General features: G+C 42.5%; 2 protein-coding genes across 9 annotated transcripts; one reads left to right on the top strand and one right to left on the bottom strand.

The window, feature by feature from the left end:
* Positions 1-22,057: 22,057 nt before the first annotated feature.
* On the top strand, positions 22,058-58,746 carry CEP68 (centrosomal protein 68). Of its 7 annotated transcripts, none has more exons than XM_082426612.1 (8): positions 31,350-32,526; positions 41,421-41,804; positions 43,468-44,997; positions 46,435-46,557; positions 50,194-50,290; positions 54,136-54,308; positions 55,274-55,342; positions 57,358-58,746. In XM_082426612.1, exons 2-7 carry the CDS (start codon positions 41,463-41,465, stop codon positions 55,295-55,297), a joined length of 2,289 nt encoding a protein of 762 aa, XP_082282738.1. In that variant the 5' UTR covers positions 31,350-32,526; positions 41,421-41,462; the 3' UTR covers positions 55,298-55,342; positions 57,358-58,746. The 7 variants fall into 7 exon arrangements, 6 of the variants coding, with proteins under 6 accessions (XP_082282739.1, XP_082282738.1, XP_082282737.1 ...); XM_082426611.1 differs by having other exon boundaries at positions 56,384-58,746; XR_014253959.1 differs by having other exon boundaries at positions 31,351-32,526; positions 55,274-56,466.
* On the bottom strand, positions 50,162-87,160 carry RAB1A (RAB1A, member RAS oncogene family). 2 transcript variants are annotated; one of them, XM_082426666.1, is made up of 6 exons: positions 86,905-87,160; positions 71,627-71,699; positions 66,898-66,993; positions 62,129-62,224; positions 60,633-60,764; positions 50,162-51,385 (listed from the first exon to the last, which is right to left on the bottom strand). In XM_082426666.1, exons 1-6 carry the CDS (start codon positions 86,925-86,927, stop codon positions 51,293-51,295), a joined length of 513 nt encoding a protein of 170 aa, XP_082282792.1. In that variant the 5' UTR covers positions 86,928-87,160; the 3' UTR covers positions 50,162-51,292. The 2 variants fall into 2 exon arrangements, with proteins under 2 accessions (XP_082282792.1, XP_082282791.1); XM_082426665.1 differs by lacking the exon at positions 50,162-51,385 and adding an exon at positions 58,583-60,381 and having other exon boundaries at positions 86,905-87,155.
* Positions 87,161-132,312: the final 45,152 nt, after the last annotated feature.

Below are 132,312 nucleotides of genomic sequence, written 5' to 3'. Positions count from 1 at the left end.
GTCTTGGGATTCTTAGGGTGGTTTGTACAGCTGAACTTCCCCAGGTGTCCCCTAGCTCCACCTTTAGAGGGAAAAGAAAACCATGCATCAATCTCAGGAGTGTTCCTTCTTTGAAAAAAATTTTTCAGCGAGTGTCCTGAGGTCAGTAGAGATTCAGTGTCTCTTCACTTTTGTAAAAAATAATACCTTTACTGAGATATAACACACCATAAAATTCACCCCTTTAAAGTATACAATTCAGTGGTTTTTAGTATATTCACAGAGTTGTATAACCATCACCACAATCTAATTCCAGATTTTCATCAGCCCAAAAAATAAACCCAGGACCTCTGACAACCACTTACCTACTTTCTGTCTCTATGGATTTGCCCATTCTGGACATCTTGTACATGTAGATACAAAATGTTTCTTTTATAGATACATCCCAGATAAAGAGAATTGGTGTTCAAAATGTAAACACTGCCCACCTTCCCGCTACTTCCATTCTCCCCCCACACACCCACAGGAGAGCCTGTAAGATCTTGTTAATCATCAAATACAGATTCAATCATTTTAGCCTATTGGGGCAAAAAAAGGGGGGGCGGTGGATTCCTGGATTAATAATGGATTAACGGACTTCCCTGGTGGCACAGTGGTTAAGAATCAGCCTGCCAATGCTCGACATGGGTTCGAGCCCTGGTCTGGGACGATCCCACATGCCACGGAGCAACTAAGCCCGTGCGCCACAACTACTGAGCCTGCGCTCTAGAGCCCGCGAGCCACAACTACTGAAGCCCGAGGTCCTAGAGCCCGTGCTCCGCAACAAGAGAAGCCACCGCGATGAGAAGCCCGTGCACCACAACAAAGAATAGCCCCCGCTCGCCACAACTAGAGAAAGCCCGCACACAGCAACGAAGACCCAACACAGCCAAAAACAAATTAATTAATTAATAATAATGGATTAACCAGAACACTTAACTAATTTGAAGAACTTTTCCCCAAACATGTATAACTGATGAAGGTCTAGGTACCCAGACCACATGTTAAGTTACCATGTGGTCTGGATTCAGGCAGCTGAGTCTCTAACATTCTACTCCCCGCACTGTGTGGTTCCATGCCCAGCACCGGGCACATCATATTCTTTGTAAACGATGCCCCCTGGCGTTATGCAGTGTGCAGACTTCATGGTTACACATGGCAGCCCTGAACTCGGGAGGTGAGTTGCAGTTAAAAAGATTTGACTCACGCTCAAACATAAAGCATGTGGAATATGTCTGCCCTGTAAAAAAATTTTTTTTCCTTTTAATAAGTAGTGGTTAATGAGTCTCAGAGGCAATGAGGCTGAAGTTAAGAGGAACATCCTTAATCAACTTCCCCGGTCAGGTTGGTTTTCCTGTTAACGTGCCTGTCACAAGGGTTTGTTGCCAGCCTCTTTATAGCATGAATGTACATTTTATCGCTAGGCCACAGAGCACCCTGGGCTGCTTGGCTGGGCTGCTCACAGGCCCTCCTGACCTCCAGCCAAGCCCATGTAAGAGAAGCAATCTCACGACAAAAGGATCTTGTGAGTGGTGGCCCACTCCATTCAGTCCTTCCAGAAACACAAGAGCAACAACGGCCGGGACTGAAAGAGGCCAGACACCAAAGAGTGCAATGCTTTGTGTGGTATTATTCCATTTACACCAACAAAACTGACCTACAGAGTTAGAAGTCAGTTGAGTAGCCTGTTGAGGTGGAGAGAGGGGGTGGTGATTAGAGGGGGACTAGAGGGGCCTCCAGAAGTGCTGGCTATGTTCTTGATCTGGATGGGTGTTTGCTTTGTGATAATGAATTAAGTTGACCACATATATTTTATATACTTTTCCAGAAGTGAGTAATACTTCATTAGGAAAAATAATAGGGGTGGGGAGCAGGACCCAGCAGGAGATCCAACTCTCTGTAGGGGGTTCCCAGTTACTTTGGGTGACCATGTCTTTTCTTAGGTGTCCTGTGGCCCACGGGAAATGCTCTCAGCTAATTGCATCTTGGTCATCTAGAGCAGGGGTTCAGCCAACCGGCCCCCACGTCAAATCCAGCCTGCTTCTTGCTTTCGCGTGGCCCTCAGGCACTGCTCCAACAGACAAGCATTGTGAACCATGAAGACCAAGCTTGGGTGGCCCCATCCGCTGGGTCGGGGCCAACTCACCCATTAGGCACAGTACACACAGGGCCTAGGGCCCACAATATGTGTAGCAGCCCACAAAGATAATTTATTTTAAAATCAGAAGGAAAGCATATAGCCCATCCTGGATTATATTTGTGTTTATAAAATATAATCACAGTTATAAAATATAATCTTTAATATGTGCTTATGGTGGAAGGGTCATGTGACGGAAGGCATGTGTGGCTCTGGTCCCCGTTCCTCCCTCCACTCCCAGCACCAGCCTCCCTGGTTGGTGGCCGCATCTTACCCCTGCCCAGGGTCCACACTGGTCACCACCTGCATGTTGGGGACTTCACTGTTGGCAAATGCTGGGGACCAGGCAGTAGAAGTCCAGTCCAGGTGTTGGCAACTTGGCAAATTGCCTCCCCTCTGGTCAGTGGCCCAAGTTGAGATGACTGGACTTATGCTCCAGGCTCAGGTGACACTGGCAGAATGAAACAGACTGTGGCAGCCCAGCCTCCCGCCCCGTCTATCAAGCCTCTCCCCATCAGGCCAGTGGCTCTCTGTCCTGAAAATGTCTCCAAGATGATGGCACCTCGGCATCAAGGTGTCCACTCCTGGGAATGGCCCACCCCAGGCAAATGGGGTAGGATGGGGCAGGGCAGGAATTTTCTCTTCTGTTATATAAGAACCTACACGATATCCTCTATTTGGCCCTTCTCCCAGAAAGCCTAAATAACTTACCATCTGGTCCTTTATGGAAAAAGTTTGTCAACTCCTGCTCTGAAGAAAATATGTTCCCTCTCTCCTGACCGATTTGCCACTGGTATGGTTTGGTGGAAACTGGAAAGTCATGTAAACTGTGCTGTAGTGTTCAGCCCAGGAAAGAGGGCCCAGCCACCTCAACCCTAGGACAATGGCCTGAGGTTTGTTGGTCGGCTGGTTGGAAGTTTTACTAACTGGAAGACAAACAAAGGCACGTGTCTCCGGGAGACTCCAAGAGGGCCCCCAGCAATCCCTGCCTGCAAGTATTCGTGCCCTGGTGGAGCTCCCATCCACACCAAGAAGGCCTCATTTGCGAACGAGTCTTGTAACCGGAAGTTGGCCTCCAGCCACAAATGCTACTTACTAGAAAAACTTAAATCCTCAGACGCCAATAGTGAGAGGAGAAAAAGCCACATTCATGAGAATAAATGAGGCAAAGTAGAAAGTCCTACCCAGTGGTTCTCATTAGAATCACCTGAGCTTAATAAATGCTTAAGCCCCACCCTCAAAGAGTCTGATTCGATTGGTCTGGGTTTGGACCTGAATAATTTTCATTTTTTAAGTCCCAGGTGATTCTAATGTGCAGCCAAGGCTGTGAACTGCTGAGCTAGTGATTTATAATAAATACAGATTTGGTCGTTCAGGTGACCAAAATCTACTTCTCATATGGAGTTGGTCTTCATCCGCAGTTCCTGGCTCACAGCTCCCCAAACGCTTGGAACTCCCTGAGTACTAGGAGCACGGCGGCATCTTTTGTCATAGTATTTGATCTCTTGTGCTCAGTTCCTGAAGTTGCTTCAGAGCCATAAGGGTGAAATGAATGTCCTGTTGTTCATAACCAGCCCCCTTCTACAACTTGGTTTATGTTAATGATGTGACTTTTGGAAAGCACCTAAGGATGGGAGCTGGTTGCCAGGGGAATCAACAGGTATTAGAGGTTGGAAATTTCAATCCCACCCCCTAACTTCAGGGAGGGGAGACGGGCTGGAGGTTGAATTGATCACCAGTGGCCAATGATTTAATCATTTTTCTTTAAATAAATGCCATTTATTGTACGTCAGTATCACAATAAAGGTGTTAATAAAATCTAAATCTCTTCCTCTACAAAAATCGTATCTGGCAAGGTAGTATGTAATGAAGCCTGTATAAAAACCCAAAAGGACAGGGTTCAGAGAGCCTCCGGATTGGTGAACACATGGAGATTTTGGGGGAGAATAGCACATTCAGAGAGCACAGAAGCTCCACGCCCCTTCCCACATATCTTGCTCTACGCATCTCTTTCATCTGGCTGTTCCTGAATTATATCCTTTTATAATAAACCTGTAATCTGGTAAGTATTTTTGTGAGCCCTAGCAAATTAATCAAACCCAAGGAGGGGACCAAGGGGACCCCTGATTTATAGCCAACCAGTCAGAAGCACAGGTGACAACCTGGACTTGCGATTGGCATCTGAAGTGGGGGCAGTCTTGTGGGACTGAGCCCTTAACCTGTGGAATCTGATGTTCTCTCCTGGTGGCTAGTGTCAGAATTGAGCTGAATTTTAGGACACCCAGATGGTGTTGGAGAATTGATTGGTGGTGTGAGAAAACCAACCCCCCTCCCACCTGCACGCTGGGATTTGGTGTTAGAGTTGGAGCTAGCCACTTTAGTCCTTTCTTAGCACAGGTGCCTTCTCTCAGTGTCTAGTCAGTGCTATTGACATGAAACATCTCTAGGCGGCCTTCAGTCCCTATATTCGATTTTCCTGCCATGTGTCTTTTTGTGCAATAAAAATATACTACATTTAGCATTGTTCTATGCAAAGCTGATAGTGCCATTCACATGAGGAATTACAGTATTGAAGAATAGGGTTAACAGATTTTTTTTTTAAACAATACCCGTTAGCAAGTAGATGGAGTATTATACGCCCTCGGCTGAGAGCTCTCATGGCATCCTGTACTGTAAGCCCTGATCAATGAGCACTTGTGCTTTGTTTCTTCATTTTGAGTCATGAAAGTCAATGCGTTCAGTACTCCGTGGTGTTTATGTTCTCATGGTAATAGCTGTCAAAAAATATCCAAGTGACAGTGCTGGAGGTACCACAAAAGTGCCAAGGAAGAGTGTCAGCTGGCTTTCAAAATGAACACCTTCAGGGAACTGGATGAGGAAACAGCAGAATCTGCAGTCAGGTAGGGAGTGCTAGAACCTCCCTGACTGATATGCATCAGAGCACATGGGAGGAAGAGATCCAAACTGTGAACAGGAACTAGAAGAAAGGGTAACAGGAGATTTGTTACAACTTCAGGGGATTTAAAGAGAATGATGTCACATTTCCTTGAGCCAGTCTGAATAGCTTTGATTCAGACAGAGTAACCTATTGGTAAGAGTTCCGAGTTACAGACAACAGAATCCACTCTAGTTACGAGAAGCATCGATTACCAGGTATTAGTAAGAAGCAGAATTTCTGAGAATAATAGGGAAACAGACAGGTTGCTAATAGCCAGTAGCCAGGAACAATGCAGCTAAGAGTTCTGAGTTCTAGAAGAACTGTTCTAACAGAAGTTCCATTGCTGGCACTGCCCACTGCCCCACACCTTGGCTACAAGGAACCAGGCAGTAGAACCCCGGCCCCAGCTACTGCATCTCGACGTCCCAATATAGCTCTACCCTGTATTCCTCACTTGCACCTTCCCAGGTGCACCTTTTAAGTTTCACACAGGTGCCTCTGCTCGGCAGAGCTTCGAAGGAGTCTGGAAAGGGGTTTCTAGGTTTTCAGGCTTTACTCCTGAGGGAGTTACAATGAGACTTGAGGGGTCAGTGGGCAGGGTCTGCTACAGCTCCCCTTTACAGGACATATCTCCCTACTCCAGACAAGGTCTGGATTCCCCTAAATGCCTGCATTATGACGCATGCAGATCTCCACAAGTGAACAAATACCTCAAACCCTCTCGTGATACTGCTGCCCACTAGCCAGTGGGTCTGTCTCTGTGGTGTCGCCATCTTCGTTCAGCAATATCTGTTTTACAGCTATTTGAAGCTTTACTTCCCCTTGTTCTTTTTTCTCTCAAATGAGTAGAAAACAGAGATATGAGAGTAATGATATTTGTGATAAGAAACAAAGTTCTCATAAACTTAATAAAACTGAAACAAAGACTAAAGATTACCAGTAGTCCCCAAAGAGGTCCACCTATAGCCTCAGTGAGACCCTTTTACGTGACAAAAAGATCAACACATAAAGAACTCATCCTTTCTGGGAATGGAAACCCCCCTGTAATGTGGAAGGCTGTTTTTTTGTTTTTTGTTTTTTTTTTTGGAGTTCTGAGTATTTATTTAGATAATACTGTATAATACTAAATTATATATTATACATAAAAATTAATTTATAAAAATATAATTTATTGGGCTTCCCTGGTGGCGCAGTGGTTGAGAATCTGCCTGCCAATGCAAGGGACACAGGTTCGAGCCCTGGTCTGGGAAGATCCCACATGCCGCGGAGCGATTAGGCCCGTGACCCACAATTGCTGAGCCTGCGCATCTGGAGCCTGTGCTTCTCAACAAGAGAGGCCGCGATAGTGAGAGGCCCGCGCACCGCGATGAAGAGTGGCCCCCGCCTGCCACAACTAGAGAAAGCCCTCGCACAGAAACGAAGACCAAACACAGCCATAAATAAATAAATAATTTTAAAAAAAATATATATATATATAATTTATTTAATTATACGTTTTTGTAATTTAATTTTTTTGAATTTTTGAATTTTGTTTTATTTATTTTTTTATACAGCAGGTTCTCATTAGTTATCCATTTTATACATATTAGTGTATATATGTCAGGAAGGCTGTTTTTAACTTTTGCACATTATCACTTGGCTGCATTTTCCGGGCTCCATGAATGTATGAAATGTAGGTATGTTTCAGCCTACAAAGAAAGAGAAGCAAGAGAACAGGTGTGCAGGGGAGAAGAGGGAGGAGCCATTCACTGAGTCCTTGCGTGCTGCCCCGCCCAGCACTCTCCACTTTGGCCCATCAGCTGCCAGCCCAGCCCCTCCGCAGGTACCAACGCCTCGCCCAGGAAAGCGGTAAGCCCTGTTCTCAATCCTCCGTCCTTTTCTCCGACTCCTGCTGGTCCAGGGCCCGCTTGGCTGGCTGGGAGTGAAGTGAAGACGCCGGGGAAGGGCGGGTGGCCGCTGAAGGAAAGGCGCCCTCCTCACCACAGTAAGGAGGGGGATGGAGGGGTGGGAGGGGTTGAGAGGCTGATCCGCCTCTGCGGTGTCTACTGTGTGCAGGGCGCCTTGGGCTACACAGAGCTGGACGTCTGTCCTGTGTGTGTTTCCTTCCTTGTAGGCTACAACGAAATCTCCTTTCATTTTCTGATACAGTGTCTTCTCACACTTACACACCTATTTTCCCCTGCGTCATTTCCATGTGAAGGACAGTGGTGATTTCTAATAGAGCGCAGAAGCTTACATTGCTGAGGAGGCCACCAGCATGCCCCATGAGACAGCCTTTTGTGAACAGCAAACTACTGGCCCTACAGCTAAATTCACCAAAAAATAGGAAGGGAGGGAGGGAGGGAGGAAGGAAGGAAAAGAAAGAAAAGAAATGGTTGGGAACTTCTCCAAATAACAAAAGGTGGTTTAATTGGGGGCCAGTGGAGTCATTACCGGAGCTAGGGGGCCACCTTGTGGCTAAGTATTAAAAAAATGAGATCCGGGTTTTTTTTTCCCCACGCCCGAACACAAGGACAAAATTTGCCAAAATTCTGCTCAGAATGTTCAATTGACCTTCCAGGCTGGAATATTTAAGCCAAAGTATGTGCCTGGGTCGGAATCATCAGTCTCACCTGGGAAGTTATTAGAGATGCAGATTTTTAGACCCACCCCAGATCTACTGAATCTGAAACTCCTCTAGGGGTGGAGCCAACCACCTGAGTTTTAACAAGCCCTTTAGGTGATTCTGATGCCAGGTAAAGTCTGAGAGCCACCAGTTTAGACCAGTTGGATAAAAAAAAGCATCTCCCTGGGCTGGGCTAGCATAACAGCTTGTACTAATTGTTATATTGATTACAATTATTGTAGAATTTAATTCACTAATTCATGCATTCAGCAACTATTGGATTTCATTCATTCAGCACAGATTTATTGCATGTTTCAAGAGCAGCAAGAAAGCTCATGTGATGGCAGCAGAGCCGCCAACAGGGAGAGTGGAAGAAATGAGTTTGGAGAGGCAGGCAGGCAGGGGCTGGATGTGTAGACAGTCGACCATGATGAGATGTGGTGTGTCATGGGAGCCACTGGAGAGTACAGAGCCGGGAAGAGACAGGATAAGACTGTCTTCTTATAAACAATCACTCCAGGTACAGATAGAGAACAGACAGTGGTGGAAGTTGGGGACAGATAAGGAGCTAAAACAAAACTCAGGAGAGGGAGAGAGGTGACCTGGACTGGGGTGCAGTGGCAGAGGTGTCGGCTCAATCCTGGATGGATTTTGAAGGTAGGGTCAGCAGGATTTACAGATGGATTGGATGTGAGATGAGACCAAGGGAAATCTAGGATGACTCCAAGGTTTTGTGCCTGAACAAAACTATATTTAATGAGAAATAAAGTGCCTACTAAAGATACACTTAAGATATATCTCATAGTTAAAGATCAAACGTTTTAGTAGGAAAGACAAACTGAAGATTATGGGTTTTTCCTTCCACACAATTTACCTAATTCTTTGTTTTAGTCAAAATATTGCATCATCTTTTATAAAAATGTGTTTTAATTTCAACAAGTAGCCTGGAATTTCAGACAAAACTTTCGTACACTGGTATCTACAATGAAGGTAGGGGCTGTACTTAAGGTAATCAAGGGCTGTTCTTCATATTAGAAGTGGAACTAGAACTCCTTTGTCAATTTGCTACTATTGTTCTTCCTGCGGTACAAATCAGCAGCAGTTATGTATGCCTGCAAACATAAATTTTGATGCATACTAGAGCCGCATCCCCCATTTAATTCTGTAGCCAGACTCCTGGCTACCTCAGCCATTTGGAACTCAGGTATGAATTCCCAAACTACACTCAGTGGCTTAAGGGATGTGTCTAAAATTAAAGTTAATGATTTAATAAGCTTAATCATTTGATTTCCTTTGGCAAACTTCCATTCTTCTCAGGTTTAATCCAATTCAGTAAATGGTTATTGGGTGCTTACTGTGAGCAGGGCACCCTATTAGGCTGCTATGAGGAGTGTAAGAGGGATAGAGAACAGACTACAGTTACAAGGTGGGACGTGGGGAGCAGATATGCTGACTGCAGCAAGGAGGAGGAAATGGGAAGATCACCATCTAGAAGAGAATCAAAGCCTCAGGGCTTTTGAATTAACACTAATAACAGCAGGTAATTAAATAGCCCCTTAGGCTAGATTACAGCCAGCTCAGTGCCTGAGGTTTCCTAACAATGATTCTGAGCCATAAAATTTTTAAAAAAAAGTTGTTAGTGACTCAATTTCCTATGACGGGGAGTGATATAAGACATTTAAAAAAGTTTAATCAAAATAATTAGCATTTGGGGCTTCCCTGGTGGCGCAGTGGTTGAGAGTCTGCCTGCCAATGCAGGGGACACGGGTTCGAGCCCTGGTCTGGGAAGATCCCACATGCCGCAGAGCAACTGGGCCCGTGAGCCACAATTACTGAGCCTGTGCGTCTAGAGCCTGTGCTCTGCAACAAGAGAGGCCGCGACAGTGAGAGGCCCGCGCACCGCGATGAAGAGTGGCCCCCGCTTGCCACAACTAGAGAAAGCCCTCGCACAGAAACGAAGACCCAACACAGACATAAATAAATAAATAAATAAATTTAAAAAAAATAATAATAATTAGCATTTAACATAAAGGGGTCATCTTTTAGTCGCCTGAATGATTAATTAAATCTATCTAGCTTTCATAAGAATCAATAGGGGGACTTCCCTGGCGGCGCAGTGGTTAAGAATCCGCCTGCCAATGCAGGGGACAAGGGTTCGAGCCCTGGTCCGGGAAGATCCCACATGCCGCAGAGCAACTAAGCCCGTGCACCGCAACTGCTGAGCCCACGTGCTGCAACTACTGAAGCCCACACACCTAGAGCCCGTGCTCCACAACGAGAGAAACTACCCCAATGAGAAGCCCGTGCAAAACAATGAAGAGTAGCCCCCTCTCACCACAACTAGAGAAAAGCCCGAGCGCAGCAGCAAAGACCCAACGCAACCATAAATAAATAAATAAATAAATTTATTTTTTTAAAAAAAGAATAAGATGTTATTACAAATGTGCCTGGGAAGTTCTATTAAGGAAAAATTTGAAAACTGAAATCTTGACTGGCCAAATATCAACAGATGGCTAGTCTTTGGATCTTTTCACATTAATGGGCTACAGGCTAGCCAGAGGTGTAGGTCTGGGAATAGAGAGGGTAATTGCTAACTCGTTGTCACCTTGTGTTCTTTCCTTTAAAGCCTTTTTATTATGGAAAATTTTAAATACACACAAAAGTAACAGAATAGCATAAAGAACCTTTATGTGCTCATTACCCACTGACCAATTCCATTTTATCTATACCCATCCACATCCCCCTCCTGCATTATTTTGAAGCAAATACCAGACATCATATAATTAGCCATAAATGTTTCAGTATGTATTTCTAACAAGTAAGGACTCTGAAGAAAATCCCCCAAATTCCATTATTGTATCTAAAAAACTAACAATCATTCTTTAATGTAATCAAACTTCTAGTCAGAGATCAAATTTCCAATCACTTTATAAAATTATAACTTTTAAAAGGTTTATTTGAATTAGGATCTGTATCAGGTCTGCACTGATACCGATTGATAGGTCCATACGTTCCTCACCCCCCTCACCTCTGCCCCATTTAATACTTTTTCATTGAAATGAATTTGTTGAATACAACAGGGCTTTTGGCCTGGAGAATTTCCCATAGTCTGGATTTTGCTGATTACAACTCTGTGGTGGCCTCATGTATTGTGTTTCACTTCGCCTTTGAATTTCTTATAAATTGGTTGTAGGCTCGTTCAGATTCAGGTTCAATGTTTTTGTAAAACAGCTTCCTAAGTAGTAGTATATTCTAGCAGGAGGCTGGCTGTCTCTTTTTGGTCTGACAAGAGGTATTGACACTCAATACTTAGATCCTTTAATATATTAGGGCTTATCAAATGGTGATAGTCTACTTCCACCGTTCCTTATATAGCACTGAAACAAAGAAAACACCCTTCATTTACTCTTTGGTTACCCAGTGGTACAGTTCCGAAAAACAGGATAAATGCTTGATTCTTTTTCTTTATTTACTGGTTTTCAAAACACTGAGTTGATTTCCTAGCATCCTCCAATCAGGAACAATACACTTCTTTTTAGTAGCATTGTTAACTTGTAACTTTAAAAATATTTGGCGTTTTTTAATCCATTGCAGTTTTTATCTTTATTGAGGCTGAAATCACCCCATCTTTGGCCAGTGGGAGGCATCTCAAGTTGGCTATTGAGTCCGTTTGGGATGACTCAAGTCATCTTTGAAAGCTTTCTTACTTTCTGGTATGACAAGACCTTCCAGGCTCATCTCATATATTTCCTGGAGCCAACAATTTCTCCAAGGATGACTGGTTCCTTTCAGGGGGAAATGAATGGTATTTTGAGATGTATTAATCATGTTTTAAATTTATGATGTTTTGACATCTTGGGGAGCCTTGCTGACTGGCAGGAGACTGCCTCTCCCAGAGCTAGCTAATTCCTAAAATAATAAACAACTCACCTGCACGGTACCTTTCATATGCAAACCAACAAACCCTTAGTCCATACTCCCAACCACCTCCTTTATCTAACTCTCACATACCAAGCCAATATTTCCCCTGCCCCAAATCAACCCAGGGCCAGGTACCAGACAGCTAGAGACCATCCCAGAGCCCACCAACATTATTCAGACTATTCAGTCCTAAACTGTTTATCCTGCTCTGCCTTGCCTTTCACACAGAAAACACAATGAAGGCTCTGGACCATGCTGTCTCCTCACTCCTTATGCCTTCTGTCAAAAGCTGTTGCTTCCCCACATGGCCCAGTGTGGTGTGACATGCTCCGCTCTTGGAAAATGTTAGTAATAAATTCTTTTAATGGCATTACCTCTCTGTGTCATCACTCAGTCACCTCCATAAATTAATATCCTGTGGGTACATTTTAACACATGATGCCACAATCTGGAGGCTAGGAGTGCTCATTATTGGTATGGATTGGTCATTATTTCTAGGTCTTTTCCATGGACAGAGCTAAGAAATACATTCTGAGTTCATCCCAATAGCTCCTATTCAAAATCAGGACCATAGCGATTTTACTTGACCTCTTCTGCCTTATACCCATATCACCTTTCTCCCACACTGAGAATTCTGGCTCTCATTTACTCTGGGAGTGACAGAATTGCAATGTTACATATTGTATTGCTTTATCATACCGCAACAAACACAACAATCTGAGAATAATACTTCTGCTAGCAAAAACATGATTACTTTATACATCTTAATACTTTCATTTTGGCCGTTCTTTTTTTGTCCTCAGGGTATATTGGACCAGGGATGTACACTTAAGGTTACTGTGTTTTACACTTAGTAGAGTTCCTTCTCTGGGCAGTTATCCCCAAAACTGATTTATTTTCTACTTTTAGGGATGACTTTAAAATTTTAGAATGTTATTTTATATTTATGTAAGTCATTTACATGGCTCCAAAGTCAAATCTACAAATGAAGTTATGTTCAGAGAAGTCTGGCTTCTCTGTCTTTCTCCTCCCACATGACCTTGTTCCCTCTGTCCCCATAGGTAACCATTTTTAAATTTTATTGATTATTCTCCCATTATTTGGTTTTTAAATATAAGTATATGCATAATATATAAGTATATATATTTAATATTTTATATATTTAATATGGTTGTACACTTTTCTCTACCTTGCTTTTCTCACTTCACAATACATGCTGAAGACCACACCATGGTAGCATTTAGAGATATTTTTTTTTTTTTTAATAAATTTATTTATTTATTTATTTATTTATTTTTGGCTGCCTTGGGTCTTCGTTGCTGCACGCGGGCTTTCTCTAGTTGTGGCAAGCGGGGGCTACTCTTTGTTGTGGAGCATGGGCTTCTCATTGCAGTGGCTTCTCTTGTTGCGGAGCACGGGCTCTAGGCACGCGGGCTGCAGTAGCTGTGGCACGCGGGCTCAGTAGTTGTGGCTCGCGGGCTCTAGAGCGCAGGCTCAGTAATTGTGGCACACGGGCTTAGTTGCTCCGCAGCATGTGGGATTTTCCCGGACCAGGGCTCGAACCCGTGTCCCCTGCATTGGCAGGCGGATTCTTAACCACTGCGCCACCAGGGAAGTCCTAGAGATATTCTTTATTCCTTTCATGTGGATAGCTGTCAACTGTGATTGAGTGCTTGGTTTACCATGTGCCAGGCACTGTGCTAAGTGGCTTACACAGATTATCCCATTTAATTCTCAGAACAGCCCAGTGAGTTTGGCACTATTGCCATTTTACAAACAAAAAAATTAAAGGTTAAGTGATTTGTCCAAGGTCACCCAGCTGAAAAGCAGTGAATAATCTTTTAATATAGAAACAGGAAATGGGTAAATTTTAGGCCTACATTATACATGTATTTCTTTCTCTCTAGTAAAACATAGAGTTAGAGAAACCATTTATACCAGTGAATTGGTAGACATCAGTGCCCCAGAATACTCAGAAGTCCTGAATCGTTTGTAAACAAGGATTCATGGAGAAGTTTCCATGGATGCAGAGGGCTTATCAAGCAGGCAGAAAATTTAAATAGACCCATAAAATAACTTGAAAACCATTTTTTAAAGTTATCCTGGCATGTGAAAAAGAGCAACCTACTGTGTAGATTAATTATATATATAAATCATGAGGTAACTTGGAATCAGTGAGAAATCAAAGTAGACAAAAGTCATCTTGGAATTGTCGATTCTTTGGACACAAAACCAGAGATATGTCTACAGACATGCTCCACCTCGTTCTTCATTTTACTGTTGTTCTTTGTTTGTTTTCTCATAGGAGAGTCTCCTTCTGCCATCAGCTGTAGTTGGCCTCTACCCAAGGGCAGGTGGGCCAGACTGTAGAGAAAGGGGAATGAATGGCGGGTGGGGTGCAAAGATACCCCAAATGGTATCTGTCTCAGGCCTTATAATGCTTTGTATCCTAGTTATTTGTGTGCTTATTTTCACCTTTTTGAAAAATTGTTAGCAAATTTAGGCAGTCCCTCATACACTCACTCCCGTATACCTTCCCCCATCTCAGCGTAGCTAGTGGACCAGGGCGGGGCACTTGACCCAAAGGGAGCCAATCAGACTCTTGCCGGACTTTGTGGTTAGGACCTGAGATGTGGAGCGGCCTTTGCTGGACACTCCTGATTCTCACCCCCATCACCACGACTCAGTATTCAGGCCAGCAACTGAGGAGTTCCTCTACTTCTTCTCTCACCTCCTACTCACCCACTTCCCACCCATCAGTAAGTCGATCATGCTGATTTTACCTCTAAAATAGGTCTCAGATTTGCTTGGTTTCTCCATCCCACGGTTGGCACCTGTCTGGGTCTCTGCCATCTTTCACCTGGACAATTGCAGCAAGTCCCAAATTAGTGCCCCTTTTTCTCGAGTGATCTTAAGATGTGAATTGGAGTAAGGCTCACCCCTGCTTCAAATCCTTCAGTGGCTCCTCTCTGCACCCAGAATGGAATCCACACCCTGATTCAGGAAGCCCTGCTACCTCTCCTGCCTCATCCAGGCAGCTGTGCCCTTTGCCCACCTCACTCCAGCCACCTGGCCTTGTGTAGTTTCCTCAAGCACCTGGCACTTACCCACTCACAAACCTGTGCACATCAGGATGCCTGGAATTCCTGCCTTACCCCTGCCCTTGTTGGCTCCTCATCTCTCCAGCCTTGGCTAATGTCACCTCCTCCAAGGAGCTTTCCCTGACCACACCATCTAAAGTAGGTCATCAGTATTTTTCTTCTCTCAGCACCTCATTTGTTTCCTTTCTGGCACTTAGCATAATGTAAATCGTCTCCCTAACTACACTGTAAGCTCCATGAGGGCAAGAACCACACCTATCACGCTGGCCATTACATGATATCCTCTTGGGGAAATAAGGACAGACTTTGTATTACTCAGAGTTCTCCAGAGAAACAGAACCAATAGGAGATATAGAATGTGTATTACTCAGTCTACCTATTAAAATGCTGGTCTCTTCCATAAACACCCTCCTAGACACACACCCGGAAATAATGCTTTACTAGCTCTCTGGGCATCCCTTAGCCCAGTCAAGTTGACGCGTAAATTTTACCATCACAGTCTTCAAAGAAGGAGATAACACTTGGGGCGAGTGTGCTGCATCCCCTCCTCTTTCCATTTAGGACAGCCGCACCTTTGTTTTGTTTTGAGGGAATCACCCCTCATCTATTTCAGGCACAGGGTTTGGGTTGAAATGACCCCAACCTCAGCACCGGGGAAGACTCTTATTCGTTTAGGTGCATCAGCACATTTCCGTTCTCATCACCGTCACCACCACCACCACCATAGTGATTGGTTCAGGAGTGGGTGAGTATACAGTGGAAGCCAAAGAATATCAAGATATGTGCTGGGCTTCCAGGCAAGAAGCTTCATCTTCCTTTTATTGAAGCAGCTAAATGAGAACTGCTCCCTCCCTTGAACCATGCAGGGTGAAGATGTATGATGTGGGACTGCTGCAAATCATTTTGCTACCATGGAAGGGGAAAGCCTGCTATATCAGTCAAGATCCCAGCAGGAAATAGAAGGCACACTCAGTGGGGCAGTTTGAGGAGCAATTAATTAATGGCCTATTTACAAAGGTAGGAGCAAGGTGCAGGGAAAACTCAAGGAATAGTAAAGTATTTTGGGGCCGTTACTACTCTAGACCCACAGAGGCTGGTTACTGGAATGCAGAGACAGCGAGCACTGTGTAGAGACTGTCACCTCATCGGGTAGGGATGTGCTCCATGAAAGACAGAGGTTTGATAAACACCCCAACCATCTTCTGAGCTCTTGCTGGTGCTCCACACTGGCCAAGCCCAAGTGGAAGGCAGAGAACACAGGAGCCCACTAATGTAATCCAGGTCAGCCTCCAAAGACATGGAGTACACCTACCACCACTAGGAGAGGGGAGAGGGAGCCAACAGGGAAGAGAGGGTGTGTGAAGACAAGCTGATCCTGCAAGAGGCAGAAAAGAAGGATAGAGCAAAACCAGGTCACTTGTGGTGCTGAGTTGCTGGATCAGGCATCACCTGAAGCTACATAACCTCTGTGTTTCCCAGTTATATGAGCCAATAGATTCCCTTTATTGTTTGAGTGTCACCTGAAACATAAAGAGGCCTCCCAGATGTAATGAGTCTTTGAATATGATTGAGATTTCAACAAGCAGACATGGGAAAAGAACTTTCCAGAAATAGGGAACAGGATAAGCAAGACAAAGGTAGGAAAATGAGGAACATGTTTAGGGATCTATGTTTGGATAGGCAGTTGGCTAGAACCTATAGGTCGAGTAGAAAAGTATTAGGAGAAGATACTGGAAAGGTCAGTTGGGATTATAGAGTGAAAGCCCTAGAACTTCCAGGTCAAGGGTCTGGGAGCTCCTGCAATTGGCAATGGTGAGGCATGAAGAGTTGAAATGTGCTTATACTAATTATTTTCTTTATGGTTTCTTTGGGGTGCTGTGGAGAGGAGGGCACTGAGGCTGGTACATGTCATTGTGATTAACGTGATAGCTTGAAAAATCAGTCACCACAAGGCAGGAGAAAGGCTAGATGGGACTCAACTGCAGAACTAGGCTGAGGGCTCTGTGGCTGCCGTGGAATCCTATCCTGCACCCTGCTAAGCCCCTCTCCTGCCCGGGTTAAGCCGTTCCCACTTCCGGTGTCCTCCCACGAAGCACCGAATGGTCGCCCACCTGGCTGTAATAATCACTGCAACAGTCAGCAGCACACCCGAGTGCTACTCCTTGTGCTGAGGAAGCTGGGTGCTCCTAACAGACTGTCAGAGACGTTTGGACATAACCTCACCTCACACTCCCTTTCTCCTGGCAGTGACTCAGCTATCTACTCCCAGGAGTGGAAGCAAACAGTCTGACCATCAAAATATGAGGGACATGAAATTAGCTGGGGGCTGCGAGTGATGCCTTATTTCGAATACATTTATTCCCTTGGAAACCAACAAACTCAAGTTACATAATAAAACTATCAGTCCGTGTTAGTCTACTCAGGCTGCTATAACAAAATACCACAGACTGGGTGGCTTAAATAACAGAGATTTACTTTCCTGATTATGGAGGCTGGGAAGTCCAAGATCAAGGTACTGGTCAATTTGGTTTCTGGTAAGTGTTCTCTTTCTGGTTTGTAGACAGCCGCCTTCTTGCTGTGTGCTCGTCTGGTCCTTCCTTAGTGCATCCAGAAAAAGAGAGAGAGAAAGAGAGAGAGCTCACCAGTGTCTCTTCTTATAAGGACACTAATCCTATCAGATCATCCTTATGATCCCATTCAACTGTTATCACTTTCTTTCACCAAATACAGCCACACTGGGGGGTAGGGCTTCAACATACGAATTGGGGGTGGGGGAACAGATACATTCAGTCTACAGAACAATTAACATAGTGATTAAGATTGCAGGTTGTGGAACCAGGTTGCTTGGGTTTGAACCTTGGCTCCATCACTTACTTATTGTATGGTCTTAGGCAAGCTACTTAATCTCTGTGTGCCTCAGTTTCTTCATCTATAACATGGGGATGAAAAAGTACATGAATATCAATAATAGTATTTAATGATAATAGTAAAACTGTTGGTGATTAAATGAGATTTATTAATATGTAAATTCCTTAGTGCTGCTTGGTACCTAGTAGATGCCTATGAAATGTTAGCTAGTATTATTGTAATGGACATTAGAAGTTTCAGTGGAAGCACCAAGATACAATAGATTTTGGATACTAATGTGAGTTGTGAGTTAGAATAATCTGTAGGATTTTCAAAGTAGAGGGCTGAGATCTATTAGACAAATTACCCAGATCAAGTGTATCAGAGAGTACTGGTGGTTGGAAATGAGAATAATTTCTGGAGCATTTCTTTAGAGTAACAAAGAAAGGATGTGGCAGTCATTAAGCTATGGTCTCTCAGCTTCAAACCCACCCTCTGCACTAGGCTTTGTGATTCCTGGTGGGGACTCTCCTTTGCCAGCTGCTCCTTTTAGGCTCTGCCAATAGGGGGCGATAGAGGAGCTCGCAAGGCTGGAGCGGGAGGAAGGGCTCTTCCCCTAAGTCAGCTTGTTGTTCCTAACGATGCTTCTTCACCTTGGCAGCAGCAGTTCGTTCCAGTAGCAGCAGTTGGTTCCAACGCACAGTTTTCCCCCCTCTCTCTGATCCAGCTAATCACACCCCCTTGGGCATGCAGCACCAGCTGGCTGGCACCCCGTCCTCAGAGGTCTGAGTTTCAGCTCTGCCGGCCCCTCCAACAAGCTTCTCCATGTAAATAATTCCAACGGCTTCTCTGTGCTCCCAGCCTTGGGCACGGTAGTGGCTTCCTGTCGTTGCCACCTCCGTGATATCTTCATGCTCTTTTGCTTTTTCAGTTCTTCAATACCTCGTTAACAATTCTTCATGTTAAATTCTCTTGCTTAAAATAATAGATGTGGTTTCTGACTCCTGACTGGACCCTGACTGATGGGGTAGGACAGTGCCTGCCTTTGCCCAGGCTAAGTGACAAGGGCTTCAACCAGAGCCCTTAGAAAGCCGGATGCGTGTCCCCTGCAGCTACAGAGGCAGAGTGGATGAGTGTCTCGCCCTCACTCAGGAAATCTAGAGGCAAGAGGTGGGCTGCTGAGCTGCTGTGGGAGGAGAATGAAGAATAGTTGCCTCTAACCTGGGATGGACCTGCATGCCCAGTTTCTCAGGCCATGGAGAGTGAGAGTGTGTCTCGTGGACCTGATGGTAGCAGAGAGAAAGACAGCCACTGGGGTTGTCTTAGACCACCACCAATGGGGCCGTCTAGAGGAACATTGGAACCGCAGCCAAAAGAAGACTGAAGTGGATTCTTAGGGACTGTGGAGGGAGCAAAGAAACTGCTGAATTTCCAGGTCAAGAGATCTCAGGTGAAACCAGCCGTGCTGGGATTCTTGAAAGAGAACCCCATGAGAAAATCAGCTTTAAACACCTCCAGACCTGAAGAGCAGGAAGCCATCCTACTACAGTACCAGTTGAGTAAAAATGTACCTGGTCCCCTCCCACCTCCTGTAATCCTGAGGGTCCAAAAGCAGAGTTACAAAGTTGGGGTGGAGGGGCTTTGCCTGGAGCTGGGGACAGGAGCAGACAGACGCCTCCATCCCTGATACACACTGCATAGCGCGCCCTTGTAGGGAGAGGGGAGAAGGCTTGAAACAATGTTTGGAGTTCTGATTATCTAGGACTGACATCTCAATGGCTAAACTGAGACTGATGAAGAGTGATGACCTCTTTTTACTTAAAGTAACTAGAATAATACCGGGTGTTGCAGGGTTTAATGCAGATGAAGGGGGAAAATTACTTACACCCCACTCCCAAAAGGGATAATGGGATTTAAAACTAAATTTGCTGTTTGGATTATAACTCATAAATCCATCTTCTTCAACATACAGTTAGACTAATAATGCTGATAACGCCGTACTTCCTATTAATAAGGCATTTTATTTTCTCTAGATAGGAGAGGTTTACTGTCCCCCAACACTCTCTACAGGAAAGATCTGTGCCTTCGGTCAGATTTGCGCTTTTCAAATGGGTCAGTGTCCTCGGGTTTTTTTGTTTTGTTTTTTTTAAAGGACTGGAAGGTAGGAAAGAGCTTTGGTAGAAAGCCCCAGGAAATCTCTTGAGTTCTGTTAAATGTTCTCTTTTTTCTAAGTGCATTGTCAGAAACAAAAAAGTACTTCAGGCTTAGGGAACTCAGTTTTGCAGTTCACTCTGCACCTGGTCAGATATATCAGTGACCAACCTGGAAGGAAAATTTCCCTGATTAGGTAAAGGTCTAAAACCCTACAGTGGTAAAAAAGAGAAACTCACTGCCCTCCCACCAAGCTGAAGCCCCCACTATACAAGTCAGGAAGCTTCTGGAAGGCAGAGTCCAGTACAGAGAACATCTCCATGGATGTTTGGCAGATGAATATGGCGCTCCCACCCCATCAGTCAACAGTCTAGGGAGCTTTTTGCACAAAAGGGCCTCCACCTTGTGGTCATACTTGAGAACTGCACCACTGCCCAAGGGCAGCAGGATCACCACCCCTCTTTTCTAGTCCTTCTCAAACATGTGGGTCTCTTAAAATAGTACAACAAGATAAACTCTACTGCATGGAACCTCCTGCAGACACCTTAAACACAGTTTCTCTCAAACTCATATATTCTTTATTCTCCAAGTCATTATATCCTCTTCTATCCATATAATAGGTTTTCTTTAATTTCTTCAAAGCCACAATAGGCCAGGTGCTTTAAAAACATTTTCATATTTAATCCTGACAGTAACCCAGGAGACTAACATATGTTACTATGGCCATTTCACAAGTGAGGAAATCTAGGCATGTGGGCTCAGAGAGTTTCAGTAACTTGCCCAAGGCCACACAGCTAATTAGTGGGGGGTGGAGGGCTGGGATTTGAACTAGGTCCGTTAGATCCATGACACAGGCTCTTTCCACCAAAGCTCACTGCTTCCTGATTGATAGGATTTTCATCTACCCAGTTTTGAAACTGGAAATTAGTAAGGTGCTCTTGGTTACTCTCTCTCCTTCACCGATAGGCAGAGATGGTTTACTGACATCACCTCCTAAATGACACTGGAATTTGTCCCTTCCTCTTTCCCCACTGCCATAATATTACTTTGGCCCTTCCTCATGTCTCATATGAAATACTGCAAGAGCCTCCCAACAGGTTTCCCATCCCTCCCCACCCAACCTCACTGGGGAGAGGTCCTAGTTTTAAAATCTAAATCTGAAAAGTCACAAAGCTTCCAGAGGACATTAGGTCATATGTATCAAGAGCCTTAAAAATGTCTATACCCTTTCAATCAGTAATTCTTCTACTTCTGTGAATCTACCTTTCAAAAAGCATCCCATAGATAGAAAAAGCTAAGTGCACAAAGATGGTCAGGGCAGTATTATTGATGTAGTGCATTAATCCCCTCCAAGTTTTTAAAAATTCCATTATGGAATAAATTATCTAAATCAAGTTAATTTCACCTCCAAACAACAGGAAAGTCTGTCTCAGGGCATCCTTGGGAGGCCCTTGGAACACCCTGCCATTATAGGTCGTCCCTCGTCACTGCCAAGGCCCCCAGTCTCAGTTTACCTGGTTCCCTCAGTTCGAGGAGCCACTAGCTTACATGTCACCCTTGGGGCATGTGGAGATTTGGTGAGGTTGGGAACCCCTCACTGTTCCCTCCGAGGGCACTCAGCCCCTGGGGTGTTGTCAGGGAGCAGGGCGCAGGTCCTGGCTGTCACAGGAGCCTGGACCCTTCCCCCAGCCAGAGGACATCTATTATTTTGCAGAAACCCCACCAGCGCCTCTGCTCAGGTTTCCCTCAGAGCCATTTCCTGTCTCCTCTCCCCACTGTGCACTAAATCACCTCAGGGGGGCTAGACTTTTGAAAACAAAGCCAGGAATGGAATGTTTCCTAGGCAACTTCTTTCATCTCGCCACAAACCTCCCCTGAGGAAAGTAAACACAGAGCCTGCTACCTGCTTGAGGAAGGGGAAGAGGTAAAAATGGTTGAAGGAATAGATATTATTACAGCAGTGGCCCTCTGCATTTCCAGCTTTCTAATCTCTTCCATGCCCGTGGAAATCTCTTTCCTGTCTGTAGCTTTTGCTATATCATGTCTGCTGATCTAAAACAAATAGACTGCCAGATTTTTCTCCAGCAAAGATGGGTTTATTCGGGATCAGCCAACATTTGCACGTCAGGGTCTGCAAACCTGCTGTGCAAGTTCCCCACGGCAAGGGAAGGAGAACACTTTTATAGAAGGGAAAAGGAAGTGGGGAGAGCTGTAGTAAACAGAGTCCATGGCTTTTCCTTCCCAGGAAAGAAGAGGAGTCTCTTCTTCCTGTTGGGCTCCGCTATGGTTGCAGGGTGGGAGAGCTCCCCATTCTGGTCTCCAAATTATTTAATTGAGGTTTCTGCTTATTAATTTTTACATGTGTATATGACCAGTTATCCCATCTTCACCTCCAGCCCTGACTTCTGAACTTCAGCTCCATGTCTCTCTAAGTGACCACAAATCAGCACCACCTAGACGTCTCACTTTCACTTTATGTCCAAAGTCAACCTTTACCCAAAGTCAGCTTTCTCTGTGAATATCTTATTTTTGTCAGTGAGATGGAGTGTATAGGCCAAGCAAAGTTCCTTCCTCGACACTATGCCCTTCCAGAAGCATTGATGCCTGCTGAAGCCCCCAGTTTAGGGGCTCTTTTGCAGAAGTTCTGTCTGGTACCACCTCAGAGGCAAATAAATGGACTGGAAGGTACCAAATAAAAATTGTCACTCGCCATCTGGTTCTATAAGAATGACGTCATTAGCCACTGCAGTCGCTGACCTTCAACACACCCTGAAAGGAGTTCAGGGTGGAGATCAGGAATGAGGCCCTCTGTGCTCTGGGAAAAACTGGCAGAACAGGTCTTCAGATAGTTAGATATTTTCAGGAGGAGATTTTATGAGCCCAATTTCTTATATCTCCTCATACCTAGAAAAGCACTAAAATCATTAATGGAGACATCTACGCCTCATGACTAACAGCAACCTTCTGCCAAAATATGTGCTTGAGTGCAGGTAACCCCTTCACCCAAATCACATACATACTGACCTCCTACTCTACGTCTTCAGAGCAGTTCCTCAGAGCTCTCTGAGAGGCTGTTTCCCAGGCTGGAGACCTCATTTTGCCCCCAGTAATACTTAACTCACAACTCTCACATTGTGCATTTTTTTTCAGTCCGAAAGGGAGGTCTGTCCCAAGGGCATTGTATGCTAGTGGCCAATCTAGCACTGCTGAAGTAGCTTAAAGTGAAGGCACTGACCAGGGAGAACACCCTCTATTAAGTAGTGGCCAGCCAAACAATCAGATCATCTCTCTGGGAGAGACACAGATAGATGGGGTTAATACTGGCAGGAGAGTAAAAGTAGAGATAAAGATAGATACTAGTTGAGCTACCATAATGATGTTGACTGAAAAAAAATGCACAATCTAAAAGTTGAGAATTATGTTTTATTCAGTGGACTTATTGAGGACTTAAGCCTGGGATACAGCCTCAGATAGCTGAGCAACTGCTCCAAAGAGGTAAGGGAGTAGCCAGGATATATAGGAGTTTCTGCAAAACAAAGAAACAAACAAAGAAACAAACAAAACCCCAGGTAGTCAGAACATCAAAAGATTACTGCTAATTAAAGAAAACCAGACATCTCAGGTTAATGGATTTAGCCCTTTTCTAACTATAGGAAGATGCAAGAGTCTGGGCTTATCGAAATTATTCCTTTGATATGCACCTTAACTACCTAGGGCCAGTATCCTGTTTTTCCTCATCCTGAATTCCCCTAAGGGTACACCTACCGGGGCAGCTGTGGTACCTGATGGCTTGAGAGCCTCAACATCCTTTGTTTCCTGAAATGGCAGGCAACATTCTTTGTCTACAATAAGTACCCAAGAATTTAAATTAAGTCATCCTAACTCTCTGTGGATCTCATTCTCCCCTACAGCAGGTAAGCTTTCCAGACAGTTGGGGAACAGAAGAAAGTACAGGAGATGTTTTCTCTTCTCTTCTCACTCTCCCCGCCCCCCCCACCCATCTTCTTTTTTCCCTCCTTTCTCCTCTTCTTACTTTTCCCCATTTTTTTCCTCTTCCCCATTGTTTCCTCCACCTCCCCATCATTATTATTTTTTGGTCTACCCAGCATCTGAATAACTTTCCCATCTGAGAGGAATCCCCCATTGCATGAGTCCTGGCAGAAGGCAGGAACACGGTTCCCACTGTGGAAGCTGAGAAAGCCAGGTAGTTTCTGGCCCTACACCTGGAAGCTTGAGCTTGGGCACAGGACGATCCTGCTAGTGAATCCGTTGAGAAATAATTTACTGCAGGAACATCAAATGTCAGCAGTGGCTGGATTCAGTATGCAGGGCCATGGTGCCAATAGCAGTGTGCAGGCCAAAGTGTCCCCGTGGTGAGAAAAACTGCAAATGCACAGAAATATTAAAAGAGTACAATAGATATATCCTTTACTTAGTGAATTAGTTCTCTATCACTGTGAAATAAATTACTCCAAAACAGCTACTTAAAGGAACAAATATTTATCATGTCACAGTTCCTGGGGGTCAGGGCCCCAGGCACTGCTTAGCTGGGTGTCTCTGGCTTAGGGTCTCTCATGAGGCTGCAGTCAAGGTCTTCAGACTCATGTGAAGGCTGGTCTGGGGAAAGATCTGTATTCAAGCTCACTCATGTGGTTGTTGGCCGGATTCTGTTCCTCATGGGCTGTTGGACTGAGGGTCGCAGGTCCTCACTGGCTGTTGGCTGGAGGCCTCCCTAAGTTCCTTGTCATGTGGACTTCTCCATGGAGTGGTTCACAGCATGGCAGCCAGCTTCAATCCGAGCCAGTGAGGGAGAGAGAATGTCCAAGACAGAAGCTGTAGTCTTTTTGTGACCCAAGCATAGAAGTGATATCCTATCATTTCCGCCACATGCAGAAGCCAATCACTAGCTCATACTCAAGGAAAGAGATTACACAAGGGTGTGAATTTCATGGGGGAAGGACAGGATTCATTGCATGCCATCTTAAAGGCTGCCAACCACAGATTCATTGATTGTTAACAGTTGCTATTTTTATATAGATATAGGTACACACATATACTTTTTTTTGTTAACCAAAAATGAGTTATAGACATCAAGACATTTACCTCTAATTACTTCAGCATGTGTCTCCTAACAAGGAGGACATTTTCCTATATAACTACAATCTTAATAATAGTGCTATAATATCACTCCCCCCAAATTTAATAATAGTGCTATAATATAATCTAATATCAGCCCAAATTCAACTCTCTCCAACTTTCCCTCCAAAATCTTTTATAGCTCTTTTTTCTTTTTGCTCCAGTATTCAGTTGAGGTTCCCATATTGTTTTTGGTTGTTTAATCTATTTAGTCTCTTTTAATCTAGAACAGTTCATCCCGATACCATCTGTTTCTATTTTTTCATACCTTTGACATTTCTGGAGAGTCTAGGCCAATTGTTTTGTAGAACATCCCATATTCTGGAGACAATTATTTCCTTATGGTGGTATTAAACTTGTCTGAGTATCCACTGTATTTCCTGTAAGTGGGAAGTTAGGTTAAATATTTTTGGAAAAAATACTTCTTAGGAGGCACACATTTGGTAGTCCCACTGTTAGTGATTTTGGTCACTTGGGTATGGTGATGACTGCTTGATTTATCCTTTATGAATGTGTAACTTTCCTCTTGTAATTAGTAAGTAATCTGTGGGGTGATACTTGGAGTCTGTGTGAATATCCTGTTCCCTAACAACTTTTCCCAATAGTTTTAGCATTCATTAATAATCCTTGACTTGGTTAATTATTATATTTGGGGTTGCAAATGGTGATTATCTATTTTCTTATTCCTTGTACACTTACCACTTTGTAAAGATGAACTTTTCTTTTTCTTCCCCTTTTTCTTATGTTTTGTTTGTTCGAGAATGACAATGGACGTACTTTTTAAATTATTATAATTGATTAACATTATTCTTTTTGATGTGCAAATTGTCCCAAATTTGGCCAATGACAAACTCTTTGAAGCTGACTCCTGTATCCATTTTTTTTTAAAGCTTTACTGAGATGTAATTCACCTACCATACAGCTCACGCATTTACAGTGTACAATTCCATGGTTTTTAGTTTATTCACAGAGTTGTGCAGTCATCACCACAATCACTTTTAGAATATTTCACCATTCCACAAAGAAACTTGTTACCCATTAGTGGTCACTTCTAATTCTCCCCAATTTCCTTAGCCCTAGGCAACTATTAATCTGTTCTCTGCCTCTATAGATTTGCCTATTCTGAGCATGTCATATGAACGGAATCATATAATATGTGTTTTTTTTGTGTGACTGGCTTCTTCCAACTATGTTTTCAGGGTTCATCCATGTTGTGCAGCATACATCAGTACTTCATTCTTTTTATTGCCAGATAACATTCCATTTTATGGATATACCACATTTTATTTACCCACTCGTCAGTTGATGGACATTTGAGTTGTTTCCACTTTTTGACTATTATGGATAACGCTGCTATGAACATTCATGTACAAGTGTTTATGTGAACATATTGTAAGCTCTCTTGGGAACATACCTGAGAGTGGAACAGCTGGGTCATATGGTAAATCTATGTTTAACCTTTTGAGGAGCTGCCAGACTGTTTTCCGAAGTGGCTGCACCATTTTACATTTCTACTAGCAATGTATGAGAGTTCCATTTTTTCATATCCTCACCAACACTTGTTATTACCTGCCTTTTTTATTATAGCCAACCTAGTGGATGTGAAGTGATATTTCATTGTGATTTTGGTTTGCATTTCCCTGAGGCTAATGATACTGAGTCCATTTTTCTCCCAGGTCCCTTGGTCCCTTTGAGGAATTCATGTCTTATTTTATTTCCAGAAAATTGTCTTGTATTATAGTTTCATGGGTGTTTTTGTTTGTTTGTTTTTCTTCTTTGGGGACCCTGATGATACATATGTTGGCTCTTCTTTGTCTATTTTCTGTGTTTCTCACTTTTTCTCTGACTGTTTACTTCTTTTCCAAATTTATTTTTGGTTCTCCTGTGTTAATTTTTTTTCTCAATGTTCCTTACTGAAGTCTTAGTCTAACCCATTTTCCCTTAGACACCATATAATTTAGTTTTCATATCTCAAGATTATTATTTTTTTCTTCTTTTTCTTTTCTGAATCAGTCAATCCTCATTTCTCACCTTTCTGTTTTGTGTCCATTTCTATCTTGAGCTTTTCAGTGTATGATTTTTTATGTTCTTTTTAGCTGCAGTTGCTTACCAAATGATATTTAATTCATGTTGAGTGCTGTGTTGCAGTTTCCCCCTATTTTTTGGTTGTATTTTCATTAGCTGAAAAGGGTTGTTATTTTCTTCTTATAGTTGATTTATATGGATGGTGTTTGCTGTTTTCTGTTTATTTCAGAAAGTCCTGGATCTTCATGAACCAGAAATAAGTTTTTCTAGTGAGGGGAGATTACAGTATAGGAGGCCTAAGGTAAAATAATAGGTCAAGGTTGGAGCAAGAGGTTGGAAGTAAACAAGCAAGCAAGGAAGAGAGGAAGATTTCTTAGGAAGAAAATCTCTAGGGGAAAATGGCCATGGAAGAATATGTGATGAGTGTGAGCATTTTAAAACAATGGTAGAAATATGACACACTTGATGGAAAAAATAAGTATAGATACAATGAAATCTATGCAGTGAAAAAATCATTAGCTCCAGGGAAAATAAAAGTTTTAAGATAAAGAAAATATAACCATGGTATAGAACTTGGCTCAGCAGTAAACAATATTTACAAAGTCATAATGATATAAATGGTGTCTATTCAAATGGTGTCTATTTTAAATTATAAAGATTGTGATATAGCAAATAAAAGGTGGATGAGAGAAAATGGGAAAGGGCTAAATTCTCATATAATAAAAAGTCAACAGATTGGTATCAAATTCATAAATCAATAATAACATAATGAGTATGTTATTTATAAATATGAAGATAATAGAAGAGAAAGCTAAAATTTTGAAAATGAAAGCCTCTAATAAAGGAGACCAAGGGGGTGGAATGGGCAGTGGACTCCTCTGTCTTATTAATCTTCTAGTACTACATGATTTTTAAAAAGAATACATGCATATATTACTTTAATAACATAAGAATGTAATTTCAAAAAAAGATCAGTTCAAGTGCCAGCCAGGAGACAGTACTCTAAGAGTTTGTAGTATTGTCCTGCTAGGTGAAGTGTGTGTTCCGAACCAAGGACGAATAGAGTTTCTTCCTCAGCAGAATGCAAATGTCAGTGAACCAACTGGTTCACTGGTGAAAGTGGGTGTGGCACCTCTCAAATTATACCTAATGATTCTCCTCCAAAATTCATGCTTCCCTTTTACTCAGATCAGCTGATTTAGATATTCAAGTGCAATACTTTCACCAGAGCCTACAGCAATGGCTCCTGTTAACTGGAAACTGAGATTGATGTGGTCTCCTCATGCCACTGGAGGTTACAGTGTTGGCTGGTGCCTGGTCCTGACTATCAAGGGGATAGAGGCAGGAGGGGTATGACTGGAACCCAGTAGGTCTCCTGGGACACCTCATCACTCGCACACCAGGGATACAAGTTAATGGGAAGGTACTGTACTACATATAGGCAGGCTCACCAAGGCAGATTCCTCAAGAATGAAAGTTTAGTTAACCCCACCAGGAAAGAATCCTGGGCAGCTTGAAGGTAACTGGAAACCTGGAATAGGTATTGAAGATGGGAAATCATAAGTGCAAATAAAGCCTCATTACTAGTTTCAAAAATGAGGATTGTAGCCTCTACTTGTATTTCCTTTCTTGCTGCATTTATAAATGTAAAGTTTTTAGTGACTGTCTTTTTCTTTCATCTTCCTTCTCTTCATTATTGTATTTAAAGTTTATTAGTGATAGTTAACTCCAAAATTTAGTCTACATATTACAACACTGAGAAAGGATGATGATGAAAACTTAGAAGAAGGATGTGTTACCAACCTGGGTTCTTGGACTCTTCAATCAATAGAAATTGATAAGAGAACAGACGAGGAATTCAGGCAAGGCTTTACTGGGACTCCTGCTGTAGCACAAGGGAGCAAAAACAAGTAAAAGATTCCCTTGCTCACTTCCTGAGGTGGAGAGACCTTGTTCCTGAAATGGGGTGAGGATAGGGGTGGGTCGGTGGGAGCCGGAGGTGTGGCTTAGGTGGTCTGCCCACCCCCTTGGTGGTGCTGTGTGCAGGGATCATGCGTGGTACCCTGCTTTTGCTCCTGGCACCTCATTAGAGGCAGTTGGGTTTGGGCCTTTTTGTATTTTGTTGTTCATAATTTGCCCCAACTACTCATGCACACAGTTATTTTTAGTCCCTTATAGTTTCTCCGTATTCTGTTGCTCAAGGAGATGTCTAGGTGCCAGCATTGCAGTAAAGGGTCCCAAGTCCCAGGTCCCAGCCTGTCTCAAATGGACCGTCACCTGCAGACTTGGACTTGGGGCCAGATAAAATGACTGATGAGACTTTGAACTGTTCTCCTTTGAGGAGGGCATGAGTGCATTTTTGTTGTTGTTGTAGGAGAGATGGTTGCACTGTGCAGCCTAAGAGATGGACTATAGTGGAAGTCCTTTTGGCTACCAGCACCTGAATATCCTTCTAATTTGGAGGGAGCCCCCCTACTCCGAGTCTTGGAAGGAAATTGGGCCCCTCCTCCCACACTAGAAGCCAACTGATCCAGTACAAGCCACAGTAGAAACCAGAACTCTCCTTGCTTGTTGGCAGTTAGAACACAGGAACATGACCTACAGTTAGACAAGTCAGTGGTCCTGCCCAAAACTTGAATCTTGAGTGAATACCTAACATCACAGAAGAGTTGAAAAATAATTCATGGTGGCATTAAAAGTACAGGCATACACCCTAACCAGAGCAGCTCAAGCAGCATGACTTTGGCTGAGTATCTTGCTGCCTGACCTTCCTGGATTTCTACCATTTCCAGACCTGGTCCCCCAGGTTTTCTGATAATAAGGAATACAACCATACACAGCTCTAGGTTTACTTTGCTTAAGCTTAGAGGCACCTGAGGAAATAAACTCTCTGCCAGCCTCATTCTTTAAAATCCCGGGCAAGGGTTCAGACCACCTCAGGTTGGGTCTCTGTGGAGAAGAGGAAGGAGACTATAGTTGGCCAGGCCTGGGCTCCATGCCTCCTCACTCTCCACCTTTCCTGCCTTGGAAGGCCAGAGAAATGAGATGCCCCTAAAGAATAATCTGGTCCAGGGGATTTCAGACAATTCCTCAAAGGAAAGATTACTTGTCAGGCAAAAGCAAAAGATGCTCACAACACAAAAGTACAGAATGTCATAGCTGAAAGGAAGCTCAGGTGTCATCCATCCTATGCCCTCTTACAGATAAGGAAACCATACAGGGTAGAAAATTATAAAGGCTATGGGAAAGGTGAACACAGATGCTGCAGAGTTCAAAGGAGGGAGCGTGCACATCTGGTTGAGGAGATCAGGATGGGATTTGACCTGGGATCTGACATACAGCAGGTATACTGGGCTGTTTTTTTGCTAACTTCAGAATTACTTTTATGCTCATAGTCTGCTTATCTCAAATTCCACCACCCATAACTTCCTTGGCTTTTTGAGAGCTTATTCATTTGGGCTTGATTTTGTTTTCAAGTTTCCTTCACTTGGATTTGGTGCCCTGGTTCTATGCTTGACCTGGTTACCCATTTGGACTTGGCCCCATTCTCTGTCCAGCTGGTTGTCTTGTCTGGGAAAGACCCAAGTCTCAACCAGTGGGATTAGGTGACACCACCAGAGGTCTTCTGTGTATTCAGAGAAGATCAGGGGTCACAAACATAAACATCTTTCAGTGTCAGGCAGGTAATAAATGTGTGAAGTGGGTGGCTGTTACTTAAGACAGAAGTAGTGCTTGTGGGTTTTAAATTCTTATATAAAAAAACAAAAGCAAATAAAATCAACATGCTGCCCAAATAAAAACATCTGTGGGCTAGTTTCTGCTCTTGCTGTCAAAGTTTGTGACTCTTGGATTAGACAAAACCTCCAGCTGTCATGACAGGTTCTGGAAAACCCAACAATTTCCTAAACCAGGGGTCCTCAACCCCCAGGCCACAGACGGGTACCGCAGAGCAGGAGGTGAGCAGGGGGCAAGGGAGCGAAGTTTCATCTGTATTTACATCCGCTCCCCATCGCTCGAATTACTGCCTGAGCTGTGCCTCCTGTCATATCAGCAGTGGCATTAGATTCTCATAGGAGCGCGAACCCTACTGTGAACTGCACAAGTGAGGGATCTAGGTTGCTTGCTCCTTATGAGAATCTAATGCCTGATGATCTGAGGTGGAGCTGAGGTGGTGACGCTAGCGCTGGGGAGCAGCTGCAGATACAGATTATCATTAGCAGAGAGGTTTGACTGCACCACAGACCATAATAAATCAATTGCTTGCAGACTCATATCAAAACCCTATCAATGAGTGAAGTGAAAACAAGCTCAGGGCTCCCACTGATTCTGCATTGTGGTGAATTGTCTAATTATTTCATTATATATTACAATGTAATAATAATAGAAATAAAGTGCACAATAAATGTAATGTGCTTGAATCATCCCGAAACCACCCCCCCTCCCCCCGCCCCGGAAATACTGTCTTCCACAAAACCAGTCCCTGGTGCCAAAAAGATTGGGGACTGCTGTCCTAAACTCTCTGACGCCCAAGAGCTCCATGGTAAATAATTTGTACTCTGGAATTCAAGTTGCCCACAGCTGGGGTTCAGACATTTACAGACATGTTTTATGAACTGGCGAGGCATTCAACGTAACCCAGATTGCTGAAAGTGCTGCTGGGCAAAAGCATCAGAAGGCAGGACCGGTCTGAGAGGGGTTACCATGTGATCCTTTCCCCATCCCAGCCCGGTGGGACTCCGCTGAGTGGTACAAGCTAAAGAGCTATGCCACTAGGCTCCCAGGCCTCATGCTGGCGGGAGCAGAGGGGAGGAGGTGGAGGAAGGAGATGTGCATCATGGCCTCCCACGAGCTGGATCCCACTTCCCCTCAAATTCCATTACCAATTTCCCATCGGACCAGGCTGCTCCGAGAGCCGCTAAGCAGCTCCTGGCTCATTTATCCACACCCCTCCCATCCTTTCCGAGCCTGCCTAAGTCCCACCGGCCCCCTAAGGCTGTCTGCAACCACCCGGCCTGGTGACCTCGCCCTCCTCCGGTGCTTGTGCCCCGTGACACCTGTTCAGGCCTCGGTTCACGCCTGGTTGTTTACATGCGAATGTAAACAGACGCACAAAGACTGTGGGTCCGCCTCCCTGGCAGCGGCGCGCCAGGAACACTGCCCGGCGCTCTGCGCGAAATGAATCAACGAATGCATGACTCCGGCTGTGGCCTATTCGCAAGGAGAGCGCCCCAAGTCACCCTCCCCTCCTCGCTGCTCGGGACTACGCGCCCTCTCGCGACCCCATTGGCCCCAAACACGCAAAGCAAGCGGCAAGCGCGGAAAGGCGAAGGAGGACTGCAGATAGAAGAAGGTCAGGCCTCCCATAGGCCAAGACGGCGCCAGGGGTGGGCTCTTCTTGCAGGAGCGGGTCGTGCATTGGTCGAGACTTCGGACTGACGGCTGGGATTGGTCGTGCGGCTCCAAAGGCGCCCTCCGCGCGGAGGCAGGGCGGGCCCGAAGGGCGTGGTCATCACTCGGTCCCGCCCCAGGCGTTCAGGACTCCGGCGGGAGGGCGGCAGTGTCCACCTAGGAATCCCGTTTCGGGGCCGCTGCGTGCGGCTGCTTTCGCCCCCGGCCCGGTCCGGGAGTCCGAAGGGTTTGAGGCGCGGTATGTAGCTGTCGGCGTACGGGCGCGGGGTTCGGGGGTCCGCGGCGCAGGGGGCTTTGGCCCGGCCCCCTCTGCCCTGCGGTCTCGGGGTCTGCGGAGGCGGGCCGGGCTGGCCGCTGGGCCTCGCGTACCCCGCCTGGAAGGGCGCAGAGGCTTCGCGGAGGCGGGGGCGCCTCGTGCCTGAGACTCCATTTTGCGGTCCAAACGGCTGGTGAGGTTAGCGGCCGGGAGTCTAGGCGCGGAGGTGGGAGGCCGGCGTTGGAAAAGCCTGAGCGCAGCGAGGCCGGGCCGCGAGAGCGCGCGTGTCCGCGCATCCTCCGGTCGGAGCAGCTGCGCCGCGGGGCTGTCTCGGCTGCTGGGGACTCACTTTCCCTCGCGGCCTCGCCCTGGGCGTGTCTTGTTTACACTGCGCGCTCGCTGGGCCCAGGTTCCCCGGGGCCCGCGCTGCTCCCGTATCTGGTCTACGGCAGAGACCCTCTCTCACCCGCTCAGGATCATTACCACTGTTAAGATGGAGACGAACGATGCCTTCTGGTCACCTTGAATGCAGCAGCCCCGCTGCCGAGGGGAAAAAGCAATTTGTCTCACTTTTTTTGCCTGAAGGGGCCACCCTTTCCAACTGTCATCGCTAGAACGGTTCTCAGCCCAGGGGCACAAGTCCAAAACCTGTTTCAGGCCCTTTTAATCATTAGGTTGGGTTCGGTGTATTGTTTGTAATAAAAATGAGCGGAAACCTGCCAGTGCCAGAGCAAATTTGGACCTCACTGGGAATTCATTGGAGTGGGTAGGGGAAGGCGGGCAGGAAGATAGATGACATTCATAAATACCCTTACGTTCCTGGACCTAGGGTGTAAAGGGTATCGTTAAAATGCATGACAAAATGTGTTGGGTCAAGGAGTCAACGATACAGGGCTTGGTTAAAAGAGGTAGAGGTCACCCCTTCTCATCCTTGTTCCCTCCACTACCTGGGTCGGTCAGTTCTGGGCCACCCGGTACAGAAAAGAGCGAACAATTCAGGTTTCATGTCTTCTGGAAAGCTTTTTAAAGCCCTTGCCCTACCCCACAACTAATAATCGCTCCCTCCTTTGCACAGCCTTCCATAGCCTCTGATTTTATACATCACACTGTATTGTGGTTTCTCCAGCCCGTAGCACAGTTCTTGGAACATAGAAGGCACTCAGTGATTGAAGGAAGCCGAAAGAAAACAAAAAATCAGCAGTGTAGCCAAAAGTTGACAAAATAAAAACTTTAATTCCTTTAACTCGGCCCAATTATTCTTACAGGCGAGGGAGACAGTTGAGCTCTGGCTCTCAAGTCAAATCAGACTTTAGCTCCGCCATGTTAGTAACTCTATGGACAAGTTATTTAACTTCTGTATGCCTCAGTCTCTATATAAAGTGGGAGTGACAATAGGTCCTACTCCATTATTTCTGAGGTTTAAGTAAAATATTGACATAAAGTGCTTAGCATAGTTCCTGGCACAAAGAAAATGTTTAGTAGCTGTTAGCAGTTGTTAGGATAAAAATAAACGTACTTGAACAGATTCACTAGTGCTAAATATCTGTATAGTATTTGACCCTTCAGGTTCTGTCTGCCTCTTGGTCCTTATCTGTTCCTTGATTTTAAAAAATCCCTTAAGCCATTCGAGACTTTTCCCCCCACTGTAAAAGTATTCCATGGAAGATTACTTGTTTATGCGTTTAGAGTACCTCTACCCACTGGAGATTGATGGAGTGCCAAATAACAATTTGGCCAAGTAGTACAGTAGTATTTGATGCACTCTTCATGTGGTCTGTTACTCAAAATGGTCATGTGAAAACAGAGGAGATGGGGGCTGATACAGCTGACAAAAATGTTGGTTCAGATGGAGGTGGACTTGAAGTGGCTTCTCTCCTTTTAACTTAAATCTGTTCTCCCTTAAAAACTGTCTCCTATCTTTAAAGTTGTTCACAAACATTGTGAAAAGTGGAAGAAGTCTTCTGGTAGCTCTAAAACTATTTGCCAGACCTTGAGGTGGCACATACATCCCCTAGGAGGATGTTGCCTCACTTCCAGGTTTTCCTGTACCACTTTCTGGTCACAGGAAACAGGCTAAGTTGTCCATTTCCTTCCAGCTGTAGGTCCCCTTGGCATGTCAGTTTCTCAAATTATTTGGAGTCCCCAAAGCAAAAACCGTACCTCTTCTCACTTATAACTATCTCAGGAGAATTCTGGTCTCTGATTCTGCTTTTAGTGTAGTCACATGAATCTTGAATCCTTTCTAGGGAATACTGTTCTTTCTGAAGATGCCCTTCCAGTTGTGACATTCTATAATTAACCATTAAAAACCTGCCACAAGGTGTGAGCTTTTTCTAGTGTCCTGTTGGAAAGACCTTAAGGACAAGGACCATAATTTTCCTTCTTTGTATGCCTCGCATAAGTAGGCGCTTGATGAATGGTTGTAAAGCCATCATAGTTCCCTTTCAAGGCCCTGAAACAGGCTTACTAACCTGGTGGTTCTGAAACATTACTGTGCTTACCAACCACCTCGAGAGCTTGCTAAAATGCAGATTCTGATCCCAAAGCTCTGGGGTAGTGCCTGAGAATCTGCATTCCCAACAGGCTCTGAGGTGCTGCATATGCTGCTTTTCCGTGGACTTTGAGTAGAAAAGTACTAACATAAGTATCTACATTTGCTTTTTAGATGTACTGGTAAACAGGCTTTGTTTCCTTCTGGTATTGAGATGAAGTCTTGGATTTAGGAGTTGTTGGGTTTTTTTTTCCTTCTGTTTTTAACAGTTCCTCTATTTTGTTCCAAAAATGATTTGAGGAATCTTTCCAAAATAGTTTCAGTGTAACAAGATTTTTAATAAAAGTGATTGAGGCAGATAGGGTAAAAGAAAATTAAGAGAAATCAAAGATAAGTACAAAAGGTGAGTGCCTCTCTGTGCTATACATTTTACTTGGGTGGGACTACTGATTTGGTTCTGAGCTTCCAAGCAGCAAGAGCAAAGAGGAGAATATTTTTTGGAACCAGTTTTGCCAGTACCTATATAAAGTAAAAACAAACTGGCTACTCAGTGAAACAGCTGTTTCTATTACTGAGACCTGAGAATTCTTCTCCAAAGAGAAGTGTTCTTAATAGTATCGCCAGAAAATCAGTAAGATTCTTACCAATCTTCATACGATTAGCCCAGCAGACTCACAGAAAACTGTCAGTACAGTAAAAGCAGTGGCCTGTGGAACTGCGGCCATGTGGTCCAGGGCCAGCTTCTTCAGACAGTAGGAACGATTTTTGTTACAGGGCAGCTGTTTTTCGGCCTTGCTCTTTGGTGGGAACAGTGTCCAGTTGATTGACATGTTCAGTCCCCATCATCCTCATACTTCGAGCTTTGTTGGATGGCAACAATCTACTGACTGCTGAGGAGGCCAGAGAGCTTGGGGTTGAGGGGAGGGGTGGCTGGAAGCTCAGGTAAGATCCTTGTAGATGTGACAGTTGCACCTCTTTAAAGGTCATCTAAAGACCTCTCATGACAAGTTAGAAGACTGGCCTTGCTGCGAGGTTCTCTGCAGCCCCAGTCAGCCAGCTATTGAGTGCGAGTGTGAAAGGAGGGGAGAGCAGTCTGGTGGCAGCCTTCCCACCACTTTATTAGAGGGACCCAGTGTGCCTCCTAGGGCCCTGGAGGACTCTTTGACTCCAAGCAAAAGGTAAGGAAGCTGCCCCAGTGGCGGGGAAGGAAAGGGGCTACTGGGGCCAAGGATCCTGAAGACGGCGTCGACCTATTGCCAAGCTGTGGGAGATGAGTCTACCCCTTCATAGCTTTGAGCCTGTTCTCCCTTTTCATTTTGCTTGCTTTCACCTGCCAAGGAGGGGGACAGAACACTCAGGGTGACCTGCCCCACAGGGAAAGACAGGGCCATTGTGGAGGGCTGATGGGCTGCAGGGCTCATACATCCAAGGAAGGAGCAGGTGGAACGGCGGCAGGTCCGCCTCCCAGTCTCAAACCTCCCGCCACAGCGTTCCCGGCACCCCCCCACCCCCCGAGGCAGGCCTGGCCCTCTTGTGACTGCCCCTTTTGTTGGCCTCCCCCGCATAAGTCTTTACCCGCTTTCATGCTGCCGCCCATGCCTGGACTGGTGCTGTCCATCTCGTTCCCCCAGAAGCCTTCCAGCAACCTGACAGTGCTGGGTCCTCCCCACTGGCCCCCTTTCCTTGTGGGTAGCTTTATGTTCCTAGAGAAAGTGGCATTGAGAGCCTCTTTGTCTGCTTCTCTGGCCAGATTCTGCCACTGTGTGTGCATGCCGTGACCGCTGACACCTGTGGCCTCCTGCAGAAGCAGCACGGAGCTTCAAGGCTTTGGCCCTTGAACTGGTAGGGCTGGCTCTGTCAGGCAGCGCCTGGCCTCCGTGGCCGGTACAGGTGCTGTCTGTGCACTTGGCTACAGAGACAGGCCCTGACCAGAACCCAGCTTCCTGGGCGGAGTTGGTATTAATCAGGTTGTTTGGAAGGGGAGCTTGTGATGTACAGAATCGTGGGGAAAGTCTTTTTGATCAGAGGAGGATTGCTCCCTAAGTCGATCATTTGTACATTTAAATGGTTAAGAGAGGGGCATCACCACCCACCCCCCAACACACACGCGCACACCTCCCAGTCCTCTGTTCTCCATCCTGGACAGAAGCAAGTGGGAGGAAGTCCTGGTAGCTGTGACAGGCCTGCACGAGGGTGGTGCAGCAGGTACCAGGAAGCGTCAGGAGTCCAGGCTTACCCAGTTAGTGTGACCCCATACTTCTACTGTAGGGCAGGAGTAAGCCACGCCTACGTAACTCCTAATTATATCTGGTAGGTCATACGGTCTCTGCAGGTCCTGGAAACTAATGGAGAATTTTAATACCAAACTCCAGGTGGTCCCTAGAACATCGTGAAGCTTATGTGTCTTGTCGCTTGGTTTGGCCAAGCACAGGGCTGAACTGGTGTGTGCAGACCTTTCTCAGATGGGAGGCTTGAATTCATTGTTCATTGTCTGTGCTCAGAGCTCTCCGGTCACTCTGTCCAATCTCCTGTTGCTTCCCGGTTAGGAAGGAGGCTGAGTGAGGCCTCTGCCCACCAAGGAGCTGCTAGCCTCCAGAAACACTGTAAAATGTGTGATCAGAGAGCAGGGAGGACCCACGTAGAGTAGTAGGTTGTTTGAAGCTACAGACAGCATAGCAGGTTGTTTTCATCTGAGCAGTCCATTGGGTGTTTAGGAAAGGAGTAAGCTGTCTCTCACTGGAAGGGTTCAAGCAGAATCCCCATCTCCACCCTCACCCTCAGAGGGTTAGAAGGAATGATGATGTGTAAAATCTAGAATCTATGGAAACGAGGACTGGACTTTCATGCAGTATTACAGATGCCCACCTGACAGGTGCAGACAGAGTTGAGCCCTAGAAATCCAGAGCTTATACATTTGCTAGGCTGATGTTTTCTTCAACATGATTGATGTATTCAGCAGTCATTACTTCAAGGAGTTTCCCCTGATTATCTCGCTCCGATTTGATTTCTCTTTTCTTTGTATTCTGTAGTACTTTACATAGAATTTGGAATGAACACTCATGGACTTTTTTTCTTTCACATGAATCTGTCTTAGTTCTCATATAAAACTCCTGTGGCACAGGAAAAATACAGCATGATTTGTTAGGCAGATTAATACGTAAGATTATGAAGGTACTGCGTATCCAGACTGAGAAAATAACCACCTATAATCTGTCTCTTCAGAAGTACCATTTCCATGAAAGTCACTGAATTTCAGACCTTCTTTCCTGGTTGCTGAAGGGCCTCTGGCGACACTGTTAACCTAGTTCAGGTTTGTATGTATACTTGAAAGTTATCTAGAGGTATATCTCCTGCATAGCTTATAATTCTAGCTCAACACTCACCCCCAGAATGAACGGATACCTTCTTTTTTGAATAACGAGATCCAGACAAGACAAATCAAAAATACATCATTAAAACAAAGACAGAGATCATTTGTTTGCACCCCTCTTTTGCCCCAGCATCATCTTATTCCAGTCCTGTCTTATGACCACACGCTTTAGTGGAGGGGGAGAGGACTAGGAGAGTAAAAGGGGTATTAGCCACCCATCATGGCCCAACTCTGGCCATTGAGAGAATTTCTAGAGGTGGAGCAAGAAGTAGAAATTGGGGGCTGCAGGCTAGATTCAGCCGTCACCCTAATATTTCCAGCTTGTGGGCTCAGCTTATTCCTCTAATTGTGAAAACACAGTTTGCCTGAATCGTCTTCATGTGCAGTTTCTTAAATAGCCAGTAGGTGAGGATGTGGCTCCATGAAAATCGTTCTCGGCAGGACTTGGTCACTCATCTCTTTGTCCCTGTACCAGCCTCTCCCCTCTTCTACTTTGTGTGTCTTTCTGTTTTGTAACTTGTTCCCCAGTTTATAAAGAGCTTGGGTTCTGGAGTCACACAGGCCTGGATTTGACTCTCTCTGAGAGGTTTCCCCCTCTGTGAAATGAGGATAGGAGGACCTGCCTTCTGCGGGAAACTGGCACTCTCTCAGGCCACCGGTGGGAGTATAAATTGATGCCACCCGGTGGAGGTAGAACATATGCCAGAAGTACGCATGCGGGCCCCCTTCGCCTCAGCAGTTCTCCTTCTGACTTTTGGCGCTGTGGGTGTGCTAGCACGCGTGCAGTGGTGTGTGTGTGTGGTTCACACAGCGTTGTGTGTAGTAGCAAAAGGTTGGATCTAACGTGAATACCCACCAGTAGGGGACCGGTGGAACATGCTGGCGTGCATCCTTACAGTGGAGTACAGTGCTGGGCAGCGGTTAAGAAAAAGAGAGCGCTGTCTGTTTATTGCTAAGGAAAGATCTCCAAGATATTTCATTTTTTTTTTTTAACTTCATACCATATTTTATTTATTTATTTATTTTTGGCTGTGCTGGGTCTTCGTTTCTGTGCGAGGGCTTTCTCCAGTTGCGGTGAGTGGGGGCCACTCTTCATCGCGGTGCGCGGGCCTCTCACTATCGCGGCCTCTCTTGTTGCGGAGCACAGGCTCCAGACGCGCGGGCTCAGTAGTTGTGGCTCACGGGCCCAGTTGCTCCGCGGCATGTGGGATCTTCCCAGACCAGGGCTCGAACCCGTGTCCCCTGCATTGGCAGGCAGACTCTCAACCACTGCGCCACCAGGGAAGCCCGATATTTCATTTAAAAAAAAAGAAGAAAGAAAAGCAAGGTTCTGAACAGCGTGTCCTGTACAGTTTGCTACTTTCATGTAAAAAGAGGGGGAAGGATGAAGTAGATTTTTGTGTTTGTCTGCATATACAATCAAGAGATGAGAAACACACACAGCTTTAATTAGACTATTTACCTGTTTTTGTGGGAGTATGTAGTGGTAAGCATTTTGCTTGATTTATATGAAAAAATACCTGCTTTTTCTTCCTCTGTTGGACTCCTTCGTTCCTTGCAAGGTGACTTTCTGCACTGATTCCGCCCCTCCCCCCCCAAACACTAGCTGACACTCAGCATGCGCTGTGCACAGGCGCTGTCGTCATGCCCCGCATGCCCTGGCTCGTTTTAGGAATGGGGACAGGGCTGGAGGGAGACTTACATGTGCAGTGTATTTTATATTTGAACCACGTGTGACCGGTTCAGGACAGTCATTCTTCTGATTAGTCCCTGCGCGCGTGCTGCTGGCCGTGAGGAGGAGATGAGAGTGCGTGTGACGTGTGTTGTGCTCTAGGCTCGCCTCTGATTGTCTGGAGCCTCGCCAGGCAGGCAGGGCAGGACACTCTTGTTTTCCGGGCACACGGTCCGCACCAGTGGTGGTTCTCAGTGTGAGGGCCCACCCAGCAGGATGAGCCCGCGGCCCCAGCCTCCTCTGCCCTCTCTGGCTTCCCTGCTGCCACTGGCGCCTCCTCTTGCCGTCATCCGCCTTCTCGTCTCTGAGGACGTGGGGCTGTTTCTGGCCAGGTTTTAGCTTTGAGGTTGACCCAGTGCATTCCAGGCGGCCGCCCAAATCCCGGGCACTTGCGCTTCCCTCACCTCCCTGTCCAGATCCTCCTGGAGTTCTCTTCCTGCCCGTTTTTTTGTCCCACCCCATCCGGTCAGGGCTCCTGGCAGAGCCCCTGCCTGCACACTCAGGCTGGGGGGTCTCCCTCTGTGGCCCCTGAAGCTCCTGTTGGAACGGTTCTGTTTTCAGATCCAGCTCCCAGATTGTTCCTTCTCTCGCCCCGAGTGCTCACCCTGGTACACTGCCCGGCCCCCCCCCACCCCGCCCCATCTGCCCGCCACCTGCCCGGTGTGCTTCTCTCTCACTGTCAGGTGCACGCACGCGGTGTGACCGTTGCCGTTGTTACCAGCTGGATTTCCACGGTTCCCTCAGTCGCCGGTTACCTGTAACCCAGTCAGCAGGAGGAGAGCTGCCGCTGCCTCCGGTCACGGGCCATCTTGGAGCCCCACAGGCCGGGTGTGGGTGCGAGGCTGCCTCTCGGCCTCCGCGGCCTGGAGCCGCCTGCCGCCGGGTGTGTTGCCACGACAACTGCTGCAGGCTGGCGCAGGGGGGGCCCAGGCCAGGCCCCTTCCCCAGCGGGGCTAGGCCAAAGCGACAGGGGCGGAAAGGTGACTTGAGGTGGGACAGACCTTGACTCTGATCGGGGCCTGCACTGAGCCTCCTGGCACCTGCTGCTGGGACTGCTGCCAGCCACGCAACAGCAGAGGACACAGTGACGTGCTCCCATGTCCCTTGTGGACGGGTCTGGAGCTGAGGAAAAGCCAGCCCTCTGTTTTCCTTCGAGGAGGGAGCCATCATTTGCTCTTTTGGCCAAAAAAGTGTTTGTCTTAATCATTAAAATGTAAAAAACAAGGTTTCTTAGCCGTAGATGCAGAAAGCTTCTCTTTTTCTCTCCCCTTCCCATTTTGTAGGGAGCTGAAGCTTCAGCAGAGCCCTGATCTAGGAATATCTCGATGGCCCTGGGAGAAGAAAAGGCAGAGGCAGCCGCGGACGCGAAGGCCCCGTGCCCTGGGGGGTGGAGCTGCCCGGAGCAGGAGCTGGATCCTGCAGGACCTGCGCACGGGGAGCAGCTGCCCCACCTGGAAGCCGAGGGGGGGCCTGCCTCCGCTGTCGGGGGTGCCCAGGGGCTCCCTGCCTGTCACGGTGGGGCTGGCCCTGGCCCCTCGGGAGCCTGCCAGCCGCAGGCCAACGGGGCCAGCAGGGAGCCGGCAGCGGGTGGGTCTAAGCCGGCTCTCAGTTCCCTGCTTCCCCCTGCCAGCCTGGGGACTGGAGATTTGCACTCCGTGAGAAGCCAGGTAGGGGCTGAGGCAAGTGGGACTGTAGCTTCACCTAAAGCTGTCCTCTGAGAGTACCTTCCAGCACTGTGTCAGCATCTTACACGCTTTCCCAGCCTCCGTACGAGGTGGGGAAGTCGGGGAGCTTGGGTGTGATGATTTCTGTTTTACAGCTTCACATAGAGAGTTGGGCCTTGGGGCCAGCAGGGGGCTCTGTCCACAGCATCTCCTGTTCCTCAAGAGTGTGACTGGTGACCTTTTGAGGATCAGGGACGCTATGGCCAAGACCTACTGTCCAGAGGGCTAGGCCAGGGGAGCCCTGACGGGGGGAGCCATGTCCTGTTTTTGACTTGGTGATGTGTAGGCTTTACAGCGCCCCTGAGGAGATGTGGGAAAGGCGGGTCCGGGGCTGTGGGCTCCTGAGGGCTCTTAGACTGTATCCCCTTGGGACCCAGGGAACCTGGCGGTACCTTAGAGCCCCTATGGTGGGCAGCACCATCTCTGGGCAAGGAGAATTTTGGGGGCCTCCCTGATGACAGGGCAACTTCGCCTGATGGGAGTCACGTGGAGCAGGGAGTCCTGCCTGTGTCTGTGACCTCAGGCAAATCACTGGATCTTTCAGGCCCTCAGTATAGTCGGGAAGGTTACCTGATGGACCTGTCCCTCCCATCTCTACGTCCTGTTATGTTCTGCTTGCCAAGTCCTTTCATGGGAACGGCTTTGATCTCTTCCGTGTCATTGTGGCATTGACCGCCACATGCTGCCCCCAGAGCCCCATCTTGGGAGGAGGTGCTGAGCTGACTGTCTGGGAGAAAACAGAGGCTAGGCCCACCTGCCTGGGGGCTAGGGGCGGTGCAAGGCTCGGGTACCTGAGACAGATTCAGTGAGGCTGGCGGCACGTGAACAAATGCAGAAATGGGCTGTTCCCTGAGTGCGGGTCTGGTGCTATTGTAACGCTGCTGTTTGTTGAGCTCTCACCCTGTGCTTTTCACCCTTGAGCTCATTTAATCCGCATTTCCTGAGGAAGCGGTCCTACCACTACCCCCGTTTTACAGGTGAGAGAAGTGAGGCTCAAAGTCGTACATCTGGAAGCTGGCAGCTAGGGCCTGGCCTCAGGTCTGTCTGGTTCCAAAGCCCATGCCCTTAACCTCTGTGCTGTCCTGCCCGCCTTGGCGGCAGCCTCTTCACCGAGCATGTTAAAAACCTGAAGTGAAGAGGCTGAGGCGGATGACTCACTTTGCCACGCGTCACCGCTGGGCGTGAGCTGAGCCAGGTGGGCTGCCTGACTGCCGGGTTCGGATGCGAGTCCCGTCAGCGACAGAACGGTTGAGGTTCTGCCCGCCCAGGACACGCTTCTCAAAGGTTAGGCAGTGTGTTCCAACTTCAGCACGACAGAGCTCCTTGAGTTCTGCTCGCTCGCGAACTAGGCATCTGCGGAGGGAGAACTTCGGAAGGGACGGGGGGTGGGATCAGCTCGGGGCAGGCAGTCTGCTCCCCGGAGCAGGCTGCGTCTCCAGCCGCCAGCAGCACACTCTGTCTGATTCTTGCACCGGGTAGCAGGCTCTTCCTTTCAAGACCTTTCCTCAGTATCATCTGGGTCCCCAGAGAAAAGCGCCAACTTGTCATTGAGGGAAGAAATTTGACGTGCTTATTTTCACCTTTTCCTTCCCTCCTGTCACTGCAGATGGAGGAGACTAGGCTTTCTGCCTCAGAGGAGCTACCTCAGACTCGCACCATTCCCAGAACCACCGCTCTTTGCTCAGGACGTGGTGCCGACACTGACGACGACCCGCCCCCAGTGGAGTCGCCGCAGGTGCTAGCCCGCAGCCCGCAGTCTCACGTCTCGGGGTGCCCGTTCCCGTCAAGGTGGAGGTCCGCCGTGAGCCCAGGTGCCACTGCGCCTCAGTCTTCCAGCTGCAGCGTCTCTGCCTCATCCCCGGGCAGCAGCCTCCAGGGTCACCAGGAGAAGGCGGAGCCTCAGAGTTGCTCCCTTGCCAAGGTCTCCTCCTCCCTGGAGCTGGCTGTGCCGCCGTCGACCCCCTCGGTGGTGGGGCTGGGGCCTCGGTTCCAGTGGTCGCCCCAGCCAGTGTCCTCAGGGGGCGATGCTCCCGGGCTGGGCAGGAGGCGCCTCTCCTTCCAGGCCGAGTACTGGGCCTGCGTGCTGCCGGATTCCCTGCCTCCGTCCCCTGACCGCCACTCCCCGCTCTGGAGCCCGAATAAAGAGTATGAAGACCTGCTGGACTATACTTACCCCCTCAGGCCCGGGCCTCAGCTCCCAAAACACCTTGACAGCCGCGTGCTGGCTGAGCCCGTCCTGCAGGACTCAGGCGTAGACCTGGATAGCTTCTCCGTCTCCCCAGCAAGCACTCTGAAGTCACCCACTAATGTCTCGCACAGTTGCCCAGCAGCAGAGGCCGCTGCCCTGCCGTTCTCAGGGCCCAGAGAGCCGATCTCTAAGCGGTGGCCCTCTGGAGTACCCCAGAAGCAGGGCAGTGTGGGGTTGGCATCTTGTAGCCCCATTGCCTCTACCCCCAGAGCCCCAGGCAGTAGGGACGCTCCTTGGGAGAGCAGAGAGCCAGCCCTGAGGGGCATGAAGCACTGGCCACCTGTGGGCAAGCACCTTGAGCTGGGCTCTCCCCACCTGAGAACACGGGACAGAGGGTGGCCCTCACCCAGGCTGGAAAGGGAGAAGGGGGCCAGCCAGGGTATCGGGCACTTCGCCTGCGCGGAGTCTGGGTGGAAACCACAAGAGGAGGTGGAAAGTGATGACGAGTATCTGGCCCTGCCCTCTCGGCTGACGCAGGTGTCTAGCTTGGTTTCGTATCTGGGTTGCATTCCCACCTTGGTGCCCCTGCCCACTGATGCTGCCGAAGGGCAGAGATCCCTGGACGTGTCAGACAGTGATGGGCCAGCTTCCCTCCCGTCGGACTCCAGCCAAAGCCAGCTTCCCTCTGGGGCTGCCCTCAGAGGGTCCCGGAGCCCTGAGGACCACAACCACTGTTTGCTGCGCTCCTTCGTCCGTGCAAGGGGCTCAGCGGGAGAGGGCGGTCTGGTGAGCAGCCAGGCCCTGGGGGTCTCCTCTGGACTGCTGAGAACACGCGCCTCCTTGCCGGCGATGTTGGACCAGCGGGCATTCTCGGATCCAGATGCCAAAGGGCAGCCTCCCAGGAGAGGAGGAGAGCAGGGAAAAGAGTCGCTCGTGCAGTGTGTGAAGGTAAACTCAGCATTTCAGAGGAGTCGTCTTTCTTCCCCCAGCCCACTCACTTCATAATAAAACCTAGTGACACTGAGTACTTATGCGCCAGGCACTGTATTGCACCTTCTCCTGTCTAATCCTCATGACTTTCTACTGGCGTTCTCATATCACAGTTGGAGAAAAAGGCGGTGAGACATGAGGTAACCTACCCGTGCACAGTTAGCAAGGGCTGGAGCCTGAGCTGCTAACACTATCCAGGCTGCTCCCCGAGGCACTTGACCTTGAGGATTAACGGGTACTCTGCACAGGAAGGACCTGTGCTCAGATGCCTTCAGGAAATACGGGCTCAGTGAAAGTGTTTCTTGGCCGAAGGACTTCTCAGAGCTTCAGTTTGATAAAACGGTGTAACTGCAGGGTTGGAGGTATCAGATGCACCATTTCCTAGGCTTCTTGGTCACTGAACCTTCTCTTGTGGACCACCTAAGACTACCAGGAGGTGGAGCTAGTGCTTCGTGGAATAGGGTTGTCAGCATCAGGCAGATGTGAATTTTGGCTCAGTCTCTTCAGTTTGCTCATTTGTAGAATGGGGAGCTTTGCCTCTGTGGGACTGTCGTGTGGATTAAATGAAGTAATTCATGTCGAGCGCTTCGCGTAGTCCCTGACACAAGGATGTTTGGAGCGTGGCTGTACACACACTCGGAGAGCCCACGGCCTGCCTTCCGGCTGAGCGCCCAGGTGCTGTGTCCACACGGCAGCAGGGCAGCCAGCCCGAGGGCTGTGTCCCCAATAGCGACATCACAGAAGGGCTTTAACCTGCCCCCCGATGTCCCGTGGATGACTTTATTTGTACGGTGGAGCAGGTAGGACAGGTGTTAGCGTGTGCCCTCCTTTGTGATGAAAGATTGAGAGAGACCGTGGGGTGAAGTGCTTGGGTCACAGCCACCCCTGATGAGTGGGTGGCAGGAGTCTAGGGCCCCAGCTCCCTGGGCGGGTGGGAGCAGAACAGGGACAAGCAGTTTTAATTCAGTCGTTTTCAGGCATAGGATCAGGTCAGTCACGATCATGGTCACGTATTTTACGTCCACGTTTTCCCCAGGAGCAGTTTTAGAGTTGGCGGTAGTGCTGACCCAGGAACTGGTCTCTGTGCCAGGCAGGCCCCTTCTGGGCTGTCCCTGTCCCTGCCCTCACCTGAGCTCCTCTGTCCCTACCTGTGGGGCTGGACTTTCTCAGACTGAGGGGGCCACAGAACCAGGTGCGCTCTTCTTATTGCCCTGGCGGAGGTCTGGAGTCACGGGGTGGGGACAGGCATGGAGGAGAGAGGAGACAACACCTCAGTGGGGAATGCTCGCGAAAGGCACACAGTCTGTATCCTGGGATTCCCCCAGGTATTTTTAGCCTTTGAAAATGTAAACAGCGGTTCCATGTGTAACACCACGTGTTAATTTGTCTACACAGGCATTTTGCTGTCAGCTGGAAGAGCTGATCCGCTGGCTGTATAATGTAGCAGACGCTGCTGACCACCTGACTGCATCCAGGTCCAGCCTTACAGGCCTCAAGTCTTCTCTGCAGCTTTACCGGGTAATATGTGGTCCTGGCATCTGACTGTTCACTCACGAGAGTGGTGGCTAAATTACTTGATTAGAAAGTAGAAGTTCAAATAACTGATGCCATGTATGTTGTGGTCCAGTGACTTTTACCTGAAATCTAATCAGAGGTTCTTTTCAAATCCTTAGTGCTGAAAAGCCGTAACATGTGTGAGTTATTTCCCAGGCCAAATAGAATTTGAGCAAAGTGCATTTTATTTATCCTCAATCAAAAATACTTCAGGGTTATTTGTGATGTGATTTTCCAAATATCTCAGGGATTGATAGGCATAGATCTGCACTCTTCGGAAGTCATGAGTCACACGTGGCTATTGAAATTAAGTAAAATTAAAGATCAGATTTTTCAGTTATCTGGCCACATTCCAAGTATTCAGTCATCACATCTGTCTGGTGGCTACCATATTGATTGAACAGAGCATTCAGAACTTTTCCAGTATCACAGAAAGCTCTTTTGGACAACACTGACTGGATTTAAGGATCTGAGCAGCAATTGTACTGACTCTAGAATATACACAAGGCATTTTGATGGTATTTAAACAAAAATAGGATCCAGTTTGCTTCTGAAGGTATTTTTTGGGGGGTGGAGGTTGCCTCTTTTTAGATTTTGTTATTTAAAAAATCTCTTTGTGGGTTCTGGTTAACTTTAGAACAGGTGTATTTTGGGTGACAGTCTGTGCTGTTCTGGCATAATTATCAGTATTTGAGCAGATACACACTCTAAGGGGCATCATGCCTGGGTGCAGACATGCTCTTATGGTAGAAAGACACCCTGAATGTCGCCTCTTGTCCTTAGCCTCCGTGTTTGAGGCCTGTGTCCCACAGACGACTGGGCCCCCTCCTGCCAGTCTTTGCAAAATGACAGTCATCTCCCTCAAGCCAAAGACACAGCACTGAAAAGCAGCTACCTCCATGCCCCAACTCCCTGCCAGCTCAGACAAGAAGCAAGGGTCCAAGCTGGGAGCTGCGGCACTAACCAGAGGTGTGAGGGCAGGACAAGGTGGAGAGAGAAGGAAAGGCTGCCCGGCAGGACTGAGGTAGCACATCTCAGAGCAGCGGCCTGTCAGTTAGCCAACAACAGGACTCCGCCAGCTATGTGAAGGCGCCGGCGCAGGAGTGTTTAACTGGGGCCCCATTTATCTGGATCAAAGGGGCCTGTGAACATGGAAGGGAAGTTTTTTTAATCATTTTCACTAACCTGTAAATGAAGTATAATTTTTTTTTTTTTTTACTGTAAATGTAGACAAAAAGCCACAGTAGTATTAGCAGTACCTCTGTCACCATCAGAAATCACTTATTTTCATTTCACATTACATATAGTTATAAACAGTTATCTTGAATTATCATTCACGTGCATCACTAATTTGAAACTTAGGTAGTTACCAGACCTGCTGCTGGATCCTGTTATTTGACACGTTAATAAGCACATCCTAAAAAAAAAAAAAAATTTTTTTTTTTACGTGACCTCCATAATTTATTTTGATGTCCCAGTATACATCTCTTTATATTGTGTATCCATTAACATAATATTGTAGATATAGTTATTTTTAACCCTTGTCTCTTAGCCTGTATGGTAGAGTTCAAAGTGATTTACACACCACCACTACAGGATTTTTATTTTTTTAAGGTGTAACTGATGTTTAATATTACATTACTTTCATGTGCATAACATAATGATTTGATATTTTTATGTATTGCAAAATGATCACCTCAATAGGCCTATTAACATTGATCACCATACATAATTACAAATTTTTTATGTGTGTGATGAGAACTTTTAAGATTTGTTCTCTTAGAGACTTTCAAATAAGCAACACAGTATTATTAATTATAGTCACCATGCTGTACCTTACATCCCCATGACTCACTTATTTTATAACTGAAAGCTTGTACCTCTGACACCTTTCACTCAAGTGTTCTGAATTGGATGATAATCAGTTACCCTAAGTATAAACATTAACTTTGACTGAAGTACCCACTGACTTCTAGCATGTCTGGTTGGCCAAGCCTTTCTCACCTCTTCTGAAGGAGTAGAGGTGGTATTTGTGGTCTGAACCTGATACTAGTCTAGAAAGGGTTTTCTGGGACAGTTCTTTGAGTAGGAGAGCGTGGGATTTACTTGTGCCTGAGCCAGGGCCGTACCACCCAACTCAGAGCTCCCACCACACCCAGGCAGGAGGGAGGGCCTTTGTTTTACAACTTGGAGCCAACTAAAGTTTGCAGCGGTGGTGGTGGGGGGGGGCTTGCCTGGGTGGGCCAGCTGCCCTACCCTAGTGGGAACGCTGTTTCCTGCTGTATGGAGAGAGGCTGCCAGAGTTCCTTTCCCAGAGTACGCTTGAGGAAGGAGAGGAAGGCCGAGAGCAAGGGTCCTCTGTGTGGGACCCCCGGAGAGTATGTGCAGAGCTGGGCAGGGCCCACCCCGGGAGGCCCAGGGGCACCACCACTGTGCGGAGAGGACGTTGCCTGGAAGTTGCCCTCGTTGGATCTACCTGGGTGGCCCTTCTGGAGTGCCCCCGCCCCGCTCCCGTCAGAGCCGGTGTCACGTAGAACAGCTCCATGCCCTCCGTTTTATCCCGCATTCTGTCCTCCTGCACCTCCACTTCCAGGGTGGTCGTAAGCAACTATCTTGCTCTGTGGGTAGAGCTGAGATCTGAGCTGGGAGTCACCCCTGCAGGTCAGCGAAGCCTAGCCCACTTGTGTCATCCACACAACCGTGTCACAGAGTGGGACCACACTGTCAACCCCTCCCCACACAGAATGGGGCTTGGCTCAGGCATATGTGTGAGCTACCTTGACCTAATATAAGCATGCACGCTTGTGTTCACATATTTTCACTTGTGACTCTTGTCTTACATACTTTGTCTTAATAACACAGTGGGTTCCTGGCAGCATATAAACTGCAGAGAGTGATAAAGAATAAAATAATAAGTATAGGTATTAGGGCAAAGGAAAACTGAAGACAGGAATACAGTAAATCCAAAAGTAAAATTGTAGATTCAAAATTAAACTGCCAGTTTCTGCACCCTGTACTAAAGGTGGTCATGGATTTGACTTTACATCTTAGCAGCTAAAGGAAAAACCAAAAACAGCTACAAGGCTTGATGCTGCGAGGGGAAAAGAAATCAGCTGCTTAGGAGACTGTCAGCTTCCCTTACGCCTTCCCATGTCCTGAAGTCCACAGAAAGCAGGACATTGAGGGGAGGATGTGGGGCGAGGCAGCAGCTCCCTGTGGTCATGTAAAACGCGTCGCTCTTGTGGCTCTTACTTACCAGGTCCGTGTTTTGAGACTCTCGTAGGCCTGTGAGTTTAAAGAGAACCCTGTGAGGTGTGGCACAAGCAGGAAACTCTGACTCCAGGCTGTTCGTGAGCTAGGCTCTGCCAGGGAAAAGAAAAGCTTTTCTTTTGTCCAACTGTAAACAGAAAAAAGGATTGATTCTGTGTTTGCCTTGGGCTCAGAGAAGGTGAAGTTAAACTATTGTACTGTTTACTTGGATTCTGAAGACTGGGTGGGTTAAAGGGGAATCCAGCTACTGAACAAGGGATCATTTTTAATAACTTTTACGAAATGGTAGTAATGAAACTTCTTTCTTTTTTTTTTTTGATATGCTTTAAGCAATTTAAGAAAGATATAGATGACCACCAGTCCCTGACGGAGAGCGTCATACAGAAAGGGGAGATTCTACTTCAGTGCCTGTTGGATAATACCCCAGGTGAGACGCTTGAGGTTTTGAATTAAGCCAGGGCTTAATCCCTCTCAGTGTAAGTCCGGGACCCACACTGTCACTGGGAAGGAGCCTAGTGCCAGAGTCCCTCCCATCCGTACCCGCTGCCTTCGACTCCCACAGCCGTCTGCCAGCCCCTCGAATCATCACGGCCCCGCGAGCACATGATGAGGCAGTCACAGCCCTGCAGGTGCTAAGAAGTTAGGCGTTGAGCCTGCAAGAACGGTGCTGTCTAGCTTCTGCTTTTCTCTTTCCTTGGTGGTGTCCTGGGTGGGAATGCTGGCTTTAGTCCTGTCCTTGGCTTTCGGCTAGGGTGTTCACAGCGGGGAGCCCCTAGGGTTCCCTTCCTTTCGCAGTGCGGGCTGGACCCCTCTCTGGTTTGGGGAGGGATTTGCTCCAGGATCTGAGAGCAGTCAGTCTGTTCTACAGGAAGAGACTGAAGGAAGAAGTGAACTGATGAGAGGGGACAAGTGGACAGCAGGGCACAAACTAAGCCTGAGCCCCTTTTGCAGGATGGGTTCCCAGGTTAGAAAGGTGTGAAAGTCACAGACTTCGAGAGTACATCTCAGCGTGCAGGGTGCAGGGGTTTATGATTGGCCTTGACCTTGCTGGGGGCAGATATGATAGGATGAGCTAGGAGAACGCTAGGTTAAAGCAGTGAACTGATGGACCACCCGCCCCCCCTCCCCCCACCTCCCAGAGCAGTCGCTATTTTCCTGTAAGACTGAACAAGTGTTGAAAGAGCCTGTCTATATCTTGCCTCAGTTTTGGAGTGAAATGGGGTTTACGCTGGAAGCAAACAGCATAAGCAGAAGTGGGCAGGCCCCACTGGCTTGAGATGGGATGAGGTGGCGCTTTCCTGACCAGAAGTGGTGGGCGGTGTGTGGTAGGGAGGTGGTGGAGACCAGAGTTTCTCAGCCTGAGCACCGCTGACGCTCTGGGCCGTGCGATGCTTTGCTGTGAGGGGGCCGTCCCGTCGCTGCAGGGTGTTCAGCAGCGTCCCTGGCCTCTACCCGTTAGACGCCACCAGCATCCCCCCAGTTGTGACAGCCCTGAACATCTCCAGACATTGCCAAAAGTCCCCTGGGAAGACAAAACCAAGATTGAAAACTGAATGGGCAGAGGGGCTTTGATGGGACCAGGAGCCACTGAAGGGTTTTCAGCACGGCATGGCTTATCCAGTGTGAATTATGTGAGCCCTTGGTGATCCTCTGCCTGCGGGGGGCCTTTGTCTTGGCTCTTCTGATGTTCTCTTGCACTAGGGTTTTTAGGGTTTTTTGGTTTTTGTTGGGGCAGAAATCCAGTATGCCAGGCTCCTTTGCCACTTGTAATTACACCAATATTTTCTTGAATACTGTGTGCTGAAGCAGTTGACATACCAGTTTTTTCGTTTCATCACAGCCCTGTGAGATGGATACTATTATTACTCTTATTTCACAGAGCTGTGCATTTGCCTTGGGCCACACAAGGAGTGGCAGCCTGGCTCCAGCCCCTGTGCGCTGACCCCCGGCTCAGGCTCCTGCACCTCTAGACACAGCAGCACAGAAGAGCTCAATACCAGGACACTTCCTGGAGGCCACGTGTAACAGTGGGCTTCTTACAAGCTTCAGGTTCTTGGACCTTCATTTAAAAACTGATTCAATAATACTTCACAGTGCTTAATCTGTAATAACAACCCACTTTGCCCTCCTCTCCAAAGGAGTCTAGAGTTATTTTACTGCCCAAATAAGAGGCTTTAGGGAATTCCCTGGCGGTCCAGTGGTTAAGACTCGGCCCTTTCATTGCTGTGGGCCTGGGTTTGATCCCTGATTGGGGAACTAAGATCCCACAAGCTGTACAGCGCAGCCAAAAAAAAAAAAAGAGGCTTTTGGGTATTCTATGGTTTCAGAGTGACACCCTGCCCCTCCCGACCCTCTGCTTGGAATAATCAGGAACTTGGCTGTTTTGTGAAAATCACAAGTTTCCCTAGACATTCACAGGGTCTCTCCAGCTAGGTGCACAACTCTTCTTTCCAGAGCATGCTGTCAGAGACAGTGGAGCCTGAGCACGGACACCTCCCGTCCCGTCCCACGCCCCCGCCCCCCTCAAGCTTCTTCAGAGCCTGCTTTCTTCCTCAGCCACAAGTATAACTTTAGGGACACGAGGTCAAATTAATTCCTTCAAAACGTGCCCACCTCGGCCTCCAGCCAAAGGCCTCCCCAATGGCTCTCTGGCAGGTTTTCACAACATTTTGACCCGGTTACTTTGGTGCATGAGTTGACGGTCCTGTCTCACACCCTAATTTCTCATTATACTGGATCAAATAACTAGAACCCATTGGCATCAAGCTGAACCAGGCCCCTGTATGCATGTATTCAATTAAAACATCAAAGTCTCAACTGAGAAAGATAATTTCATCACTGTTCCCAGCTTTCCTTTTTTTAAAATATTTATTTATTTATTTATTTTTGGCTGTGTTGGGTCTTCGTTTCTGTGCGAGGGCTTTCTCTAGTTGCGGCAAGTGGGGGCCACCCTTCATCGCGGTACGCGGGCCTCTCACTATTGCGGCCTCTCTTGTTGCGGAGCACAGGCTCCAGACACGCAGGCTCAGCAGTTGTGGCTCACAGGCCTAGTTGCTCCGCGGCATGTGGGATCTTCCCAGACCAGGGCTCGAACCCGTGTCCCCTGCATTGGCAGGCGGATTCTCAACCACTGCCCCACCAGGGAAGCCCCAGCTTTCCTTTTATTTGGAGCCAACCAACATTCTAAAATAAAAGTTCAAAAAATAAAGGTCCCCTGAATTCCACTGACCACTCACAGGAGGACCGGGCAAAGGTCTGGTGAATGTGTGAGAGGAGAACCCAGCCCATTCACCATTCCAGGTGAGCTCTGCCGCGTGCCCTGGCTGCATTCCTCGGCCTGCCTTGCTGGCTCTCATAAAAGTTGTCAGGTCGGCACTTTGCCCCGGCGATGCTGCACTGACGTGGCTTCCCTAGGGGCTGATCTCAACACAGCCAGTCTCTGTTCTTCTTCCACCCATCCGTCAGTATCCTCTGCAGATATGCAGCTTCCCCTTTCCCTTCCTCTGTTAGCACATGTTGCAGCTGTGGCAGGAAATCAGGGAGCGTGTGAACACAGCTGATAAAGGCGCAGGAAGCAAAAGCAGCCTTTGTGTTTAACAAAGGAAGTAAAGTTTTTAAGAGAAAAAAACAAGCCTGCTGTGGGTGATGCACTGTGAACCTAGCCCATCCCTTCCTCAAATGAACACTTGACCTGTAGGGGATGGAATCTTGGCCTCACTAACCATCTTGTCTTAGCCTGCTTTCAGGTAATTTCCTTTTGAAGTCTGTTAATTTAGGACCCACAAAAAAGGGTTCACAAGCATTCCCATATTACATTACCAGATCACCCATATACGTGCTAAATGACAGTCCCACAGCCAACAAGCTTATAGGACCTGGTAGCAGGACCCAGAGTCCTAATCTTGGCATGTTGTTTTGTTTCATTTCAGACTTCTGCCCCACAGGATCTGGGTGTGTGCCCTGGGTCTTATCTCCAAAAGTCAGATAATTCCAGTCACCAGACACCTATGTCTCTGTGCCTTTTTGTGGATTACGTAACTCCAAAGTGGAGCCAGTGAAATAATTCTCTCAGCTTTAATCAGAAGTTAACAGCATAGATCCTCCAGTGCAGTACAGTCCCTGGAGAGTCACTGTCAAAAAAAAAAAAAAGTGGACATTGTGAAACTATTGCCGTGTTCCTGTCTTGTATAAAGTGCTACACCCTTATATTTTCTTTTGAAAATAGACTTGCATTGTCTCTTTGGCCTGACTGCTTTAAACCTCATTTGTTAGTGTTAAAGGACATCCTCGGGAGGATCTCCAGGCAGCCCAGCGAGCTGGAGAGCCATGCGGATCACCTGTATGACACTATCTTAGCCTCTCTGGACACACTGGCTGGCTGCACCCTCATCCCCGACAACACACCAATGGCACACAGGAGCGCCAGTGTGAAGGGGATTAGCCTGGTAAGTAGAGCAGCCCAAGAGAAGAACATCTGTCCTTGGACCCCATGCCCAATTAGGGTACAGAGCTCCTGCTCTAACAGTTGGCTGTTTCTTAGACACTTGTGGAGCTAAGAGCTGGTGAAACAAATAAGAGGCTGGGAGAAGCCCCTGAAACTGAAAAAGGGAGATGCTGCCATTGCCAGGAAGGGGGGGGGTGTCTTCCAGTTATGATGAAAGCTCACTGTGGTGCTTCCCATTACTCAGTTTCAGCCCTGCACCTGCTGAGGACTAGGGCGCTCTAGCTTCCATTGTCTATGGGAGACCCGACACTACCCCCACCCGCCACGAGAACAACTGCAAACTTTACCTGTACCTACTTTTTTATGTCTGCACATGTACACTTCTCCAGTACAAGCTGCCTCTGTTCTGCAGACTCTTCTCACCTAACTCACTTGGTGCCCCATCTCTAAGCAGCTCTTAACAGCACCAAGTACCCATGGGGATCCAGAATTGCTGACCAGTCTCCATAACTCCTTTTCCTGAAAAGGCTCCCTTCCAGAAAAGGCTAGGGGGATAAGATGGGAGTTCCATGCCTTGGAGACTTAACAGTACAACTTTTTATCTCTGGAAAAGTCAAGCAGGAGTCATAGGGAAGGGAGGCCAAGAGAACAGAGGGATCGCTGCTGGCTGTGGGGTTGCCACTGCCCAACATGATGATTCCACAACTGGAGCATACTTTCTCTGAGACTTCCTCTCCTACAGCCAAAGTCTGGCGTTTAGCTCAAGAGATTTTCTGGGTGAGAATTCACTGATAAAGAAGGCAAAAGATAAATCCAGGTATATCAAGAGCAGGGGAGTCCCTTTGTTTGCCTCAAATAAATCTGAGCGGTAGTCATTTTAATTCTAAAATGAATGCAGGTGACTGCCGTGTCATTTCTTCCTCTGCAGCATTCTGCCTGTAACAGATGCTTCTCTTTCTCTTTCAGGCATCTTCTCAGGAAGAGATGTAATCTGTTAGCCAAAATCTGGCTATTGGGAAACTTTCAGAACTCCTTGTAAGAGCCATTCAATACTGAAATCAAGGGGGAAACTTTCATGTACTAGCTTTAAAATGCCTTTCTCTTCGCTTAAGTAAGGGCTGTTGAGTTACTATTTTTATTTAAAATGAATCCTTCCAAATTAAGGTTTTCCTTTGGTGCTTCTCTACAAAGAGCATGTAGCTTTGCAGTTGTTGATAAAATAATGCAAATAAGGCTTACAGGTCTTTCCTCTCCTCTGTCCAGTTAAAAAGAGGAGAGAGCGTTCCTAACTAGTCCACCTGCTGAGATCATTTAAAGAAGGTATGAGGAAGCAGGTACCCAATACTTGGTATTCTCAGGCATACAAGAGGATCCAAGAGACTGGTGGGCCAGGAACTTGGGTCTTTTCATAAAATGAAGCATAGGCTTATAAATCCCTCTTTGAAGATTGTAGAAGAGACTTTTAACTCTCCCAATTAATAGAAGGTTCTGAACAAATAGAACCTCTGTCAATTATTTTGGGCTGTTAGGATATCTTTTATCATCCTAAGTGCTCAGGGCTCCATCTGCCTGCCTAACATCTTGAAGGAGAATGTGTTAGGGACTTGGGGAACTGCCATTGAGCTTCAGCCGGACTATGGACTAATTATCCACTTTAAGGAGGTGCCTTCCTCCATTCCTGCTCTCCCTTGGAAGAGTAGTCCAAGGTCAGAGAAGGGCATGGATAGGTCACACAGCCTGGTTAACTACAGAAGCCAAGGCTGTCGAAAGTGAGGGGAAAAAGGTAATTCTTCGTTGCTTTGGGAGTTGACATGTAAGTATCTTGTAGAGAAAAAAAAAAAAATCTATGGATCAACCACTTAAAGCCAATTCTATGGCTTTTTAAAGCAAAATGATCAGCTATTGCTGGTAACCACAGATTCTGCAAAAATAAAAAAGCACTTAAAAAAAATTTTATTGGGCTGTGAATGAACATGGAAGGAGGAAAGCACTTTCCCCGTTTACTTTTAGTATTACCGTGGGCTAAGACTTGAGGAAAGGTTCTTCACACTTAAAGATCTTTTTTTCAAACTCCAGATTCTCATTTGAGGAGGGTGCTTAAGAAAGGAAGATCTTTTAAGTTTATAAAGAAATGAACAAGTCACCTGAACCCAGAGAAGGTAACATTAGAAGTTATTCTCATAAAGCAGACCTCTGATAGCCCCTCAGAATAAAACATTTAATACAAAATTAGCCTCTTTAAGAGAAGTTGTGGACTTTAGTTTTGGGGGCTGAGCCACATAATCTTAACAACATCTCGTCCACCTCGGTGTAAACTAAAATCCTATGAACCTGACTTTTCTGCTTCAAAATTTCTCAGACTTCATGCTGGAAAATGAGCTGTAAGTTCTAATATTTAAAGATTAACTATGAAGTAAAACTATATATAATTCAACAGTAGCTATATAAAATGCAGTGTTTCAAGTGCCTCTGTTACGCTGGTATGATTTATCATAATGCTTAAGGGCATGATCAGAACTAAACTGTATTATGATGCTGCCATCTCTATTTTAATCTTGGTTCCACACATAGTGAGATTTAAAAAGACAGAACACCTTCCTAGCAGATCATTAATATATGTAAAATATTCTTAAAAGCCTAGAATTGGTTAAAAAGGCCTATATAATGGCCTCTGTTCTTAAATTGATATATTTCACCTTCTCTCTGTGGTTATAAATTGGTACATGCCTTTCCAATGAGTGTGTTACAGGATAGCCCTTGGGAGTTAAACCCATTTATTTACTAACATTTGATCGGCATGAAAGTAAGTCTTACTAGTCAGCAAAAAAATTGAAGATGACAACCCTATAGAAACTAACTGGCTGATGGTATTTTATAGCAGTTGAATGCTGAACATGCCATTCTACCATTCAACCTAATAATTATAATCAGCTTCAGCTGACAGGAATTTTCACAGACTATTTTATTTCGGAGTACCCTGTTTCCCAACAAAGTACTGCTTTTATCTAGAGATGATCTAAGATACTTTTGTTCACCTCCTTTGAAATAAGGTGTGACTGAAGGGTGCCTACTCTAGACCTAGTTGTGAATGCCACTGAAGAGTATCAACACAACTGGTAATGATGTCTTCGGCAGTGCTGTAAGAAGTTTAAGACCCCCCTTACAACTCAAGCTGAAATTGTTTCTGACTAGGAAGATGCTGCCAGCAGCATTCCGTGAGCAAATACGGCCAGGTTAGATTCAAGTGGCCTGGCTGGCCAGTGCACTGTGGTACATATTAGCTTAATGACAGCAGTGGCTTACAGTGACATATCATGTAGTTCCAAAATCCCAAGTTTACCTGTATTATAATTTCCTAGTAGTCCCCTTAAATTAGTAGAACTTAAGTCCACAGGAAAGTGGCAGTACTAGGAGCTGGATTGGCAGTTTCAAAACCTGGGTTCTTGTTGAAGCTCCATGGCTAAGCTCATCTGCAAATAGGAGACAGTGTCAATACAGGGCTGTTTTGAAGCTTAAATGGAAACATAAAGAAGGGCCGATGTAAAATATGCTGCAGTGGCGACATACATGCCAAAGGAAATTTTGGTCCAAGGTCAAAGAACAGGAAGTTACTGCTTATACCAGAATGGCTATCATCATTCTGTAAGGATTCCCAGAGACTGTGACTGCTTAGGTTTAGAACACTCTTCACTTCTGTAAGCTAATTCATGGCAGCCACTTATATTTAAAATATGGCAAGCAATAATTCCCTTTACTGAGTTGAATGGATTATTAAAAGCCCATAATAGCCTGAAATATTTGTACTTGAAAATGGGGGTAGGAATGGGAATTTCCACCCCCCCCCCGAAACTGCATTTATTGGCAAATTCAAAATAGCAAGTAGTGAAGCATGCTGAAACATCTTGCAGTAAGCCCCAGTCTGGACTGCCATGGGGGAAAAAGAACACTAGAATTTTCCAAACTAAATAAGTATGTAAATGTGCTTACATCTCAAATTCATGTAATGCTTTTTGCTAACTCACCAAGAATAAGCTGACACTTTGAACAACTTGCTGTATAAAACTGAACTTGCTGTATAAAACATCACTTCTAACATTTGTATCATCTACTTTAAAACACAGTTTCTGAATTCTTTCCCCCCGTATCCTGTATTGATAAGGCAAAAAAACAAACCTTCTGAAGCATTAAAAAAAAATCTTCACCCAAATACTACTGGTAACTTGAGGAATTTTTCAGTTGCCTTATGTGAGGATGAATAGATCCAACAAGCACATCTATAATACAAAGTAAACTGTGATTTTATTGTGAAATTCTCATAGATGGAAAATTAAATTGAATATTTATTCTGTCCATTTCATTTTACAATAATCTTACCGCTTATTTTTGTACCGTGTATTTCAATTGCCTGTTTAGTGAAAATAAAGAAACCTATAATTTTTGGCTTGTTTTAGCTTAAATTTTACCATTGAATTAAAGATCCCACCATGAAATGCGTTGCCAACAGCCACATCCCAAGCCCCTAAGTAAAGAATGTTTTGGCTGCTAGTTCAACCCCAAGGAAACAATCTTTCTTTGACTTCTATCACCTTAAAATGCCAGTGTTATTAGCAAAAGATTTTTGTTCCCCACAATAAAAACCAACCCTAGGATCTTTAAGGTCCTAGTTAACAAAATTTTCACGTGTGCAAAATTCGACTGAAATAAATATATTTCTCTCATTTATCATTCCCACCCAGCATTCCTGTTTTCAGCTAATTTTAAGGGATATAATTTCTAAAATTCGGGCAAAGAGTAAATTTCCTGCTTTCTACTTCAATGCTTTAACTCTCCTCCAACCTACACAGTTGTGGAGGATAAAAGAGCTGACATGTGACTCCAAGCATGGAAGAAACAATATTAGCACACGTTAGTCTAATCATCTGCCAAAAGGAAAGGTGTGCTGCTTTCCACCTCTACCACAGAATTAAAATGTTGATCAATGAAGCCATTTCAAATGGTTTTAGAGAAGGATCAGAGATAACAGGCTAGATAGCATACATCTCCCTGAACCACTAAGCTTGGTTAAATCCCTATGCAGCACGGAAGCCTCCCTACGTCATTTATTAGTTATATTATCTGGAAAGCATATTGGATGCTGCTCTAAGATAGGTCTACAATGCCCTGGTTGCACACACAAATGGCTGTTTTGAGTATAATGCAAGGCTCTATTTCCCTTTAGCCATAAGAATTAAAACAATACTTATCACCATACATTTTGATATTACTTCCAATAAGTACAATATTTATTAAACATATCTTCAGTTGTTTTGTTACATAGTGTGCAACAAATTACAATATTCTGCAGCCACAAATTATATGCAGAGTATGAAGAAACTATTAATCAGATAGTGTAATCTTTCCATTTATAACTCTACGAGGAAGAACTAGCAAATCAGATCTTACATATAACATCTCACTAAACTTTATGCATGGAAAGTGACAGACACTGGTTGTGCTGTTTGATACAAAATGGCTGAACTTCATCTTCAGAAGACTAAACCTGACATCTAAACATGCCAATATAAACATCAAAACAAAATATATTCTAACCAACCACGGGAAACAGTCTGGTATCAGGAAAGCAACAAGGATTACACACATTATTTTATAAACCAGCACACAAAGGTTTAAAATAGTTCTGAAAATGAAGTTAGCTGTCTTGAGTCAAGGGAATAAAAAAAAAGTCAGTATTGACCATTTACAATCTCTGACCTTTGTGGAGACGGTAAGAATCTGTTGTAGTGCAGCTACATACAGTACAATTCAGGCAATTTTGTTTTTTTCACTTGGGTTCAGATTGCAAATTCATTGCTGTGAGAAAAGGACGGAGGCAAATTTTAGCAGCAACCTCCACCTGACTGCTTGACCGGAGTGCTCTGAATTTTAACATTGGACTTCTCTGCACCACCAGCTGTTGCTCCAGGACCCATTCGCTTTTTAATCTCAGCTGCCATTGTCATGAAAGACTGTTCTACATTTGTTGCATTCTTAGCACTGGTTTCCAAAAATGGAATTCCGAGGGAATCAGCAAATTCCTAAGAGAATATATAAGGCACAATTAATTGAAAAATCTTTTTCACTTAGTGCATTTCATCATCTGAAAGGAGTGATGAAGGACTAAGTTTACTGAATCCAAGTAGACACTGCACAAATTATTACTGTCAAAGTATTCTGGCGCATGTATTTAAAAGCTAAGGTGGTTGCGGCCATTGTGTGACTGCATACCCATATATAATTCAAATTCAGCACCTTACAATTCAATTTGAAAATCAAACTTTAAACATACCTTTGCTGTTGTGTAGTCTACTACTTTCTTTGTGGTCAGATCACATTTGTTCCCTACCAACAACTTGTTGACGTTTTCACTGGCATAACGGTCTATTTCCTGCAGCCACTGTTTAACATTATTGAAGGACTCCTAAAAAGGCAGACATTTTAAAGAATGATAATATAGTTCTGGACACAACTGTTCTAATGAAGCAAGTGATAAACAGACGCATCTCTCCTGACCTAAGAAAAGCTAGTGAGACAATCTAGCTACAAAAAAAGAACTCTAATGCTGGGAAAGAAGTGAACTGACATATTAAAATGATGATACACACGTACATGAATAAGAAAACAGAATTTGAAGGCTTGAGGATGAAAATGCCTTATCTGAGAGGGAAATACAGCTCAGCATTAAACTACAGCTCAGGCAAATCCAACTGTTTTGGAGTATGCCATTTATATGCACCACAAAACCTGGTTTTTGAAACGCTGACAAAATTTTGGTTTATAAATAAGCCTACTAAATGTGAACTACTAGAGATGTCAAAAATCATTAAATAAACGGGTCCAAAGTAAAGATGCTTGTTTTCTTTTCCATAGCCATATTTAAGGGAGGAAATTTTCCATTTTTAAATATTACAAGTCATTACTTGAGATTTTTAAAACCAGCAACATTTTTTTCCTCATGTTGCTATCACTCACCCAGTACTCCTAATGGTGCTGAATCTAAAGCCTATAATTCTAGCTATCTTCTAATTAGCTATGATTTCACAGTTGAGGTGAGATTTAACATCTCCTACAAGAATTATATATTCTAATTTTCAAAGTTCATCTTTCATTCTTTTCTTTGACAGACAAAATAAAAGGACCCTGAAATTTTCTAACTTTCTGATCAAAAGAACAATTATGGCCCTCAGACCACATTCTTCACACTATCTCCACATCCCCCTACCTCCTTTCAAGAGCTCTCCTTTAGCTACTCACTCTCCTCTTAAAATCTTCCTCAAAGCTCATCCTATTTCTGAACCACATACTCCACAGGCAGAAGCCTCTAATCTTACTTTTGGCAATTCCGACAGGTCTAATTACCAGGCAAATTCCTGTTAACACTTAGCACCAAAAACACAGTATAAGCCAAACAATCCCAGTTCCCTACACACTCCTGACAAAATGATCAGTTATTTAGTTGATAATAAATATAACTTGGGTCCCTTGAAAGCAAATGGAAAACCAATTACTAAATTTCCTATTTACTAAAGGAAAATATTAGGAAATTTTGGTTGACCCATTCATTAGGTGTTCAAATGATGTAGGGGAGAAAAATAACAATGTACCTGTTCTTAAAAGATACGTTGGTTTAAAACAAACGTTTTTTATGTCATTCACTTCCTTAGGGGTGGACAAAGTTTTCTGCCATATAAATGATACTGATGGCTTATAAGTAAAATAGTCTGATATTTATCAAATAGTAACTTACTACTTTGTCAGTATAACACAATTTTTCCTGGAGCTTACCTGATCTGTCACATCATACACAACTATGATGCCATGGGCTCCTCTGTAATAACTGGAGGTGATTGTTCGAAATCTTTCTTGGCCTGCTGTGTCCCACTATTATAAAACAATCAAGAAATCCAAACAATTCCATTAAAACAGAGTTGGGGAAAAGGAGGGAGGAGGGAGAACAGTTTAGTTTACATAGTTGTGGACTACCAGGATTTGATATAGAAACATTAGCTCTCTGTGCTCACACTACTAAATTGCAGGGTAACTGCCAAATACCCGAAGGTCCAGAAAAGAAGGTAGTGTCTAATTTAGCTTGCAGTAATGCTACCAATACTATAATTATAAGCTCTTTGAGATCAGAAACTGTCATACTTTTCATACTCTCTACAGCCTTTAGCATTGTGCCAGGCTAGTATGAATGCAAAGACAGGCTGACTTGGTGTTAGGAAAGCTACTGGTCTACTAACATCCCTGTAACACAGTACAACTCTCACACATAAGACAAAATTATTTGCTAGCACAATTTATCATCATGGAAAGCACTGAAAGGACCTAATTCAGATAACCACCAGTCAAGATAGCACTTTAGCCATCTCAGGAACAATTAATTTTAATCCTAGGGAAAACAATGTAAGGAAGATGATTCCAAATACTTTTATAAAATTCATTTTAAGAGCAATTTACTACACTTCATTTAGGCTCCAACACTGGAAACAAATAACATTGCTACATTAAAGTTCTGGGTTAAAAAAAACTATTAAAAATATCAAGGGACTCCCTGGTGGCACAGTGGTTAAGAATCCACCTGCCAATACAGGGGACACAGATTCGAGTCCTGGTCCGGGAATATCCCACATGCCGCGGAGCAACTAAGCCCGTGCGCCACAACTACTGAGCCTGTGCGCCTAGAGCCCGTGCTCCGCAGTAAGAGAAGCCACTGCACCTCAACGAAGAGCAGCCTCCACTCGCAACTAGAGAGAGCCCATGCACAGCAATGAAGACCCAATGCAGCCAAAAAAAAAAAAAGAAAAATCAAGGAAACAGATTTTTAAAGCCACGATTTTAACCAGGGCAATGAGAATGTTGTTTAAATTGCTCCTAGACAATGTCCTTTTCTTAAAAAAATTGTTTAGAAAAGCTACCTACCCCACTAAAAAATACTGGTAAAAGATAACATCTTGATTGATGGGGAAATAACAGAATGGTTACTTAATGGTTACCATTAAAGAAACAAAAACAAAAAATGGACTTAAAGCCTAAGACAAGCGGAGATTAAGATGCAACAGCCTTTAGTGGGAAGCAATTGTAAAGTTTTGGAATATATCTGTGAACTTGACATTGATCCCCCCTAGTCCTAGATGGCAAAAAAAAAAAAAAAAAAAAAAGAGTTCAGGAGCACTCAGTGAAATCACTTCCTTTTCTAAGACCTAGCCAACACAGAGCTGTTAAAAATAAGCTACAATTTTGGGGAAATTTAAATACAAACTGGGTATTAGATAACATTAAGGCATTAGTGTCAGTTTTGTTAGATGTAATAATGGTGGTTACATAGTAAACTAGAGATGCAGAGTTAGTATTTCTGCAGTAAAGTATCATATCTATAATTTAACATACTGAGGGGGGAGGGTGGGGAGAAGTAATAATGAAGCAAATAATGTAGTTAAGTTAACAACTGTTAATTTAAAACAAACAAAAGCCACCATAGCTTCATTACCTTTTTCGTCCAAAGTACTAGCCTATGAGAGTCAGGAGACTATCTAGATCTACTGTTATCAGTGAGGAGCCTCAAGTCTTTCAGGATATCCTTGGAGAAGCATGACCTCTGGAGCCAAGCCAACGTGACTTCAAAACATCATCTTTAGCTTCCCAGTTATTTAACTCTAGGAAGAGTCACCTAACAGTTTCTTCGTCTATAAATCCCAGATACAGCTCACTTTATAGAATTGCTAAGTTTGAACTAATGCTTGTAAAATGCCTAGCACAACGCCTGATTATAGATGCTGCTCAATAAAATGTTAGTTCCCTTCTCTGCCCACCAACCCCTTTCACAAAGATAGCACAACAGGAAGAAAATGTTTCTGAATAAACGTTAACAAAGAATTGTAGCTGACTAAGCAATGGCACCCAAAGAGCAACATTTCTGATGTCTCCTTGCAACTCTGAAAACTCTGCTGACTCTATATCCTAACAGTACCTTCCTCTGTAACTGATCACTCTTTATGTACATAATCCTCATTACCCCTCATAATCACAGGGTAACTGATTTTCCCGTGTTTGTCTCTCCCACTGAAATGGGATCTCCTCCTATGGGGCTGTGTTTCATTCGTCCCTGCAACCTTGAATCTATCTGAATGTCTGTGTAATGTATGCATTTCCATAAAGCTTAGAAAATGAATAAACCATCACAGAAAGAGGCCTTTCATGGTACGGGACTAGACTCTGTACATGCCCCGCACTGCTGAATGTTTTGTAATCACCAACTCTGATAAAGACCCAAATGGCACACTTGAACAGGAAAAGCAGAAAAGATAATTAAAATATAGATAAACCCAATCATTTTGAAAGACCCAGAAAACTTGGAAGGGTAATTCAAGCCAGGCAAGATGAAATGTAACAGGGTTAAAAGTAAAAGCCTGCATTTAGATTTTTAATGCCCTAGTCACAAAATATAAGACTTAAAAACAAACAAAAAAAAACAACCAAAAACTTTAAGATCCAAACTAGTAGGTAAAATGGTTATTGAGATGGCAAATGTAAATGCAGGTTTTCTTTTTATGTCCTTGAATGGGCCAATGATGAGAAAATGGCATGAGTCCCTGAAGTGTAAGAGAAAAAAAAGAAATTCAGAGTCCAAATCAGTAGAGAATTTACCCCATGTAGCCACACTGGCTGGATTATATCTTTGTATTTGATTTTAGGAATCATATTTTAATAAACGGCACATATAAAATGTGAGAGTAACCGAAACCCAAATTGTAAAAGGTTCTGAAAACATGCTTCCAGATAAGAATGACGGACTTCAGAGGTAGAAGGTGTGGTAAAATCAATCTAAATGGCAGGCTGCCAATAGAAAAGAAATTAATCTCTATCAGGCAGCTGCAAAAGGCAGAGTAGTAAGAGACAGAAGTTAAAGGAAACTGGCTTTGGCTCAAAATAAAGAATTAATAACTAAGAGGTTATTTATAAATGGAACTAGCTGCTTTGAAAAATGGTGAGCTTCTCAGAAATGTTCAAAAAAAGGCACCAGATAGGGAAAGGAAATTCCTACTGAAGATGAAAGAAGACTGAGTGAGTGACCTATAAGATCCTTCCAGCCAGAGGAAGTAGCAATATATAAATGTTTCACAAAAATATACCCAAATGTTATGAAGACCAATGATCACACATAACACAATCATTTCACATCAGTAGTTACAGGCTTGGGTGCTTCTTTCTGAAATATTCTTTATGGTACCAAGTTGGCACTCTACATATAACGGGAAAAATCAAAATGGAAGATACTCTGTTCATTGGTTCAAAGTATTTCAAGGTATCTCTGATAACTACATCCTTGCAAGTCCTAATTTGGGATATCAAGGGTGTTCACTTGTATCAAAATCCACAATTCTTTTGTAATGTACCTTTCTTTTCCTTATCAGAGTCACATAAGAGAACAAATAAAAAAATAATAACCTATCAAATATCCACTTGTCTGGGTGTGTGTCGCATCATCAGTAACAATTGTATATTGCCTAAAAGTTTACAAAGGGCTTTCACATACATTATCATACACACATACACAGAGCTATAGATTTGGTTCTCACAACTACCTTATTAGTTAGTAAATCAAGCATTATCATACTCATTTTAGAGGTAAGAAACTGAGTCTCAGGAAAAAGACTGAAGTAAGTTAACCCCATGACTCTGTAATAAATAGCAGAATGAAGACAACAAATCCAAGTTTTCTGACTACAAATTCAAAACTCCTTCCAGTTCAGGGTGTTATCAATTCTATATAAAGAACCGTCACTTGTTTTCTATGTTACCTCATACTAACAGCCAACTCTAAAAGATACCCAGAGATTTTTTTTTTTATGACCATAGGTGTGTCCACACTGGTAGCACCCAGACCCATATTAAGTTTCTACTACAACTGCCTACTTCTAATTCAGGGCTGAGGATACAAGGATGGATAAGGGAATGAGGATGGCACAGGGACACAAAATATTGAAAACAGAGAGCTATGGGTCACTTGGTTCTGCTAGTAACTGTAGGCAAGTCACCGAATCTCTTAGCATCCATCTTCTGAGCTGTAAAATATGTAAGAAAAGCTAAGTTCCCTTCCAATAAAATTCTACTTTTCTACAGAGTTGGTACATACTATCTAATAAATACTCTTCAACTAAACCACATATGAAGAACCTCTCCTAGGTTTCTTCTAATGTTCCATAGTATTCAGCACAATAAAAGACATACAAAAATTGCTCAATATACTTCTGCTGTAAGACAAGGTAAACCTCAACTTAGACCCCTTAGACCACACTGATAAAAGCACAAGAAAAAGAACTAGGACCAAGTTTGACTTAAAAACATGTATTTCTCTGCTTTATGAATAGAAAATTCAATGAGGAAGGTAATCTTATATCATTTTTAATCTAAACAATTCTTATTCTACCACTGTCATTAGATGAATGATTCTTAAGATACTTTAATTTTGTTAACATATTAAAAAATAACAAATACACTCTAAATTTACCAAAATAATTTCCACAAAAATTTCTAGTCCAAAAATTACTTACTATTTGAAGTTTGATTGTTTTCCCATCTAACTCTATAGTTCTTATTTTGAAATCCACACCAATTGTGCTGATATAGCTTTCTGTATATGTATCATCCTGAAGGGAAGAAAAGCTAACAATTAAAATGAATGTTCAATAGAGTAAATAAGAAAATATAAAGTTAACTTTTATCTACAAAGCTGATAAACAGTTTATAAGGCGTAACATGCTGAGAACAGCCACTCCATCCTCTCCTGCACTCTGTTCATGTTCTGAAGACAAAGTGCTATTTACCAATGGTTTCTTCTTAAAAGATTTTTTTTTAATAGCTATTCTTTAATTTTTCTAAACATCTCTTGGCAAATTCTTTACATACATATAGAAAAAGGTTTTATATTTTCAATGATTATGAATGATTTTTCTAATTTTCTAATCAGTGGAACTCTTGCTCCTCCCCATCCAACTTATTCACCACAAAGCTATGATCATGTCACTCTCCTGAAAATTTTTTAGAAGTCAATTTTATTTCTTAGTTATGACTTTTTAAACAGATACAATTCACATACATGAAACTCACCCTTTTAAAATGTACAATTCAGTGGTTTTTAGTATATTCAGAAGGTCGTGCAACCATCACCACTATTTAATTCCAAAACATTTTCATCACCCAAAGAACACCCTATACCCAGCAGCAGTCACTCTCCATTTCCTCCTCTCCCCCTAGACGCTGGAAACTACTGATCTACTTCATGTCTCCGTGGATTTGCCTGTGCTGGACATTTCACATGAACGGAATTATATACAATGTGGCCTCTTGTGTTTGGCTTCTTTCACTCAGCATAAACTTTTCAAGGTTCAGCCATGTTACAGCATGGATCATTCCTTTTTATGGCTTCATTACTTTTCATGGCTGAAAAATAGTACCCTGAATGGATATACCACATTTTGTTTATCCATTCATCAGTTCGTGGACATTTGGGTGGTTTCTACATTTTGGTTATTATGAACAATGCTGCTGTGAACATTTGTGTACAAGTTTTTATGTGAACAATGTTTAACTCAAGGTTAAACTTTTAAAATTACACTTTTTTTTTTTAAATTGAAGTATAGCTGATTTACAATGTTGTGTTAATTTCTGCTGTTCAGCAAAGTGATTCAATTATACATATATACAAATTCTTTTTTTATTCTTTTCCATTATGGTTTATCACAGGAAACTGAATATAGTTCCCTGTGCTATACAGTAGGACCTTGTCGTTTTTCCATTCTATATATAATAGTTTGCATTTTCTAACCCCAAACTCCCACTCCATCCCACCCCATCCTCCCCTCCCCTTGGCAACCACTGTCTGTTCTCTATGTCTATGAGTCTGTGTGAACCATGTTTTGAATCATGAATCAAACCAACTATAACAACACACTTCTTGGACAACTAGGGAAATTTATTTTGTTAAGTCAACAAATGTATTTTATAGGAAAATGTCCAGTTCTTAGAAATACATATTTAAGTATATAAGGGGAAAATGACACACTTGGGATCTGCATTTGTGGCACTCCCAACAAAGAGAAGGGGAAAAAGGATTAAATGAAGCCAGTGTGGGGAAGTCTTGATAATGCTGAACCTGATGTGTACATGAGACTGAAACAAAGATCACTAAAGAATAAAATATGATCAGAGAGAGTTCCAAGTGGCTAGAGGTAGCTATGCTGACTTATCCTCCACATATATTCACACTAATGCATACACAGAATCACTGGATAAAAGGATACTCTTGAAGCATTGAATGCAATTTGACAAAATGCTCATCATTAAATTAAAATTTTTTAATTGTCTAATAAGCATCAGGTACTATAGAAAGTGGATAGAGAACAAAATGAATGCAATAAACATTCATTCAGCACTCGAACATGCCACGTACTTTGTTAGAAATACTTATAAATGCTGTTAGAATTCTTATAAACCCCTAAATGACCCTCACTTGCGTGCCTCTGAGCCACTGCACATGCCCTTCCTACTGTCCAAATTCTCAGCATCTCCTTCTCCCCACTCCCAAGCTTTATCCCCCTACTCCCCAGTCCCTGGGTCACATGGCAATTTTTATTCATTTTTCAATTCTGAGCTCAGGCAATACTGACTGTCCAAACATTCCCCAACTATTCAGCCAATAATTAAGAGATTCTTCCCTCTGTGCTCCCAAAGCTTATTATACATTTATCATACCTTTCGCAGCTTGTCTCTACTTCAGGGGTGTGAGAATCAGTATTTTCAAAATGCATCCTAGGTGATTCTACTGTGTAGGTAGTATGAAAACCTATGACTTAGATCAATAGGCATCCTGGAAAGGATTTTCTTTGAAGCACAAATACCTCAGGCTATAGCCATTTTCCTCAAGAGAGGCCAGCTTCTTCCCACCTACCTAGAATTGCTGATTTAATACTAGGAATTATTCTTAATTTTAATTAATTTTAAATATTTGCCAATTTAATAAAAATTAAGTAGTATCTAATTTTAAAGTCCTTTAAATACAAATAAAACTGAACATTTTTTTCATATTTATTGGCAATTTGTATTTCTCCTTTTGTGAACTGCCTGCTCATGTATTTGCTCATATTTCCATCAGGGCAAACATCCTTTTATTATTAATGTGTAAGTGTGCTTTATGTATTGAGAATATCACCCCTTCCTCATATATATTTTTTTCCTAGTACCATTTGTTTTCCAACATTTTTATGTGCTCAGCATTAACTTCAATGCAATCAAATTTAACAATCTTTTCTTTCCTGATTTTTTTCTGCGTTAGAAAATACTTTCACACAAGATTAAAGAGCCACCTAGGTTTTATTCTGGTACTTCCATGGTCTCATTTTTTAACCATTATATATAGTGAAGTTTTATATATATATATGGGATTCATTAATATCACTTATATCATCAGAAAAGTCATATTAAGTATTTGAGATGCTGTCAAGCTTGCAGTGGTGAATTTTAAGTTTTCTAAAATTCTAATTTTCCTTTGAAAAGCTTGAATTTATTATTACAGGCAGCAAATGCTGTTAGATATTTTCCTTGAAGTGATAATGTCTGTTCATCTGATAAAATGTGTACCCAGTACTCAATTCTACATAATTATAGTTTGTTAGTTGTTCTTTCAAGTTAAAAAAAAATGTTCAATGAAAAAAGCAGCTAGTTTAGCTCAAAATGGAAACAACTATACAAGTGCTTTTCTTTCCCTTGAGACAGCCAACATACTCCAGTCTTCAGTAAAACTACTTTATGCAAACTCCTCATTTCTTTACACAGAATATTTAAAAAAGAATACTCGAGGATCACGATTTTTTTAATTAATCATTTTTAGAAGCAACCTAAGTGTCCATCAACAAACTGAATGAATAAAGATGTATACATACACATACATATACATACAATGGAATACTACTCAGGCATAAAAAAGAATAAAATTTTGCCATTTGCAACAACATGGATGGACTTGGAGGGTATTATCGTAACTGAAATAAGTCAAAGACAAATACTGTATGATATCACTTATATGTGGAATCTAAAAAAATAAACTAATGACTATAGCAAAAAAGAAATAGACTCACAGTTTGTTCATAGAGAACAAACTGGTGGTTACCAGTGAGGAGAGGGAAAGAGGGAGGAGCAAGACAGGGGTAGGGGATTTAGAGGTACAACCTACTACATATAAAATAAAAAGCTACAAGGACATACTGTACAACACAGGGAATAGAGCCAATATTTTATAACTATAAATGGAATATAACCTTTAAAAATTGTGAATCACTATGTTGTACACCTGAAACTTACGTAATACTGTACATCAACTATACCTCAATTTTAAAAAGTATGAAAAAACTTAATCATTTTTACTGTTTCATCAAAGACACTCTTAAATGAAAATGGTGTTTTTCCCCGCTGTGAGTGAACAGAGGTAAACACCATGACTATGAGTATAATTTGGGGCTTAGCACTACTTCAACATGGTGCTAATAAGGCACCGGCAGTTTTACCCACCACTGCTTTTGCAACATCAGACCAAAGATCAGTAGAGTGAAAAAAGGCAAATGTCTTTTGCCTTAGTACTAAGTAATTATTTACTTAGTACATACTAATGGTTTAGTGTTATTAGGAAAGTAGTTTTGATCTCATGGACCCCGAGACGGTCCTGATAATCCCCACTGGTCCATACTCTTAAGAACCAATGATCTAGACAGTGAGAAGGAAAACATGCTAAATTTGAAGGCAGTTGATAAGACTATGAGTAAGACTGTAGATTTTATTTATTAGGTTGAAAGTTATTTATCAGTTTGTAAATTTCAGCATATAGAACTCTATGCCATTGTCAAAAAAAGTTTGTACCAGGCCCCGCTTTTTCTTTTTATTCTACTAAAGTTTTACTTGAAGATTTGTTTTCCATCAAGTCACTTTCAACACAGACCTACTATTTTCCCCTTACCTCACTACTTATGTTGGAATGAAACACTGATCTCCAAGAAGAGTATTAGACACTCTGACTTTATAACTACACTTTGCTTGAATTTCTTTGAAGAGCAACAGCATTTCTTCTATTTAAGAGTCTAGATATCACTGGGGATGTACACTTGGAGGCTTTATATATGATATATAAATTCTGGAAGAATTAATATTCTGAATAAAACTGTTTAATCTTTTGTCTACCTAGAAAACATAAACAGCATTAATTTCTTTAAAAGCATTTTGATTTCAACTTACTGCAAACCTAAGAAGGAGGCAAGACTTTCCAACTCCAGAGTCGCCAATCAGAAGTAACTTGAATAAATAATCACTGCAAAGAGAAAAAGAAAATCACATTAATAAAAAGCATACTGTATTGTAAGTTCTACAACAACAAGAATATAGCCAAGAATAACAGCTCACTGAGGAAGACTACAGCTCCTGAAGAGCCCATGAATGGCCTAACAGAAGACCGAACAGCCTAACAGAAGACCAAACTGCAATAAACAGCAGGAGCCCTTTTGATGAATCACTGAACATGACAGAATTATGTAAAAATAAGATAGGCAATGCCACCCATGATCTCTAATATCAGCTGAACTTCCACTTCCAAGCAATGAATGAAAGGAAACATAAGTGATATGCATTCTTGGAGGGCCCAAGACTTATGTTAGAAAAATCCCACTCTTCTGCAGTAATACAGGCAGTTAACTTTTCATTGTTCTTGCCAATGAAACGTATCTCTCCTTCAAATTCCAATCTCAAGTCATTATTTCATAGCAATCCTCCAACGAAGGGCTTTTATGATCCTTCCCTAGCATCCACCTGGAATTCTCCCCCTTTAAAAAAAAATGGATCATTTAACTTCTGAAAGTCTATATTATAAATATCTTAAACTGGAGATGCAGTAAAATCAAAGGCTGTTTGTATAAATGCACAACTTTACCAACATTCTAAGCTTGTATTAAAGCATTCTTCAGAAAACACTGAAAGCTAGGCTATGTTTATGCACCTTTACCGCTGCCAAACCTAACTCAAAAAACCATCCCCAGGCACGGACACATATACACTACCAAATGTAAAACAGATAGCTAGTGGGAAGCAGCCTCATAGCACAGGGAGATCAGCTAGGTGCTTTGTGTCCACCTAGAGGGGTGGGGTAGGGAGGGTGGGAGGGAGATGCAAGAGGGAGGAGATATGGAGATATATGTATATGTATAGCTGATTCACTTTGTTATACAGCAGCAACTAACACACCATTGTAAAGCAATTATACTCCAATAAAGATGTTAAAAAACAAAACAAAACAATACATTCCCAGGGATTCTTTCATGAACCTGAAGACAACAGAGGGTCAGCCCACGGTCTCCAAAGGAATCTCTCATAGATTCTTCCCAGCTCTGACCAGTTCTGTATGTTCTTTTAAAGCAATTTCAAAATGACAAAAAAATCCAGAATTTACAGATTTTTTTTTAGAAGATATACATGATTCTTAATTTTCTTGTGATTTAAGTTTTTAAAAAAATGCTACGTACTTAAAGTGAACCCCAAATATCACTTGCAAATGAAATGTAGATTACAATTATCAGATTTACATGTAAGCAAGATGTTTAGAAGTGATTATCTCTGTGAATATTAATCAACTGTTACCTAGGTTTATACAGTGATTTATGTATTACTTAAAACATAGCTTTCTGGTTTTACCGAGTTACCATAGTACACTTATTGTTCCTAATTATACCTAAAGGAAAGAATTTTTTTAAAAAACCAAAGTGCCATAGTCAGCAGCAAAATAAAGGTCACAGAAGGAAGTAAGCTTTTAAATAAGTCATTAAGAAGAGTTGATTGAAACACAGGATGAACTTAATAACTAACATCCTTTCCAGTTTGAGATCCTAAGGAAAAAAGGGAGTAGTGGGGATAATGATTATAAAAATTTACTCTTAATAAATTATTGATACCTAATACCAAACAACTTTTATTTTAGTCAGTACAGTTGCTGTGCTGACTCGCTTCAGTACTAGTGATAGCTTTCTCTTTAATTAGACCAAATGAATTCTTAAGAATGCTGAACACTGAACATTAGCAATGAATTTACATTTCAGTCAGCAAGAAAAAAATCACACCACCGATACTACTACAATTACTTAGTTTTTAACAAAAATTTTGATACAACAAATGCCCTGAATTTACCAGTTTCCCTCAGGACAGTGCCAAGCATCCAGTAAATACTCAATAAACATCCTCTGAATCAGTGGTACTGGACCCTTTTACAGTAAAAGACAGCACTGGGCCACATATGCTGCCTGTGGTATCATTCATTACCTTAAAGATCAATTTCTCTCTTTCAGAATAACCATAAGGCTGTAAAAAACATGAATGCTTCCTAACTGTGCTACAAGTTACATTATGATTTCAAGGAAATTAGTAGTCAATTTTTTAAAAAATCACTTTTCAATTATCATTCTTTTTAAATTTTACAAACAGCATTATTTTGAAACGTTATTTAATTTATGAGTTCCTGATAATTTACGGCTCAGAGCCATTGTAAATAATATGAAGAGGGCTTCCCTGGTGGCGCAGTGGTTGAGAATCTGCCTGCTAATGCAGAGGGCACGGGTTCGAGCCCTGGTCTGGGAAGATCCCACATGCCGCGGAGCAACTAGGCCTGTGAGCCACAACTACTGAGCCAGCGCGTCTGGAGCCTGTGCTCCGCAACGGGAGAGGTTGCGACAGTGAGAGGCCCGCGCACCGCGATGAAGAGTGGCCCCCGCTTGCCACAACTAGAGAAAGCCCTCGCACAGAAACGAAGACCCAACACAGCCAAAAAAATAAAATAAATAAATAAATAAATAAGTCAGGAGCTCTTTAAAAAAAAATAATATGACGAGCAGAGCACTCTGTCCCAAATGAATCTTGCTAAAGAAGGCTATTTTGTTCTCTCCCAAACCATTAGCTTCACTAACACGGCAAGAGACATGGAGGAGAATGGCAAACAAAATCAACTAACAAACTTCTTGCCTTATTGAGTTCACACACCAGGAGACTGTGATCAACAGCATGTTACCTGCACTGGAACGTTTTAAATTACCTACTCCTATAGTACCTTATTTCTAAAGTATTAATATACAGGATGTAAAATAGAATTCAGATTTGAGATCACTTAAAGACATTTCTGTAACTATAATTTACAAAACAGAACACAGTAAAAATGTTGATAGGAAATATACAAATCTAAAGTTAGAAAGCTCAATATCAGAATTTTGGTACAAAGAGTCAAGAATAATTTAGCAAATAGTAAGATTTTAAATGTATTTTTCTTTTATTCTCAAGAATTTGGATTAAGTTTCAGTCTGCAATGCCATTTTGACTTAAGTGAAAAAATTGAATTATATCAGTTGAGAAATCTTTATAGAAGTACAACTGTAATCACCACTCACCTAAATCAGATAGTTCTAGTAAATCCTATCCACTGTTCCCAATGAGAATTTCCTCAGGTTTTTTTCATGTCTAATTTACTATGACAATGACACTTCATATTTTCTCCCCATAAGTAGTCTGGAGTCTGTTTTTCCCCACTCTTATGTTTAACATACCTATCTGTGTGAAGGTAAACTGACTTATTCATCCAAAATATAACACTGTGCCTTTTACAAAGGACTGTGCTAAGAGATCAGAGAACATGTTAATTTTGCGTTTTTAATCAGGTCTCTTTCATTGTGAGAAACACCTAAAGAATATCTATAGCCATCCTTGAGTAACATTTTGGGCAAAATGCTAGAGAAAAAAATGTACAGGGACATGGCATGTTAAAAGGACAAACACCAACCTCAATGGCCAAGGCAACAATTTGAGCCACAAAGTAAACAATCATGTACTGGATTATAACCCAAAGAATAAAATAAATATCCATGAGTCCATAAGTGTATAAATCATTAATTAAATAAATAGGAGAGGAGAGACAACACTTCCTTACACGAGGATTCAAACTAATGTATGTAGAAGGAATGAGAGAAATAGAAAATCACTGGCAGATTAACTGCTGCAGGCAAGATCCACTGATGAATGCTAAAATTAGTGGGTGAAACTTCAAGGAGAATTAGGATATTTGCACGGCCTCAAAATTTGTCCCCCCCCAAATATTTATTACTGCAGTGGTTTTAACATATGCCCACAAATTCTTTGAACACTCCTCCCTCCAGGAAATGGAGCTTAGTTCCCTTCCCCTGAGTGTGGGTTCTTAACGACTGGTTTCTAACAGAGTGTAGAAAGGGAAAAATAGTAATTTTACACTGGAGAAACCTGACAGATGCCACCTTTACTAAGTGATCAACGTGAACATCACCAGCAATAAGTCATATTGATATCATGTACCTTCTGATATGATGTAATGAGTAGAGTGCTTCACCTCTATGGTATCTCTCTCCAAATCCATAACCCCAGTCTAATCATGAGAAAACATCAGACAAATGCATACTGAGGGAAATTTACAAAGTACCTAAACTCTTCAAAACTGTCAAGGTCATGAAAAATAAGATTGAGAAACTCACAGACTGAAGGAGGCCAACATGATATAACAATTAAATACAATATGGTATCTTGGATTAGGTTCTGGAACAGAAGAATGACATTAGTGGAAAAACTGGAGAAATTGGAATAAAAGTCTATAGTTTAGTTCATAGTTTACCAATGTTAATATCTTAATTTTGATAAATGTACCATGGTATATAAGATGTTAATATTGGGAAAGGTGGGTGAAGGGTATACAGGAATTCTCTGTACTACTTTTGCAACTCTTCTGTAAATCTAAATTTATTTCAAAATAAAAAGGTTTTAGAAAAACAAACTATGAGGACATTAGTGAAATAGGTACAATCTCGTTGAAAAGCTAGCCCCTGATATTTTTTAAACATGAGAGACATATTTTGTGTTTTCTTGAGTTAAATCAACAATCATAAATCATGCTGGATTCTGTAAAATAAAAACTTTGCTTTTGAGGCACAAGTATTTTTTGAGAATATTAATTTAAAGTGGAAATAATTCAGTGAGAAAGTAAGACAGTTAAGACTGACATAGATTAAGGCTCGATGGAAAGGGGCAGATTCAACCTTTTAACAATTGGATGGTGGGATGTCAAATATAGTAGCAAATGAAAAATTATTTTTGCTATCAGTTTCTCCTTAAGTCTACTCCTGGTCTACTTCAGCAATACTCTAGATCCTCTATTTCCATTATTTATGATCTGAACATAATCGTGATACCCATGCCATTTTTGCATGTAAGCATTAACATTTTCTATACCTTAAAAAATGTCACTATTGTGAGAGCATGAAACAATATTTTTAAAAAGTTACCAAAACCCATTTTGACTCAAAATTCTATTTAGGTAAAATGTTTTCCTTTTTATGAAGTTACCAAACTACATCTATAAAATATGAAGTAGGAGATGAATCTGCTTGTTGCTGAATCTAAAATACTACTCGGAATTCTATAATCTCAAAAGAGACTACTACGTGATACTGTTATGTAAAAAGATTATAGACTATGTTTGTCTAGTATAACCCATTTTTGTTAAAAAAAATTTGTACACACATAAAAGATTTTGGGGAAAAAATGGACACTTCTAAATTGTACGATTACACTTGATCTTTTCTTTATATTTTTAAAAAAGTCTGCAGTCAGACTGTATTACTTTTCTAACCAGAAAAAAAAAATGTCATTTGAGGGGAGGGAAAATTTTTAATCAATGATTTATTCAATGACTGAACAACCTTACAAGTTCTTTCAGCATACCTGTCCTAACACAAATGACATCTAAGTAGGTAGCGTAGGTCAAGGTTGTAAGCAGACAGCACTGGCACATTCCCAATATAGCCACAAAGATATGAAGTCAACTTTTTGGATTAAATAAGAATAAACATTTTTTTCTTCTTTTATGAAACAAAATTTGGATTACCAGACATAGTTCACCTGTCAATGAATATAAGAGATAGCTGACTGACATTAACACAAGTTTCAACTACCCTTTGGAAACACACCAAGGAAGACAAAAGTAAACAGTGGAAAACTGTATAATTGTTTTTATCCAAACAGTACCCCCAAAATACAAATTTCACAGTGTCAGCTGTAAGTATATCTTAGAAAAGGCCTACTATTTTAAAAAGTTCAATGGAACCTAAATTTGTTCTCTTTCACCTAGAACAAGTTCACTTGCATGATAGGAATCATGTAGTCTTATCTTTTTATAAAATCATACTTGAAAACAGCCTAAAACTAAGCTTACATAACAAATTTAAAACAGAATCATGGTTATGATATTATGATATAGTGGCCAAATAAACTTGAATTCACTTTTAAACTACACACTAGTCTATTAGTCTTTGGGGTATGGAATGATTAATAAAACTTGAGCTGCAATAATTGTGCTTGACATCTACTTTTCTTCTTCACTCACTTTAAGTATGCTCCACAGAACACAATTCAAAATTGACCATCAGGGGACTTCCCTGGTGGTCCAGTGGTTAAGATTCTGCACTTCCACTGCAGGGGGCATGGGTTCTGGGCAGGGAACTAAGATCCCACATGCCATGTGGTGTGGCAGCAACAACAACAAAATTGCCCATCAGGCTGGATAAAAGAGGTAAGAACTTTTAGTTACTTCATATGCTTCTATATCATTTGAATTTTACAGAGTACATACTACTTTTGTGATTAAATTAATAAAAAAACTAAATAAACCTTCAGCTATGGACAAAAGCAGCCTGTTAGTCAAAATAAACAATTACCAAGAATCTGACAGGGCAACAGTCTTTCCACCATATTTAAGAAAATAGCCAAGCAATTTTTAAAAAACTCTCCCCATAACTGACCCCTAAAACTACATAAAAAAAAAATATTGAGACAATAGATTAATTTTCCAGGTTCCACTTTAGCTCTGTTTAAAACAGTGTTCCAAAAATCCAAAGCTGGAATTCTGAAAATGAGGGAAGCTTTGGTTGTTCTGAAGAAGTAGTAAGCCATACAAGAGGACAAAAGAGTAAATGGTCTTACCACGTACATAACAGCAAATATTTAGTGAAAAACGCACCAAGGAGGGGCTGTAAGTGTCCATACCTCCTTACCTTTCAAAGCCTGCACGGGTTTTAGACCTGGAAAGAACTGTATTTGAATTCAGGCTTCATCACATACTAGCTACAAGATCTTGAAGTAAGGTACTTACCTATCACCATGAGGCTCTATTTCCTCATCTGTAAAAAGGTTCAATTAGCACTCTCTACCACCCAATTAGGCTCTGGTCAAGATTATAAACATTGTCTCTAAAGCATTTAGCACAGTGTCTGGTACAGCAGCACAATTAGTGGCAATTATTATTATTTTTCCTTCCTCCCTCCAAATCAGGATGCAACCTGATGAAAAATCTCAAGAGCTACAGACAAAAACTTTGAAGCTATTTATCCAAAGTTTCAGTACAGATGATGGATGGGTGACGAAGTATCACAGGAGTTTACCAGTATAATCTAAAGTAAAAGTGTAAAAATTACCAGCTAACAGTTATAAGTACTATGATCACAACTCCCAAAGTCTAGCAACACATGAAACAGTAACACGGTCTGCAGCAAATGTGCCTGCCTCTCCAGCAAGAGACAGGCATTCTCTGCTTTACTTGCTTTTCTCACAGAAAGACATCCATGACTTTAAGGCCCCAAGTATAAGTATTCAAGAATAGTCAGGAGGGTAGAAAAACTGAGAATGGATAAGATAATTAACTTCAAGCCTAGAGAAGCTTTAAATATCAACCCAACACAAGATCTGAAGAAAGTCAAAGGGCCATTCACAATACATACCTCACAAACCCTTCTTAACATTTTTAAAAAGGCCTCTCCAATCACGAATTTTAGACAGAACTGACCACAAAAATGCTAGTTGCCTAATTAACTGGCTTAATTTTAAATTCCTAGAAGTTAACCACACACACTAAACTGGAAACAGCATACTTGGACTGTAAAATCACAGGCCCTTGAGTTAAAATTCCAATTCTACTGCTTCCTCTGAATGCCCCTGGGCAAGCCATTTAACTCTTCTCTGGCTCTGATTTCTATAAAATTAGGACACTATTTCTTCATACTATTAGGGGAAATAATGGACAGACATAAAACTTCTGACTAGTGGTGGGAACTCAAATTGTTATTTGTTGACCTTATCCCAAGACTAGTGTCAGGGCTTCTGGAAAGTCCTCCTCAGTGCTCTGTTCCTCTCCAGCTAAAGCAATATAACTAAAACTTTCTGTTAATAATAGAAATCCTAGGCCCCTTCTCCAAATCTTTTGCACTATTATGCCATCTTATTCTTTAAAAATATCACAAGATTTAATTTGTGCTAATACTGTTAAATTGACTATGCTTGCTTGAGCTTGAGTCTTCTTAACTGGTAAGCACCTGGGAGCAAAGTCTGTGTTTTATAATTAAAAAATAAAAACCCCTCAACTCCTAGCATAGTCTAACTGATAAAAGAGAAAGAAAGGGCTGGCTATTTTCTTTACCAAGCTTTTTTTCCAGGGAAATCAGACTGTGTGTGCGTGTGTGTGCGTGTGTGTGTGTGTGTGTGTACATTCACAGGAAGATTTTAAATATCTGTACTGAAAACATTTTTCAAATAGACAAGATCAGAGATCAATGTGTAATGATTAAATGTGTTAGAAAAACATTAAAATTGAAACCACCTGCATATATATATTACATATATTCTTAAATATATTCTAACATCCCTTATTGGAATACACGTGTCAACTCCTGCATAGCACTGTACAGTTTACTCTTGAGACTCAGAACTGAGGCGGTACTAATCACGTTATAAAGAAACAGGCTCAAAAGGCATAAATGACTTTTATGAGGTAAGTGGTGGTGTGAACTTAAACCTAGGGTTTACAACTCTAAATGCTGTTTTTTTTTTTTTTGCTTTTTTCATATCTCACCACATTCCCTCAATGATATATACTCAGATATGATAAAAATGTCAGTAAACATGTTAAGTCCTACTTTGTATATAAAACCTATCAGAATGAATCAAACCACCTATGAACTAGCATAAAGACCTGACCAAATATAAAGAAAAGTGTAATTCACTGTTTAAATTAACTTAGAACATTTGTCTTACTAGAGAATAAGTTAGTTCAGCTCAAAAGAGCATGGTAAATTTTGGAGTTCAGACTACATTAGCTTTAGTAAGTGATGAACCCAGTGGCTCTTTATGAGGACAGATGCCAGCCACCAACCCAAAAATTAAGCACTAAATAATTATCCAGTGTATATTTGACAAAGTTGCTTCAAATGTCCTTTTATAAATCTGGCTACTTAACTATTTTTATAAATCCCATCTAATTCGATTAAGACTATATTACATATTACACTTGGCTAGGCATTTATCCTAATTACATCCATATGAATTTTAAGGTAGTAAAGATACTGCAGAGATGACATTGTTCTTAATGTGAACACTAATGTTCTGTGAACTTACTGTGCCTTTGTTTCAAGAATCTTGGAAACACTTCATATATTAGTAACCTAATGAGAAACAAACAGGTAAGCATTTTAATAAAAGGAGAGGAAAAGCACAGACTAGGTCATCAAAACAAAGCCATGCCCAAACAAATCTCACATTTCAAAATTAATCAGTTCAGGATACCAGATTTAAAATTAAACTCTGTCCCTCTTGGGTTTCCACATTTCAAAAGAATTGGTAGTGAACATTCTCTTTTCTGTTTTCAATCTTCTAAATCAGGCATTCTTAACTTGAGGTTCATGAATAGGCTCAGGGAATGTGAACAACTTGCAACTTCATGCAAAATGTTATGAGTATGTATACACATAGGGAGCAGATCCACAGGGTTCGTCAAATACTCCTAGGGGTACATGACCATAAATGGGTTAAGAATAACTGCCCTAAATCAAGTTACTGGAAAATATCTATGGGCAGAGTAGCAAGGACAAAGAACAATTCCACTTAAGTACTGTTGTTATTCAAAAAAAATACATTCAGACAAGTTAAATCCATCACTGTTCCTAGAAAACTTCAATTATATAATTCACTCAATTTCCTTTGTAAAGATCACTAGTTTGAGATGCAGACTGCATAAAATGCCCTGGGTAAAGACCCTAGCCAAGTAGCTGGCACAAAGAGTAAGCACTTGTTAAACAGTAGCTATTATTATTAAAAATAATGTTTCCAAAGAGTGGTCACCCTTGTGAGCAAAGGTAACACTACCTGTCAGAATTGGGAATCTATAAACATGGAACAGAGTAAACAACTGGAACCTATCAACAATCTTGGATTTAATAAAGTGGGGTGTTCTGACCAACTGAGCCATCAGTCACAAAAGTACTGATGTACTTTTGTGACTGATGGTCACAAAAAAGTAGGAATATTTCATTTCCTACCTCTCCTTTGTACCCTATTTCTTCACGTTTAAGTCAGTAAACAAACCAACAAACACTTGTTCTCTGGTTCCCTAAGGCCTCAGGATTATTTTTTTCCCCAAAATATCATTACACCATTACCCTTTTATAATCTGAAACATCACAGGGTGGTTCCAAAGAAAAGCCAAGACTTTGTTTTTTTTCCCTAAATTCTATTCCAGATATCAAAGAAGCAATCTCTTCTCAGCCCCACCTTCTACAAGAAAACAGTGGAATAGTCTGACTGTTCCCCTCTCCCTGTAAGATTAAAAAACAAAAGGGGCGGAGGGGACATTTTGCCTAAATCTCTTACTAAAACTCCAAAATGTAGTTCAGACAAACAGTGGTAAAAAGCAGGTAAGTTACACATCTAAAATATCTCATGCACTGGCATCCTACACCCATTTCCGGTTTCTCTTCATCTTAAAACACTCAAAGTATTTTTTAGCAAATCTTTAAAAATCTCAAAATCTTAAAAAGCATTTTATTTAACCCTGTTTTTATATATTAGGAAAGAGACAAGAATAGGTAACATTAGCAAAAGGAAGCTATTCTTAACTATCAAAAATGAAACTTAACTATTACAACTACAAATAGTAAAACCATCATATATGTACAATCAAAAGTTGCCAAGGAGAGAAAACACACACGGCCAAAGGACTGCTGATAGGATATGAATCCAGCAAGATGCTTAGCACTTGTTAATCATAATAACTTAGATAAATCACTAAGATTGCTTCTAGAATAAAAACTGAAATATTAAAGAAATTACTCAGAAAGCAAAATTCTCTTTAAAAGTCAACTAAACAGTCGGCAAGAGAACACTTGATTCTGAAGCTCTTCCACCTTTAAGACAAAAACAAAAAACAAAAAACAAAACCCTTGAACATGTAAGAAACCATCAACATCTTATACTTTAACCTAATTATGATGAAAAAGAAGAAGAAAATTTTAAATGCAAAATTTCAGTTTCTTTCAATGATCCTTCAAGATCATCCATTCACACAAAACTCTTAAGATGGAAAGTCTATGTAGCTACTGGTAACTTACATTACCCAAAGAATTACATACATTGATTCTCTACGGACAATAATCATATTCTGAATAGTGAGAATACCTCTTCTTTAAACTTCTTTGAATTTCTCAAATCATTACCAACACGACGAAAAAGTCATCAAGGCAACCAACAAAAAGAAAATCTATTTTTAGTTGATTTCTGCTTCTTTTCTAATAAAAAAATTCTAACTAAAAATTATGTAAAAGGCAGTAATGATATACTTATTAATGAAATTACACTCTGTCAGACAGATAACAGAACTGATTAACTTGTTTTTACCTTTAAACCCTTAAGTTAAAAGACAGATTTATTCAAGGCAGAGCGCTGGCAAAAAAAAAAAAAAAAGTCAGATGTTCCTTGAGTCTACCATGACAGAAAACAAAGTTTAAGAGACTGACTAAAACTTAAGCCATGATATTTTAAAAAGTTAAAAACAAGGTAAATTTTTTTTTAAACAAATTTTTTCTGCATTAAACTAGTCGATTCAAAGAGACTACTACATATAGTTCCTCCTACCGTAGTTAACTGGCATATTCATGATAGGTACACCTACTTTATTCTTAACACACTCCTTGATGAAGCGGCCAAAATTATTTTCTTGACACTAAAAAAAAAAAATCTGCTAGAAGCTAATGGATTAGGAAAAATGCTTCTGGTATGAGAATAATGTTAAGTATTTCTTAAGCAGTGTGCTGAAATAATCACTGCCTGCTTCACCACCTAGCTCAGGAAAATCAAAATCTTTCCTCAAATCTCCAGAAAAAAAAGAAAGCTCTGATCCTTTCCATCTACTTTTTCCACTGCTCAGATTCCACTTCAGTTGCATTTTGTTTTTGTTTGCAGCATTTGTAATTCAAGCGAGTCAGTCATTACCCTTAATTTCTACCATAAAGATAACCCAGGGCCATCATTTCTCCCAAATCAGCCAAATAACATAGAAAGTAGTCAAAGAAAAAGCTTAAAATTTAATCATTGATTGACATATTTCTTATTCTCCTCACTCCCAAACCAAAAGCTTACAACTTAAAGATCATAAAGTAAAAGCATCCAGTAATAAAGCTAGCAACAGGTAATCGTATGTCAACCTACCTATATAAATCTAAAATCCTGTTCATTCTGAGAGAACCAAACTTTTTCTTTTGTCAAGAACACATTTTCAGTACCAAATTCAGCAGCACCCATAAAGCAGATTTTGAAAGTTTCTAAAAGGATTAAGATAAATAGTAGATGATAAACCAAAACAAGGAACATCTGGGGGTGCACCTGTAAACATTACCTAGTATACTATTATTTCAAGTTAGCATATAAAGTATACGCTATAATACACATGTATTATAATGTACAATATTGTACCTGGCATATAATAAGTGGCCATAAATGTTAGCTATTAGGATAACACTGTGGAATCATGAAAGGCACTCATCCATTAAAAGTTTTAACTTAAGAAAAAAACATGCGATTTTAAAGTTTAGAACAAGGTTTTAAAGCAAATGGATTTGTGTTTGGGTGATTAAACTGTAAGAATTTCCTTCTTTTCTCTATTTTCCGATTTTTCTCTACTTTTATGATGGTAACAAACTATTAAAGATAAAAAGAAGAAACTGCTGAACTCAGATTTCTAAAAATCTGCTTGCTGGTTGCCTTTGTGACCTTCTGTAATAAAATACCACCTCCTCTCACCTTAGTACTTTTCACTAGTGCTTTTCGAAACGTTTTCCCAAACTCCTAGGTTATTTTACTTAAGAGACAGTCTAGAATATAAATACAGTAGCCCAGGTACAGGCACACTCAAGGCCATAAAAATATACAAATGATTTCTGGGACTGATTCTGTTGAGGTCATTAATCTAGAGTCTTCAAAAGAAAGAATGGTTTGGCACTCTATTTACTTAAGAATTACTACCCTTGCCATTTATTAACCATTCTTCTTTCTTCTTTCCTCTTGAACAATCCTTCTCACTCCCTCTGCTTCTCCAAATCTAATGCTAGTAACTCCCTTACTGGTTTGTTTTCTATAAGATCTTTCTAAACCCTACTAGCCAACCACAAGCCCATACCTTCTTTTAAAATCTTGTGGCTCCAATCCATGCCACACATCTGGAACTTGCCATACGTATTGGTATTTAACATATATAAAATCTATTTTTTATATTCTATTATAAGTTCCTTGCAGGTAAGGATTATATTCCTAAATCCCAGCACTACTGGAATGCCTCACATAATGATGTACACCATCTACAGTGCTCTTACAGTTTACGAAATTGTTCTACATATACTTGAGCCTCACAACTACCCGGACAGGAATAAAGATGACTGTCCTATTTTACAAAAGGAGAAACAAATTCAGAGTCTAAATCATTTGTCATGGTTCTGTCCAACTAACCTTCAAGAGCTATTTACAGTACTAAATATATGTAGCAAATTTAAGAAACTCCCTGAACAGAAGAAAAACCTCCATAAAATGGAAAATCCATGTACTTTACTGTTGCCAGAAAAGCTACTAAATTAGGGACCTCAAGTTCAACTCTGCCCAACTATGCAAAACCAACTTTGTCCTTGGAGCCCTTGATAAAAAACTACCAACACAGCAAATCTGACACTACTAGAACACTGTCTTCAACTTCTTAAGGTATATAAAATTTTAATAAAATACTATGGCTTCCATTTAGAACAAAAAGGGACATTTCAGCGTCAAACCACAGTATTACAAAACTTGAAGTCAGAATGCATTTTGCAAGAGCCATGTGACACACACATGACAGTCAGCTAAACCCATGGGCGGACCTTTTAGGGGAAATGTTCAGCAGTAACTGACCAAAGCAGCAAATAAACTCAACATTTAGGTCAAACACTGATCTTTGCTTTAAAAAATTCCCCCGTTTTCCTCAAAGCCTTCTGACACTGAAGAGGAATACCAATTAAATCTCCTTCAATTATTCCTAAATTTCAATATGCAAACTGTAGAAGGATGTTTTTAAGGGCCATTAAGGAGAACCCAAGAAAGTCTTCCCAAGGAAAGCGAACACCAGTTCCCAGGAAAGGTGCCAGGTGTGTCACATCTGCTGTGATGACTTACTGAGTAAGCAAGAAAAAGAAATGCATTAACTTTTCATGACACGTCATGGAACCTCATTCCCTATCTGCAAGCATTCAAGTAGGTAATCCAAACCCTACAGATCTATCATAGAGCCCATTCGTTTCTCTTTCAACTTGAAAGCAAAGCCTTCCATTCAGTTGGTAATATCACAAAGATGTCCCTAGGTTTTAGCGCTGGTGTTTTGTTTTTCCCTTGACCTACACATGGCAAAATGACTGTAGTGTCCTCAAAAAAATAAAAAATTCTCACAAATGCCCAGGTTTTTGGGACGGCAATGGGACCGCTGAGTTCGTAAAGAACTCCAGGAAAAAACTAAAAAAGAGAACTAAAAATTTTAAATCGCTTCTCACCATCTAACCCATTCCCCTAAATCCCACGCAATCCTGAAAAGCATCCATATTACCTACAACCTGGCGCGGAGGGTGGAAGAGAGAGCCAACAAGCTCAAGATTTGCAAGTAAAGCTGGTTTCCACCCCGACGGCTCTGACAGCTCCGCAGACCGCGGGCGCAGGGTCTAACAGTGTCCTCTAGTAGAGTTCTCCCACCCCATCCCCTCCCTCCCCTTAAAAACAGGTCCTCCTTCAAAAGTCACTGCCTCCAAGAGAAGCTACCCCTTCCCACGATCCCACCACGACTCCCCGACGCCCCAACCCCCTTACCAGACTGTTTCTCCGCACCGGCCTGGCACTCAGGCCAGGACTCCAACCAGACCGGGTCCAGGCCCGGGCGGCTCACCCCTCCGGCCCGATCCTTCCCCCCGACCGCCCCTCCTCCGTCAGACAATGGGGCCCGACTGCCCGCCGCCAACCTCTCCTGCCCCATCACCCCCACCTCACCCCGGCCGAGGCCCCCGCCTCCGCCCTCCTCGCCCCCTCTAAGCTTTCCCAAGCTGGCCCACGGACCCAGCCGACCGGTGCTCTCCTGCACTCACTATTCGGGATTCATGCTGGACATGTCACTGCAGCTGCCGCCGCCGCCACCGCCGCCCTTGCTGCTGCAGCCGCCGCCCTGACTCTCCGCGCCACGGGTAGTCGAAGGGAGAGGAATGAGATACGCTGTTCCGAGAGAGCAAACGTCTTCCTCTCACTCCGTCCCCTTAGAACACAATCAGCAGCCGCCACCACTCAGCTATCGCTTCCACCCAAAATGGCCGCCGGCGAACCAGGAAATAGGAAAGCCTTAGACCAAGGGGCCTTTACACAGCCCAAAGGGCGGCCGCACCGCGTGGCATGCCGGGAAAGAGAGTTGCGAGCGTGGCTGCAGGCGCTGGGGAACAACGGTACGGCGCCGCGACCCGGACTCAGCTTCCCGCCAAGCCCCGCGTTTCTGGCGCACGCGTACTTGAGGGGTTGTCGCCCGCCCTATTCCCCCCCTCTCCCAACACCCCCCGCTCCGCCCCTCCCTGCTCCCCTCCCCTCGGACTCGCTGGCTAGGACTTCGCTAGGACTCCCCCTAGCGGATTGGCTAAGGCCGAGCGGCCCTGGTGATGTCATCAGTGAGACGTGGCAGCCAGGCGAGTCAGCGCCCCACGGGGGAGGGGAGGGACTGAGGGCTGTGCTGGCCGCTGGCGGAAGAAGGGGATGCGGATCAGGGAACCCTGAGCGGCGGGGAGAGAGGGGTTGGAACCCGAGGGACGCCTGAGTGTCTAGGCGGAGGGAAGGGGGACTAGAGGTCTTGCCTCCTGTGCGCCTTTTGTTGGCCTGACCAGCTTGAGGCTTGAGCTTCCCGGCTGGTCCCAGGACCTCCGCTCTAAGGATGGAAGAAGAGTCCAGGGGCCTCTGCGGAAAACTTTGGGTCTTTGGAAAACACGAAGCCGTTCTTTCAGTTCTCTTCCTCACTCACCCAACCCCACTCGGTCTGGTCATCGACCAGTGTTGGCCGCAGGCACTACCATTTTCTTGTTTTATCTCTTACATTCCCTTTCCAGCCCCTCTCTGATCACGTCAGCCTGGATATTGCAGCAAGCTCCGAATGGACTATCTGCCTCTGTCTCTTCTCTGCCCCATGCCATTTGCACCCATATCCAGACGTATCTTCCTGAAACAACATTTCCCTCCCTAACCCCACATCTTTCAGTGCCTCCACGTTGTGTGGACGGAGCACAACCCGGAGCCAGACAAAAATAGTGATCTTCCTGCCCTGGTTCCAGCCTTCGGGTTGAGTTATACTTATTTTTAGTTGTTATTTAATTCTGAGCCATTCTACAAGATTGACAAGTAATTAGCAATAGCGCAGATCATCACTATACAATATCTGGAAACTTCAGGAGTAATATTAACACTACATTTTTAAAAAAGCTTATTGTCTTAACAGCTCTCTTTAATCAGCTCAGGAATTTAAATCTCCACTAAACTTTAACACATTATCTTGGGTTACTTAATTACAAAGGGCATAGTGTAATACATTGGCCAAAGTTTATCTTCCAACTTGTTCTAAGAACCGAGAAAATTATCTCAAAAGAGTGGTTGCATGATCACTTTAAATTCCCATGACACCAAAATACGGAAAGAAGGCAGTTCTTATTTCTACCCATTTACTAACTACACCCCTTTAACGCACAAATTTAACGCATGCGCTTTAGTTGACTACCTCATCAAACAGTACACTAGAATTCCTTCTCATCATGTTGCCTTCTGAAATGAACGTGGTCAACACATCAGAAGTACCCAGAATGGATCAACGATAGACGTCAAAAAGTGTTTATTACCCTAGACTCTCGTCCCTTCCTGCTTATTGTGATTTCACAGAAGAAAAACTCAGAAAATCTCTAAAGAATTCATCTTGAGGGACTTCCCTGGTGGTGCAGTGGTTAAGAATCCGCCTGCCAATGCAGGGGACACGGGTTTGATCCTGCCACGCAGCACCTAAGCCTGTGCGCCACAACTACTGAGCCTGCGCTCTAGAGCCCGCATGCCACAACTACTGAAGCCCGTGCACCTAGAGCCCGTGGTCAGCAGCAAGAAAAGCCACTGCAATGAGAAGCCCGCGCACCTCAACTAAGAGTAGCCCCGGGCTTCCCTGGTGGCGCAGTGGTTGAGAATCTGCCTGCCAATGCAGGGGACACAGGTTCGAGCCCTGGTCTGGGAAGATCCCACATGCCGCGGAGCAACTAAGCCCGTGAGCCACAACTACTGAGCCTGCGCATCTGGAGCCTGTGCTCCGCAACGGGAGAGGCCGCGACAGTGAGAGGCCTGCGCACCGCGATGAAGAGTGGCCCCCGCTTGCCGCAACTAGAGAAAGCCCTCGCACAGAAACGAAGACCCAACACAGCCATAAATAAATAAATAAATAAATTAAAAAAAAAAAAAAAAAAAAGAGTAGCCCCTGCTAGCCACAACTAGAGAAAGCCAGCGTGCAGCAATGAAGACCCAACGCAGCCAAAAATAAATAAAATTTATTTAAAAAAAAAAAAGAATTCATCTTGAGCCAAAGATAAAAATTCTAACCTGTTCCTCCCCTTGGAGGTATACCCCTATACTTTCTTTAATTACTTATTTCCTTTCCCAAGAAATAACTAGTAACTTTAACCTAAGGGAGAGTAGTTGTTAGATTTAAATGAAACATTGAAAAGCATGTAGTACAATGACTTTGGGAGCACTTAGTAAATGGTAATTACCTTCCTGAAAGTTTTTTTTTTTTGGCTGTGCTGGGTCTTCGTTGCTGCGCACACGCTTTCTCTAGTTGCGTGAGCGGGGGCTACTCTTCGTTGCAGTGCGCGGGCTTCTCATTGTGGTGGCTTCTCTCATTGTGGAGCACGGGCTCTAGGCGCGCGGGCTTCAGTAGTTGCGGCTCATGGGCTCTAGAGCGCAGGCTCAGTAGTTGTGGTGCACAGACTTAGTTGCTCCGCAGCATGTAGGATCTTCCCGGACCAGGGATCGAACCCATGTCCCCTGTAATGGCAGGCGGATTCTCAACCACTTTGCCACCAGGGAAGCCCCCTTCCTGAAAGTTTTAAGTGTACCTGCTGTATACCAAGGACAGAATGCCTCGTATCATAGTTGTGATGTTGTAGTATGCAAGGAGATCAGAGGCAGTGGTGGGTGGGTGTTTCCCACCCCGTACTACACCTTATATGTCATTTACATTAAGACTTCCTTCCCCAAAAAAGTGACAGTTTTGCTGATTCAAACTTTAATATATTTTATATTAGGTGTTTGAGTAGCTGCTTTTATAGTTCAGATTAATAACTCTATAATTCATTAAACTAGCACGAGCCCTGTTGATTGCCCTATTGTTAAATCAGAACTCTCCTAGGGCCATTTGGCTATTTGTTCTCTGACTCATTCTTTTCTTTCTTTCTTCGTTCCTTCTTTTCCTTTTCTTCCTTTTTCTTTTATTAAATATTTATGACCTGGCATGTAATAAATGTGCTTGGAACTTGTGCTTGGAACGATGAGGAATACAAAGGGGAATGATTACAGCTCTCTAGCTGCAAGATAACAACCTACTGAGAGAAAGATGTGTACACAAATAAGGCTTAGAGGGGAAAATGCAAAAATAAATTTAAATAATACAATGTGTATAGAGACAGAAATCAGATCAGTGACTGCTAGGACCTAGAAATGGGAGGAGGGAATTGTCCACAAAGAGACACAAGGGAACTTTTGGGTTTGATGGAAATACTCTATTGCTTCACTGTGGTGATGGTTAGTTACTCAACTGTATATGCTTGTCAAAACTCATAGAACTATACACCTAAAAGGGGTAAATTTAATAGTATATAAATTATACCCGGATTATGAACCTGACCATCAAAAATGATATGAGGTAGAAGTACAGAGGAGGGAAACAAGTTCAACTCAAACTATTGGGAATGCCTTCATGAAGGAGGCGGTACTTGAATTAGGTCTTGAAAAAGAATAAAATTTTGATCATTGGCAGAGATGGGGGGAGAGGGAGCCATTTATCCCAGAATGACAAAAGAAAGTGAGCACAAGTCTAGAAATGTGAAGACCCCCATGTGTTTAGGGAATGGTGATCACAGGTTCCACGGGAGTTGAGGTGGGAGACGGTTAGGTTAAGGTGAGATCATGGGGAGCCCTAAGTACCTGCTAAGGAGTAGGCAGTGGAGAGCCAAGAAAGTTTCCAAGAAGGAAAGTGAGGTGATCAGCTCAGTATTCTAAAAGGAGCACTCTGGAGTTCTGTGGAGACTGGAGGTAGGGAGATTAGTTAAAAGGTAATTAGATTCATTTAGGCAAGAGATGATGTGTTCTTGGGGAGACGCAAGAGGGAGGAGATATGGGGAATGTGTGTATATGTGTAGCTGATTCACTTTGTTGTAGGGCAGAAGCTAACACACCATTGTAAGGCAATTATACTCCAATAAAGATGTTTTAAAAAATAAAAATAAAAATAAACAATACAATAGAAATAACCAAAATGAGTAGATGTATAATGCATCATGAAATATCCAAATAATAAAGTACTGTATGAACATTAAATATAGTGTTTCTGAAGAACATACATTCTTCAGTGCTCATAAGTGAAAAATAAAAACTACATAAAATTTCTTTAAAATATAACCATTAGCATTTTACCTGGAAAAAAACCACAAAGAGATGATGTGTTCTTTACAACAGAAACAGACTCACAGACATAGAGAACAGACTTGTGGTTGCCAAGGGGGATGGGGGTGGGGGGAAGGATGGATTGGGAGTTTGGTATTAGCAGATGCAAACTATTATATAGAGAATGGAAAAACAACAAGGTCCTACTATATAGCACAGGGAACTATATTCAATATTCTGTAATAAACCCAATGGAAAAGAATATGAAAAGGGATATATATATATATGTAACTGAATCACTTTATTGTACAGCAGAAATTAACACAACATTGTAAATCAACTATACTTCAATAAAATAAATTTTAAAAGAGAGAGAGAGAGATGATGCGTTCTGACCTAGGGCAAATGCATATAGAATGGAAGGGAGGGGAGATTCCAGAGAAGAGGAGATAGAATCTGAAGGTGTGAAGGGAAGTGAGAGGCTAAAATTGGCCCAGAGATATCCAGTTTAACTGACAGCTTGGGAACAAGGCCCCAACCAAGTCAGAGAACAGGGGAAGAGGGGCTTGGAGTGGGGTAGAGAAAGAGGAAGACAGGCAGCGCTGTGTGGTTCGAGGTCAAAGTTAAAGCTGCTCTGGTGTGGAAGGACTAGAACTACCAGAAACTGTCCCCCTTCTGAATAAGCACAAGAAACCAGAAGATGGCCAAAGACAAAGCCAGACACCTAGTTAAAGCGGTAAGGATAGACTTTATTCAGTAATAGCTATTGTAATTGGGAAGAGGGCCCAGTGTGAACTGAAGTCAACAGTAGCTGAAACCCAAGACAGGCTTTTTAAAAGCTGGAGTGTGCTAAGGAAAAGGCACTGAGGAGTGATAAGGGGGTTGGTCCATGTGACTGGACCATCTGGGTTTGTTAATTGACACTTATCTAGAAGACCATAACCATAGTTGATTTACAGTATTGTGTTAGTTTCAGGTGTACAGCATAGTGATTCAGTATCTTTTGTGGTTCTAAATAAATTTTAGGATCATTTGTTCTAGTTCTATGAAAAATGCCATGGGTATTTTGATAGAGATTGCATTAAAGCTGTAGATTACTTTGGGTAGTATGGCCATTTTAATAATATTAATTATTCTAATCCAAGGGCACAGGATATCTTTCCATTTCTTTGAATCATCTTCAGTTTCCTTCATCAATGTTTTATAGTTTTTAGAGTATAGGTCTTTCAGCTCCTTGGTTAAGTTTATTCCTAAGTTTTGTGGGGATTTTTTTGATGAAATTTCAAATGGGATTTTTTTTTAACTTTCTCTTTCTGATATTTCAGTATTAGTATATAGAAACACAATGCATTTCTGTATATTAATCTTGCAACCTTGCTGAATTCATTGATTAGTTCTAATTGTTTTTAGGTGGAGACTTTAGGGTTCTCTGTATAAAGTATCATGTCATCTGCAAATAGTGACAGTTTTACTTCTTCCCTTCCAATTTGGATACCTTTTATTTCTTTTTCTTGTCTGATTGCTGTGACTAGGATTTCCAATACTATGTTAAATAGAAGCAGCAAGAGTGTGCATCCTTGTCTTGTTCCTGAATTTAGTGGGAAGGCTTTTAGCTTTTTACTGTTGAGCATTATGTTGGCTGTGGGTTTGTTGTAAATGGCCTTTATTATGTTAAGATATGTTCCCTTTACCCACTTTGATGAGAGTTTTTATCATGAATGAATGTTGAATTTTGCAGAAGACAAACTTTTTGCATCTTTATCACAAGAGGCCGTGGAGCAAGTTAGAGCAAGTTGTCCACTGAGCTGGGAGTAAGAGTTATCTCTTTGAATGTTTGCATTTCAAAGATATAGGAAGCAGAAAAAGATTTATAATTGCAAGCTTTCTAAAGTAACTGCTCTAAGAGGGGGTCCTGTGGCCTGTCTGGCTGTCACCAAGTTTTGGCTGGAATAAACAGTAAATTCTCCAGGCAGTATTGTGCTTTCTCAGGCAGGCATTTTAAGAGGGGCTGGGGTCATCCTAAGAATGTAGCCTCGAGCTGTTAGAAACTATCCTGGTGTTTGTTCAAATCTCTTGGTGTGTAGGGGTGAGTGGGTGGGGTGGGTGGTGTAGACAAAATCATTTGTGCTGAAAGTCCATAGTATTTACAGGCCAAGGTTGAGACCTAGTTGAGAAGAGGGCTCAAAGGAAGTTGACCAGATTTTGGCCAAGGAGAGAGTTTTTGTCAAGACAGAACTCTGGCTTTAAGATGTCCAACAACTGGGCTTCCCTGGTGGCGCAGTGGTTGAGAGTCTGCCTGCCAATGCAGGGGACACGGGTTCGAGCCCTGGTCTGGGAGGATCCCACATGCCGCGGAGCAACTAGGCCCGTGAGCCACAACTACTGAGCCTGCGTGTCTGGAGCCTGTGCTCCGCAACAAGAGATGCCATGATAGTGAGAGACCGGCGCACCGCGGTGAAGAGTGGCCCCCACTTGCCACAACTAGAGAAAGCCCTCGCACAGAAACGAAGACCCAACCCAGCCAAAAAAAAAAAAAAAAAAAAAAAAAAAATGTCCAACAATTGTGTGAGAACCATCCCTTTATATCAATGACTCTAAAGTACCACATTTGATACAGATAGTAGGCAGCAATGGTGAAAAATCTTAGTAAAGTTGGAAAAGGTTTCCAGGACTTGAACTTCTGTCACCACCTGCCCCTTCCTCCAGATACCCCCTCGCCATACCCAACTTTACCCTAAAAGTATATCCACAACACACATTTAGCTCATCCCCAATTCAGTTTAAGGGGTTTTCCACTCCTCCTCTACTTTTCCTCACCTCTCACAACCTACAGAAGATCTCCTATTGCCTTAGGGCTGAGAGAGAGTTTCAAGGCGAGGTTACCACTTCACCTCTGCTTTCTCCCTCCAAAACAGGAAGGTGGAGAGGATGTAGACTCTTGCTTCCCTACATCCCTCCCCATTGAGTCTTCTCAACCTTGTGCAAGACTTGAAGCTGGATGGCATTGGCTGAACCATCCTGTTTCACTAAAATGTGGTGGGAATCAGGGAACACTGGTACAGGAGAGAACCTTGGAGAACATTTACTAAAGAACACTTGATTAATTTTAGGCAAGAAAACTAAATCCTGTGGGTGAGTTAACGACACTGGAGGAGTAGAACCCATCCCTCCCAACTCGCATTCTAGTGCTCTTCCCATTGCCCTTAGGATTATTTGCTGAGGCCCCTGGAAAGGAAGTGTCAGAGGGCACTTAAAAAAAAGAGCAGTGTCTCATCAAACCCAGCCATCTTTTTAACTCAATAGATGAAATGAAAACCAGAAGAGGACTCTACTCTGTTCAATATTTACTCTCTAGTACCCCCAACAGGGCTCTGAAAATTCCCAGAAGTTGGTACTACCTTCTACTTATTCTCCCGTCAGAATTCCACATATTCCTAGGACCCAACTATAATCACACCCCTTCCTGGAAGCCTTTCCTGTCCACATCAACCTGAAGTGGGTTACCTTTGCCCTCTTGTTTACCTCAGCTCTTTTTTTAGTGCTCACATAATTCCTCATACAAAGCTGTCTAATTCAGAAGCCATGATCCACATATGGTTATTTAAAATAATTAAAAGTAAGTTAAAAATTGCACTATCCACAATTCAGATGCTCAACAGTCACATGTGACTAATGCCTACTTTATTAGACAATGCACATTATAGAACATTTCCATCATCACGGAAAGTTCTATTAGACTACATACCATTAGTTATAATATTTTATGTATATGTTTTATTTTTTCCACCTAGACTATGAGCTCCATGAGGGCAGGGACCACACCTTACCAAACTCTGTATCCCTTCCCACCAGCACTTAACATAGTGATTTATACCTAATAAATATCCAACATATTCATTGATTGGGTCCTCAGGAAAGCAATTGCCTTATTAGTAAGCTCTAGGATTACTTAAATCTTTTTGCTTTTTCCTCAGCCAAAAATAAATCTCAGTCCATCTTCCCAGAAAGAGGAACAATGCATCGAAGCCTAACAGATAAGAAACTCCTGTCCACCCAGGCATGGTCAGCAGGAAGAAAGGGCAAAGGAAGAGATTGGCTACAGTGTACTGTGGCTGGCATGGATATCAAACTCCAGGCCTCTGACCCTCTGAAAAGAACTCTCTCTGAATGCCTAGTTCCTTGACTTCCACCTCCTGTGGAGTTGTCTCCAATCTGCAATATTTCTGTGTTGCCAAGACCACCACAGTGTTCAGCAATCAGTAGGGCAGGCCACAGGTGTGTCGAATAAAATCAGATTGAAAATCCCCTAAATAGCTCTCAGAACCATTCCAGACACCCCAGGCCCAGAGTGACAAAGGGCTCAGCTAGTGAACTTGGACCTCCAACAGAGCATACCTCCAACAGCCTGACTTTCCCCAGCTCTTGGGTACCAACCTGATCTCAATCAATCGGGCTTCTGGACTCAGTTACTAAAACCTAATCTCTCCCAGAAATCCACTAGCAAGTAAGAGTTGAACCATGCTTGATTCTATTCAGTCCAGTATTTTCTCCTCTAACAGCTTCTTTTATTTTCTAACTGTTTTAAGCGTAATACTTGTACCCTTGAGAGCAGAGACCTCATCGCCATCACTGTCCTCCACATTTCTTGAGGTGATTAAATGAAGACAATGTTTGTGAAAGTGCCTGCCACGGACGAGACCTCAAAAATGTCAACTCCCTCTGCTGTTGTCTCCCTCTCTGGCATCTAGCCCAGAGCTACGCCTCCTTCCCTCGTTCCTCTAAGTCTCGCCCATTCTAAAGATGCAATTTAAAGTCCCCTTTCTCTCCAGGAAGTCCCTCTTGACCACCCAGTGGGAAATGATCTCTCTCTCCACTGAACTTCCACTACCAACATCACTGAGTCCTTCATGACTCTGCTGGCCTGGGTATTTTGATAGTTACCCTTCTGTGTATGCTTCTTTTTTTTTTTTTTTTTTTTTTATTTCTGTGGTATCATTTTATTTTATCTTTTTTAACATCTTTATTGGAGTATAATTATTTTACAATGGTGTGTTAGTTTCTGCTTTATAACAAAGTGAATCAGCTATACATATACATATATCCCCATATCTCCTCCCTCTTGCGTCTCCCTCCCACCCTCCTTATCCCACCCCTCTAGGTGGTCACAAAGCACAGAGCTGATCTCCCTGTGCTATGCGGCTGCTTCCCACTAGCTATCTATTTTACATTTGGTAGTGTATATATGTCCATGCGACTCTCTCACTTTGTCCCGGCTTACCCTTCCCCCTCCCCGTGTCCTCAAGTCCATTCTCTAGTAGGTCTGAGTCTTTATTCCTGTCCTGCCCCTAGGTTCTTCATGACTCTGTATGACAGACTCTAGGTCCATCCACCTCACTACAAATAACTCAATTTCATTTCTTTTTATGGCTAATATTCCATTGTATATATGTGCCACATCTTCTTTATCCATTCATCTGTTGATGGACACTTGGGTTGCTTCCATGTCCTGGCTATTGTAAATAGACCTGCAATGAACATTGTGGTACGTGACTCTTTTTGAATTAATGGTTTTCTCAGGGTATATGCCCAGTAGTGGGACTGCTGGGTCATATGGTAGTTCTATTTTTAGTTTTTTAAGGAACCTCCATACTGTTCTCCATAGTGGCTGTATCAATTTACATTCCCAGCCGTGTATGTTTCTTGAGGACTGTAAATTTCTTTATGTCTCCAGGGCTTAGCCCATAACAGATCTTCTGTAAATATCTAGTGTTTGACTTGTTTGTAAAATCAACAAATATATTTTAACAAATGTTCAATTATATTGAACACACAGGTGTTGGAGTCTTTCTCCATGAGAGACTGTATTCAGGACAAAGGCTGAATGTATAACACATAACAGTGACCGGCTTTTATCGACCACACCATTGACTGACAAATCTCAATGATGGCTCTTCTTATGCGGCCTGTCCCAGTGCTGCTGCCATGGCACCACCTACGGGCATAGCACCATAAACTTCTGCACAGGATCACTCAAATTTCAGCTGATGCTCTTGTAGAGGGAAAATATCTTTTTCCTCTACTCATTTTAGGTTCATTGGCTAGTGCCCCATAAATTAGACTGATAAAAGACATTAACAGGAGAAAAACAAACAGAAGTTTATTAACATGTGCATTGTACATACACATGGGCGCACTCAGAGAAAGTAACTCAGAGATGAGTTTCTCACATGGGTGTTAGCACTTTAACAAAAGAATAATAAACTTTTAGAGAAGCGTCAAGAGGAAGCGAAAGGACTTTGAGTTTCTAGCAGTGGCAAATTGTGGAAAGGTATATATATGGGGGAACCAATGGAAGAAAAGGGCTAATTAGTGAGATTTGTTATGTAGATTCCTCTGGTGCCATCTCTGGGCTGATAAGGGTCTAGAATTGTCTCTGATGATTAACTGCTGTCCTTCCAGGTAGAGAGGAGAGAGTGGTACATCTTTACAAATTTATGTCCTGCTTTTAGGCAACTATGGGAGGGTAGAGACGTTTTCTTACATCTGCTTCTTCTCTATTGCCTTCAGCTGAAAATAATCCTTATGCCAATGTGGCATATTTTGGGATGGCATATTCTGTTCCCCTTCATTCTTCAATCAGCCAAGCCACAATGACATATCATATGCAAGGAACTCATTTTTACTCACTTTTCAAACAATGGCAACCTGTGTGGACAACTTCTATTTCATATAATAGCAATACTATGTAAGTAGGCTGAGCAAATAAAAATTATGATCTAGCAGATAAGCAGCTGTAGGACAATATGAGATCACCATAAGCACTCCATGTAAAATCCTGTATGACTGCATGATGTTCTCTGGAATTGGGCTAGAGTGGAAAGGTAAGAATGTGGAGTTATCTTTTCTGAGTCACTTTGCCACAAGAGTCTCAGTCAGGAAGTCTCATCACTAAGAGTTGCCTTTGCACGCCATGAAATCCGTCTTGGTCTCTCATCTACTCTTTGATCCACTCATTTATTCAACAGTTGTATATTAAGCACCTGTTCTGCTCTGACACAGAGATAAACCAATGAACAAAACTGACCAGGTCTATGTCCTTACAAAGAACGTAAATTCTCATGAGAGGTCTATCAATGAACTACTGTATTTCCTCAAAGCTAAGGCATCATTGATTTCCATCATGGATTTAATAGCAGTTTTTCAAGAAAAAAAAGTGCTAAACGTGTACACTGATTGGATGTTAGCATCAAAAATGCCTCCCTGCAAATATCACCAAGGCAACGAGTTGCTATGACAAAACTCAGTTTATTGCTTACCAAAGTAAGGGAGAACACTAGACAGCCTTCACAGCATCTCAAAGAGGAGTAAGGGCAAACTGGGCTATTTATTGAACTTTAAAAGTCTGGTTTAAGGTGGGTCTTTCACTGAGGAAAGAGGGAAGTCTTGGTTAGCACTGGATAAGGATCATGATAAAATAGTTTAGGATTGGTAGACACAGAAATTGAGGCAATGGGCTCAAAGAGTCTTGGAGTATAAATTGTCATTTGATGCTTTATTTTGAAGAGTTTATGGGCCTTTCAAGAAGGCCCTGGAATCAACAATAAAGTCATTTGTAACTTTTATCTTCCTGGTCAAGAGTTTCCTAGAATAGTAAAATTATGTTGATGACAGCAGAGGAATAGTAAAGTCATGTTAATGTATGGAGTAAGCTATGTAGGTGGGCTTATAAACATGTGAGAAATATGCATCTTAGGAGAAATAAAGTGATTACACAATTAATTATTAATTATAATTGCAAAATATGTTGTGATGGACAAATATATGGTGTTATGGGAGCATGTAACTCGGGCACCTCACCTACCCTGCAAAGGCCAGGAAAAGCATCTTTATGGAACTTGTGTTTAAACTGATGCAAAATGATGAGTTTGGCTTGAGGAAGAAATGGACAAGTGGGGATGGGAGGACAATATAGTATGTGCAAAAATCCCGTGGCAGGAAAGAACATGGTGTATTCCAGGACTTGCTGAAAGGTCAGCAAGGCTGGCGCACAAGGATTGAGAGGATAGAGGCACATAGATAAGCTAATTGGCTGGGGGGTGGGGAGGAGATTGCTGTCCACTGCTTCAGAATGATTTTTTTTTTTTTGAGACAAAAAACACTTTGTTCTCTTAGATCTGAAGATTGTATCCCCAGAATCTCAATCTAACATTCTCAAAGCTTTAAAAGGGGTGACGAATGAACCTCCATGCTAGGCTCATAACATCAGATTCAAACTGTTGCCCAGCAATAGCAAAACCAGTTCTAGGATATCCTCCTACACAAACTCAAACTTGTGATCAAACAGGTTGTCTTGATACTGGTCTGGAGATCTGGCCATGCCTAGGAAGCCAGATAAATGAAGGAAGAAGAGTAATTCTCATGTGTTTGATTTGTAAATGAGCTAGTCAACATTCTTTTTAAAAATCTGGGATTAATCATTCATTAATTCATAAAAATACTTCGCTAATGTCTGCTAGGTACCAGCTGCTATGCTAGCTCTTGAATAAAACCTGCTTCCTGTTTTTAAAGAGTCTAAGCAATTGAGGATGGGTTTAGAACTACATGGTCAAGTGAAATTCTTTATTCAGGCTCTCTTTGTTCCACTTCTTTATGGCTGTGTAACAAGCTACCCTCAAACAACAAGTTATTATTATCTTTTGTGGTTTTGTGGGTTGACTGGGTTCAGATCAGCAGTTCTTGCTTGGTGTCTCTGATGCAATTGCAGCTGTAGGTCAACTGGGACTGCAGTCATCTAACGGCTCAACTAAGTTAGACAACCCAGATGGCTCACTTACCTGGCTGGCGGTTGATGTTGAATGTTGGTCAGGAGCACAGCTGAGGCTGTCACCCAGAGCCCCTACATATGGCTTCTCCTCATGGCCTGTACTTCTCACCGCATGAAGGCTGAATTATGAGAGGAAGCAGCCCAAATGCAACCTTCCAAGAGACAAGAGCAGAAGCTTTTGGGCCAGTAAAGGACAACGGGTGGAACTTCCCCAGTGTTACTTCTGCCATGTTCTATTGGTCAGAGAAGTCACAGGGCCTTCCCAGATTCATGGAGATGGAGAAATAGACTCCATCTCTTGAAGAGGGAGGGAAAAGGTCACATTGCACAAGAGCAAGGGGGTGGGGTAGGAGATATCACTGCAGCAACCTTTGAAAAGTACGATCTACCATATTAGAATAGTGATAATATTTGGGCAGAAGCTTGTGCCAAGCCTTATAAGAAGGAGGAGAGGCTTGCAAAAGAATAACGTGCGTGGCTCTTGCCTCTGAGGTGGTTGTTGGCAACGCTAAACACTTGAGAGAATGAGTTAAGGTACTTCCAAAACTACATACCTGTCAGTATAGAGAAATGCACAGGCAGCTTCCACTCAGGAGCAGAAAAGCTCTTCTGAAAAGTGGAAACTCTGTGTAAAAACCCCAACTGGGAGCCCAGTTTGTATTATTTAAAGGGGAAAAAGTATAATCAGTTACACATCAACCCCAAACTCCTGATCAATCTTCTCAGTCAAAACTAAAACACCGTAATGCACCCATATATGAGTGACAGTCAATTATTTTAGGGTGTAAAATGCTTAAAACATTTCTTCCTGATCATCGGACAATTAATATGAATGTTTATAAATAGCTGCTCTGTGTCAAGAACTGTGAAGGATTTGAGATTTTTATCCCACTTACAAGCTAACAAGTTAGTCGGCCACAGTTTTGTGGAGGCTGACCAAAGACAACTCTTCTGGGTTAGTGACAAAGGACATTTTAGCGCTCAGAGCAGCAGCAGTAGCCAGAGAACTATCATTTTCTTGCACCGGTTCTCTGACTCCAGTTCCTACAGGTGTCCCAAAGGAAGACACTATCTTTATTATACTGCATAGCAAACAAACTTTCTGCTCTGGAGGGAGACCCTATCTCCATCTTCCCGTGCTACACTATCCTTGAAAAAATAGTGCAGAACAAAAGCCTGTTGGTGCCTTTGCTCACAAGACATGAAGAAACATGAGAGACCCATGGAGAATTGTCTCCCAACGTTTTGTGGGCAATCAAATGATATTTCCCGCGTGCCGCAACTACTGAAGCCCATGTGCCTAGAGCCCGTGCTCCGCAACAAGAGAAGCCACCGCACTGAGAAGCCCACGCACCGCAACGAAGAGTAGCCCCCGCTCGCCGCAACTAGAGAAAGCCTGCGTGCAGCGGTGAAGACACAACGCAGCCAAAAAAATAATAATAAGTTAAAAAAAAATCAAATGCTCTTTCCTAGATCAAACAATTGCTGAATCGTGTGCCCCCTTTGTTGACATTTGGCATTTTCAAAATATCTACATGGAATTCTGATGTTCTAGCACTTGTTTTAGAATATAATAAGAGACTTTCCCTGAATATCATTTTATTATTCAGTTTCAAAAGAGAAAGAGAATGGGCAAGATACATTTTTTTTTCAGTCACCAATATACTGAAAACTGAGGCCATGAAAGGAGATGATGAGATCACCATTGAACCACTTGTTTATTTCTCCATTCACGCACTCACTCATTCATTTATTCAACAAGTAATTATTTAGGCTCTGAGGCTTTTGGAAGTAGAAAAGATAGTCATGTTTCCTGCTGCCATGGAGCTTATGGTCTAGTGGAAGAGACAGACATTAAACAACTAATTACACAATGAATTGTTGTTAGAATTGTGGTAAGTGCTCTCAAAGAGGGAAAGCTGATCCTACCTGGGGAATCGGGGAAGGCTTATTGTAGAGAGAGGCAGGTTAAAGGATGAGTGGTAGTTAATTAGGCAGCAAAGGGGGAAGACTGAGAGCAGTGAAAAGAGAGACAGCCGAGGACAATCCCTGGAGATAAAACATTGAAGAACACCCTTATTTAAGGGAAGGTAGAGGAAAAGAAGCCCACAAAGAAGATTAAAAAGTAGGAGCTAGAGAGGTTGGAGGAAAATTAGTATTTAAAAAAAATTGTCCGAAACTTTGGAAATGAGGTGAAGAGGGCAACTGCATCTTCTTTCTTTTTTTTAATTTTTTTTTTTTTTTTTGGCCTCACTGTGCAGGACAGGGGATCTTAGTTCCCCAACCAGGGATGGAACCCTCGCCCCCTGCAGTGGTAGCGCAGTCTTAACTACTGGACCCCCAGGGAGGTCCTTGCATGTTCTTTCAATGTTATGGTGAAGCACTATTTAACAGGCCCACCCAAGGATGATTCAAGTTTTGAGGAGAATATGCCATGTTTGGCTTTGCTCTTTATTACTAATTAAGGACTGAGACTCTGTAAAATTACTTTCTGACATGCGAATTTGTGTCTGGTAGAGATTTGAATAATTTATTTCCACTAGAAATGGCATGCTGATAAACTGGCTGAGGGAAGAGGGACTGGCTTACAAAGTTCCTGAATATTTAACAATCAGCTGGTATGACCCAGCTCCAGCACAACACGTGGCAACCTCAAAAGTTATGGTTTATTACCCTGTAGGACGTTAACCAATTTTGTCTCTAACCTAGCAATATTATTCTAAAATTCTTTTTTTAAAAGGATTATATAAACTTTGGTTTCTCAAAATACTTTTTGAGCCAGCTCTACCATCTTACTTGTTTCCTCATTAATTAATGAATTGATTACATCTTGACACATTTTCATTTTAGATTTGTATAAGGGTCATGTTTTTTAAACATTTTTGAAAATTATATTTTGATCCTAAGAGTGTAGCTTCTTGGAAACCAAGGTAATCATTTATAGTCAAGAATAATGGGGGAATTCCCTGGCAGTTCAGTGGTTAGGACTCCACGTTTTCATTGCCGAGGGCCCGGGTTCGATCCTTGGTCTGGGAAGTGGGATCCTGCAAGCCGTGCTGTTCGGCCAAAAAAAAAAAAAAAAAAAGGAATAATGGTGTGTCACAATGGAAACCACTTCACACCCACTAGGATGACTAGACCAAAAAGTCAGATATTAACAAGTGTTGTCAAGGAAATCAGAACTCTCGTACAGTGCTGATGGGAATGTAAAGTGGCTTATTACTGGTGATGTTTGTTTGATTCCTTGGTTAAGATGGTGTCTGCCAGATTTCTCCATTATAAAATTATTACTCCCCCCATACTCCATTTATTAGAAGTCAGTCACTAATTCCAGCCCATATTCATGAGGAGGGGAATTCTGTGTTTCTGGGTTTTTTTTTAACTTAAAAAAATTTTTATTTATTTATTTGGTTGCGGCAGGTCTTAGTTGCGGCAGGCGGGCTCCTTAGTTGTGGCTCATGGGCTCCTTAGTTGCGGCTTGCCGGCTCCTTAGTTGTGGCGTGTGAACTCTTAGTTGTGGCATGCATGTGGGATCTAGTTCCCGGACCAGGGATTGAACCCAGGCCCCCTGCATTGGGAGCGTGGAGTCCTAACCACTGCACCACCAGGGAAGTCCCTGTGTTTCTGGTTTTAATCTTTGCAATGAAGTTTAGCCCCCAAATTCTATGCTTCTAGGCTGTTTTCTATAGTTATACAATTTGAGGGGAACCAAGAAGTTTGCTAAAACTAATCGTCTACCTATCTTAGCCTATGATTGAAATTCTGAAATTAATGAGGCATTCCTTGGCATTTTGTGTTGCTTATATCTTTCAAAATGCAGTCCTTTCTGGGAGAATCAGTATTGTGAATGGGTTGGAGTTTTGGATTTAGAAGGATGCTTGGAGACCAAATAGTGCAACCTCCCATACAAAATGCAAACATTCCTATTGTGTGTATGCATATGTAACCTGAAATTGCCTATGTGGTTAGACCTTTTTTTGTCCTTTGCCCTGCCTTGAGACCAGACATTTATTTCCTTATACATATACCCCCAAAAATTGTTCCCAAAGCATTGTTGAGTCATATTGATTTCACTGATATTTTCATGGGGAGACGCAGCCAAACAACAGAAAGTTCCCATCAGACATCTCTGTTCTCTTTCTCAAACCACTCCTACCTCAACTGACTATTCCTAACCTCCTTCCACAGTCTGTCCCCTACCTTACTCTCCATGCCCTCTATTATCCCCATCAATAAACTCTCAGCATCTTCCACTAGTAAAACAAAACCCCAAAGCTGGTGAAATGGCCCCTGGGGTGGATCTTAAGCCTGCTTGTCTCAACTGGGTCATACCTCTTTGAGACAAAAAGCTAAGAACTCTGTTCCCGAAGAACCAGCAGCTTGCCAACATCCCTAGGGGCATCACTGGACTCCCAAAGTCCATCCTTAACCCCACTCTCCAGATTCCCAGTGCTCCACTTCATCCCTGACAGCTGGCCATTCACCTGTGCTTGACCATGTCTGGGAAATGGAGTCCTTAAGTAAATCTGTTCTCTGCAGTGACAAATAATAACTCAAGTTCCCTTCCATATCACTGCTTTTCCTATATTTGAGGACTGTCATCATAATCCTTTTGGTTTTCTGATTTTTCTAAGTAGCCTCGTTTTCTTCAGTTATTTCTTAATGTGATATGTTTGCATAATTTTCACCAACCTCAACACTCCTCACTGGATATAAGACCAGTTTTCAGAGGCTTTTTAAAATGTGATACCCCTAATGAGATTCTACTTCACACCCATCAGATTGGCAAATCTCACAGTACTAAGCGTGGCAAACTGCTACTGGGTAAATAAATTGAAGGATATATCCATCAATGGACTACTACACACGATTAAAAGTCAATGAACCTGAGTTACATGTGTCAATACAGATAAATCTCACAAATGCAATGTTGATCAAAGTATCAGAAGGAGGGACTCCTCTGGCGGTCCAGTGGTTGAGACTTCGTCTTCCGTTACAGGGGGGTGTGGGTTCGATCCCTGGTTGGGGAGCTAAGATGCCTACAGGGGGGTGTGGGTTCGATCCCTGGTTGGGGAGCTAAGATGTCTTGCGGCCAAAAAACCAAAAAACATAAAACAGAAGCAATATTGTAACAAATTCAATAAAGACTTGATAAAAAGGTCTACAGGGGCTTCCCTGGTGGCGCAGTGGTTGAGAATCTGCCTGCTAATGCAGGAGACATGTGCTCGAGCCCTGGTCTGGGAAGATCCCACATGCCGCAGAGCAACTAGGCCCGTGAGCCACAACCACTGAGCCTGCGCATCTGGAGCCTGTGCTCCGCAACAAGAGAAGCCGCAATAGTGAAGAGGCCCGCGCACCGCGATGAAGAGTGGCCCCCGCTTGCCGCAACTAGAGAAAGCCCTCGCACAGAAACGAAGACCCAACACAGCCAAAATATAAATAAATAAATAAATAAATAAATGATTACTATAAAGAAAAAGGTTGGGCTTCCCTGCTGGCATGGTGGTTGAGAGTCCGCCTGACAATGCACGGGACACGGGTTCGAGCCCTGGTCCGGGAAGATCCCACATGCCTCGGAGCAGCTAAGTCCGTGTGCCACGGCTGCTGAGCCTGCGCTCTGGAGCCCGCGAGCTACAACTGCTGAGCCCACGTGCCACGGCTACTGAAGCCCGCATGACTGGGGCCCGTGCTCCACAACAAGAGAAGCCACTGCAATTAGAAGCCTGTGCACCGCAGCTAAGAGTAGCCCCCGCTCGCCACAACTAGAGAGAGCCTGCGCACAGCAGCGAAGACCCAATGCAGCCAGAAATAAATAAATAAAATAAATACATTTATTAAAAAAAAAAAAAGGTCTACATCAAAGAAATCTTTAAAAAAAAGGTGGCAGAAGGATACATATTGTATGATTTCATTTACATAAAATATGAATACATGGAAAGCATCTCTATAAGTGCAGATTAATTTTTTATATGAATATAAAAATACATGGGAATAACAAACACCAAATTTGGCATAGTGGGGTTCTCTGGAAAGAGGGAGGGGATGAAATGGGAAGTACGTACAGAAGGCTTCGACTGTTGGCATTGTTTTACTTAAGTTGGGTGAGGGATACATGTGAGTTTCTGGTACTGATCATAATGTAAAAATAAACAAAAGTGGATCCAAGATCGGCGATTTGTATTAAAAGCCTCATAATTGTTTATACCCTTTATCTGCTCATTCCTCTTACAAGGAATTTTCCTAAGGAAATAATAAAAATGTACACAAATACTTATATATATGGATGGCTGTGGTGGCTTTGTTTATAACAGGGGAAAAATTACAAACCACCTAAAGTTTCAACTCTAAGGGTTTAGTCAAAGATTATGTTCCATTTGTATGATAGATAGATACAATGTAGCCACTAAAATTTTTGTGTTAGGAGAGTATTTGGTGGCATGGGAAAGTGCTGACCATTTACTGTAGTTTTTTTAAAAGGATGTCACAAAGTAATATATACTATATAATTTCAATTAAAAAATGAAGATACATGGACATGGGGAATGAATAAATTGTGACATATTCCTGCAATGCAATACAAAATAGCAATTAAAAAATGAATTAACACTCATGTATCAGCTACATAGAGCTCAAAACTATAAAGCTGAGCAAAAAAGGATACAAAATGATACATAACATATGCTGCCATTTATTAAAAGATTAAAAACAGACAAAATAGTATCACGTCTTGATTGTGGATATGTACAATTTGTAAAACACTTAAAATAGTACCCGGCACATAATAAGTGCTTGCAGTAGGTTGCATTTTCCGAGATAGCCACAACAAGACTTCTCATCCTACATTGTGACACTTACATTCTTCCTATCAAGAAGTAGGAGGGTCTATGTTCCTTCTTCTTGAATCTGGATGGGCCTATGACTATGGTGGAAATAATGCCATGTGCTTCCAAACACAGATCATAAGAGGTGTCACAACTTCTACCTGCTCCTCTTGAAATCCAGCCACCGTGCTGTGAAGAAGCCCAGGCCACACGAAGAGACCACATGTAGGTGTTCCAGCTGATGGCCCTGGTTGAGGTCTTAACCAAGAGCCAGCATCAGCCACCAGATCTGTGAGCGAGGAAGCCTTCAACGTGACTCCAGCCCCAGCCACCATCTGACTGCAGCTTTATGAGAGAACCGCCCAGCTGACTCCAGTCAATTCACAGAACCGTCAGAGATAATCATACAATTATTGTTGTCACTTTGTGCCAGAGAGTTTGGGGGTGATATGTAATGCAGCAACAGATAACTGTATGGTGTATATACGTGTTTATTAAAATAAATAAAACAGTAAAAGTATAAAAACAGAGACAGGAAATGTACGTGCCAACTTCATGATAATAAATACATCTGGGAAGGGAGGGAAGAAGATTTAGACTGGGAAGAACTTAATGTGTTCGTTTTTTTAATACAAACAAAAAATATCTGGAAGAAAGATAAAATTGGCATTTGTTAATTCTAGGTTTGAAAGTTTTTAATGAAAAAAATTGTCCATTTTCCCCCTACCCTGCAATACACACATACTGCTCCAAAAAGCAGATATAGGTCTACAGAAGGGACCCTAAACCTTTCAGTTTTAATCAGATGCTGTGTCGCCTGCCAGATGAGCCCTGAAGCTATGAGAGGCTCCTGTCTGTGCTTCTCAGGGTGGGGAAGGGCTTGCGGGCTGAAAGGATAACAAAGAGGCTAGGAGGGCGCCTAAGTCAGCGCCCGCTTCCTTCACAATCTATGACGGAATGTGGGAAGGTCATCTCATCTCCCATCACCGGTTACCTCACATCTCAGCTAACCTAACTCGTCTCTGATACAAGAATGATAATAACACACAACTCCTCCTGGAATGGGACGGAGGAATGCGGAGGCACCAGAGAGAGGAGATATTCATCAGCACCCTCTAAGCACAGGGGCCCGGCCAGTGTATCACACACACATTATAAAGGGCGCACTTTTGTATTGCATAAGTTCTGGAAGGAAATGATTAAGGAGACTACTGGGAAAGGATTAAGGAGGCTAGCAGGGCAGAAGGAACGGAAACTGGTTCTCCATCAAAGAGCTGGTATTTGCTCCAGTGAAAACACAGGATGTTGTATGTCTTCACACTTTGAAGTAGAGCAGCTCAGAAGGACAGAACAGTATTATTCTGTAGCCTATGAAAAATTTATGTAGACAGTTATCCTTGGAGAAGATAGCATAGTGCTGAAAGATTCCCTACACATCCAGTCCAACATCTACTGACACTTTTGCCAAATGAAATGAAAATAAAGTACTAGAAAAACAATCACGTGCTTAGATTGCTGTAAAACTTCCTAGATACTTACTCTCAATTTCTGTGCTTATGTTGTCACGGACAAGTAACAAATAGTTTGCCAACTGATCACAGTCAATGGATCCCACTTTGAATAGCAATGCCCTACAAACCTGTCTTAAGAAGCAAATCTCCGACTTTCCAGTTTCACAATAAATAGGTCTCTTGTAAATGAACTACTTACAGAAAGATGGGAATTCAACGTCTATGTTTCTTTCTCATTGCTGCATCAAAGGAAGTTGGCTCATTCTAAGCAAATATATTTTAAATGGTTTTGGTGGAAGAAATTAGGACAGGCTGGCATTTTGTAAAACTCCATCTCAAGCCTTAAATATAGACTATGACAGATATCCAGAGTCTCAGGAGGTAAGCTACTTGTCTTATCTGGCAATTTTTATTAATTGATCCACCAGTTAATTAAGAGAGAGAGAGAGAGCGCACCACCTGTTTCCCAAGACAACCTCAGAGATAATGCATCTAGTCAGGGTGGCAAGGAGAGCCATGAGTTTCATTTGGGGCTTAATGAGGCACATAGGACTATTATTTATAACACAATCACCATACGCAATTTACAAAGTGATTAAATCTTGTCCCAGAAGGGCTCACATGGATCCATGCCATGAAGACCCGATTATTTAGAAGATTTTTTTCTATTCTGTCATAATTTGCTCTCCTGTGACCAAAAAAAAGGATTTGAGCTACTCTGAGATAAAGTTCAAGGCCATAGCAGCCTTTGTCTTCCCAAAATTAAATGGTAGCAGAAACAAAGACTCAGCTTAAAAAGCAAAACAAGTTTAAAATAACCTCATCCTGAACCCCCAGATGCGGCCATGCACATTTTGATCTTTGGGTTTTCATCCTTGGTAATTTAATATCCTTTCATTCCCTAAGGTCTTACATTTATATGATTGTTATTCTTTGAAAGTATTTTTAGTTACTGTACAAGATCCTTCCAAACTCTTTGGGGTGGGTGGTATAGTTATTATATCCACTTTCTGTGGCAATAGTAAAAATGTTTGGCTTGGGCACCACGGGTCTAAATGAGGCATGAACCAATAAGAAGTGACACCGGCAGTGAATTCTCGTTGCAGCTGGAGCAGAGCCCACGAGGAAAATTGGCTCTACCCATTTGTGAGAGGAGGAAAGAGTCAGGAAAACTGTGCCTTATGGTCACACAGTCAGTATTTTCCACTTCAAGGTGGTAGGACTGGTTCCAGGCTGCCTGACTTCCAATCCAAACCCCATCCATCCCACCACATTTCTTACCACTTTAAAATTATACTGAAAGTCCAAAATGAGTGGAGAAGATGGTAGATAAGTTTCTTTCATGTCACTAAACAAAGAAAGGAAGAAAGGAAAGTTGAAGGGGAAGTGAGAGGGAGAGAGAAAAGGAAATATCAGAGCCCCATAATCAGCATTCTTTATGAGAAGTGGAAATATAGCCTCACTGTGATCAACTGTTTTCAAACCTCAATTCTGTTTGAGTTGATTGTAATTGTACGATATATTTTGTCTGTTTAGTGCCAGGTTTTTCAACAGTGGTGCTATTGCTATTTGACATTTTGGGCCACATAATTCTTTCTTGTGGGGGCTGTCCTGTGCCCTGCAGGATGTTTAGCACCATCCTGGCTTCTACCTACTAGATGTCAATAGCACCCCTGGAGCTGTGACAACCAAAACTGTCTTCAGACACTGGCAAACATCTCAGACCATTCTCCAACTGAGAACCACTAGTTTAGTCGGTTTGTTCTGAATATGTTTTCTAACTCAATTCATTTTATACCCAAGGATCAAAAGTTGCAACCGAGAACTGGAATTTGTATAGAAAAGAAAATACAAGATTCTTGCATTAAAAGAACTCTATAACTTGATCAAAATTTTCCCCCATGATCTTCTCTGACTGGATTTTGAAGGCAAATTGAATTATTAAAACAGACAGGCAGCCAAGAGTAGGTAACTATCTTTGAACTGTACGGTTCCTACACCTAACAACAGGTTTGCATTCATCTACCTATTATGATACATAGAATGCCATTTCTTGATATTTTTCTAACATTTTCAATAATTTCTTATGTTTGTTTTAGATTTATAACATATATTCTTTCATTTTTTCTTAAGTATATAACTATATTATCTGAGGAATTTACACAAATTCTTTTAAATTTTTTCATGCAAAAGTAACTTTCAAAGTTATTGATACTTTGATAGAATTAAAAAGTGCTCAGTAAGAAATATACCTTTCAGGGACTTCCCTCGTGGTGCAGTGGTTAAGAATCCGCATGCCAATGCAGGGGATGTGGGTTCAATCCCTGGTCCTGAAGATCCCACATGCCGTAGAGCAGCTAAGCCCATGGGCCACAACTACTGAGCCTGTGCTCTAGAGCCCACGAGCCACAACTACTGAAGCCCATACGCTCTAGGGCCCTCATGCTGCAACTACTGAGCCCGCGTGCTGCAACTACTGAAGCCCGCATGCCTAGAACCTGTACTCCGCAACAAGAGAAGCCACCACAATAATAAGCCCATGCACTGCAAGGAAGAGTAGCCCCAGCTCGTTGCAACTAGAGAAAGCCCGCATGCAGCAATGAAGACCCAAATTATCCAAAAAAAAAATGCTCATCAACGGATGGACAAAATGGATAAACAAAATGTGAAATATAAATACAATGGAATATTATTCAGCCTTAAAAAGGAAAGAAACACATGCAACAACATGCATGAACTTGAGGACATTATGCTAAGTGAAATAAGCCAATCACAAAAGGACAAATATTGTACAATTCCACTTATAAAAGGTACCTGGAATAGTCAAATTCTTAGAGACATAAAGTAGAATGGCGATTACCAGTGGCTAGAGGAAGAAGGAATAGACAGTTTTTATTTAATCGGTACAGGGTTTCTCTTTGGGACAATAAGAAAAGGTCTGGAGATGGATAGTGGTGATGATTTGCACAACAATGAACTTAATGCCAATAAACTGTATACTTCAAGTGATAAAAATGGTAAGTTTTATGTGATGTGTATTTTGTCACAATAAAAAATTAAATTGTAGCACTCGGCAATATAAAAGACTATGTACATAAAGAATGTGCAAACATAATACCTCATTCACAAAAAGCCCTTTTCTCTGGAGCAAAGGGCATGACATTACTGTGATATACAGGGACACACGCACTGTTCCTTGGAATTTGGTTGAATGTGTCTCCAGCTGTTCTGCTGAATGGCACTGTGGCCAATTCAGCCATTTCAGTCATCCCTGAAATCCAATTGCTGAGGCAAGTCAACCCCATATAAACTCACTAAGCTCATGTGGACAATTCAAAAAAAGGAACTGCCCTCTCTGTGCTTTTTTCTGAGTGCCAACCTTGGATTCAGTTCACTAGCCTCAAAAACCATTCAGATCATTAAGAGTTGAGAATGAATCTTGTTTCTCTCACCCACTGGGAAAACAAGGGAAGCAGCACCCCATTTCTTTTCATTGCCCCAAACCATATTAATAAATATCTGACACTGTGGAATTGATGTGTTCCGTAATAGAAAAAAAATTAGTGTCTGTCTCTAGTAGAGTGCATTGTGTACAAAATGATACTCTACACTGGTCAATGAAATTAAAAGTTGGAAAAGAGAGTTGTCATATGTGGGATGAAGTGCAATCACTATCCAAACACTTCTGTGTAAAACAGGGCATTTATTGTCTGGCTACTGTCAACATAGATACCCTACTTCCATCACCAATCCTACACCCAGGTTCATATCAGTTAGCATGTACACATTCACATGTAAGGAGTTCTTATTTTGTAACAGGATGTGGAGAGGAATTCTGGGGACAGGGAGAGGCTGAGGTTAAGGAATTGGGGAATGGAAGGAAATAGAAGAGCTTCCGGTATCCACTTAGCTCCTTGGACTAGTTTTGAGCTCGCTAGTGAGAGAGAGTTAGAAGCAGAAGTTGATGGAACTATTCAAGAGGGGCTTTGGGAGACCTGTCAATAACAGGGAAGAAAGAGGAGAAGTCTCCTTCCTCCCCCTTCTGTTTGCTTCAGCACTGTTTTTGGGCTCTGAGAACTTGGAAATGTCGAGAAAACCCAGAGACCACAGCTTAAGTATGGGAATCAGAGGGTACCATCATGAGGCTACAGACAGCAGCAGTGGATAAGGGGATTCAAATCTGGAGAAGAAGACGGGGAAGGATGTCATGACAGGTTCTACTGAAACACTCCTATTAGTAATGCTGGGTCACTGGGCGGGGAGGAGATGGGAGTATTTTTTTGTGAGTACAGTGATTCGTAAAAGTCAGAGAGTATTGAATTACATATAGGTTTTTAAAGTTAACCCCTATAATAATTCTGTGAGGGTGGTATTTTTATTATTCCCATTTTACTGATGAGGAGATTGAGGCTCAGGGAGGTTGGGTAACTTTCTCAAGGCCACATGTTCCCAAGAGGAAGAGCTGGGATTAGAACCCAAGTATGTTTGACTCTAAAACTTATGTCCGTAACTGCTATGCTTCACTGCTTCCTAAAGCAGAAAACAAGGACAGGTTGGAAACATCAGAATTCCAAATGTTGCTAATTGCTCCATTTTATGCTTTAACTATTGCTTTATAAAACACTTTTAAGAATGCTGTAGGTTGCATATATGCATGGTTTTGTCATTTTGCTACTAAATGCTGTAGAAAAAGACTCATTGTCTTTCTCACGAGTTTACACATTCAATATAAGTGACTTTCTTCTGTAGCTTATACAGTACTTTTAAAATGTTTAGCATAAAAGTGAGGCCAAAAAAAAAAAAAAAGTGAGGCCAAGTGCCTATCCTGAACCATTTTCAGATGCAGTTATTTAAAAACAAATGCTCTGTAAAGTACAGTTCTGAAAAATTAAAGGGTGCCTCCATGTACCTCCCTCTATCTTTGTAATCTGAGTGCATATATACTTCATACATTGACAGTTAAGATTCCATCATACTTTATTGTGTCTGACCCTTCTAAAATGTGTTCACACTTTTGGCTTACACAGTCTCCTCCATAACAAGCTCCCTTGACGTAGTTAAACACATTCCAAGTGTTTAACAGAACGTGACAGAGTGACCCTGGATGCCCTTTGGTGGGATTCCTCTTGCATTTAGCTTTCCTGTTTGGTTGCAAGAGGTCTTCCCCTAGAATCAAACTCCCTGAGAAGAGAGGCCTCAGTTTGTTCTCTGCTGTATCTCTGGAATCCGGAACCGTGCCTGGAGTTGAGTAGGTACTCGGAACATACTTGTTGAACAAACAATGAGTGAGTGAATGCATCCAGGCTCATTGGAGGAAAGGGAGGGGTGTCTTAGATACACATGGAATGGAACTCTAGTGCCTATCTGGCTCTTTGGGAACTACAGGTACTGCCTTTGGGGCCTGGCCTTTGCTTTGGTGCAAATGCCTAGTCTGAGTGGCTCAGCTAATGACCAAGCCCCCTTACACTCTCCCATCTTATATTTTGAAGCCCCGCCTGTGGATAAGACCTTCTGGGGTCAGAGGCCCATTGTGGGTCCAACCAGTATCCTCCTCTCCCCAACCCTCACAAAAGTCCTGAATGGAAGACGATGGAGGAGGGTGGTCAGTTTGGGCAGATACCAAGGCTGGCAGATGTGTCCTCTGCTTCACTCTTCTATGTGTGGTCCCTGGAGCAGCAGCGTCAGCATTCCTGAGAGCTTGTTAGAAATGCAGATTCTCAGGCCTGCCTCAGATTTACTGAATCAGCATCTGCATCCTAACACAATCCCCAGGTGATTTGTAGGAACGTTAAAATGTGCAAAGCACTGTTATGTAACACCATCCTTGCAACATCCCTGCCAGACACAGTGCTAACCAGACATACTACATTCAGAGTAGCTCTTCAGTAGCATATTAGACCTCAGTAGTACCATTTTCAAGCTCTCATTTTGCCTCTTATTTTATTTTCATTTTTTAAACAATGGAAGAGTTGCTATTTATTGAGCTCTATGAGATTTTCTCTTTTTTTATACTTGAGGAAACTGAGGCTAAGAGATGTTATACTGCCTGCTCAAGAGTGTCATACAATTCCTAAGCACTCCTTGCCACACTCAAGGGATAAGTCCTTAAAAAGCATGCATAGCGGGACTTCCCTGGTGGCGCAGTGGTTAAGAATTCACCTGCCAACGCAGGAGACACGGGTTTGAGCCCTGGTCCGGGAAGATCCCACATGCCACAGAGCAACGAAGCCTGTGCACCACAGCTACTGAGCCCGTGTGCCACAACTACTGAAGCCCGTGTGCCTAGAGCCTGTGCTCCGCAACGAGAGAGGCCACCACAATGAGAAGCACGCACACTGCAACGAAGAGTAGCCCCTGCTCACCACAACTAGAGAAAGCCCATGCGCAGCAACGAAGACCCAACACAGCCAAAAATAAATTTATATATATATAAAAAAAAAAAGCCTGCATATGTCAAACAATTTCCTCAGAAGGAAAACAATCAAAAGATCTTGTTGGGCTTCCCTGGTGGCGCAGTGGTTAAGAACCTGTCTGCCAATGCAGGGCACACGGGTTCGAGCCCTGGTCTGGGAAGATCCCACATGCCGTGGAGCAACTAAGCCCGTGAGCCACAGCTACTGAGCCTGCGCGTCTGGAGCCTGTGCTCCGCAACAGGAGAGGCCGCGACAGTGAGAGGCCCGCGCACCACGATAAAGAGTGGCCCCCACTCACCGCAACTGGAGAAAACCCTCGCACAGAAACGAAGACCCAACACAGCCAAAAATAAATAAATAAATAAATTTATAAAAAAGATCTTGTTGCTTCATTTCCAAACTCTCAGAGTTGAAGTGAGATGGCCTGGGTTCCTCTGGCTTGTTCCTATCTAGAGGAACTATCTTAATAAGCTCTGGAGAAGCCCCCAAAACTTCAGCTAATCACTTCCCTCCAGTAGCCCCTTGAGTCAGGGCTGTTACCCCTGCTGTGCTTTAGAATCACCAGAGGACCTTAAAAAAAATACCACTGTCTGTGCTCCATCCCCAGATATTCTGAATTAATTAGTCTGGAGTGAGGACTGAGGACAAGCTTTTGTTTTTCTTTATTTTTAAGTTTTAGATAATTCTCATTGCGGTCAGGGTTCAGAGCCCATGCCCAAAAACCAGAGAAACCAATGACTCCCAGGAACGATCAGAAGATGTGTCTAAATATGGGTCTGCTGAAGGCCCTTTAGTGGCTTCCTGGTGCCACAGCTTTCCAATGAACTAGATTACGAGAAGGGCTTTTCCTGATGGGATATAAGGCCAATTCCCGAGTAGTTTTTGTAATTAGAGTTTATTTTGTGGTGCAGATAAACAAAAAGAGCACAAGAATAGTATGATAGAAACCACACTGGAGGCTTCCATTAGCTGGTGACTAGCTCCTTCCAGAGTTATTGCTGGATAACTCTGGTGCTCCCAAGGCACAGTCCACCACAGCTCCTCTCAGGGCCAGTAGGTCATGTCAGTGGTGTCTCTGGGTTATTAAAAGATCTAAGGAGAAAGTTCAGGCCATTCTAAACTTTGAAAGTCTACTAAGAAGTGAAAAGCATATTTTATCCATGGAACTGGATTAAGCCTGAGTGCTTGAGTCAGGAATGACAAATAGCAACTGGCACAAAACCTATTAATTTCATTCCCAGAGTTCCAGGGAAAGATAGTAAATACTTTTGCCCAGTAAAACAATACTAATACATTTTAAAGGGAATTTTTTTTAAGGTATAAACTCACAAGGACAGGAAGAATGGGAGAAGAGACAATAGCATCACAGTTTTGGAAGCTGGAAAGCAGGGGGCAAGGGATTTAGCAGAACAGAGAAACCTAAAGGTAATAACATTGAAGGTCACCCAACCAACTGGCCCAGCCAGATCAACTACAGAGAATTTCAGTCAGTAAGGTCCATGTTTGCACTCAAAGCTTCAAATCAGACTTTCCATCTACCCACATGCTCAAACAAGAGTATTATAAGATTGGGACATGACAAGAATGCCTACTTTCACCACTTCTATTCAATATTATACTGGAAATTCTAGCCAGAGTAATTAGGTAAGAAAAAGAAATATACGGCATTCAAACTGTAAAGGAAGAGATAAAATTATCTGTGTTTGCAGATGACATGACCATATATATAGAAAATTCTAAAGAAACCACACACACACACACACACACACACACACACACACACACACAACCATTAGCGCTAATAAATGAATGCAGCAAAGTTACAAGATATAAGATCAACACACAAAAATTAGTCATATTTCTATACACTAGCAATGAACAATTCAACAATGAAATTAAGAAAATAATTCCATGTGCAATAAAATCAGAAAGAATAAAATACTTAGGAACATATTTAACCAGGGAAATATAAGAATTGTACACTGAAAACTAAAAAAAAAAAAAATTGCTGAAAGAAACTAAAGAACTAAATAAGTAGTAAGACACCGTATGATTATGATTTGGAAAAAAATATTGTTAACATGCCAATACTACCCAAAGTGATCTACAGATTCAATATCAAAATCTCAGCAGCGTTTTTTGCAAAAATGGATAAGCTGACCCTAAAATTCACATGGAATTGTAAGAGACCCTGAATAGCCAAAGCAATCTTGAAAAAGAAAACAAAAACTTTGAGGACTCATACTTTCTGATTCTAAAACTTTCTACAAAGCTACAATAATCAAGGTGGTGTAGTAGTGGCATACCAACAGACATATAGATCAACGGAATAAAATCAAAGTCCAGAAGTAAATCCATACAGCTAAGGTCAATTGAGTCTCAACAAGTGTGCCTGATTCCCAACAGTGGGAAAAAAAATAATCACTTCAACAAATGGTCCTAGGCCAACTGGATATTCACACATAAAAGAAAAAAGTTAGATCCCTACCTCACATCATATTTTAAAAAGTAACTCAAAATGGGCTTCCCTGGTGGCGCAGTGGTTACGAATCCGCCTGCCAATGCAGGGGACACAGGTTCGAGCCCTGGTCTGGGAAGATCCCACATGCCACAGAGCAACTAAGCCTGTGCACCGCAAATACTGAGCCTGTGCTCTATAGCCCGCGAGCCACAACTACTGAGCCCGCATGCCTTGGAGCTCATGCTCTGCCACAAGAGAAGCCACCGCAATGAGAAGGCCACACACTGCAACGAAGAGTAGCCCCCGCTCGCTGCAACGAAAGCCTGCGCACAGCAACGAAGACCCAACGCAGCCAAAAATAAATAAATTAATTAATTTTTTAAAAAGTAACTCAGAATGAATCAAAGATTTAAATGTAACTGCTAAAAGTATAAAATTCTTAGAAGAAAACAGGAAAATCTGCATGATCATGGATTAGGCAATGGTTTCTTAGATATGACACCAAAAGCATAAGCTACAAAATAAAAAATAGATAAATTAGACTTTGTCAAATTTTAAAACATCTCTGTTTTAAAAACAGAGTAAAACAACACTATTGGGCTTCCCTGGTGGCGCAGTGGTTAAGAATCTGCCTGCCAATGCAGGCAACACGGGTTCGATCCCTGGTCTGGGAAGATCCCACATGCCGCAGAGCAACTAAGCCCGTGAGCCACAACTACTGAGCCTGCGCGTCTGGAGCCTGTGCTCCGCAACGGGAGAGGCTGCGACAGTGAGAGGCCCGCACACCGTGATGAAGAGTGGCCTCCGCTTGCCGCAACTAGAGAAAGCCCTAGCACAGAAACGAAGACCCAACACAGCCAAAAATAAATAAATTAATTTAAAAAAAAAACCACTATCAAGAAAGTGAAAAGGCAACCTACAGAATGGGAGAAAATATTTGCAAATCACGTATCTGGTAAGGGTCCAGTATCCATAATAATTAATAAAGTCACAACTCAACAACAAAAAAGCAAACAATTCAATAAAAAAAAAAAAAGCAGACACCTGAGGATTAATAGACATCAGAAGAAAGCTTCTAGTGTCAAAGATGTGGACCAGGACAAGCAAACAGGAAAAAGAATCTGTTGTGATGATGCAGGGAGAAGACAATCAGTAACTATGAAACAAGAACAGTATGCTACTAGGGAAAAAAGAAAACATTCAGAGAATGGTCTTGGAAATTAAAAATAAAAAACTCTATAGAAGGTTTGGAAAATGAACCAGAGTAACAAAACTGTCATTTAAGCCCAAGTTAGCCTGACCCAAAGCCCACGAAAATAAAAGACAGATATTTCACATTTGTTAACATGATCTAACCTGAATTATAAACTTGTATTTCCCTGTGATGGATAATAGGGCATTTTATATTGCTAAGTTTATTAGAGTCTGCTTGAGACTATAGTTATTTTGGAATCTACTAGATCATCTGTAGAACTAGAGGCAACCTACCGCTTTTATTTGTCCTGGAAATATAAAAAATAACAATAATTTCTTGTTTCAATCTATTTATGAAGTCATCATATGCAAATTATGGGACACCATTCATACAACTTGCTACTGGCTAAGTCCTCACAATACATATAGGGTTTTGTTGTTTGTTTGTTTTTGCTTGGAGAATCTCACTTTGGAAAAAATATGCAATGTTTTAGAATTATGGAATTTTGGAGCTAGGAGGTACCCTAGATGTCATCTAGCCTTGTTCAAATATGTGAAAAACTAAGCTAGCTAGTGACTAAATTGGGATTAGAATTTAAGTACGGTAGCTCTGAGTCCACTGCTGTCTCTGCTCTATAGAACTATTAGAAGGTAAAATAGCAATAGCACAAATGCCTGCATATAATTACTTCAAAATCAGGAAACAGTAACTGGGTCATCTGCCTCAACCACGGAATAAAATGAAAATGAGGACAGAAACACATAATTTGGTCTCCAAACTGTAGTGCTGATGGAAAAGAAAAAGCAAACCTTCTAACTTCACTTTTCCTTCACATAATCATCAACAAGTATTTACTGAATTATCACCAAATACATAACAATGAATAAAGCCACTGGAATATAAACTGAAGCACAAATAATTGCTGTGCATAAGCTGTCTGTACACTATTAAACATCATTTGTTGCAACATTCATTAATTTCAATAAATAACTAACTCAGGAGTGTTATATGTGAAGTTGAATTCCCCTCACAATTAAACCAATTAAACATTGTCTTTTTGCGTGGCAGTATTATTTTTTATAGTGAATAAACTGTGAGAAATCACAGGGAGAGGAAATGGAGCTGGGTCCAACCTATTGAAGTAAAAAAAATATTTTCTAACATTTAAAAAATGACCTCATTATTACAGATGTAGTATAGATAGAGTGAAAAAATTGAAATGCAGATAAGCAAAAATCAAAACCAGAGACCATCACATTAACTCATATTCGAAATCTTTATCATTGTAATTATTAACTACATAATAAATTAGATTATATTTTACATACTGCTTTGTAACCTAATTCTTTTTTCAGTCAATGCTTTCTATCTTTTCATTTTAGTAAATTTTATTTCAATATCCAGATCCCTAACTGTCTTTTTTTTTATTTAAATGATTTTATTTTTTTTAAACATCTTTATTGGAGTATAATTGCTTTACAATGTTGTATTAGTTTCTGCTGTATAACAAAGTGAATCAGCTATATGTATTCATATAACCCCATGTCCCCTCTCTCTTGCATCTCCCTCCCACCCTCCCTATCCCACCCTTCTAGGTGGTCACAAAGCACCGAGCTGATCTCCCTGTGCTATGCAGCTGCTTCTGACCAGCTATCTATTTTACATTTGGTAGTGTATATATGTCCATGTCACTCTCTCACTTCATCCCAGCTTACCCTTCCCCCTCCCCGTGTCCTCAAGTCCATTCTCTACGTCTGCATCTTTATTCCTGTCCTGCTCCTAGGTTCATCAGAACCATTTTTTTTTTTTTAAAGATTCCGTATATATGTGTTAGCATACAGTATTTGTTTTTCTCTTTCTGACTTACTTCACTCTGGATGACAGACTCTAGGTCCATCCACCCTACTACAAATAGCTCAATTTCATTTCTTTTTATGGCTGAGTAATATTCCATTGTATATATGTGCCACATCTTCATTATCCATTCATCTGTTGATGGACACTTAGGTTGCTTCCATGTCCTGGCTATTGTAAATAGAGCTGCAATGAACATTGTGGTACATGACTCTTTTTGAATTATGGTTTTCTCAGGGTATATGCCCAGTAGTGGGATTGCTGGGTCATATGGTAGTTCTGTCTTTAGTTTTTTAAGGAACCTCCATACTGTTCTCCATAGTGGCTGTATCAATTTACATTCCCACCAACAGTGCAAGAAGGTTCCCTTTTCTCCACAACCTCTCCAGCATTTATTGTTTGTAGATTTTTTGATGATGGCTATTCTGACCAGTATGAGGTGATACCTCATTGTAGTTTTGATTTACATTTCTCCCATACACCATGATCAAGTGGGGTTTACCCCAGGAATGCAAGGATTCTTCAATATATGCAAATCAATCAATGTGATAAACCATATTAACAAATTGAAGGAGAAAAACCATATGATCATCTCAATAGATGCAGAAAAAGCTTTTGACAAAAGACCAAAAGACAACCCTCAGAATGGAAGAAAATATTTGCAAATGAAACAACTGACAAAGGATTAATCTGCAAAATATACAAACAGCTCATGCAGCTCAATATCAAAAAAACAAACAACCCAATCCAAAAATGGGCAGAAGACCTAAATAGACATTTCTCCAAAGAAGATATACAGATTGCCAACGGACACGTGAAAGGATGCTCAACATCCTTAACTGTCTTTATCACTCATCTTGTTCAAGAAGATTCAGTCCAGGATTTCCATCCCATCTGGTTATTTTGCCCCTTAAGTCTCTTTTAATGTAGCCTAGTCTGCTGCAGTATTGCACTGACTTAATGAAGAGACTCGGCCAGGTTTCCCACCTCCTGGTTTTTGTCTGATTGCTTGCTTGTGTGTATTAGCTTGATCCTCTATCCCCGTATTTCCTACAAACTATAAATTAGATCGAAATATTTCATGTGTTCCAATTAAACATTTTTGGCTAGACTGTGTCATAGGTGATATTGGTACTTCCTTGCATTATATCAGAAGACATAATAATATCTGGTTGCCCAAAACAGTAGTTATTAATTGCCTGCTGTGTGCCTAGTCCCTAGTAGAACATTAGCAAGTGCCCAGGGAGAAAACAAAAGACGTGTGTCCAACACAGTTTACCTGGTCTTCTTCCCTGTCTTTTTCTTTCAGCTTCTGGATTTTCTATGTTCTGCCTTTGTTGTTATTAAGTGGCTTGAGAATTTAGGTGGGTTTTCTAGTGAGGAGTGATTATTAGAAGACAGGATGAAATAATGCCCGGGGCTCTGAAAAGACTCCATTTGGCTCCATTATCTCCTTTCCTGTGTGCACTGCATTGCAGCATTAACTTCCCTACTGGTCTCTCTGTCGCCAGCCTCACCCACCCAGTGGGACATTTTTCATTCTTTGTCACTAGAGTCTCTGTTTAAAATATAACCTAATTGAATCACGTTAACTCTCTTGTTTCAAAGTCTCTGCAGGCTCTGTTCTACCTGCTACAGGATACAACGCAAACTCCCCAACATGTTATACAAGGCTTTAAAAGCCTGCCCCATCCTTACCAGAGCATTCATTCCCCACCTTGCAACCACACACCCTTCACTGTGGCCATATTCCGCTTGCCACCATCCTCTGAACACACCATGTCTCTTCACAATCCTGCCTCAGATCATGATGATTTCTTCCATCTGCAGTGTCATCCCCCACTTCTGGCCGAGAAACCCCTAGTTAACTTTCCAGACCCAAAACAAATAGCCCATTGTGTAAACCATTCTTAACTTCCCTGCATGAGGTGTTCTCTGTTTTGAGCAGATATCACCCTTTGTTGCTATCTTATGCCCTTAGTGTCACATGTTTAACTTGCCTGTTGAACCAGGAGGTTGAGCAAACATCATACATAGTGATCAAAATCTAACTTTTTTTCTTCCACTCTTCTTTTTCTTTAACTTTATATAATGGAATCTTCACATATATAGAAGTAGAATAGTTGGCATCACTCAGCTTCAACAATTATCACCTGAGGACCAAAACTGTTCATCTATGCCTGCACTCATTTCCTCCCCTCAACAGTATTATTCAGAAGCAAATACCAGACTTCATATCATTTCTTTTTTTTAAAAATTTATTTATTTATTTATTTATTTATTTATTTATTTTTGGCTGCGTTGCGTCTTCGTTGCTACATGCAGGCTTTCTCTAGTTGTGGCGAGCGGGGGCCACTCTTCGTTGTGGTGCACGAGCTTCTCATTGCGGTGGCTTCTCTTGTTGCGGAGCACAGGCTCTGGGTGCGCGGGCTTCAGTAGTTGTGGCTTGCGGGCTTAGTTGCTCCGCGGCATGTGGGATCTTCCCAGACCAGGGCTCGAACCCGTGTCCCCTGCATGGGCAGGCGGACTCTCAACCACTGCGCCACCAGGGAAGCCCCCAGACTTCATATCATTTCATCTATAAATACCTCAGGATGCATCTCTAAACGACAAGAAATCTTTTAAAATACATAATAATGATATTAATGCCACTCTTTAAAAAATTAACCATAATTTCTTGATAGTATCAATGTTCATACAAACGCTGTCGTTTTTTATTCAATGGAGTTCCTCTTCTCCCGGCACTAGCTGAAAATTCCAGTTGGCCTGTGATGCCTCTGCTCAGTCGTACAAAATAGATAGACTTATGCTCACTTTTCCTACAGTCAACTTAAGTAGCAAATACAGTCTCATTTCAGAAATCGGAGTGTCCACTTTCTTGTAATAATCAAAACTCAGAGCCTCAACTAGGGTATATCCTACTGCACTAGGATGGAGAACTTAGATCTTCTTTCTGCTCTCTCTGTGCTCACTTCCTTCCCTACTACTGCCAGGGTTGGGGTCTGGGGGAGAGGTGAATTGGCCCCTTCCTTGCCATTTCCCTGCCCAGGAGGATGAGCTGCCCCTCTGGAGAGTCACTTGTGCCTCCATCCTCAGCCCCTTGGCCTCTGGGGCCCCCTCCAGCCTCTTCTGTTCTAGGCAGCCAGTCCTACTGGACAGGACAGAAGAAGTGCAGGACGATTCCAATGCTGGGCAGTCTCCCGACCCTACCACCAAAGCAGCAACCCCCTCTCTCAAACCCTGTTCTGTGGTCTGTTTGAAATGTCTCAGGCTTGAGTTCTGCATCTGTCAACTGGAAGAAACACATTCTGGCACACCTATATGGTTATATTTGAAGTGAGTTTCTTGTGGACAGCATCCAGTTGGGTCATGTGTTTTATTGACTCCACCAAGCCCTCTGTTTCAATCGGTTTATTTAGACCATTTATGTTAACAGTATGTTAGGGCTTAAGTCTGCCATTTGGGTTTTTGTTTTCTGTTTATTCCCTCTGGAGAAATACATTTTTCTTTTCTTTTTTAACATCTTTATTGGAGTATAATTGCTTTACAATTGTGTGTTAGTTTCTGCTTTATAACAAAGTGAATCAGCTATATATATACATATATCCCCATATCCCCTCCCTCTTGTGTCTCCCTCCCACCCTCCCTATCCCACCCCTCTAGGTGGTCACAAAGCACCGAGCTGATCTCCCTGTGCTATGCGGTTGCTTCCCACTAGCTATCTATTTTACATTTGGTAGTGTATATATGTCCATGCCACTCTCTCACTTTGTCACAGCTTACCCTTCCCCCTCCCCATATCCTCAAGTCCATTCTCTAGTAGGTCTGTGTCTTTATTCCCGTCTTACCACTAGGTTCTTCATGACCTTTTTTTTTTTTTTCCTTAGATTCCATATATATGTGTTAGCATACTGTATTTGTTTTTCTGAAAGCCCTCCAAGGTATCTGCTCAGAGTACCCCTCAAGCATGAGATTAAGAAGGTCGCATTCCAACTCTTTTCTCTCAGGGATTGGCCCTCTACCTTTCTTATAGCCTTGAATTAAGAAGTCTAGGACTTCATTATTTCTCATTTCCTGTGTAAATTCTGCATGGGGAGAGGTGAGTCTTACCATCAACTTTCTTTATTACACTGATATCTATTCACTGGTACCTCAGTTGAAGCTGAGACAGAGATACCCCACTTTATTATCCCACGACATTTATTTACATGTTTCCCTCCCCTTCTAGACTGCAAACAATATGTGGACAAGATCTGAATGCTGTTCATCTTTATGTATCCCCAGCAAGACTGCTAGATGCTTAATACATGCTGATGCCCTATTTACTAATACTTAGCCCAAAAGGATCAAATCTTTAAAAACAAAACCAAACTCTTTATTTTGAAATAATTCCAAACTTAGAGAAAAGCTGCAAGAATTGTGCAAAGGACTCCCAGATACCCTTTGCCCACATTCACCAATTGGATTTTGGTGAGGATTTTGCCACATGAATGTTACCATTTTCTCTCTCAGGGATCAGATCTTTTTTAAAACCTCTGTTCAACTTACTGCTGTAAAATTCATTTCCATTTAATGCTTTTATTAGCTGTCTTTTCTCTCTGAATGCACCAATTTTCATGTCTAATAGAAAGGGAAGAGATGAAGTAGAAAGGATAAGATGAACTTATTCTGTTCAGTAGCCATTGGGCTTTCATCCATTTAAAACTATAAGATTTAGTTTGAGAAACCAAGAAAGGCATTTAAAATGTCTATGAATACGGTCAAGCTAGAAAAAAGTGGGGCCATCTTCTAGAATAGACTATTTTTAGTATCAGAATTACTATAGAAAAGAACAATGTTGCATTACATATATAGCCCTTTCTGGGAGCATAATGATAATTCTGCATCTCCTATGTAAGGAATCAGCCAAGAAAGGTTGAGGAAAATCTATTATGTTATCAAAAAGAATTTTTCATACTGGTTCAAGGGACTAACAACATTTAGGAAGAACCTGGCTTGTCATTGGTTGTAGAGGTGGGAGTGAGTTTTAGGGAGAACAGATATCAAAGGTGCATCTTCATGTCCCATGGGACACTTGTTTAACTTCCGCCAGTTCAAAGGGAGATTATTCTTATTTGGACTTTAACTCACACTGATTCTCACCTATTGAGTAGTGTAGTTTCACCTTAAGGAAGTATTAAGTGAAATCAGTGAAACAGCTGAATTGATATGAGTTCCCAGAACTGCAACATAACGAATAAAAAGAACAATGAAATCATTCATAGAAGAGGCCATTCACAGACAGCTTTGCACCACTGTAGTAAGAAAATAAAGAACAAACTGGAGTGACAGGAGAGTGTAGCTCAGGATTCTGAGCTTAAAAGAGTTTTGACTTAAGTTTAATTTATGACCTATTAAAGTTCACAGTATAGGTTTTTGGCTCAAGAAATACAACCAAAGTGTCACCATTCATTGAATTCATTTATTCTACAAATATTTACTGCCTTCCAGGCTCCATAATTGGGCCAGGCAGTATTCTTGGACAGGGCACTTAACAGCAGGCAAAACATCCTTAGCCTCACCAAGCTGATATTCAAGTGGGAGAGACGGTGATCAATACACGAGTGAAATAGCGAGTGCGTTAGAATGTGGCGAGTGCTGCAGGGAAATGAGAGCAGGATAGATGGATCTAGCCCGTGTGGAGAGCAGGCTGCAGTCACAGGGGGAGGCCTTGTTAAGAAGTAACTGTAAGCAAAGACTTGGAAAGGTGTAAATGTTTAGAGGAGGAGCCTTCCAGGAAAGGGTGGCAGCCAGTACAGCGTCCCAAGAAGGCAGGAGCATTTTGGCTTATCCCAGAAACAGTGAGGGGGCAAGGGTGACTGGAGCAGAGCAGGCCAGGAGGGAAGTGGAAGTAGACCACGTAGGGCCCAGGGCTGTAGAAGGATTTCAGCTTCCACTCCTTCCTTGTTTACTCTGGCTGAGACTCTGCTTTTGAGCAGACAGGGAACACAATTAGACTTCATTTTTAAAGAGTCTCTCTGGCTTCTCAGTTGAGAATAGACGTAGGGGGACAAGGCAGAAACAGGGCAACCAGCTGGGAGACCACTGCAGTGATCCAAGGAAGGGCTGGGAGCGGTTTAGATGGAGGTGCAGAGAGGTGGTGGGGAAAGTGACCATCTCCTGAATACACTCTGCAGACAGAAGCGACAGGACTTCCTGCAGGATGGGATGTGGGCTGGGAGGGAAAGAGGAGTCAATGTGCCTCCAAGGTTTTTGGCCTGAACAGCTACAAAAAATGGAGCTCTTATCAACCGAGGTGGGGAAGCTACTGATGTAGCAGCCTTGCAAGGAGGAGGGCAGATCAGTTCAGTTTGGGGTATGTTACTCTGACCCCCAAATGGGGAAGTCAGGGGGCAGTTGGAGTCTGGAGTTCAGGAGAAAGGTCTGGGCAGGAGACATGATTCGGGAGTCGTCAGTATATATCATCTATATTATAGATGATATTTGTTTACCTATTTCCATTCTTTTAACATGTACGTTTATAAACACAGAATTGTACATATATTTAGTACATATACTTTCTACTTCCATTCAATAATTATTAACATTTTGCCACATTTGCCTTATGTTTCTCTATTTATATCCGCTGTGTTTTCTTTGTTTAAAGGAACCATTTGAGAGTTGTGGGCATCTTGTCGCTTCAAGTTTGCACACTCCTGAATTCCCGAGTGGAATGTAAAGTCACAAGACTGAATGCGATAACAGGGGAATGAAAGCAAATGGTGACTAGGGCCAAGAAAAGAGCCCTGGGGCTCCCCAAGGGTAAGAGTTCTGGGAGAAGGGGAAGAACCAGAAGGAACAGCCACAGAGGGAGGAAAAAAACAAGAAAGATGTCGAGCTGCAGTACAGTAGCAGGCCTTCTCTTCTGACTGCTTACATTTACCGAAAAGTAAAGAGACAGAAAAGCCATTCATGGGACCTGTCCTTCTAACTTCAGAGTTTCTCTCCTTCACACTTGTGGAACTGATAATTTAGATTTTCCTTGGTCTACTTAAGACAGGAGTAATTATGCGAGGAATCTGGTAACTCCCTTGGATTGTTTTAAATGAGCAACCTAATAAGCCCCGGGTCATAGACTCTGTGAAGGGTGAAAGGGTAGCAGAATACACCACCTCAAAACTCTGGTATGTGGATTATTTTGAGCTGAAGGCACTTGAAAAACAGCAAATGCTGGGATAGACTTTTCTTATCTGCGTAAAGACAGACCCTCCAAAAGGAACTCAGTTGTCATAAATCTCCTGCCCCAGGAGTTTCATCAACCAAAGAAGACTGACTCTTATCACAGGAAAGGAGACTAGAAGTCGACATCAAACTATCCTGTCTCCCATCTGTTCTTCTAAGAGCCCGTTCATCTTTCCTAAAAATCGTTTACTCTCCCTAAGGGACTTACTCCCCTTTCCCTACTAAGATGGAATTTAATCCTGAAGTCTAAGCCACCTCAGAGTGTTACTCATTTTTCCCTGGGTGTCTCCCATGTGTAGATGAGGTATACATGTTAATCAACTTCTGTTTGCTTTTCTCTCACTAATCCGTCTTTCATCACGGGGGTCTCAACCAAGAACTCAGAAGAGTAGAGGAAAAATTATTTTTCCTCCTTTATAGGATCAGGAGGCCGAGTCTCAACATGGCTGTCTGAACTGGTAAAATATCAGTTCAGTTTTCAGAACTAACTCAAATCAGTCAATCAAATTAAAAGACTAATTTAAAGGGAAAAAAAAAAAAAAGAAGTTGGATGACAACTTGATTTTTTGTTTTAATCACACAGCTATCCTTTTTTCCCCCCCCCCAAAGGTGTTATTCACATCTACCTACACAACATATATTGTGGTTAAAAACTAAAAATATTTTCTTTCCCTTGAAATACTGTTCGTAGTCTAACCATAACTGAGATAGATAGGTTATCTGTAGGTTAAGAGCAAAATTCCACCCTGTGCTTGGTCCTTGGGCATATCTCTGAAAAGATTCATTTTTAGACAGAGTTTTCTAAGCAGTCAAGCACATCTCATCCATTCTTGGGCTTCCTGAACACTGGAACCCCTCCTTTCATGACTCAGGAAATAATAACCAACAAAATAAATCATATGTGGATCCAAGATGAGACAGTCACTTTACAATAAATAATAAAACAGTTGATATCATCTACAGCCTGAAACCCAGAGATAAAAGACACTGGACTGAAGACCACAGGAGCACTTGGGTCCAGCATGATACATTTTACTCCAAGTCTAAGAGAAACTAAGTCTGGCCATCCTGGGAATCTGGAGAGTGATTGCTCCAAAAATGAACTAATCAGCTCCCAGAATGTCTTTTCCCTGGAGTAGGTTGCTTCTCTCTCCAGCTCTGATTCTTCATCCAAGAACCTCTCGTCTCTCCTTTTTCAGAAAAGCACCAAGTTCAGAAAAGAAAGTACTGTTACCTAGACTATCATCTATCTGGTTCAGAACAATATCAAGTCCAGGACACTATCAGCTCCATTCTGAGTCATTCCATTTTGAGAAGTTCAAGGGAACAAAGAGCAAAGACAATAAAAGAGGAAGAAAAGAGACCCAGGAGAAAAGGGGGCAGAGGAGGGAAGAAAATGGGAGAAAGAACTATGATGACTCTATTTTTCCACTTAGTACCCTGCATTCTAAATGCAGAAGGACCAAAGGAAAAAAGGATTCTATTTTAAAATGAGCTGCTTGCACATACTAGGAGGGCTGCCAAGGGAGGAATCTTGTTGGAAAGGCACTGCAATGGGCTTTGTTAGGCAGAGGTAGGCTCCTGGGCCAAGTCTAGAAGCAGGAAGTTGAGAAAACAGGAATGAAATCACTCTGCATAATAACCTCAGAGGTTATCCACAGTGGGACCACGCAAACATTTGCAGATTTGTCCCTTTGATGCAAATTTCCTTTTTCCACTCGTTATGAATTTGGACTGTTGTCCCTAGGAGTTGTTAAGTCATTGAGTATGTTGAGTTTTGCCTGAGAGCTACCCACGGGTCACCAGGAATAGAGCTGCAGAGGAAGACAGAGAGCTGAGCAGACCTACCTTGATGTCACAGTGGCAGAGGGCTCCCCAGATTGTGCTTTCAGCTAACATAGAGTGTTTATTATGTTTGAGGTGCTGCTGGAATGCTTTGTCCATATTATGAATACGGCCTTAGGAAATAACAATATTCCTCCAATGTTATGATTGGGAAAACGGGTACAGAGAGTGTTCGATGATGTGTCTCAGGTGGCTCAGGTGGCTCAGGTGGCAAGCGGAAAAGCCTAGGCTCCAACCCAGGCAACTTGGACCTCCAGGCACCAGATTTTACCCATTTCACTACACTGCGCTTTTAAGAAGACAGAAACTAGAGGGTTCTTCTCCTCCTTCCCACCCTGCCCTGTACACCCCCTCTCTTGGCTTCTTCCTGTCCTGTGTACCACTCCTGCTTCACCCCGACATGCTTATTTGAAAACTGCAGCCTGGGAAATGGACTGTTTGGGATCATTATGGTTTGAGGATTATCCTGGGACTTGGGAGAGGGGAGGAGCCACGCTCTGCGGGGAGAAGACAGGGGTGGAGGACCTCAGAGAACTGAAGAGGACAGGGCCAGCAGGAGGCAGACACGGAGGAACACAGCCTTCTCAGCCCACCCTTCCTCTGAGGGGCAGCACGCAACCAAGGGAGGACCTGGCCAGGGAGGTGGCTTGCGTTAGGGGCTCCATGCATCCTTCAGAGCTGTATTCTTGACCCCCTGCACAATGCCTGGAGCTTATACTTGTTGAATGATTGAGTAAATGAATGAACTAACTCTGTAATACACACTCTTCTACAAGTTTTTGTTTTCCCCACTTAGGTCACATATTGAGTTTCCCTTATTGCCATTGCATGGATACAGTTCCCTTTTTCTCGAGCTCTTCCCTAGTAACAAAGCATCTAGAGTAGATGTGAAAGCATCTGTTTTTTTTTTTTTTTAAAGCCACAAGTCCATTCTGTGAGCATCCCTGCAAGGACTGGCCTTCCATCCTTGATTGAGTCCCACCCCCTTTTGCTCCTTTCCTACCGACCTCACTCGCCTTTCCTGCCTTGGCATCACAATCCTTGTGAATTGAATGACTTCTGACTTCACTTGATTAATACATTTTGTACCGTTAGCTCTTTAGAAGTAATCAGTCATCCTTAAATATTCTTTTAAAATTATTTTAAAAATTTTAACGTTGGAGATCTTGAACTCAAAACCCAACAAACCCAACAAGTCTAAAATGCCTTTATTAAAGCAGCATAAGGTTGCCTGCCACATGATCTAAATGCTCAATAAATATTTCTTGAATAAAAAATGAGGCAAGTGGATCACCGTCTGGGGAATTAAAACATGTGTCCTCCCTCAGCCCTGTCACTTACTTGCTGTATGATCTTAAAGCTACTCATACATTGATGTAAACTATTAAAAAACATTTGTATTATGATTCAAAGTTTGTGACGGGGAATGTGGTAGGCAGAATAATGGTCCCCCCTCCCCAAGAAAAGATGTCTGCATCCTAATCCCCAGAACCTGTGAATAAATTAGCAAAGGGGAATTAGGTTGCAGATAGAATTAAGGTTGCAATTTAGATGAACTTAAAATAAGATTATTCTGGAGTATCCAAGTGGGTCAATGTAATTACAAGGGTCCTTAAATGTAGAAGAGGGAGGCAGAAGAGAGTCAGAAGGAGATGTGTCTACAGAGTGGTCTAAGAGATGCAATGTTGCTGGCTTTGAAGCAGAAGGAAGGGGTGAGCCAAGGAATATGGACAAAAAGCTGACCAAAGAAACAGATTCTCCTCTAGAACTTCCAGAAAAGAATTCAGCCCTGTTCACCCTTTGATTTAAGCCTAGTGAGACCTATGTCAGACTTATAACCTACAGATATGTAAGATAATAGATTGGTTTTGTGTTAAGCCACTGAGTTTGTGGTAATTTGTTTCAGCAGCAGAAGAAAACTAATGCCAGGATTAATAAAATTTAAAACAATAAAGTCCCCAGGGAGAGCTTTAATAAGTCCTTTGATGTTACATGACTAAATTCAATCAAATATATATTTTTTAGTCAGTTTCTTTTTAAAAATTACCTAGATAGTAGTCAAGACATGTGCTGCTGGCATAAGGATAGACCTATAGATCAATGGAGTAGCATTCAGAGTCCAAAAATAAACCCATATGTTTATGACCAATTAATTTTCAACAAGCATACCAAAACAATTCAAGGTGGGGGAAAGAATAGACTTTTCAACAAATGAAGCTGGGGAAAACTGGATATCCACATGTAAAAGAATGAAGGGAGACTCCTATTTCACACCACATACAAAAATTAACTCAAAATGGATCAGAGACCAATATTTAAGAGATAAAACTATAAAACTCTTAGAAGAAAATATAGGTGTATATTTTTAGGACCTTGGATTAGACAATAATTTCTTAAATATGACATTGAAAGCACAAGCAATCAAAGAAAAAGTAAATTGGTCTTTATCAAAATGAAAATATTTTATGCTTTAAAGGACATTAATCCAGAAAATGAAAAGCTAACTCACAAAATGAGAGAAAATACTTGCAAATCGTATATCTGACAAGGGACTTTTATACAGAATATATAAGGAACACTTACAACTCAACAATAAGTCAACCAAATTGAAAAAAAGGCAAAGGATTTGAATATACATTTTTTTTCAAAGAAGATATACACATGGTCGATAAGCCCATGAAAAGATG

This window comes from Balaenoptera physalus (assembly GCF_965194825.1).
Source record: "Balaenoptera physalus genome assembly, chromosome: 15".
Lineage (NCBI taxonomy): Eukaryota > Metazoa > Chordata > Mammalia > Artiodactyla > Balaenopteridae > Balaenoptera > Balaenoptera physalus.
This window is presented reverse-complemented; position numbering and strand designations above follow the sequence as displayed.

Bases quoted from the DNA above. Each gene is read 5' to 3' on its own strand.
- CEP68 (XM_082426612.1), top strand. From the start codon at position 41,463: ATGGCCCTGGGAGAAGAAAAGGCAGAGGCAGCCGCGGACGCGAAGGCC. The intron at 44,998-46,434 runs GTAAACTCAGCA...TTGTCTACACAG, and splicing joins CGCTCGTGCAGTGTGTGAAG to GCATTTTGCTGTCAGCTGGA. The intron at 50,291-54,135 runs GTGAGACGCTTG...CTCATTTGTTAG, and splicing joins CCTGTTGGATAATACCCCAG to TGTTAAAGGACATCCTCGGG.
- RAB1A (XM_082426665.1), bottom strand. From the start codon at position 86,927: ATGTCCAGCATGAATCCCGAATA. The intron at 66,994-71,626 runs GTAAGTTGAAAT...TCTTCCCTTCAG, and splicing joins GCCTCCTTCTTAGGTTTGCA to GATGATACATATACAGAAAG. The intron at 62,225-66,897 runs GTAAGTAATTTT...GTTTTATAATAG, and splicing joins AAACAATCAAACTTCAAATA to TGGGACACAGCAGGCCAAGA.